The sequence below is a fragment of the Moschus berezovskii genome, chromosome 24 (assembly GCF_049115385.1).
Source record: "Moschus berezovskii isolate FMDL1 chromosome 24, NW_MosBer_1.0, whole genome shotgun sequence".
Lineage (NCBI taxonomy): Eukaryota > Metazoa > Chordata > Mammalia > Artiodactyla > Moschidae > Moschus > Moschus berezovskii.
The window spans coordinates 50811249-50937759 of NC_142483.1; the positions used below are offsets into that span (position 1 = coordinate 50811249).

The 126511-nt window shown below is 46.2% G+C and overlaps 1 protein-coding gene across 3 annotated transcripts; it reads right to left on the reverse strand.

The window, feature by feature from the left end:
- Positions 1-19697: 19697 nt before the first annotated feature.
- TRANK1 (tetratricopeptide repeat and ankyrin repeat containing 1) lies at positions 19698-119031 on the reverse strand. 3 transcript variants are annotated; one of them, XM_055414664.2, is made up of 25 exons: positions 118848-119031; positions 97897-98028; positions 95542-95592; positions 93387-93513; positions 91166-91316; positions 87440-87558; positions 83189-83272; positions 82408-82546; positions 80125-80256; positions 73270-73440; positions 63726-63887; positions 62620-62874; positions 60782-60958; positions 57279-60170; positions 51176-51375; positions 50736-50873; positions 44883-45029; positions 42917-43073; positions 38993-39081; positions 36845-36948; positions 35575-35707; positions 29811-29956; positions 23518-26567; positions 22171-22266; positions 19698-21164 (listed from the first exon to the last, which is right to left on the reverse strand). In XM_055414664.2, the coding sequence occupies exons 1-25, from the start codon at positions 118868-118870 to the stop codon at positions 21064-21066; spliced, it is 8976 nt and encodes a 2991-aa protein (XP_055270639.2). In that variant the 5' UTR covers positions 118871-119031; the 3' UTR covers positions 19698-21063. The 3 variants fall into 3 exon arrangements, with proteins under 3 accessions (XP_055270639.2, XP_088687913.1, XP_088687912.1); XM_088831787.1 differs by lacking the exon at positions 63726-63887; XM_088831786.1 differs by lacking the exon at positions 95542-95592 and having other exon boundaries at positions 118848-119030.
- Between the last annotated feature and the right edge of the window lie 7480 nt (positions 119032-126511).

The window sequence follows — 126511 nt, forward strand, 5'->3', positions numbered from 1 at the left end:
GCCCTCCAGCCTGGTACCATCCAACGGCTGCTCAGTGCCCCCTGCATTGTTCTGCCCCTTCCAAGCCCACCACGCGCATAATCCGCGCCCCCACTTGCAGAGATTTCCCCATGTCTGCAGTCACAATCCCTTCTCCTCAAAGACGGCTCCCAGGCCCCTCCCGGGAGAGATGATTAACGCACGGAAGACCATGCCGGTGTTGGGGAACAGGATTTGCCACTCCAAACGGTCTCTCTTCAGAATATTATTTTAAGCTGGTTATTTTTTGAGAAACAGCAGACAGGGGAAAAACTCTGAAAACCAAGTAGGAGTTACCCTTGTGTAAGAAATATTTATATTTGTAAAGGAAATCTCCGTTTATTAGACGTTTCCTTCACCTGGAAGAGAAGGACCAAATCTCTAAAAATCCCCACCCCCACCCCCACTTTCATTTCTAATTCTTTACTGAGTCTTGTCACATCATTTCTGAGTTTTTCTTTTTTTACTATTATATGAAACATATATCGTGATTCTCCACATTTTTTAAAGGGACTAACAACCAGTCCATTCTAAAGGAGATCAGTCCTGGGTGTTCATTGGAAGGACTGATGCTAAAGCTGAAACTCCAATACTTTGGCCACCTCATGCGACGAGTTGACTCACTGGAAAAGAGTCTGATGCTGGGAAGGATTGGGGGCGGGAGGAGAAGGGGACGACAGAGAATGAGATGGCTGGATGGTATCACCGACTTGATGGACATGAGTTTGAGTGAACTCGGGGAGTTGGTGATGGACAGGGAGGCCTGGCGTGCTGTGATTCACGGGGTCGCAAAGAGTTGGACAGGACTGAGCTACTGAACTGAACTGAACATAGAGCAAGCATTATTTTCCAAACTTATTTGAGCACATAGTTATATTAATATATCATGAACAAATGGTTCTATACGAAGAATAAATGACAGCTCATGTGAGAGACCTAGAGAAAGATATTTAAAAAGAGATGATTTTCTCTTTCTTTCTTTTTGGCTATTTCATGAGGTTTTGGGGATTTTAGTTGAACCTAGGAACTTGACGTGAAAGTACGGAGTCCTAACCACTAGATCACCAGGGAATTCCCTAAAAATTCTAACCATTGGAGAAAGCAATGACAAATCTGCATCACAAACTTCCCCCTTTATACTGTGCTTTTCCTGGTACACCTTCAAGATCCTCTTTTGTCTTCAGTTGAGATGGTATTTAAGGTGAGGGCTTTAGCCATTTGTATCAGTTTTTCTGGGGCTTTCCCATGTATGTGTGTGTGTTTGCTCAGTCACATCCAACTCTTTGTGATCCCATGGACTGTAGCCTGCTAGGCTCCTCTGTCCATGGAATTTTCCAGGCAAGAATACTGGAGTGGGTTGGCATTTCCTACTCCAGGGGACCTTCCGGACCCAGGGGTCAAACCGCCATCTCCTGCGGCTAATGCATTGACAGGCAGATTCTCTACCACTGTGCCACCTGGGAAGCCCTCTGTCATGTATACCTGTTGTTAAACTTGACTTGATTTTTCTCCTATTAGTCTGTCTCATGTCAATTATGAGACAGGCCAGAAGACCCTAGGAGGTAGAGGAAAATTTCTTCTTTACCATCATCTACCTCTCCACATGACCACTGACATGATTACAGCAGTGGTCTTGATTTTCCTTGATCCTTCAGGTCACCGAATGGCCTTGTCTGGGGTTGATGTTCTGTGAACTCGTTCATGTTGACAACACCAAGGCTGAGGACCAAGCCTGTTCCCAGATGTCAGGGTCTGTCTTCCTCTTCCTCACACGTAATGAAAGCTCTAGGAGAAGGCTCTACTACATCGGTTCAGCAGCTCAGAGGTGATCTTAGGACTAAGTGTCTTTCCCTGGCATCCTTTAACATATTGCCTTCTTTCCTCAGACTCAGACTGTTGCCTCAGGATCACAGAATGGCTGAAAAGCCTCTGGAAGCCACTGTGTGCAAGAGAGCTTTGGCTTCCAGCTCGTTTGATGGCCACAAAGTGATCATCAGGAACAATTTGCAGCAATAGTGAACAAAATGACAAATGACCTGCCTCCCAGTCACTCCTCTCTAGTAGGGAGAGGCAGATAATGAAATAGCAAGTATGGTGATGATTGGCAAGGAGAAAACAAACAAGGAGAAGGGAACGGGGCTTGGGGACTGTTGTTATTTTAGGTTGGGCAGACAGGAAGGGCCTCACTGACAAGATGACATTTGAGCAAAAGCCTGAAGGAAGAAACTATCTTGAAATTTCTCCTGGCGGTAGGTAGACCCTCAGCTACTTAACTATTTGCTTTTTAGAAGCCACTGCAGCCACTGTTTTGACTCTATGATTTAGGAGTAAACAAAAGTTTCAAAACCAAAGTTTTAGGGAATTCCCTGGAGGTCCAGTGGTTAGGACTCATGCTCTCATTGCCAAGGTCCCAGGTTCAATCTCTGTTCAGGGAAATAAAATCCCATAAGCCTCAGGCAAAAAAAAAAAAACAAACACAAAAACTGAGTTTAGAAAAAGGTTTAACTTCTGTGAAAGAGGATTCCGATGACTTGTGTTTTCTTTCTTGTAAAAGCAACAGCCCAGCAATGTTTAATTACTGTCTATATAATCATTTATAAATTCATTAGATACACACATTCAACACATAAAAAGAACAGCTTGGCTCAGCTTATCAGATTACCTCCCAACAGTGAGGGATAAAACATGATACATCTCATTGAACACTGGAAGAAACTGTTTCCTGCTCGCTGAACACCTATTCTCTTTCTGACTTAGTAACAGATCCCAATTTTTAGCTGAACACACTGCAGCCTGGAATAAAAACTAGATTTCCTAGCCTCCCTTTGTTACTGTACCAAACTGTGGTCGGCTTGCCCACTGTGCAGCAAAGTCAGCCTACTGATTCCAGGTTGTGATAAAGAAAAGTACAGTGTTTATTGCAGGACGCCAGCAAGGAGAATGGGCCGCTCATTACCCAATGGCTGAACTTGCTGATGTCTTTCCGACAAGTGTTGTTAAAGGCAACATTTGGGGTGAGGGTTGCAGCTCATGGGCTTTCTTCTGATTGGCTGGTGGGGAGGTAACAGGCTATTTCAGGAATCTTAACCATCAACATACTGGTTCCAACCAGTCTGAGATCTGTGTGCTTGTGGTCAACATGTAGTCACCATCCTCCATTTGGGTGGGGGGGCCTTAGTTTCTGCAGAATAATGCAAAGATATGCATCAGATTGTTATGTATGTTCCTTGAGGCGAAATGAGGACTGTTTTGTCACTGAACTACTGCTTAGCCTATCCTTACTGTTGTTGCTTGACTGCCTTTGCTTCTGCATGCCCTCACTTCCCTAATTAGTAACTGCATGAGTCTGCTCTTTGGAACTCAGGAAACTCCTACAAGACTAATGCCTTTTTCAAGGAACAGGGGGCACAGAGGGGCTTTCGTACCCCAAAAGGCCCTGCAGCGACCTGCTCAATGTTACCTTCCCCTACCTTTTCTTTCAGACTGCTCCAGCCTGAGAGGTCCAGGGGCAGGATAAGAAAGGGAATAAAACTCCAGAAAGGAACTTGGCAGGTGAGCTCCATCTTAGCGGGGAGTTCAGACAGCTTCACTGTCTACCTCTTAACCCTCACCTCCTGCCAGTTCTGCAGGGAGGCTATAGGCTCCCGCTAGTGCAAATTCCTTGCTTTGTCTTGGCCACCGTCTCTTTCCATCCACTGTTCCATCTGCCCCGTGCAGCCCTTACTCAAGCATCACCTCCTCACCCTAAGTAAACTGCAATGCACCTAACAAGTCCTGACTATTCTGTCCTCCCTATCAGCAGAAGATAGGAAAGTAGGGTGTTGAAATGGCTGCATCGTGATCAATCTGGCTCCCCTTCAGTAATGACAACTGGTGCAGTTAGTGACACATTCCATCCAGGTGGTGATTCCTATCAACCTTGAAGTCAGCCAGAATGCCTTGGTCGGCTTGGGCAGACTCTTCACATATGACTCAAGTCCACTCTGGTAGACTTCTTTCAACAAGGAAGAAGTCAGGGAATTCCCAGGCAGTCTAGTGGTTGGGGGCTTCCCAGGTGGCACTAATGGTTAAGAATCCTTCTGCCAATGCAGGAGACTTAAAAGGAGTGGGTTCAATCCCTGGGTTAGGAAGATCCTCTAGAGGAGGGCACGGCAACCCAATCCAGTATTCTTGCCTGGAGAATCCCATGGACAGAGGAGCCTGGCGGGCTACAGTCCATAGGGTTGCAAAGAGTTGGACAAGATGAAAGCAATTTAGTGAGCGCACGTGTGCGTGCGCGCGCGCGTGCACACACACACACACACACACACACACTAGTGGTTAGGACTCAGTGCTTTCACTGCTTTCAGCTGCTGGGGCCCAGGGTTCAATCCCTGGTTGGAGAACTAAGATCCCACAAGCCATGCAGGATGGCAAAAAAAGTCCGAAAAGAAAACAACGAAGAAGTCAAAACTCTTGCCTAAGATAAAGTGCAGGATTTCCTGTGGAAGATGTTGATGCATATAATCTCGCCACTCTGTTTCAGCTAACTGTGTCAGCTGTGTGTAGACGTGATTTCAGGAATATATCTAAAATGCAATACCCCTTTTCCTGGATACAAGCTCCTGCTTTTTTAAACAAATCCGTTTATTTCCAATGTCTGCTAAACTTGCCATCTGGGCCTTCCCAATGCCTGAGAATATGGCACTTGGTGCAGTAAAAACAAGATGCAGATAATTGTTTCTCTATTGTAGCAATAAAAACAAACTCATTTGCAAAACTACTAAATGATTTTCAAATGTGGAATGGTAATAAAAGGCAAGTCCAAAATATTCCCCTGCCCATACAGTATAGTAGCATATTCAGGGCAAGGTTTCAAGCATCACAGAACATGACATTCTCAAAATACTACCTATAATTAGGTATAAAAGCTAGAAAACAGAACTGGGCTTAAGTCTGAGAAAGACAGACTGAAACGCAAAAATACGTGTAATCTCTCTTGAATTACCAAGCTTGTCCTCCAAAAAAAAAAAAGACAGAGAGAGAGAATAAGTAAATAGTAGCCAGTCCTAAGATTCCAGGATAAAACACATTGGGTCACAGGGGACTTCCCTGGCAGTCTAGTTCTAGTACAGAGGGTATGGGTTCAATCCCTAGTGGGAGAGATAAGATCCCACATGCGTGGCAGCCAAAACACCAAAACATAAAACAGAAGCAATATTGTAACAAATTCAGTAAAAAATTAAAAAAAAAAAAACACGGAGGCACACAAAGTTAAAGCCATACATATGTACAAGCATATTTGCAAAATGTGACGCATGGTTCATGCCTATGTGTAGTGAAGTAGCTCCCTTCCGTTCCCTCACTCAGTCGTGTCCGACTCTATGCGACCCTGTGGACTGTAGCCTACCAGGCTTCTCCGTCCATGGGATTCTCCAGGCAAGAATACTGGAGTGGGTTACCGTTTCCTTCTCCAGGGGATCTTCCCGACCCAGGGATCGAACCCGGGTCTCCCACATTGGAGGCAGACGCTTTAGCCTCTGAGCCACCAGGGAAGCCCTCAGTTGTGTTCAACTCTTTGAGACCTGGTGGACTATAACCTACCAGGCTCCTCCCTCCATGGGATTCTCCAGGCAAGAATACTGGAGTGGGTTGCCATTTCCTTCTCCAGGGGATCTTCCTGACCCAGGGATCGAACCCAGGTTTCCCGCATTGCAGGCAGACGCTTTAACCTCTGAGCCACCAGGGAAGCCCCCACCAACACTGAGAATGTGATAAGGAAATTCTAAAGTTAGGGGCTCAGATTCTCTTACATAAAACTTTAAAATAAACTTATCAGTGATTCAGTAGGCCTCAAAAAATTCTTCCTGTTCTTCTTAATATAAAGGATAGAAGGCCACCCGGGATATGAACGCTGTCCTCAAAGATAAACAGAGAGAAAGTGGACAGACCTTGCCTTACTCTTGTATTTAACTGAAAGCTGCCGCTCTAAGGCGAGATCTGCAAACTCTATGAATGGCACAGTAAAATCTGGCTCGTTGTCAATCTGTGTAAATAAAGGTTTATTGGCATACAACCATGCCTATTAATTTGCATATTGCTATGCTATTTTTGAATAGTTGTAACAGACACCATAGGGCCTCCCAGGTGGCCCAATGGTAAAGAATCTGCCTGCCAATGCAGGAGATGTGAGTTTGATTCCTCAATTGGGAAGATGCCCTAGAGAAGAAAATGGCAACTCACTCCAGTATTTTTGCCTGGAGAATCCCATGGACAAAGGAGCCTGGTGGGCTACAGTCCATGGGGTTTCAAAGAATTGGACACGTCTTAGTGACTAAATAACAGAGACCCACAAAGCCAAAAATATTTATTGCCTGGTTCCTTACAAAAAAAGCTTACAGACCCCTGCTACAGTGTCAGCACCTTTCTGTGTTCTGCCTTTGGAGGAAATGGAGAAGGGCAAGGCACCAAATTTTACTTCTTTACATGTTAAATAATATATAAAGAACTTTCCTAGAAAAAAAATTCAAAGTTCTCATTCTCAGGTTTGAAACAGACATTTCGCTTTCATCTAACCCTTTGGGTTTCCCTAGTGGCTCAATCAGTAAAGAATCTTCCTGCAATGCAGGAGACCCAGGTTCAATCCCTGGCTCAGGAAGATGCCGTGGAGAAGGGAATAGCTACCCACTTCAGTATTCTTGCCTGGAAAATCCCATTGAATCAGGCGACAGTCCATGGAGTCACAGTCAGACACTACTGAGCGACTAACACTTTTTTGGTGTCCAACCCACTTGGGAGATTTAGCTCCTTCTCTGAATATTCTCAAAAATCTCTACCAAAGAGGAGAAGCCCAATGCAAGAAGAGAGACAAACATTTTTGAACCATCAATCAGGAGCTTCGGTAGAGGGACATCTCTTTTAAGCCCAGAACTCTGTGAGGTACGGTCATTCTTGCCATTTTTCTGAGGATGTCTCCTGTTCTTAAACACTTGAGAAAGTTGAGAGTCGGAGAGAGCTTAAAAAAACTCACTCAAGGTCAAACAATAGCCTAATAAATTGCAGAGGCAGAATTGGAATCCGGGTCTGTCTGATTGCAATACACATCCACCATACCTTGCTGCCTGATCCATTTATTCATCCAGTGAATAACCACTGAGCACTTTGTGGGTATTTGCTATGTTCAGTCTCTACACCAGAGCCTGAGGACACAAAGATCATGAAAAATAATGACGAGGGACTGCCACCAGGGTAAAATACATTTTCAATAGGACCGATGTGACTTTCTCCAGGTCAGAATCCCCTCATAATTTAAGTTTTAAAATTAAGAGTAACCATATCCTTCTGAAAGAGAGCTCCATGATTATATCTTCCTAAAAGATGTAGCATTGACTAATTAGATTGTAACCCTGAAGTATAAGCGTACACAGACTGTTGACATCATGTCAGAGAAGTCATCTGACTCATGAATTAAAGCAATTTCTCAAACCAATTTAGTTCTATAAAAATCTAGATTACCTTTGAATTTCTATTAACCACCATACCAAACCTAATTCTAGAGTCCTGTTGGTGTAGAACTCACCAGACTGTGATGACATATAAAGTCACTGTTTCCTAGGCTCTAACTTGGGTGTCATTAGTTTTTCAATGTAGTCTTGAGCTTTTTTTTTTTTTAATGCTTAAAAGCTGAAAGTTCATTCTATAACCTTGATAGAGCACCTTTAGTTTCCAACAGCAGCTCTGGTTACTTAAAGGACGATTATATTATTTCTTTCCCTTGAATCTTTATGGCTATATGAAGCTTTTCATAGAATCCTGAAAGTAGTAAAGAAAGTAGTAGTATATACATTGCAACTCTAAATGTTTTAAAAGTAAGTAGTGAAGATTCTAGTAAAAGCAGTAAATGTGAATCTGTCTGTGCTGAAACAAGTGACTAGTACGTGATTTCACACAGTCAGAAAGGTCGTTTGCTTATTTGTTTTAAAAAAGCAAGTAGGATGGGAATTCTCCAGACGTCCAATGGTTAGTACTCGGCACTTTCACTGCTGAGTGACCAGGTTCGATCCCTAGCTGGGGAACTAAGTTCCTGCAAGCTGCATACGTGACTCCCCCCAACACACACACACACACACAAACAGAATGAATAAGTAAAATAAATTTAAAAAAATAAACAAGTAGGAGGTTTGACAGTGAAGATGTGAAATCTGATCATCATTACATAAGTAATCTACTGACCGCTAATGCTCAAGAATTGTCTGTTTTGAAACTTTCAAACAGATGGCAGGAAGTCATCTATACCTTTACGATTCTCAAACTAAGCACAGTGACAGAACCACAGTTATAGGTAAACCAAATTCTCCCTACTTGCCCCAGAATAAGTCATATGTTCCAGTGTGAAAATGACCAATTATTAATTAATGGTTGAAGAAAAGGACTAAGGCTCTAGGGCTTCCCTGGTGGCTTAGACTGTAAAGAATCTGCCTGAAGTGCAGGAGACTCAGGTTCAATCTCTGCGTTGGGAAGATCCCCTGGAGGAGGAAACAGCAACCTACTCCATTATTCTGGATACAGTATTCCGGATACAGTATTCCAGTATCCTCTTGCCTGGGAAATCCCATGGACAGAGGAGCCTGGCGGGCTGTAGTCCATGGGGTTGCAAAGAGTCGGACATGATTGAAGCAACTAACACTTTAACTTCAGTTTACACTGGTGCGTGACTCAGTTTTGAGCTCCTTACACCAAGGACAGAAGTGGTATGGACCTAACAGAAACAGAAGATATTAAGAAGTGGCAAGAATACACAGAAGAACTATACAAAAAAGATCTTCATGACCCAGATAACCATGATGGTGTGATCACTCACCTAGAGCCAGACATCCTGGAATGAGAAGTCAAGAGGGCCTTAGGAAGCATCACTACGAACAGAGCTAGTGGAGGTGATGGAATTCCAGTTGAGCTATTTCAAATCCTGAAAGATGATGCTGTTAAAGTGCCGCACTCAATATGCCAGCAAATTTGGAAAACTCAGCAATGGCCACAGGACTGGAAAAAATCAGTTTTCATTCCAATCCCAAAGAAAGACAATGCCAAAGAATGCTCAAACTACTGCACAATCATCTCACACCCTAACAAAGTAATGCTCAAAATTCTCCAAGCCAGGCTTCAACAGTATGTGAACTGAGAACTTCCAGATGTTCAAGGTGGATTTAGAAAAGCCAGAGGAACCAAAGATCAAGTTGCCAACATCCATTTGATCATTAAGAAAGCAAGAGAGTTCCAGAAAAACATCGACTTCTGTTTTACTGACTATGCCAAATACTTTAACTGTGTGGACCACAACAAACCATGGAAATTTCTTAAAGAGATGGGAATAGCAGACCACCTGACCTGCCTCTTGAGAAATCTGTATGTAGGTCAAGAAGCAACAGTTAGAAATGGACATGGAACAACAGACTGGTTCCAAATAGGAAAAAGAGTACATCAAGGCTGTATATTGTCACCCTGTTTATTTAACTTATATGCAGAGTACATCATGTGAAATGCCGGGTTGGATGAAGCACAAGCTGGAATCAAGATTGCTGGGAGAGAGATCAATAACCTCAGATATGCAGATGACACCACACTTATAGCAGAGAGTGAAGAAGAACTAAAGACCCTCTTGATGAACATGAAAGAGGACAGTGAAAAAGTTGGCTTAAAATTCAACATTCAGAAAACTAAGATCATGGCATCTGGTCCCATCACTTCATGGCAAATAGATGGGGAAACAATGGAAACAGTGACAGACTTTATTTTGGGGGGCTCCAAAATCACTTTGGATGGTGACTGCAGACATGAAATTAAAAGATGCTTGCTCCTTAGAAAAAGCAATGACCAACCTAGACAGCATATTAAAAAGCAGAGACATTACTTTGCCAACAAAGGTCCGTTTCTCCAGTAGTCATGTATGGATGTGAGGGTTGGACTATAAAGAAAGCTGAGTGCCGAAGAATTGATGCTTTTGAACTGTGATGTTGGAGAAGACTCTTGAGAGTCCCTTGGACTGCAAGGAGATCCAACCAGTCCATCCTAAAGGAAATCAGTCCTGACTATCCATTGGAAGGACTGATGCTGAAGCTGAAACTCTAATACTTTGGCCACCCGATGGGAAGAACTGACTCATTTGAAAAGACCCTGATGCTGGGAAAGATTGAAAGCGGGAGGAGAAGTGGACGACACAGGATGAGATGGTTGGATGGCATTGTCAACTCAATGGACATGAGTTTGAGCAAGCTTCGTGAGCTGGTGATGGACAGGGAAGCCTGGTGTGCTGCAAAGAGTCGGACACGACTCAGCGACTAAACTAACTGAACTGACAGCAAAAACAGAAGTAAATATCTTGTAATATCAGTCACAGTAGTCAGGACAAAATTATGCCTAGAGGGAAAGCAGAGAGGGTTATTGCCAAAAGCCGTTACCAAATGACAGTATAGGAAGTCTTGTAAAATCAGTGGGACATACAAGAGGAAAGAGTAGTCTATATGGTGTGTGTGTGCACGTAATAAAAGTTTTTTCAATTTAGATTGGGACAAAAAACTGCAAAATACAATCTCACTCTTGACCCAAACATGGCACATTCACAAGGGAGAAGCTCTCAATGACTTTCATGTACCAGAATGAGAGATTGTTTGGGCAACTGGAAAACAAGTGTTGAAGCGGGGTTGATGGAACATCAGCCACACATGAAGCAAAAAAGAATGTATCTGTATAGTTCAGGGCCTGTTCCTGCAGGCCAATCCATAGACAACTTTATTGGCAGAAGACAGGCAGTGACCACCAGTGTGCCCTCTGGTCGTTGTATCCGGTGGAGGGAGCCAGTGAAAATGACAAACACGATCAATTCACGGTGACTTGAATCCACTCTCTCGGCATGCAGTGAGAGAAAATGGGCAACAGGAATCTGTTTAGCATGGTTTGTATGAATCACATTCAAGTAAGATCACAGTCAAGAAGTGTGCTTCCATTAAATTATGGAGAGGAGGATGAGGTTATAAAAATGTTTTTTTTCTTGTAACTGATATGTAAAGAAAGACCTCTTCTATCATTCCAAGTGGGCTTCCCAAGTGGCGTTAGTGGTAAAGAAACTGACTGTCAACGTAGGAGGCATGAGACTTGGATTCGATCCCTGTATCAGGAAAATTCCCTGGAGGAGGGCATGGCAACCCACTCCAGTATTCTTGCCTAGAGAATCCCATAGACAGAGGACCCTGGCGGGCTACAGTCCGTAGGATTGCACAGAGTCGGACACAACTGAAGCAACTTAGCACATGATTCCAAGTGGCAAATGGCAGTGAAATTTTCAGTATTTTAGAGAAGGTTGAGCTTCTAGCCTCAAAGCTAATGTATCACAATCATATATACCCAAAATAAGATATCAGGGGAATTCCCTGGAGGTCCAGGTGGTTAGCACTCTGCACTTCCATTGCAGGGAGCACAGGTTTTATCCTTGGTTGCGGAACTAAGATCCCACATGCCACATGGTGTGGCCAAAAAAATAAAAAAAGATATCAGAATTTCACAAGGAGGTTGCACTCTGGTATAAAAGACTCTAATCACCAAGTAGGAATTTTTTTCTCAACGTTTATTTTCTTCATTCATCAGAGAAAGGAGTCATTATCATATTATCAATCAGGTTGACAAGTCACATTCAAACACTGCACCAGACCATGAAGAAATTGTCTCAGAGGGCAAGTCAGTCAAGGGCAGGACAGGACTGTAGGCAGTGTTCCACTCCAGGTTCAAACATTCACCCTCCTGGGCTCCCTGGGCAGTGAAACTGTTGACCTAGCAGACTCGAAGTATTGCCTTCAGTAAGAAATTGCTCCAATATCCAAACCAACTAATAAGGCTATCAGGCACCTGCTGGTGTCCTCTGTTCCTAAAATTATGATTTAGTAGAAGCAAAGAGTTAGAGAAGAAAACAATGAGGGAGTTATGATGGCCTACTATTGAAGCTGACAGTTAGATACCCTGGTGGTGGAAAACAACACTTTTCTCCTAGGTGATCTGAAACTATTGTTATTAATCTTGACTTTTTAATGTCATGCTTTGTAACATTTGAAAGTTGTGATGATTTTTTTTGAACTAAAGTTGGTAAATGGTGTGAACTAAATTCCCATGGGTTGTTTTAATTTAAAAACAGAATAAATTATCCAAAGAAGCATATTAAAAAACAAACAAAAAGTGACTGAAACATAGCTACTTTTGCAGTATGAAAGCAGGGCAGGGCAGTCATGGCCGAGTCTGAAGAGCCATTGTTCTGTGTGGAGTTCTGGTCTTTGTTTTTCAAACCTTCTCAGTTTGAAATCTCAAGAATTTTGCAAGTGTTCCATGAATCTTTAGACCATCCCACTTACACTGCCAGTGGGTGGAGAACAGGAGACCCAGGAAGTGAAAGAGCCTCTTCTGTGTCAGAGAAGAGAACAAGGATGAAAAAAAAATGTCCTTAACTTTGTTCTGGTTCATTTTTAATAATGTCGTTTGTGAAGCACTTTAGCAACAATAAAATCAGAAAGAGAAAAAAACAAAACCCTCCAATCATCCCTAAGTTTCAGAGAAGGTAGAAAATGTAGATTTTGGTAAAGCTATTTTCAGGAAAGCATTTAAAAAGCACAATTATCTAACAAAGCAAAACTGATAATTATATAATCCCACAGCATTTGGCAGCAGGATGACTTTTGTTTCAAGGAACGGGTGGGATTCATTGGATGCCTTCGTGTCTGCAGAGCTTGGTGCCTCAGACTGCTAGAGATCTCTGGTGCAAAACAAGGTTAACATCAATCAAAAGCCTTGCAGGAACAGACACTATTTATCTTTGTCTTTGGGAAAACAAAAGTTGAAAAGTACAAATGGAAATTACTGGTAATGAAAAAGTCAAGATATGGTTGAAAGAATGCTGTCTCTGAAAAAACGAAAGCAAATGACATATAATTAGGGACAGAAGACTTGACTCTCAGAAAGATGGCAACTCCTACACCTTGAACTTTAAGAAGGGATCAGCAGGTCTTTGGAAGAGGTGTTGAGACAGGAGGATGTGATGGAGAAATGATGAGCACACCAGGGAAACTGAGGCAGCAGGCGTGAAGATGTTCTGTGAGAAACATCAGAAAAGACAAAAGAGAGGCAGAAGGCAGAGCTCAAAGGACAGCATTTATTATCCACCCCCTTGCCCCTGCCAGCCAGTTGTCCAAGTTCCTCCAGCACCAGCAGCATCCTAGTCGACCAGATGACTAAAGACTTTGGTCCCCTTTAATCAGTCAAAATTTTCATCCCAGGCTCTGCTCTCTGTGACTTGACAACTGAGGCTAATGGTCCAGCCAATCTTCTTCTTCCTTAAGATATTGATGCCACTGTGCTGTATGCTCAGCTGCGTCTGACTCTTTGCAACCTTTTTGACTGTAGCCCACCTGGCTCTTCCGTCCATGGGATTTTCCAGGCAAGAAGACTGGAGTGGATTGCCATTTCCTCCTCCAGGGGATCTTCCCAGCCCAGGAATCAAACCCAGGTTTCTTGAACTGGCAGGTTGATTCTTTACCGCTAGTGCCACCTGGGTTACCTCTTCTTCAAGAGTTGCTCACAAAGCTGATGCCTTAATCCAGTCCTATGGGCTAAATTGTACCATCCCACCCCTAAATTCATAGGTTAAAATCCTAATTCCTAGTACCTCAAAATGTGACTGTGTTTGGAGATAGGGTCTTTAAAGTGGTGATCAGGTTAAATGAGGTCATTAGGTTGGACCCTAATCCAGTAGAATCGGTTTCCTTATAGGAAGTGGAAATTTGGATGCAGAGTTCCATAGGGGGAAGATCGTGTGCAGACACTGGGAGAAGACAGCCATCTGCAAGCCAAGGAGCGAGGCCTCAGGAAAGACCAAACTGCCGACGGCTTCATCTCAGCCGCGGAGCCGCCAGAACCAAGAAAATATACTTCTGTTATGTAAGCATGCCCAAGCAGGCCAATATACCTGGTTATCATTGGTGGGGTGGCAGCCCTCGTCACGAAGGCCCCTAGTTCTCCTCTCCTTCAGCCAAACATACTGTCCCCTCCCCGCTATGCAGAGCTCCTTCTGACCCTCCCTGACGACCCCACCCCACTCACCCACTCCCATCACTTCAGGCTGAAAAAAAAAGGTATAGACCCTTCAGATTGCAGGCTCTCTGACTTTTTAAAATATCTCCTATAAAAAGGGTAGACAAAACAGTGTTTGTCCCTTGGCAAAGACTGCTTCTCAGATATATTTGCGGATTGCAGTTCACTTGAACTAAACTGCGGTGGCTTTGTTCCACCTGGACACCCCCAAGCAGCCTGTGCATTTTTTTCCTTTGAGTTAAACACAAAGAAGGAACAGAAGGAATGCGAAATTCAGCCACATGCACCTTCTTTCTTGTCATGACTTCTCTACAGACACACACACGCACGCACACACACACACATACACGCACACACGCAACACACACACATATATGCACACACACACAGGTCTCCTTCCTACTCACAGCTGGGCCTGGGGATAGGCCATGTTTCCCCTCCAGCAGTCAGCCTGACAGACTAACATCTCCAGAGTCTACTTTTGTTCTAAATAGGATTTCCGCTTTAAAAAATTTATTAGAAAATCCTTCATAAGAGGAAGATTAGAGTTCTTCCGGAAAGTGTTTCTATTACAAACCCAGACCTCCTTGAAAACTCTAACCTGACTTTTGATGAGCTGAGAGAACTGACGATCAAGGTCAGCCATCTCCCAGTTAGTTCTGAGGACTCCAATGTTTGGCATCCGGAACACAATCTCCAGGAAGACAGAGGGCATCTTCTCACTGTGGTCCAAGCTGTTCAGCCATCTCTCAGCCTCCGCGTCAGGGTGTGGAGGGGGGAGGGTGGTGGGAGGGGGTAGATAAAGTGTTTCCCCCTTGCTCTGACCCAGAAGCTTTGAGTCAGAGAAAAACTCACCAACCTGGTCTGCTTTGATTCCTCCTCTGTGAAGTCAGGAACATTCCAGGTGAGAGGCTCTTTCCCTCCCTCGGTTGTGACTGACCCTGTATTGTCCCGGGGAGTTCCGCTCCTGGGCCAACACGACCAGAGACATAATGGGAAAGAAGCCCTGAAGCTATCAGCAAGGAAAAGGGACTTTGTGAGCAGTGATTTAAAAAAAAAAACAACAAAAAACAGGTGCTCCCCAACTCCCCACTGCCAAATAACCACCTGCAAAGTGAGCAGTCAAAATAGTCAAAGGATTCCAGAATACTGGAAACATGCAGACATCTATGTGAAGGAAAACTGAAAGGGGGAGGAAATTGGTGGAATAGAAAATGGAAGAAAAGTGTTTATCCCAAGAGAACTGCTACCCTGTCCATCTTTGTACAATTGAAGCAAACTTACCTGTGATCCCCACAGGCTAGTGCTGGAGAGGTGAGTCCTGAGGGGCGGGGCTACATGGAGCTCTCCCAGCCTCAGTTCTCATCTGTATAATGGGTGTGATCCCGACACCTGCCTCATGGGGTCGCTGTGGGTACTCACTCGCCTGTATGAGCCAGCAGGGAGGTACTCGCTGCGCAACAGCTATTATAGTGGTTGTTTGCATTGTGTCAGGCTCCATTGGGGCTTCCCTTGTGGCTCAGTTAGTAAAGAATCCACTGCAGTGTGGATCTGGGTTCGATCCCTGGGTTGGGAAGATCCCCTGGAGAAGGGAAAAGCTATCCACTCCAGTATTCTGGCCTGGAAAATTCCATGAACTGTATAGTCCTTGGGGTCGCAAAGAGTCAGACTGGACTGAGCGACTTTCACTTTCTAAGCTTCATAGCTAGATGAGTGTATCTTCGAAGCTCAGGAAAGAAGCCAGGGAAGGTAGCAGAAAGATGTCATCGGTTGGGAGACTCAAGGGCAAGGATACTCTCGGGGAGTATACCTGCACCAAGATTTCTAAGAGGCCATAGCAGGGTCAGGTGATAAAGCTCAAGGTGTAACTGATGGATGACCTTAGAAGCTGAGGTGCCCTCTCATTACCACTGGCTGTAGATGCACACCAGTTGGTTGGGGGTCAACTGGATGAACAGCACAGGACAGAACTAGACCCATGGGACCTCAAGGGGTGTCTCCAAGAGGATCCTTTCCTACTGGATTACCATAGCCTCTTTTTTTTAAAAGATTTTTTGACATGAACCATTTTTTAAAAACCTTCATTGAATTTCTTACAACGTTGCTTCCATTTTATGTTTTGGTTTTTTGGCCCCAAGACATGTGGGGTCTTAGCTCCTCCACCAGGGGTGGAACCCACACCCCCTGCACTGGAAGGTGAAGTCTTAACCGGAAAGCCAGGGAGATCCCTATCATCACCTCTTCATTTCACTTTGTAAGCACATGAGTGGACCGAGCATGCTCCTCTCTGACCACCTCTTTGAGCAACAAATGTATGCCCTCTTGTACCTCTCCGTTTTCATCTCCAAATATATCTTTACTGTTCTTTGTGACCACGCAAAGACTCCAAACTATTTTTAAAATCCAGGTCTTACAGAATACTCAAGATCACCACCAGCAGCAATTTGGAATCAAATTTTATTTTTGTTTGCTTTTACTTAAGTGGATTGAACTATAGAGCCTCCTCTTCAGCATGAGTTTTCAGGGAACAATTGATCTTCTCCACATTTCCATGCCAGGGTACTTACATCTTTCTAAAACCTGACCCACATTCAAGGTATCCATCTGAAATTTGAGTTGTCTCCAAGTCTGCACTTTCCTGGAGACTCTGAAAGTGGACATTTATTTGGGTACTTCTAGGAATGTTTCTCTAATGGAAAGCCCTGAAAGGAGAAACGCTGATAATATACATACAATGAAATATTCTTCTGCCTAAAAGGGAAGGGAGTTCTGCAGTACGTTACATGGGCGAACCTTGAGAACCTTATGCTGAGTGAAGCAAACCAGTCACAGAAGGAAAAAAGCTGCAGGAGTCCAGTTAATCGAGTCCCTAGAGTGGGCAAAATCAAAGATGCAGAGGGGAATGGGGGCTGCCGAGGGCTAGGCGGAGGGGAAATGGGGAGTTGTGCGATAGGTACAGTTTCAGTTTTGCAAGGTCAGAAAGTTCTGGAGATGGTTGCACAATAGTGTGAATATGTTTAACACTGAAAAGTAATAAAGATGGTGAACTGCCTGTTGTGTGTATTTGACAATTAAAAATTCTAACAAGAAACAAAAAGTAGAAGTGCTGAGTCCAAAGGTGAGTCCTTTATTAAATTTAATACTGTCAGCGTGTCCTCCAGGAAGGCTGTCCTGGTTTTGTTCCCATGGCTGCAGGTAAGCCCACCTCCCACAGCCTCATTGGCAGGAGTGTCACCAACCTTTTCTCCACCATGATTTGGTTTTGGCAAACAGAATGGCAAAAGCAAAAAAAAAAAATCAGAAGAGGACAAACACTCTCAACTTGAAGTGTAACAAGTGTTCATCTGGAGACTTCACTTAGGGCTCCACACTTCCACTGCAGGGATCGCAAGTTCTATCCCTGGTCTGGGAACTAAGATCTCCCATGCCATGTGGCAAGGCCTCCCCTACTTCACAGAAAAGGATGTTTATCAGCTTGGTCCCTCCAGAAGCTCCAGAGTAGCCACATTCTGCAGCATTCTGCAGGGTAGGGGTAAATTTCCCAATGATGCATCTACAAACGCAGGAGTTATTCTTGTTGTTTTCCCCCATCCCACTCCCTAACCTTAAAATGATGACTCCAAATATCAGAGTGGCCTACATACTTGCCTGAAACAGCTGTCCTGCAGAACCACAAAAACGTGGGCTAAAAATAGCCTCAGTCTCTAAAAAGGTTGGGCCCCGGAGAACAAAGCCCTCATAGAAAAATGTCTCCGCCTCCATCCAGGCCACACAAAGCTGACCCAGCTCTGTCCCTGATGCTCGTCATCCTTCGTGACCACCTCTCCCTGCCCTGGAAATAGATGCCTGGCATCTTTGTGCCTTCTTGGTCCCTCGAGGGAAAGGAGGCAGGGTAGAAGGGAAGATAATGCAGTTACACCCAAGCTCCAAGCTTGTGTCATTATTTCCATGTTATAAATGCCTGCACGGGCTCAGATTTTAAATAACGTGTCTGAATGCCCACGGCCAGAATAAGTAGCCAAATTTCAAACTTAGGGCTCGCTTCCAAGATACTGTGGTGACAGTTCTTTCTGTGCAGCCCATCACCCCAAAGGGTTCTATCATCACTCAGGTCACATCCCCACTGAGGAGGGTGAGATGTTGTGTCTTAAGCAGAGAATGCAGGCTCTGAGTAGGGTAGGATACTGCAGAACTGGGAGGCAGGTTTCTCAACAACCCACCTAAAGAACGCCTGGTACCTTGCTGATGGCTTTCCCTCCCTCTTAGTGAGGAGACACATTTTTCTGGGTAGCAGGTGGGAGTACAGCTCAGCTCCGTATTTTAACTGGCAGGCCTGCTGTTGCTGCCATTGTAAGGTATGCGGGTCTGTCAAGTTCAACTCTAAACCTCCATGCTGTTGTGGGGGCTGCTGGATGGGGCACAATCTCTAAATTGTGTTTAGAGGGACAGGATCGATTGGGTAAAGACAGTCTCAGTGCCCAGGAAAAAGACTTAAGGGGCGAAGGAGAGGGGTTACCTGTCCTTTGAGTCAGGAACTTAAGGACCATCCAGGAGTACAGATTTCTGACAATCACATGTTGAAGGTGTGTGTGTGTGTGTGTGTGTTGAAGGTGTGTGTGTTGAAGGTGTGTGTGTTGAAGGTGTGTGTGTGTGTTGAAGGTGTGTGTGTGTTGAAGGTGTGTGTGTGTGTTGAAGGTGTGTGTGTGTGTGTTGAAGGGGTGTGTGTGTTGAAGGGGTGTGTGTGTGTGTTGAAGGTGTATGTGTGTGTGTGTGTGTGTGTGTGTGAAGGAGAGGGGTTACCTGTCCTTTGAGTCAGGAACTTAAGGACCACCCAGGAGTGGGACCATCCAGGACTTCAGATTTCTGACAATCACATGTTGAAGGGGTGTGTGTGTGTGTGTGTGTGTGTGCACGCGGCACAATGTAATGTGCATGTTCAGTCGCGTCTGACTCTGCAACTCCATGGACTCTAGCCCACCAGGCTCCTCTGTCTATGGGATTTCCCAAGCAAGAATACTGCAGTGGGTTGCCATTTCCTCCTCCAGGGGATCTTCCCAACCCAGGGATTGAACTGCACTGGCAGGTGGATTCTTTACCATGGCGCCACCTGGGAAGCTCCTGACACAAGGTTATATTGTTATTAAATACTGGGCCCAAAACCTGCCGTACCAGACCCCTAGTCTCTACGGGGTGGTGCCGCATTCCAGCCCTAAGGGCGTATGGACCGTGTCTGAGTAGTCCTGGACTAAATGGCTCCTTGGGACAGGACCAGGATTCAAGGCTGGCTCTCCTGTCTCCCAGGGTAATGTTCTTGTTACCTGTTCAGAACCCTGCCTGTGTGGAAACACCTAAAAGGAAAGAATTTACACAGGCAGGCTCTCAAGAGATGGTGCAACCAGCTGTGGGTCATTGGGCCCCTAGATTTCTCAGTTTCAGAAAACACAGAAAGCTTCTGTCTGGATCAGTAGCCACCAGCTGACCCAACCCTCCCCAAACTAAGATTTACCAAGTTTTAAGATTTATCCCTTGAGTATCTAAGTAAAGAGATGAGAAATAAACAAGTGGATAGATACATGTAAGAGAAACGATTTAACTTTATAAAAATGTGATCATACAGCAAGATTTTTTTTTCTCTTTTTTCTTCTGGCAAACGAAGTTTATAAAGACACCTGGAATAAAAATTAGAACCATAACCTAATAAAAATTAAAAACCTTACATTTCAAGGAAACAGACTCATTTCAGAAAGACAATGAAGAGAAAACAAACAGCACCCAAAGCGGCAGTGGCTTGGGGAGAGGGGAGAAGGCAGGTTCTGTGGTGATAAGCAAACAGCGACCGACTAACGTGAGCCTGACCTTTGGCACCAGGGTGGGCTCAGGAGTGGGGGCAGGGAGGGCAGTGATAGTGAGAGAGGCAGGTAGGCTTCTGGAAAGGGACAGACCAATGGCTCAGTGGGTAGCAGTGGCCTCCTGCAAACAGGCCCACAGTCCTCTCCTCTTCCCGGACCTGCAAGCCACGGGGCAGTGACTCACAGCCAAATCCCTATGCATTTGCCCCAGTGGGGAGCTCAGTGCGGAGAAACTCATCAGAATGTCAAGGTCAACTAGGGCGACTTGCCACAGAGACCCAAGGAAACTAGACAGACATGGACACACACAAAACACTGTTTGGAATGTCTGCACCAGAGTCAAGAGAGGGTGGAGAAAACCTTGGAGGAGAGACAGGCCGGGAACCCACCACGGCAACATCCCCCAGCCTCTCCTTCCAGGGAGCTGGTACTGAGGCTGGCTGCTCCCCAGGGAAATGGGGAGTTCTGGACTACATTCTGAGGTAGTCTAATCGCCACTTGCACAGGCGGCTGAGAACGACCTCAACAAATGGGGACAAGGCAGGCAGAAGAGTTTCTACGGCGAGAAAAGGCTAAAGAATATAACAGAAGGAACTGTGTCACAGGTGGGCTCGGAGAAGGCCAGAGTGCAGCCTGGGGTCGGGGGTGGCTGGCAGTGTGAATGGAGATGAGTGGATCTGAGGAGGGAATGGCTCTCGGGCCAGGGCAGTGGTAACGCTGAGATGAGGGGTGTGCCTGCTCCTGACGGGGGTCATGCGGATAATGAGCCAGAGAACCCGGGGGCCTCGAGGGGCGGGGGTGGGTCCCAAGGTTTCCTGCAGCTATGACTCTGGTCATTTGAGCTTGTTTTAGGGAGAACCAGTCCTGCTGGACTTGAACTTGGAAAAGCACTTAAGAGGCCCCTTCTCTGAGGAAGCAGTGGACCGTAAGCCACCACAGAGTAATAATAAGGATGAAAAGCAAAGGTGACGTTAGATCCCTCATCCCATTTTCGATGCTAATATATATTCTTTTCCTCTTCTGCCCCAGCACTTGGGATTCTAAGTCAGGATGGAACGTCCTGAAGGTTTAAGAGGCAGCAGTCATGTGGATGTTAGTGCTTCCTCTGCTTTGCACATTTCCGAGGACGCCTTTTGGGACGGAGTTCACCAAAGTCTTCCACTTCATTTTCATAAACATCTTCCTGAACGACACCTGTTTAAAAAGAAAAAAAAATGCAGAATGGTGACTGTTTTTCATTCTACTGCAATATATAATGACATCCTAGTAACACCTAATGTCAGAGCTGGAGTAAACACCCTTCTCCAGAACATTCTTTTACAGGCAAGCTCCTCTGCCCTTCTTTGAGAGGCCCTTTAAATGAAAAATAAGTCCAACAAAAACTAAATTCAACTGCACCTTGAGGTGGTATCCCAGTTATGTTCTTCTGTTTGAAGCAATCACACAAAAAAAAATCACAGTGCCATCAGAGAGTAAAATCTAAAGATTACTGGCAGAGACATTTGTGTCAGGTCCTTCCCAGTTTTCCCCAGCTCCAGGTTTGGATTTTCCAGTAGAATCTGGGTCATGAGGACTCACAGAGGGGCAAGTTGGGACAAGTGAAATGCTAGGAGGACGACGAAAAAAGATACTACCAGGGTGGGGAGGCGTTCCAGATCACACAGAATTCAGCAAGAAGATTCTGCCAGGAAAAGAAACCCCGGCTCACTCGATACCAGCTTTAAATTCTCTGAAGGAAGACATATGCCAAGTTTCCCCAAAGATTTTGTGTGTTTAGTTCACAAAGTTGTTTTATATCCCCAAGCCCAGAACAGTGCTGATACAGTCCAGATACTCAATATATAAATACACTCATGGAATTCCACGAAGGGCTTGCACAGGCAAACAGTTATCAAGGGATATACTCCGCCCATCCTGGGAGTCACTGTACAGAGTATGAGTAGTAATAGGGCATCATTGCTAACAGCTCATGAGTGGCAAAGATTTTTGGAAAAACAGCAAGCCGAGTAAGAGCCCTCAGTCAGATGGTGGAGCCCTGTCACTCTGTTGCTACTTATCAGAGTCGCTGGGGGCGGTGTTCCTAGGCAGTGAGTGACCACTGCTCACAACACAGGCAGCCCCACAGCAGAATGACCTGGGAGTCAGCAGAACCAAGGGCCATGAGACCCAGAGCATCACCCTGGGATGAAGAACTCCTCACCTTCCTCCTGGTGCAACTCTGTTTTCCTCAGCCACTCCTGTGCATCCCTGACGGACGGTATCAGGATGTTGACCAGCCGAGCCATGACCTCCTCCGCTAGAGAACCAAAGAACCAGGGCTTTGAGTGAAGGGGCGGCTGTAGGGATTAAGACGCTCAGTACTAGAGTCAAAGCCCCCACCTCCCGGGACCTTGTCTCCGCTTCCTCTGAGAAGGGCAGTGAAAGGCCACTGTCTGTCACCAGAAGCAGAAACTACACGTCCCTATCTGCAGGGACTGCCAATAGCAAGCCTTTTGAGGAAGCTTTTCAAACTGTTCTTACCTTCAACTGGACTGTCTGAATTCTAGAATGACTTACAAACATACAATTTCACTAATTTTATACATAACTTCCCTCTTCCCTCGTAGCTCAGTGGTAAAGAATCCACCTTCCAATGCAGGAGATGCGGTTTGATCTGTGAGTCGGGAAGATCCCCTGGAGAAGGCAATGATGACCCACTCCAGTATCCTTGCCTGGGAAACCCCATGGACAGAGGAGCCTGGCAGGCTACAGTCCATGAGGTTGTAAAAGAGTTAGACATAACTTAGTGACTAAACAACAACATACATAACTTCTATTGAGTGTTGCTAAGATGTAGCTAATAAGGATGTCAGAGGAAATCTGATTCACAGATCACATAAGAATTCTTTTTAGACACTGGGTATGGTATGAGGACCCTCCTAAAAGGGAAAGACCAGGTATGCAGGCTAGATCTTAGTCAAGTGAAAGTGTTAGTTGCTTAGTCGTTTCCGACTCTTTGGGACACTATGGACTGCAGCCCACCAGACTCCTCTGTCCATGCAATTCTCCAGGCAAGAATACTAGAGTGGGTAGCTATTCCCTTCTCGAGGGGATCGTCCCAACCCAGGGATCAAACCCAGGTCTCCTGCATTACAGGCAGATTCTTTTACTGTCTGAGCCACTAGATCGGGTTCAGCCCATAGCAGGTGCTCAAGAATTCCCTGAATGAATGAATCGAGGAAGGTTTAAAGAATTTTCTCAAGACTGCAAGCATTCCCCTTCTATCTTCTCCCTAGAATTGGTTAGCAAACCCTTTTCTTATCTGTCATGCCAGGGGAAACCATCCTGCCCAAAGATTATGACACATTGTTTAACTGGGGGAGGGGGGGATCCAAAGAATGGGGCTTTGCTGGGACTGGAGAACACGTGGTCCTCACTTGGGTTTCTGCTACTGCCAAGATTCCAGCATCCCCAGGTCAGTCCTCACTACAGAGGGGCTCGACTTGTACACAAGTCCTCAAAGCCCGGGTTCTGCCACCATCTGGGCCTGCCTTTCGAGGACCCTTACCATCAGCCCAGGCCTTCCGCCTGTAGAGGTCCTCCACCCAGTCGGAGACCTTCTTGATGTTCTCCTGGACCTTCCTCTGTAGTACGTGGCTGTGCTCTTTGGAGCCCGGGTGTCTGTGGCCCCAAGCGCTCTGCTCCATGTCCTGCACCACCAGCTTGCCTTCCTCCATAGCCGGGTCCACCTTCTCATGGAAAAACTCCAAGTACCTCTGGTAGGCCGCTTGCTGACTCTGGTGGCTTTCCAGGCGGATGTGCTGCTCGTAGGACTCACTGCTCCTCTCCCAACCTTGCTCGTCTTCCAGCTCCGCCCCAGGAAGGGCTACAGCCTCGGGAGCCGCACCCTCAAATGCCTGATCTGGGGCGAAATAGTTCTCGGGCCCGCGGGTGAACTTGACACCGCACAGGTCGCACTGGGTCCGGTCCACGTCAGCCTTTTTGAAGTTCCCAGCTGCGGACTCCCTGCCCTCCTCCTTGAAGTGGTCGGCCTGGCCTCTTGCCCTTCCTCTCCTCCATCTGATGCACAAAGATACCACAAGACATGCCCTCCGCATCTTCCGGCGGATGGAAGCCCTCCGCTGCTTCTGAGAAAGGACGGCGGCTAGGAGGTGATCCCCCTCCAAGGCCAGCTCCTCCGGCTCGTCCTGGCCGACCTCATATTCGGGTTCGGCCAAGTAGCCCACGGGATCCACAGAGAACAGGCGGTTCAGCCTGATCTCCTCGTGGTAGAGGCCCCGGACAGCGGTCCCTTTGGCGTGCCCACTGTCCCACTGCCAGTGGCAGTCCATCAGGAACTCCTCATCCCGCTCGAAGAGCAGGTCCTGCAGCGCCTCTGCCACGGACTTCACATTGACCGCCAGCCGCACTCGCTTCACCACTCTGAGCAGGCGCTCGGGAACCCGGCCCGGGCACTCCAAGCTCAGCAGCTGCAGCCTGGCTTCGAGCTCCTGGAACTGGCTGGACAGGAGAGGCTTGCAGGATGACTGCAGCACGCCCTCAGTGTTCACCAGCATCACCAGGCACAGCACCAGGGTCCGCTCGGCCTCCCCGGAAACCACGTAGTCGATGTCGCTGAAGGCATCCAGCAGGACGTTGAAGTTGGCATTCTCGCAGCCGCAGAGCACCTTGACGAGGTAGGACAGGTGGAACCGGAACTCCTGAATGGCCCTGGTCAGGTCCTTGGGTCTGTACTCCTGAATGATGGCGAACACGTCCCCGGGCTCCCGGTCCTTCTTGCTGAATAGGAACTCCCAGTAATGCAAGAGCGCGATGTAGCTCTTCGGGAGGCACAAGACGGCATTCTTCCAGAGGCGGGCCAGGACAGCCCCGCAGTGGACAAACTGGAACTCCAGCAGGGCCACCGTGTTCCCGATGCTAGGGATCAGCGGCTCTTTGCACCTCTTGACCAGGACATTCATGAAACGGAAAAAGCGCCTCTTGTAGTCTTCTGGGTTCCTACACACGTAGAATTGGTGGATGGAGTCCTGCAGAAGTCGGATGAAGCACAGGTGGGGCTTCTCTGCACTCTCGTCATCCTTGTTGGGTGCCAGCATGCCGAATTTCCCTTCTATTCCCTTCATCCTGGTGCCTCTGTCCCTGCCCCTTTTCTCTTGTTCTGACTGCAGGGCTTTGAGTTCCCGGTTGTACTGATCCTCCTCCTGGAAGAGCAGCTTGTCGAGCTCATCGGGATAGCTGGAAGAGAGAAGAAAAGCCTGCATGGCGCTCAGCCACAGGTCCGTGGACTCCCGGCGGGTTCGGGCCCTTTCGTTTTGAAACAGGACGTGGATGTATTCTTTCAGGGCTGACCTGTAGGATCGGAAGGATTTGTAATGTGGCTTGAGGACTTCTTTGCACGCCATGGGGTTTTCTGACAACACTCGCTGGTGGAAATGCTTAGGGAAGATGACATTCAGCAAAGATTTGCAAAGGCCGTGCTTGTCCAGAGACAAAAGGTAATCGATCTCTTCAAGTTCTTCAGCTAAGACTTTAGGGAATACTCTTTTGGCTTCCAACAGTAACCCCTTGATGGCCACCAGGTGTATTTTTGACTGGACCAAACACTTGGCCTCGTGACGTCGCAAAGGCCTGTGGAAGTCTTCACAGCATCCGTCCTCACATTTTAAGCCGACGAGAAACTTCATGCAGACACCCGGGTACGTCTTCGCAAGCAGGCTCCCTGTTATCTGACATAGCCTGCTCAGAAGGTGTTTGTTTATGGCTAATTTCACCTGATCCATCATTATCAAGAAATGGTCTTTTGTTTTCTTCTCTTTCAAGTTCAAATCCAGGTCAGAAATGATGCGTAATATGGGTCCGGGGTCATTCTGAGCTATCTGACAGTACTTGGCATCCACCTGCGAGATCCCAAAAAACTCGAAGCAAGACTTGACCATCTCCTTCTCAGCGTTGGTGGTCACCCTTCTGAGGGCCCTGACCAGATCGAGGAGGACCCCGAGGCCCCCCGGAGCCAGAGCTAGGACTTCCTCGGGCTGGACCTCACAGTGGCTGGTGGCTTCATAGAGTGCCTCCACTGCCCCTGCCGAGTGGTTGAGGGTGTCAAACCTCAGGAAAGCATCCTTGAGCTTCAGGAAATCTCTCATGATCACCCCCTGCAGGAAGTGGGCCTCGGCGATGCCAGACACCTGGTTGGTCTGATGGCAGAGGTCCAGGGCTTCTCTGAGGATGGTCTTGGTAAGGTCGACATCAGAATCCCTGGCCACATTGAGACGGGCGGCTGCTAGCAGACACGAGGCCTGGAAGTCCTTGTCGGCGGTGAGCCTGGCAGCCTCCAAGAGGCAGCCGTGCTGCTTCATCAGCAGGGCAGCCTCTTCCCTCCGACCTTCCCTGTTGAGCAGGTCGGCGGCCTCTGCCAGCCGCTTCCGAGACGTCAGGAACACCAGCTGGTCTTCAGTGTCGAGCTTCGAGAGCACAGCCATCATCTCCTTCGTTTTATTCATGCTCAGGTACTTGGCTGCAGCTTCCAAGTAAAACTGGCTGGCAGAATAGGAGATCTTGGAGACAGGAAGGGCCTTGGCCCTTAGCATTTCTTCATACCTGCAAAGACAGACAACACCAATGTCAACTCGGCATCACCCCATATAAAATTTATAAAGTGCAGAATAGAGCAATTTATATAAAATGCCATTTGTAGATAGGACCTGCCAAACTGGACCTAAAGTTAGCCAGCATCTTTATCAAGACTTCATTTTATACTATAAAATTAATTCTTTATTCCCCAAAGGAACCCAGCACTAGTATGTTTAATTAATGAAATATAGTGGAGTTGCACAAAAAGAAAAAAATAGTTAAAAAAGAAAAAAGAAACAAACCCAAACAAAACCAAAAAAGAATAAATATTAAAAAAAATTTTTGAAAAAAAGAATATAATGGAGTTGCATCCTAGGCAAGTGACAGTTACGTTAGAAGTCAACCTGAAGGGCATAAAGTATGCATAGTCAAAATTATTCTTGGGGGGGAAAAAAATCCCTTAAATTTGCATAAGAGCTTGCTAATCATTTTGGGTACACAGCCTATGGAGGCTGATACCTGATAAAGGAGAAAGTGTGGAGATGGGGGCTGCAGACACACCAGCCATTACATCAGTCTTCCTCTTATTATCCAACTTTTGACTTTTCTCTTTTTACCAAGAATGCATGTGATTGATTTAGTGTGAGATGAATGAAGCCTTGAAGTCAAGCTCCCTTTGACACTGTTGATCCAAGTGAGTATATCCCATATACCAATTTTCAAGGCACTGGGCCAATCCAGTGAAACATGCCTACTTCTGAACTCTTGCAGGGGACAAAACATATTTCCTCACAACCAGAGATGTCCAGGAACCTCCTGCTGCCCTGGGTCATCTTACAAACGTCAGATCCCCTCTTATAACAGGACCTCTCTGAACGGGTGTGACTGAGGATGAGCTCCTCTCATAAGCTTTGGGTGACAGACTAGAGGGTATTTACAGCACGTTTAAGGAACTAGCCAGGTATTTGGTTTTCAAATCTAAAATGTTCTCATTACATGTTAAGTCAGGCCAGCTAGCAATTGAATTCTACATCCTGTATGTAGAGCTTTCAAAAGACTCTCAGATACATCAAATACTAGGCTCCAATTAGTACTGATGACACTCAGATCTCAACTCAACATATCATTAAAGAGTTCTTTGAATATCTCAGGAAAGCTGATAAAGATAAACAAAATAATGAGAGACCCCAAAAATATTTCTGGGGAAAAAGCAATGATTCTTCAATGCTATCCTGGCAAAGTGAGAACAGAAGGTTAAAATAATTGAAAGTACAAAAAAACCCCAAAAACCCCTCTCAATTGCTTTCATCATATGGCCTCACAAGGGAACTGTCGTGGGCAATTACTCAGAGTACCTAGCACCCTGACAACCGGGTACACAATCAATGCCACAGCTGGCATCCTGTTATGGACTGATGGTTTGTGACCCCTACAATTCATATGTTGAAATCCTAATCCCTAGGGTGACTGTATTTGGAGATGAGGCCTCTAAGGGAGTAATTAGGGTAAACTGAGGTTATAAGGGTGGAGTCCTGATCTAACAGGATTAGTGTCCTTATAAGAACCAACACCAGATAGGGAAGGGAGAGAGCTCCACCAGATACGGAAGGGAGAGAGCTCAATTGACTGGAGCATTGATCATGAACTTCTAGCCTCCAAAACTACAAGAAAATAAATTTCTGTTTTTTAAGCCACCCAATCTATGGCATTTCATTATGGCAGCCTGAGCTGACTAATACATACACGCTGTGTATATCTTATGCATAATAGCAAAGACCTGGATAAAGAAATATGTTCGTTTACTAACTGTGACACTAGACATTAATGTTCCATTTCTAAACAGAAAACTCAATTTTTTTACCTAGGTCCTGCTTATACAAGTGTGGACTTCCCTAGTGGCTCAGACTGTAAAGCATCTGCCTGCAACGTGGGAGACCCGGGTTTGATCCCTGGGTCGGGAAGATCCCCTGGAGAAGGAAACGGCAACCCACTCCAGTACTCTTGCCTGGAAAATCCCATAGACAGAGGAGCATGGCGGGCTACAGTCCATGGGGTCGCAAAGAGTCGAACACGACTGAGCAACTTCACTTTCTTTTCTTTATACAAGTGTATTTACCTTGTGAAAATTATGCACTTTTTAAAAATATATGATATACTTTAATACTAGAGCTTCCCTGGTGGCTCAGAGAATAAAGAGTCTGCCTGCAATGCAGGAGACCTGGGTTCAATCCCTGGGTTGGGAAGATACCCTGGAGAAGGAAATGGCAACCCACTCAGTATTCTTCCTTGAAGAATCCTATGGACAGAGGAGCCTAGCGGGCTACAGTCCACGGGATCGCAAAGAGTCAGACATGACTGAGCGACTTCACTTTACTTCTTAATAAATGTTAACTTAAAAATATAAAGCTTGAACACCTGGTCAATCCCGTTCATTTTGTCACATGTATGATTTGGTAGAAAGCAAAGAAAATACAGAACCAAGCCACAGCTTACTTTTCCAGGAGCTGTTGAGCAGAAATGCAGAACAGCAGCCTCTACAATTCTAGCTATCTCCTTCCACCTGGAAGACCTCCTACCAGGAGGCATCAGGAGGTCTGATGTTTATAGAGTCCTTATCAGCTGTTAGTTAACCCCATCTGTCTCCACTTCACCTTTGGAACATCAGTTAGGCTGAAGGTTTGAGGAGGCTCCTCTAGGTCATGTATGAAACTTGTGTGTCCTACAACCACAGGCATGTGGACATACATGTCATATACACATGGGTCAGTGCCCGGCTGGGTGTCTGCCAGTAGATCACGATGAAGCGCCACCCTGTTCTGACCTCTATCCGCCCACATCAGTGAAACTGTCAACTCAGCTGGTAACGGTGGAGGGGTCAGAACCATCAACCATGCAAGGAAATTGCTGGGCGTGTGATATACATACTTGCAATACATCCTTCATCTTCTTCTGCCCCTTCTCCTCATGACACTGTGATCAAGGAACTCTTGACTCTGCACCAAGGCCACCACTCAAGTGTAAGGAGGGTGACCTGGTCAAGCCACTTCAGAAGAGCAAGATAGGGACTTCCCTGGTGGACCAGTGGTTATGACTTGGTGCTTCCACTACAAGGGGCACGGGTTTGATCCCTGGTCAGTGAAGTAAGATCCCACAAGCCTCATGGCCAGGGATAAAAACAAAAAGAAGAGCAAGATAACACCTCCCCAAGGAGCAATGGAAAGGTAGGGCTTGGGGATGGGGAAAAGGAAGGAAGAGAATAAAAACACCTACTTTTCCACTGCCATCGCAGCTTCTTCAAACAGCTCCTCTTGGCAGTACATTTTAAGGGCTAGATCAAATTCCTGAATCTGCTCAAAGCATCGGGAAGCATCTTTGTAACACTGACTTCGCTTATAGAAATAGGCGGCATCTCTTACCTAGGACAGAATAAAATTTTATTCAGAATATTTATAACAATTTTTCATCTTAAAAGTAAACCAAAACCATGAATAATAAAGAGGACGTTTGTATGTCTAGAATCTGTTAGAATCTGGTGGAAAACACTAAAACCTGGGCTGTTTCCTCCTCCAGGGGATCTTCCTGACCCAGGGATCGAACCCAAGTCTCCTGCATTGCAGTTGGACTCTTAACTATCTAGGCCACCAGGAAAGCTCCATTGGAGGAGAATGTATGAGAATATCTCTGACTTTGAGGTCAAGAAAGTCTTCAACAAAACTCAAAGCTCGCAAACTTCGGGGGAGATACTGATGGATTTGATTACAGTTGACAACACCGATGTGACCTACATGGGCCCACTTATACACAGATTCTTTTTTTCAGTAATAAATACGACAGTGCTACATGGTCTGCAGCTGGTTGAATTCCTGCTGCGGAACTGAGGACACAGAGGAACCTCAGATACGGAGGGATAAGTATAAATTACACGTGGATTTTCAGCTGTGTGGAGGGTCAGAGCAACACCCACACTGTTTAAGGGTCAACTGTACATCTAAACCGTTCAACTAAGGGCTTGTGAAACGAAGCTAACAGAGAGAATGGAAACATTATATCTAGACGAGCACTGTCAGAGGGAGTCTTCTGTGAAGATGGAAATGTTCTACATCTGTATATCCATCTATCTGTCCAATTTTGTATCCACTTGACACATGTGGAGGCTTCCCTGGTGGCTCAGACGGTAAAGAATCTGCCTGCAATGGAGGAGACCTGGGTTTGATTCCTGGGTTGGGAAGATCCCCTGGAGAAGGGAATGGCTGCTCACTCCAGTATTCTTGCCTGGAGAGCTCCATGGACAGAGGGGGCTACAGTCCAGGGGGTCGCAAAGAGTCAGACACGACTAAGCGACTAAGCACACAGACACACGTGAACAGTGGGCACAGGGAATGTGTGGACAGTGCAAACAAGGGACTGGATTTTTAAGCTGCATTTAGTTAATTTTAATATAAATTGCCACATGTGGCCACTGGTTACTATACAAGAGTAGGCAGGTCTAGAACATAAGATAGATTCCTGCCAACATAAGAAAAGACGTTCGAGAAAACGAGACAAAGGGCATGAACTGGCAATTTGCAGTGGGGGAAACTTGAGTCCCATTGACTTGGCTCTCCCAACATTTCTTGGACTGGACAGGACTTCTCAGCACCTGCACCACCAGGGAGGCAATCCAAGCTGCAACATCTGAGCCTAAGCCACTACTCGACCCTCCTAACTAGTCTTTCTGCTTCTACTCTCACTGCCTACTGAGCTCTCCATGGAGTATTCCAATAAGTTGTTTCACATCATTCCTCCAATCAGTACTTTCACCGGCTCCCCCTCATGCCCAAACAAACCCAGTCCCTACCATGGACCAGCAACCTACTCCAGTATTCTTGCCTGGAGGATCCCATGGACAGAGGAGCCTGGTGGGCTTACAGTCCACAGGGTCGCATGGAGTCAGACACGACTGAAGTGACTTAGCAAGCATTCATACCATGGACTGGGGATTCCCATGTGGTGCCAATGCAGGACCCGAAAGAGACGCAGCTTGATCCCTGGGTTGGAGAGGTCCCCCTGGAGCAGGAAGTGGCAACCCACTCCAGTATTCTTGCCTGCGAAAGTCCATGCACAGAGAAGCCTCAAGGGCTACAGTCCCCGGAAGCGACTGAGCACATCATGAACCACGAGATCCTGATTTGTTCTAGCCATCCTCTCTGGCTCATTTTACCATTTTGACCCCACTCCCTCTGCTCTGGTCAAACTGGCTTCCTTGCTGTTTTTCAAACTCGACCACACTCTCCCACCGTGGGGGCTTTGGCCTGCAATGCCCTCCAGCTATCGTGATCTCTGTGCAAAAGTCAGCTCCCTGACCCTGCCTCCATCTCAAACAGCAGCACCGTGAGACTTCTCTGGGGGTTCAATGGTTGTGCAAGTGGGGAGGGGGACGGGTCCTATCCCTGGTTGGGGAGCCAAGACCCCACATGCCTCAAAGCCAAAAAACCCAAACATAAAACAGAAATGATGGAACAAATCAATAAAGATTTTAAAAGTGGTCCACATTTTTAAAAAAATTCTTTAAAAAAAACAACAACAACCAACGCTTGACATCCTTTGTCCCCTCTGCCAGCCCTCATCCCTGCAGACATCTTCCGTACCGCTGGCTCTGCCATCTCCCTCCCATGCTAGAAAGGAGAACTACAGAGGCAGAGGCCCCTGCTCTGCTGCCTGCTGGTCGCCAAGCACCCACAGTACCGGGCACACCCCCGGGTGGGAGCAGGGGCCCTACTTATTTGTTGAATATTTCATTTCCTAACTCGACTGGCTGCATCTGAGTCCAAAGAGAAAACAGAATTAAAATGGGACCAAAAAATGCAATATGCCAAACCCTCTAATAAACCTCAGCTGGGTTTTGTTTAACAAGAGAAGCGACACAAAATGCCAAAATATGAACAAGATTCAGGTGTGCATTTCTGCTACATCCAGAGACCTCACAGACCAGGGAACTCCCAGACCCATCTTAAATCATCTCCATAATCATAACCACTAGCCACCTTTTCCTCTCCTCAACAAGGCTGACCACTCAGAAGGAAACCCCTGCGGTGAACGCCTTAGGCGCAAGTGTGCACCCAACTGGAGCAAGAGGGAGAAGGACTGTTTTAAGTAGGCCCCCAAGTGGGTCTCTGGGCTCCACCGCCCAGAGCAAGGGCCCTGAGCAGTTTCCAGGGAAACCGTGTTGCTCTTTGGAGATGCAGCAAACAGGCAAAGCAGAGGAATCCCGAAAAGGAAACCTCCTGCTCCCATAGCCCTCCTCACACACCCTCTCCCCAGATCAGCACCTGTTTAGGGGCAGGGAACAGAAAGGCCCTTTGGCCTAGGGATTTTGCAAAAGATGGTCAATTTGTATCATGTTGGCTAGTTTGCTGGATGACCACAAGAGGTCTGATGCTGGCTGAGGGTTGAACAAACTTCCTTCCAGGGAGAGGCCTGAGCAAAGAAAGGGACCAGACTCTTCCCCACATGGGGCTCAGAGATGCTGGAATGTGCTAGGGAGAGAAGGCAGAAGGAGGTGGCCCCAGTGGTCAATGGAGACATGAGGAAGGCTGGAAGGCGTGTCTCCAGGAACAGGGTGGCCTCCACATCTTGAAGGGACTGGGATCGTAGAAAGGGACACGAGCTAGACATCTGCCCTCCTGGACCCCATCTCACTTCCAGAGGCAGAGCTAGGCAGCCTCGGGGAGGCAAGATGCGCAGACAAGGATGGGGTCTCTGGCTCAGCAGCACGGGCGCTGCCAGGCAACAGGGAAAAGCGACACATTCAGGTCTGTCCCTTGCAGCTGCCACCGCTTAGGGCCCAAGGGGGTGCCTTAAGAGATTGGAGGCTGGGAGACAAAAGGTAGATGGAGAGTCTGGAAACCATCTAGTTCCTGGAACCTTACTATCCAAACTTCTACCCACATTGAAATCCCCGTTCCATCCCCCTTCTCCCACATCCTAACAAGTCACATCCCAGAATACACACGGGGCGAGGCAGGTAGTCGTGGAAGGGGCGAGGGTCCTACCTTTTCTGACACTGACTGGGGGCCACACTTCAAACTTCCCAGGAGGTACCATCCCCACCCTGCCCAAAGCCTTGGTTCAGGAGTTCCTCCAGTTCACATACGGACACGGATACTCTGCTCCCTACTGGAGGGTCATAATGCTCAATGCAGGCAGAAATACAGCACCCATGGTAAGGACCAGATGGCTTCACATCCAGCCCACCACAATGGCTACAGTAAAATGAACTGCTTCGTATTATTTACAGTAGCCAAGATATGGAAGCGACCTAAGTGTCCATCCACAGATGATTGAAAAAGATATGAAGATATGGTACATACACACAATGGAATACTATTCAACCATAAAAAAGAAACAAATTCTGCCACTGGCAGAAAACATGCATGAACTTGGGGACATTATGTTAAGTGAAAAAAAGTCAGAAAAATTCTGTATGATATTACTTACGTGTGGAATCTAAAAAAATACAACCAACCAGTGAATAAAACATAAAAGAAGACTGACAGATATGGTCAAGAAAGGAGTGGTTACCAGTTTGGGGGGAGGGGCAAGAGAGAAGCAGAGTGTTAAGAGGCATAAAGTATTAGGTATAAAATAAGTCACAGGCTATTTTGTACAGTATGGGGAATATAGCTAGTACTTTATAATGACTATAAATAGAGTATAACCTTTAAAAACTGTGAATCACTACACTATGCACCGTATCATAATATTACTGTACTGCAGCTGTACTCCAATAACAAATTTTTAAATTTTAAATGAACTGCTTCATGTACAGGATTTGACTAGTTAATAATATTGTATATTTGAAAGCTGATGACAGAGTAGCTCTTTTAAAAATTTTATCTTTTTATTGTAATATAATTTATTTATAATATTATATTAGTCTCAGGTATACATACCTGAATTTGATATTTTTACAGATTACACACCATACAAAGCTGTTAGAAAATACTGGCTATATTCCCTGTGCTGTACATTATATCTTATAACTTACTTATTCTATACCTGGTAGTTTGTACCTCTTAATCCTCTCCACCTATCTTGCCACTCCTCTCTAGTAACCACAGGTTTGTTCTCTATATCTGCGATTCTGTTCCTGTTTCGTTATATTTGTTCGTTTGTTTTTTCAGCTCCCACACACAAATGAAGGTGATCTGAGATTTTCTTAACAAAAACAGACTGTCACTGCGTGTGGTGACGGACATTAACTAAACTTACTGCCATGATCATTGTGTAATGTATCTTTGTGTTGAATCATTACTGTTGTACAATTAAAATCAATTATATCTCAATAAAAAGGAGGTCAGATGAATCACTAAGAAAATCAGCATCATGTCAGAGCAATGCCAAATGGCCATAAAAATCCCTAAGTGCCTACTCTCCCCCCGGGAGTTCATCTCATTCCAGACAACAGCAGTCTGTGCTGTGCGTGATGACCATGCTGACAGTCCTGTGTCCTAGAACCACCAGGTCTCTGCACTGGCGCTTCTAGAATGACGGACATGTTCCATCATAGCACGCAATGAAACATGGCTTGTGAGACTCTGGAACTGAATTTTTGACTTTATTACACTTTAATTAACTTAAATGTTTCATTAGGTAGTCACTTGTGGCTAGCAGCTGCCAGACTGGTCCCTGCAGACCGAGAGTAAGTGCTGGGACACGGAGAAACCACCATATATGAGCCAGACCGTCCACCCAGGCTGACTCCAGACTGAACACAGAGAGAGAAGGCAGGGCTATTTGAAAACCCATTTTCCCTCATGTGAACATTTGTCCCCCCTGTGGTTGAAAACGGGTCACAAACGTTCGTAGAGACATGGACACACAAACACACACGGGCACAGTCCTTGGAACCATCCAAATCTTTGCGCAAATGGAGAAAGGGCCACCCACTGTCAACACGGCCAACCTCTCTCTGGGGAGAACAGGAGCCCTCCCTGATACAGGAGGAGAGAGGCTGGGGCATTCCCTCCAATGGCTGGCCCAGTGGAGTGCGTACCTTTCCCAGCCGCTCGCACAGCTGGGCACACAGTTGGAACTCCTTGGCGTAGCTCAGACACTTAAGGGACAGCTTTGGCTCCTTGCACTCCAAATAGGTCTTAGCCAGCTCCAAATACTCCACCTGCTTTTCCCTGGGAGGGGGAAACAGAACAGAGTTTCATGGGCTATGACACCAATAAACTGAACTGGCGGCTCCCATCAGAGCAAACCTGAAAGGACCCCTGAGACTCTTTGTTTTAAAAACTTATTTTTAATTGAAGGATAATTGCTTTACAATGTTGGTAAATTGATCAACATGAATTAGCCACAGGTAAGCGTATATCTCTTCCCTCTTGCGCTTCCCTCCCATGCCCGACCTTTCCCCATCACTTTAGGTTACAGAGCCCCAGTTTGAGTTCCCTGAGTCATACAGCAAATTTCCATTGGCTATCTGTTTTACACATGGTAGTGTGTATGTTTCCACGCAACTCTCTCCATCTGGCCCACTCCTTCCTCCCCCTGCCCTTGTCTGTAAGTCTTTAGTTCCCTATGTCTGCATGTCTATTCTGGCCCTGCAAATAGGTTCATCAGTACCATCTTTCTAGATTCTGTATATAGGTGTTAATGTATGATATTTGCTTTTCTCTTTCTGACTTACTTCCCTCTCTATAACAGGCTCTAGGTTCATCCACCTCATTAGGGCTTCCCTCATAGCTCAGTTGGTAAAAAATCTGCCTGCAGTGCAGGAGACCCCTGTTTGATTCCTGGGTCAGGAAGACCCCCGGAAGAAGAGAAAGGCTATCCACTCCAGTATTCTTGGGCTTCCCTTATGGCTCAGCCAACAAAGAATCTGCCTGTAATGCGGGAGACCTGGGTTCAATCTCTGGGTTGGGAAGATTCCCTGGAGAAGGGAAAGGCTACCCACTCCAGTATTCTGGCCTGGAGAATTCCATGGACTGTATATCCATGGGGTTGCAATGAGTCGCACACAACTGAGAAACTTTCACTTTTCATCAACCTCATTAGAACTGACTCAAATGCATTCCTTTTTATGGCTGAGTACTATCCAGTATATATGTACCACAGCTTCTTTATCCATTCACCTTTGATGAACATCTAGGGACCATTGTTAAAGTCTTTATTGAATGTGTTACAGTATTGCTTCTGTTTTATGTTTTGGTTTTTGGCCTCAAGGCATGTGGGATCAGACCTGTACAACCTGCATTGGAAGGCAGAGTCTTAACCACTGGACCGCCAGGGAAGTCCCCCCTTCCCCCCAGGACTCTTACTTGAGGCTGACTTTCTTGGATTTCATGTTCAGGGCGGTGTTGTGGGCCAGAGCCAGCTTCTCCTTCTGGAGCGCCCCTCCCTTTTGGTAACATTTGGCAGCAACCTGGAATAGACCAAAGGTTTCTATTCCCAGCAAGGTCATGGAGAGGACGCAGGAACAAGAGTTAAAGCATGTGCTGTTCCATGTTGGCACAGACAAAGCACTGGGTCTCACTGCAGCCGAATTCAAGAGGAGGGGCAGGAAGATGCTGAGATGTTGACGAAAACAGCCACAGAAGACAAAGGCCAACAGTTAGCGGCTAACACTTCAGACTCAAAGCTTCTTTCTGGAATCAGCCAGAAGCCATGGAAAAGGCACTTCAGACATGTTTTTACAGGACACCATAACAACACTCTCATCTAATCCTCAATAGCCATATAGGAGATGTTTCATCCTTCTCACTGTATTTGATAGCACCCTCAGATCAAGGACATGAGCAAACTGGCCCAAGGTCACCCAGCGGCTTTTCTGGGCTCAACACAGGTCCCCTCTAGTCAGTAACAACCCAGGCTAGTGGGCAGGGTTGGTGGAGCCTGCCCTTCTGCGGTAGAAATGGGACAGAGGTGGTGTCTCAACACACATCCCAGAAGACGACCAGAACTTTGTCACATGCAGACCCGTGTGGAGCAAACACAAAGCGGCAGATCTCTGTCCCAGGGGAGTCAGCCTGTGTCCTGCGAGCAGAAAGCTGCTGACATCATGCCTCCAAGGCAGAAGTTCATCTTCTGCCCAGCATGTAGAGATCAGGTCTCAGGGTGGGCAAGGGAAGGATTAAGTGGAACTTACTCATGTCATGGAGAGGGCGTCATCTCTCCCCCTACCCCCCCACCACCGCACCAGATTCTCTGTTCCAGACTCCCCAGTCCTGTGGGCCTCCTTTCATTCCTGATCCATGACATGCTCTTTTCTGCTACAGGGCCTTTGCACACATTCTTCCCTCTAATCAAAATGCTCTTCCATCCCTCCTCTGACTCGTTAACTTCATTTATCCTATAAGGCTCCCCTCAAAGCAGCCTTCCCTGGCTTCTCCATCCACGACAGGTGGTTCTGAAGGCAGCTGGTCATTCATCTATGACACAGGCGACAGCCAGCACCGTGCTCTCTTCTGGACGTCTGTCATGCCTACCGTCACATCCCCCCGACCTAAACACAATGCAGGGCTCACTGCTCGACAGGAATATGCTGGGTGAATGACTCTCAAGGGGTTTCCATTTGTACGGTGGTTCTGGGACATTCACTGACACGCAGCCAAAATCAGTACGCCTCCTGAGTCCCAAAGTTCTTGTGCAGAGTCAAAATAAACTCAGGTGAGGAGGAGGCTCTTTATAACAGTCTCATCCACGCCGCTCCCCTCGAAAGATTTTAGAGGCAAACATTCAAAAGGTATTTTCAAAGGGATAAAGAATTGGAAATCCATGGGCAACATGTATAACACCAGCTGTGTTCTGCAGGGAGTAAGGGAAAGAGTGAACACAGTTTTCCTATTTTATACCCAGTACCCACTGCTCACACAGTCCCTCCATATCCCCTCTCTGAAAAAAAAAAGTCTTGGTTTTATAACAACAGCCAGGTTTTATAACAACAGCCAATGTTCCTTGCCAATTACAAGAAGGATGGGCAGTGAATACAGCTGAGGGCTCAGTCAACTTCTGCAGCTGCAGGTTTATGGAAATCCTATCCTGACACAGCCAAACACACAACAGTGCAACCTGCCTTCTCCTCTCTCACACCTGAGGGCAGGGGTGACCACACGCTTTCACCCTTCCCATCCCCCTTATGGAGAAGCTCTATAGCTTCTCCCATGGGGAGTGCAGCCTGTTCCCCGCCCCTCCCGATAGAAGGAATCCTCAGCAGGCAGAGGCCGGGACCCTCCCTCTTCCTGTAATCACCTGCTGGCACTTGGTCAAAATGAAACGCTGTCCTGACTGTACAAGCGGAGAAGGAGGACAGGGAGCTTCCTGCACGATGGGTGACCTGATGTTACAGAAGTGAGAGCAGTATGAGCAACATGACCCGTGACCCTCCCCATCCCGGTGACAAATGCAGTGATGAGAGACCGGCTGGTGAGGCCCGATGAGGCCCCAGGACACGCAGACTCACCACTTACCTTCCAGCACTGGTGTTTAGCGTAGTAATCTCCTTGTGCGATCCACTCCCCGGGGGTCGAGGTCTTAACAAACATGCTATCATCAAGGTCTAAAAGGAAAGAGAAAGGTGGGTTTGCCTTTCTGCAGATTCCTTCACTGAAACCTGCTGTTAAGGGCTCTATTTTGTCGTGACAAATCTCAAGCATTGAAGTCCTAAACTTTGTCACTTGGAATTTGACTATATTTGGAGACAGAGTCTTTAAAGAGGTGGTTAAGGTAAAATGAGGTCATGAGGGCAGGCACTGATTCAGTCTGATGGGCATCCTTATAAGAAAAAGGGCAGGCTTCCCAGGTGGCACAGCGGTAAAGAATCTGCCTGCAATACAGGAGACATAAGAGGCACAGGTTCTATCCCTGGGTCAGAAAGATCCCCTGGAGAAGCAAATGGCAATCCACTCCAGTATTCTTGCCTGGAGAATCTCATGGACAGAGGAGCCTGGCATGCTACAGTCCAATCAGCTCAGTTCAGTCACTTTGTTATGTCTGACTCTGCAACCCCATGGTCTGCAGCACGCCAGGCTTCCCTGTCCATCACCAACTCCCGAAGCTGCTCAAACTCATGTCCATCCAGTCGGAGATATCATCCAACAATCTCACCCTCTGTCGTCCCCTTCTCCTCCCACCTTCAATCTTTCCTAGTATCAGGGTCTTTTCCAATGAGTCAGTTCTTCGCATCAGGTGGCCAAAGGATTGGAGTTTCAGCATCAGTCCTTCCAATGGATATTCAGGACTGATTTCCTTTAGTATTGCCTGGTTTGATCTCCTTGCAGTCCAAGGGACTCTCAAGAGTCTTCTCCAATACCACAGTTCAAAAGCATCAGTTCTTCAGTTCTCAGCTTTCTTTATGGTCCAAATCTCAGATCTATACATGACTACTGGAAAAACCATAGCTTTGACTGGATGGACCTTTGTCAGCAAAGTAGTGTCTCTGCTTTTGAATATGCTGTCTACGTTGGTCATAGTTTTTCTTCCAAGGAGCAAGTGTCTTTTAATTTCATGGCTGCAGTCAAGCTGCAGCCCAAGAAAATAAAGGCTACAGTCCACAGGGTGGCAAACTGAAGTGTGACATGGAACCCACCCAAGTGACCAAGCATAAGAAGGCATCCTTATAGAAACTTCCTTGGCAATCTAGTGGTGAAGACTCTGAGCTCCCACTGCAGTGGGCGTGGGTCTGATCCCTGGTCGGGGAACTAAGATCCTGCATGCCGAGTGGTGTGGCCAAAAAAATAGGAAAGAGAGATTAACACATACAAAGAGACACCAGGAGCTGACACAGAGGTAAGACAGTACACAGCCAAGAAGAGAGGCCTCAGAAGAAACCAACTCACTAACAGCTTGATTGATCTTAGACTTCTAGCCTCCAGAACTGAGGCAATAATTTCTGCTGTGTAAGCCACCCAGTCTGTGGTGCTTTGTTGGGAACAGCTGGAACAGATGAACACCTGTGCTGTCTGTCTAGCAGTCATGTAACATAGCGTTTAGCCTACCAAGCCAGGTCATGGTGGGTTTTGGGAGAAGGAGGTAAGGGTGAGAATGGATACCCTTTGTTTTTTGAGCTGTGTTACCTTCCTTTCCTATGGCCATGACTTAGAAGACAGTAATTTCTAATTCCTCCTTGAGAACCCAAAGCCACATTGCTCTTGGCCAACTCCCATGCTGGGCTTTAGCAAGGGAAAAGGTGATGGGATGGGACAGTATTTCCAAATGTGCATTTTGCCCTCATCACAGGAAGCAACCTGACACATTCTTTTCTTTTTCCTGGCCATGCACCTTGTGGGATCTTAATTCCCTGACCAGGGATTGAACCTGTCCTAACCACAGGACCACCCAGGGATTCCCACAGTCTGACACCTTCCTGTTGGTGGATACAGACTACTGCAACCACCTCATGTGGGTCCCGTCTATGAGCCTCAGCAGCTGGTGGTGACTGAACTGGCCCTCCCCTTCTGAGGACCCCTGAGCATTGGGAGCCAGGGATCAACACTCCCTGGGGGTTCCGAGCCACAGCTTCTTGAAACACATGAAAGGCTGACTATCCGGCAAATGCTGAAGCCAAATCTGAGTTGGAAAGATCTGAGACTCCGGGGCAATGGATGTCAGCCAAAGGAGCCAGGCAGACAGATCAGCTTTGTCTAGAAGGTGCACAAGCCCGTGCTAATCCTTGCAGCCTGACCCTCCCTGGTGCCATGCACTGTGTGCCAAGCTGACTTTGCAGCATCCAGCTGTGACACCATGTGCCCTGTGAGTGCCCAGGTGACATCTTATTCCTGCAGCAAAGCTCTGCAGTATCTCTGCATCTGGCCGGTGACCTCTGCCGGTGTGCAGTGAAGAAGCCCCCCAACTGCAAGGTCACCACACTCTTCCCCAGTTCCCCGCATGGTAGAAACAGATGTCCTCAAAGACTTTACCACGTGCAGCTCACAACTCACAATGAAGGCTGGATTTCTTGTATTCTTCATGCAGCCAAGAGATAAATAGCAATCCTTTTGCATTCTGAATTTTTTAAATTAAAAAAAAAATTGCTATCTTTGAAATAAATAACCAGTAAGGACCTGTTTTAAATCACAGGGAACTGTATTATTATACAACGACCTAAATGGAAAAAAGAAGTTGAAAAAGAATAGATACATGTATATGTATAACAGAATCACTTTGCTATACACCTGAAACTAACATAACACTGTTAATCACCTATACTCCAATATAAAATAAAAGAATTTTAAAAACGGCCTATCTTGATGATCTCTTATAATGGGTGCCAGATTGTGAGAATAAAAGAACTATGAGCTGCCGGAAAGAATAAAAACCACCATGGTAGGCCAACCAACTCATTTTGCTTTTATTAATAGTTGAGGAAGTGGAGGCCAAGGAGAGAAAGTGGGAGCTGAATTAAACCCTGCGGCTGCACAGGTGGAGTTTTAATGAGAAGGCAGCTTAACCTCAAATCTTTGACTTTTCCCTTTACAGCACCACGGTCAGGTCCCAGAAACAGAGCATCTAACCCCAGTCTCCGACTGAGCCTTTGGCTGGAACGAGAAACAGTCTCCATAAAACTGGCTTACTGGCTTATTGTGGAGCCTGGGACTTTCCTCCCCTCTTTGGAGGAATTCACCCTGGCTTGGAGGAGACAGCCTCCCCCCAAAGAAAGAGAACAGTTTTCTTCTTCATGAGAGTTGATTATTTTTCTCCTAGTTATCCCATCAGGAGAACTTCATTCCATTTTTTAATTAGCTAGCTTTTGTAAATTATGAAAACAATACATGATAATGTTGGTCTAAAAAAAAAACCAAAACACTGCCAACAGCACAGAAAGGTTTAATGGTAAACAGTTAAAGAGGTCCATATCTAGTTAACAACCTCACACCCACCAGTCCAACAGCAGAGGAACCACTGGAAACAGTTTCACCTTCAAGGACACTTAAGTCCTATCTGGTTTCTTATAATTACCAGTGGGGCTGCAATGAGCACTCTGGTGCCTATATTGTTATCTTGGAGATTTCATACAAGAGTATCTCTGGATGGATCCCTAGAAGTGGAATTACTGGGTTAAAAGGTACGTGCTTTCTTTAACAGATATTGCCAATCAGCTGCCCCAAAGTCCACAGAAATTTGTCTTCTTCCAATAAAGCCTATGTTCTCTAACCTTTGCCCATAACTCTCACCTTTAAAGGACAAATAAAAGTTCTTCCTGAAGGAGTAAGCCCTCCCAATCTCATCACAACACCACTTTCCCACGCACTTTAGCAATAAACAGGAACACTCATTTCTCAGACGAATATGGAAAAAAAGTGCTTTCCAAAAACTATACCCTTTACACCCGGCCACAGAGCAGGTGAAGAGTAACAGGCTCTCTCGCCAATAGCCAGAATATGTTGAGTGCTCACCTTTGTTTTCATCCGTTTTCACAACTTCGACAAATTTCCTCTTCATGAAATATTTGAACGCAGGAGCCCGCTTCTCTGGGTTTTCATCAAAGATCCAGAGGTTGACCCGAGCCCGGGTGATGGCCGTGTACAGCTGCTTCAGCTCCCCGTTGAGGAGCTAAAGACAAGATCGATGCAAAGACGTGAGTCTTCAGGCTACAGTACAAGGTGTCTCACTTCAATGGGCTTACTCCCATTTTGGAGAAATATTCAAATAGTGAGTTTCACAAAGTACAGCTCAGACTTGAGCCCATGTGGGGAACTCCCCGAGGCCACAGGACGGGGAAGTTCTAGCAAGGGGTACCCATAGCACTGGCCCACCCTTGCGCCTGCTATGCTTGTCCATTTTGAAATAATTACAGATTCATAAGAAGTTACAAAGATACTACAGAGAGGTCCCATGCATTTTTCACTCTGTTTAGCCCAATGCTCACATCCTACCCAATAACTGTAACTTACTTTTTAAAATGTTTTTTCTTTATTTATTTGACTGCGCTGGGTGTTTGTTGTAGCATGTGGTACCTTTAGTTGCAGCTTGTGAGATCTAGTTCCTGACTAGGGATCAAACCCGGGCCCCCTGCATTAGGAGCACAATCTTAGCCACTAGACCACCAGGGAAGTTTCTATTCTTACTTTAAAAATCAGAGCAGTGAGAATTCCCTGGTAGTCTATTGGTTAGGAGGCTTCTCTCGTGGTTCAGGGGTAAAGAACCTGCCTGCCAATACAGGAGACTTGGGTTTGATCACCTGGTCAGGAAGATCCCCTGGAGAAGGAAATGGCAACCTACTCCAGTATTCTTGCCTGGGAAATCCAATGGACAGAGGAGCCTGGCGGGCTATAGTCCATGGGGTCACAAAGAGTTGGACATAATTGAGCGATGAAAACAACTAGTGGTTAAGACTCTGAACTCTCAGTGCCAAGGGCATGTGTTCAACCCCTCGCTGGAGAACTAGTCAGTTCAGTTCAGTTCAGTTCAGTCGCTCAGTCGTGTCTGACTCTTTGCGACCCCATGAATCACAGCACGCCAGGCCTCCCTGTCCATCACCAACTCCCGGAGTGCACCCAAACTCATGTCCATCGAGTTGGTGATGCCATCCAGCCATCTCATTCTCTGTCGTCCCCGTCTCCTCCCACCCCCAATCCCTCCCAGCATCAGACTCTTTTCCAGTGAGTCAACTTGTCGCATGAGGTGGCCAAAGTACTGGAGTTTCAGCTTTAGCATCAGTCCTTCCAATGAACACCCAGGATTGATCTCCTTTAGAAGATCCTGCTAAAACAACAGTGGATTTGTGCCCACCCAGAGGCTTGTAAAGTTTGGCGGTGACTTAACAACTATGTGCAGAGCCTTCCAGGTATTTACAGAAACAGCCGGGTAACTGCTCTTCTGTTTGTTTTCTACTTTGTAGGAGAAACTACAAACTACAAACCTATAAAACTAGGCTAGTATCAACAGTTTCTCCCAAAACTTTCAGTCTTGCTGGTTCGGTTTTCTGTGGTGTTGCCCTCACTCTTGACGCCTCTCGAGAACTCCGCAGAGCTCCTCATCTTTGGCCTCCTTCCGAGTGATGGAACTGGGATGCTCAGGGAAGCAGGGTCCCTTCACAACAAGGCTGGAAGACAGTGGTCTCCACTGACTACAGTCGTGGACTTCACTTCTGAGTTCCCCATTTCTGAACAGAGATGAGTTCCAGAGGTGAACAGAGGTACTACCCTTCCATGGTCCCTCCCATCAAGCCTGGCTGTCTGTTGCGAAGCAGGGCTCACCAGTGCTGAGATGGCCACTGTCCCTTTCCTGCCCTCCATGTCCTGGTGCTGACAGTCAGGAAGATTCGCGGCACAGGCTCCACCTCCAACCCCACCTTCTCAGCCGAGTCCTGCTTATTGGCTACCCGTCAAACCAGCGTGTGGACCCCTGGCTGATACTCACCTTGTACATTTCCGGATTCACGGTGAGAGCCCGGCCCTGGGAGGAGCTGCAGTTCTCCAACGGCACCTCAATCATCGGCTGGCTTTCCTCTTTGCACTCGGAGGATGAAGGAGTAAATGAAGAAATGATCTTCCATTCCTTGTAAGCCTGAACAACGAAGACAAATGCAAGACCAGCAGAAAACACTTCCGTAGTATACACCCATCCTCCCTGGGCCTCACGGAGAACTCAGCCCCTTTGCCTGGCATAGGGGCCAGGGCTTCAGCACCATCTGGGAGGACAGGGCTGTTGTATGGCCTCAGTGGGGGTCCAAGCCCAGGTAGCCCAGCCAGGGATCAGGGCAGTTACCGCAAAGACCCCAAGATGCTTGGCCCAGACAGCCAAGAAGCAAATACAAGTGCTCACTTCCGGGAGAAATGTTAGGGCCCGGAGCTTCCTGCTGTTGAAAGTGTGCCCACACACAGAATGGAGAGCGGAAACCGTGTCCTCACCTCTATTCACAATGTGTTTAAGAAATTCCACTTGGGTTCAGTTGTTAAGACACATGTGATGCTTAGCGTGGTACCCTGAGGGTCCATCCACATGGTCACAAATGGCAAGTTATCAACTCTATAGTGACAAGTGGAAACTAAGTTTTTTAAGGTTCATTTTATTTTTTATTTTTCGGCCATGCCCTCAAGGCATGTAGGCTCTTAGTTCCCCTACCAGGAATCGAACCCACACCCCCTTGCATTGGAGGCACAGAGTCTTAATCACTAGTCTGCTAAGGAAGTCCCAGAAACTAAATTTTTGGTGGTCAGTACGCTGTACAGTATGTATTAATAGAAGCAGAAATACAACTTTGTACACAAGCAACTTATAAGTCAATGTCGCCTCAATAAAAAATGTCTAAGAATATAAACAGAAACTAATTTGTGTTAGGCTCTGGGTTTCATAGGACTAAGAATCACAAATAACGAAGATTAATCACAAATAACAAATTAATAAAAATTTAATTACTGCTGGTACATGTGAATAGTTACCAATGTTTAGATGAGTAATAGAATAAAAATTCTAAATATTAGTTCATAAATTATTTTTACATCTCTTCTGTAAAATATATAGTCTTGTCTTTATGTCAGCAAAATTACTAGCTGTGTTATAACTGGGAGCGGGGGTGGGGGGCGAGGGATGGCTTCCCAGGTGGCCATAGCGGTAAAGAACCCACCTGCCAAGGCAGGAGACATCAGAGATACAGGTTTGGTCCCTGGGTTGGGAAGATCCCCTGGAAGAGGGCACGGCAACCCACTACAGCATTCTTGCCTGGAGAAGCCCATGAACCGAGGAGCCTGGCGGGCTACAGTCCATAGGGTCGCAAAGAGTCGGCCACAACTAAAGTGACTTAGCATGCTGTTATAATGGACTTTTCACATAATTATGTTTCAATAAATGTCCAGGATTAAGAGATGTAATTGCATCCAAAGTGTAAATAATTTGAAATAATTTCAATGAAAATTTGAATGATAGGAAATGTAGGAATAAAAAATTAAAAGTATTTCTTTATGATTTAGGAAAAAAAAGACACACGTGACAAGATTCCCTAACCAAGTGATTCAATCAAGGATGGAACGAAGGAATTCCCTGGCAGTTCAGTGGTTAGGACTCTGTGCTTCCACTGCAGGGGGCCCAGGTTCGATCACTGATTGGTGAACTAAGATCCCACATGCCAAAAGGTAGAACAAAAAAAAGGGTGAAGCAAAACTCAGGAGCTGTCAGGTACACTGTGCAAGGTGGACTCTGAAATCAGACTGAACAACTTATATCCCAATTTATCCATTTATTATGCGACCTTGAAAAAAATGGCTCTTTCAGGTTTCATTTTCCTGTTCTGCAAAATGGGGATGACAGAACGACCCACAGTTGTTGGAAAAATAAAAGGAGATAATCAATGTCAAGTGTCTACACAGTGAGTGATAAAGAGTCACATTTTAGCCAAATCAAAGCGACTCGTAGGCTAGAGTCTGCAAATATTTTTGGCTTTGTGTGCTATATGGTTTCTCTTGCAACTGTTCAACTCTGCTGTGCTGTGCTTAGTCCCTCAGTCGTGTTGACTCTTTATGATGCCATGGACTAATGCCCACCAGGCTCCTCTGTCCAAGGGGATTCTCCACGCAAGAATACTTGAGTGGGTTGCCATGCCCTCCTCCAGGGGATCTTCCCAAACTAGGGACTGAAGTCAGGTCTCCCGCATTGCAGGCAGATTCTTTACCATCTGAGCTACCAGGGAAGCCCAAGAATACTGGAGTGGATAGCCCATCTCTTTTCTAAGGGATCTTCCTGACCTAGGAATCGAACCTTGGTCTCCTACACTGCAGGCGGATTCTTTACCAGTTGAGCTTCCAGGGAAGCCCAAAAGCAGCCCTATTCAATAGTAAATGAATAGGCATGGTGTAACACAATAAAATGTTATCTTTTGACACTAAAATTGAATTTAACACAATTTTCCCATACCACGGAATATTACTTTCCTTTTGATTTTTTTCTTAACCATTTAAAAATGTAAAAATCTTTCTTTAGCTCACAGGCAGTGAGCTGGGTTTGGCCCCCAGGCCATGGTTTGCAGATCTGGGGGAGGCAAACATGACTGGATTACTCGCAGTATTTACAGCCGGGAATTCCCATGAAATGTCAGGTTTCCTACTTTACTATATCTTCAGGGAGTCGGTACTCTCAACTCTCCTATCCTTCAGTTTTTTTATAAAATGGTGATACCTGCCACCTATGTATCTTTTCAAGGACAATGGAAAGGTAGAGGCATACAATGCATTACCTCCCTTCAGTTCCTCTGTAATGTAAACTCTATAAATACTAAGTTAAATGCTTTAAACACTGTCTATTACAAAAGAGTGGTTATACTACTAACCAACTAGGGAATTAATCACCACGTTCTGAGAAGAGATGCGAATCATGCAATCATTTAATTAACTGGAAGCTGAAAAACATTCTTCAAGACACATCTGTGAAATCTCTTCATCTTTGTAAAGCTGTCTGCCCAACTTGTTTGCCAGAGAAAGCAGGCCAAGGCCCACGTGCTGACATCTGAGGGGGTCTGGCGGACGGCAGAGGTGCAGGCTGGCTGAACTTGGAAAGGCCAGAGGAGCATCTATACTTCAAAACTGCTCGAAGGAGGGGCAGAAGCTGTTCATACAGCAGACGACTACGCTGCTTCCACGAATAAAACGCATCTCACTCTCAAGACAGAGCCTCCGAGGAAGGAGTGCGTGTGCGGATGGCAGGAATGCAGGCTGGCAGCAATTTTGGCAAAAAAGAAGCAGCAGCTAGAAGCCTCCCAGCTTCTTCTCTGGGGATTAATAATTGTGAAGGAAAAAAGTTTAGAATCCACTAGCAAAGCTTCCTTTGCGGGGCTTGTTCTCTAGGTTGGTTCAGCAACCCTTCGAAGTTGTGGTTTTGAAAGTCCCTCCTGTCTTAGACACACCTGAGTGGGGAGGAAGGGGCTCCCCGCTGGGGCAGAGTGTCAGTGGCAAGCACCCCTCAAAGTCCCCACAGGAGGAGAATTTGGGGGTGGCTGGGAGGATGACTGTCCCTCCCCCAGGTGAGGCAACAATCTTATAAGAAAAGGTCTGGACCTAACCATTCCTCGGTTCCTTCCCCATCTCAGAAGACAGCCTTAATGTCCACGTGGTTGAGCGGGTAACAGTGAATTCTCTGAAGAGAAGAATCACAAGCCAGGGCAACAAGAAGCCCCCTACACACACACACCACACACACACACAGACACACAGACACAGACACACAAAGAGACACACACACGGAGACACAGATTCACACACACACACACACACACACACAGGGTGTCTGCCAGACACACACTTCAGGGATGGAGAGGGGAGTCCTCCCCTGTGTCAAACAACAAATATTCTTTAGCAGCCTTCTTTCTTTGAAAGAAACCCCACGTGAGCAGCCAGATCGTGGACATGTGGGGACTTAAGTGACTTCTGTCTTTCCTCCCATTTGACTGAAGCGCCTCCTCTCATTTGCTGACTGGCACCTTTTGGTCTTGTGGTTATAAATGATAAACTAAAGGTGACCTCTGTGCTAGGAGTGCATGATTCCACTCTCTGGTATTTGGGAAGCAACATACCAGAAATCTTTCTAGAATTCTCATTCGATTGTGGGATGAAGTGGGTGCTACCACAGGACTTAATTTGTGATTGTTTTAATTTCATGCAACTCACTGAGCCACTGGTGGGAGTTTCGGGTTAAGGTATCCAGGCTTTTGCATTCCAGAATCAAGGTGAGAGATACAGAGTGGACCACAAATTATGAGCCATAAGCCCAGACCTCGTGGAGCTTCTTACTAGCACAAGCATACAACTGGCACTTAATAAAGGACAGGAACAACAAAGTCTTACCCCTTCCTCTTTTAGAAGAGCCTCGGTCCAACCATGACCAATGGATGTATTATGAGAGAAAAAAGTTAGTCCTCAGAGATTAAAATTGGTCCTAGGGTTAATGAGAGGGCATCTGATTTTATTAGCAAAGTCAATAGAAAAGGAATGCACTTGAGCTACCGTAATGATATGTTCATTGTGGAAGATTCTAGAAGCTGATTTGCCTTGCATGCGGGGCATTAAAAGGAAAGGAGTACAGTGGAAATATCATGAGATTTGGAACTCAATGCATCTCCGAGCTCTGCCACCTGTATTAGGAATTCAGGCAACTTAACTTCCATGACCCTCGGTCTTACATGTAGAATGAAGGTCATAAAAATGCACACACCCTCAGAGGGTTGGAGGATTAAAGTGAGATAACGCATTCAAAAAGCACTTTATAAACCGTAAAGCATCCATAGTAATATTAGTCATAGTTATCATCAAGGCAAATTTGACATTTAAAAAAAAAAGACGAGGAACAAAACTCAAAGCACCACCTTTAAAGGGTTGTTCTGGGGCAGATTTTAAGGAGTCGAAGCTAATAGTGCTCTTGATTTGAGTATGAAAACAGCCGCTTAAAGCATGCGACATGTGCAATGGGAAATCTGCCACGGGGACCAGGGTGCAGCCGGCTAAGTCCCCACAGGAGACCCAACAGCATGGTCAGCAGCCAGCCTGAGCTCCCACCAGAGATAGTGGTGAAGAGCAAGCAGGGGCTACAAAACTGAGAACCACTGAGTTGGTGGCTCTATCCATAACGTACTAAGCTCGGGAAGAAAAACCATCACGAGGACTCAGGAGCCAAGTCAAAACAACCGGGCTGGCACAGAGGTTACTGGCGGCCAGTCCACAGACTCTTTTACTGCCATCGTGGGCAAGAGCAGCAAGCAGTGGTGGCAAAGCCATGCCAGAAGGGCGCTCAGGCAGGGCGGCTGTCCTTGTCCCCTGCATCACCTGATCCCACGGCAGGAACCGAAGCTCCTGTGTCTTCCCGGAGCTGTCTCTCTATGAATGACCTTGCCCAGTTCTGTCCTCAGAGGGTGGACACTGCTAACCTTGCCTTTAGGCTCTCCTTAGACCTTGCTCCAACTTGAGCATCCTTGGCAGTCAAGGACAACAGTAGCTAGTGGAACACAGAAGCTGGTACTTGGGTACCAGGCATTCGGAAAAGAGGAATCCAAGAGAGCAGGGAAGGGCAGGGCACGGGGAGAGCCAGCCCAGGACACACTATGAACCAATCCACAGCCATCGTCAAAACGCACATCCAAACACAGAAAACCTCACACCACATGGATGATGCTCCAAAACGGAAACGGTCACCTGTGACAAACTCTTCTCAGCTCCAAATGCTTTTTCCTGGAGTGGAAGTGGAGCTCAGACATACACATGCTGTGTGAAAAAAGAATTTAGTATGACATACCTCAGAGTCAGTAAAAAAGTTGTAAAGGAGGACATCATCGAATTCTAAGCCTTTGGCTTCGTAAACTGTTAACACAAGTGCTAATCCCAGCTCTTCTGGAATTTTCTCCTTTGCCATCTCATTAGCTACAAGGATTACCTTGGGGGGGAAAAAAAAAGGATTGGAGAGAAAAAACTTCAAATTGTACAAACAGAAATCTAATGAAGCTGAGTCTATTCTTCTGGGAGGCAGGTAATGTCTCCAAAGAAGAGTGGCTGGCGTGGACTAGGTCAGCCAGGCTGGTGGGAATATTAATAATAGTCACTCACTCATCTTTGAAACCTCTTCATTCTAGGACAGGAGCTATTGAATTCTACCTCGTGGAAGAATTCAGCTTCTCAAACTTTTTTTCAATTGCAAACTGCCTTTTGTTTTAAAACACACAATCTTAAGAAACTCACCTGGTGGGCTCCAAATTCAATGGGCTGGGTTTTTCTTTTGTTGCCTCGGAGCAATATTGCCAGGTCACTCACACTACAGGACTCCAGCACAATTGGCCGGGGACCATCAAAAAGACCAGAATCCCTTGGAAGGCGGTCAAAAGACTCCGGGAAATAGAACTGAAGTAAATCTACCACTCCAGATGCCAGATTGAGGATTCCTGGGATAAGACAAGGGAAAAAAAAAGTCAGATGTTATACAACACGCCAACATGGCTGGACGTTTTGTTTTTTAAATTTTTTTGGTCACACTGAGCAGGTTGTGGGATCTCAGTTCCCTGACCAGGGGTTGAACCCAGGCCCTTGGCAGTTAAAGCCCAGAATCCTAACCAGTAGGCCACCAGCGAACTCCTGTGTATTCTGTTTTCTTGTTTTAGTTTGCTTTTTCCCCCTAAGAAGTGGTATTGGTCCTGAGAGTACATCTAACTGCAGACAATTTTCAGGTCCAGTTAGATTTTATCACTTTGGTTCTGGGCTGTATTACTCTGGGTACAGTAGAAAAGGCAGGGATGTGTTTACTGTCCTAAGAAGGTTTTGTGGAATCTCCTTCCTGGACTACATTCATGTTAGAGAAAATGACCTCATGAAGAAGAGTCAAGGCAGAAATGTAATCTAAACACTTAAAGCAGTTAGAATGCTAACACAAAGGGTTAATATACAGTGCAAAAAACCAAGAATTATCACGTCCTCTGTCACTGGCACTTTGAGCACTGGAGACCAGGTTACATGGTAAGAGCTGGATTTTTTTTTTTGGCTGCGCTGGGTCTTCATGGCTGTGCACGGGCTTTCTCCTGTTGCAGGAGGGGGGCTATTCTCCAGTTGCCATGGGTGGGCTTCTCTTGTGGAACACATGCTCTAAGCGAGCAAGCTTCAGTGGCTGTGGCGCATGGGCTTAGTTGGCCCACGGCATGTGGAATCTTCCCAGACTAGGGATCGAACCCGCGTCTCCTGCATTGGCAGACAGATTCTTAACCACTGTACCCCCAGGGAAGTCCTAAGAGCTGGATGTTAGCAGGGACAGCAACCTCGGCTTGCATCACCCTTTTCCACTATGTCTATACCCAGGGGAGAGAGCACTATACTAAGAAAAATCATCAGAGCTAGATAAAGGATTTTCCAAAGAGCTTTCTCACTGGGTCCCATTTCTAAGCGCTGAGGTAACAATGACAGTGAGGCTGACTATACAACAGGTTCCTTCATAACAATTATCCTGTCTAACCCTCACAGCAGCCTGGTAAGACAGACCAGACAACCCTACTTTTATAACCAGGGACTCCGAGGTCCAAGAGCTTCAAGAGTCATGAGCTCGACTGAATCATCCCAGGTCTCCTACTGTTCTTAGGGGCTCTGTACTCTTTTCCAGACACCAGATGGAATTCTATGAAATGGGCATATGTGTCCCCAATATTATTACCAAATAGTGAAGGGAAATTTTACTATTCAATGCTACTATTATTAAAAGCGCATATTCTTTATATGCAATATAAAGAAATCAAGAATACAAGTGGAAACTGTTGAATCTAAGCACATCAGCTACCACAGTGGTTCAGAGATGTACATTAATGAGAGGATCAGAAAAAGGCATGGAAGTGTTCACTGCAGTGAAAAACTGGAATCCACTGAAATACCTTTCTAGGGAACTAGATGAACATTTTTTTAGAGGAAACTTTTTTATATAAACATAAAGAATGGGCTTCCCACGTGGCTCAGTGGTAAAGAATCCACCTGCCAATGCAGGAGATGCAGGAGACTCAGGTTCAATCCCTGGATTGGGAAGATCCCTGGAAAAGGAAATGGCAAGCCACTCCAGTATTCTTGCCAGGATAACCTCATGGACAGAGCAACCTGGTGGCCTACAGTCCATGGGGTCACAAAAGAGAGACAACCTAGCAACTAAACAAAAAATCAAAGAATAGATGATGATTCAACCATAAAAAGCAGTGAAGTACTGAAACATGCTACAATATGGAAGAACCTTGAAAACACTATGCTAAATGAAAGACGTCAGACACAAAAGGTCACATGTTGTGTGATTCCACTGAGGGAAATGTCCAGAACAGGCAAACCTGCAGACACAGAAAGTAGACTGGGAATTCACAGGGGCGGCGGGGGCCAGGGATTGCGGGGGCGGGGGTCAGGGGGATGAGGAGCAACTGCTAGTGTTCATGGGGTTTTTTTGGGGGGTGATTAAAATGTTCTGGAATTAGTGGTAATAACTGCACAACCTTATGAATATATTTAAAAAATGACTAAATTGCACATTTTAAACAGGTGAATGTTATGCTATGTAAACAAGGACCTCAATTTTAAAAAAGAATAAAAGATGGGGAGAAATATTCACTAAACATAGATTCACTACATAATCAATAAATGTATGTGATAAATGCATATACGTATATGGGAAAAAGATCAGAAGGAAATGAAACAAAACCTGAGCAGTGAGCAGCTTTACAGGTGGCTTGAAAATTTTTTTTAATGCTTTATGTGTTTTCTAAAGTCTCTCAATTCTAATACATATTTTTGGGGCTTTTTCTGGTTCTATACACAGAAACATTTACACACAGTCTTCCCTCCAACCTGACAGGAGGTGGAAGATGGGGCTTAAGCAGTGATCATCTGGGTGGGCTGCTGAGTATATTTTAAAAAAAAGCACTGTTCACAGGAACAGTTCCCTCTGTCTGTGGAAAAACTTTAGCCAAAGAAAAAGTTTAGTCAGAGAAGTGAGAAAATGTAGCAGCAAAGAAAAGCAATCCAACAAGACTAAATAATAAACGTTTAGTCATTAAGCAAAGTCAAGGACCTTTAGTTCCTCCTCAAGGATCAGAGATATTCTGAACCATATCCTCTGAGCAGTCTAAGAGACAATAAAACCCCCACCAGCTGGAAGCCATTAACTACATGATGAAAAGACTATAACCATGACATGCTGCCACAATTCTGAGAACTGGCCTCAAGCAAATGGGAACAAACTGACCCTGGAACTGAAGAATGACTGCACTTAAAACAATCAGAATGACACTGATCAGACCACCACACGACCAATTTCAAGATAATGGTGAGAGCTGACTATACTGTTTTTGCACGTGCCCCCTTCCCCCGTCTATAAAAGCTCTTGTCCACTGATGGGGCAGTGGGGTGGCGGGGGACAGGAGGGTCGACCTTTGAACCGTCTGCCTGTCTCAGAAATAAAGGAAACTTTCCTTTCCACCAACCCTGCTTCTTTATTAGCTTTTGAGCAGTGAGCATCTGGACTTACTTGCCATGTTTGGGCACACAATGGGAGGCCGCACTCTCGCGATATCTGGCTCCCGTGGTTTTCTGGAGTGCAGCCGCTGCCATGACACCGTGTGGGGAAGGCTTTGAGGAACCTGCTGCTCGTGGCTTGCTGGCCCTGAGAAGGGGGCTTGGGGAGACATCCTAGCAGCTGCTGAAACCATTTGTTTTGAGGATCCTCCCTGTTTCTCCCCTGCTCGGCACTGGCTGCCAACATACTTTCCCTTGGAGGAGTGGAAACGTGAATCTGGACGAGCTGAGGCGCTCCAGGAGCCAGTAAGTCCATTGGTGTGGACCCGGCTAACTTCTCTTTTGAGCATGAAGCGCTATTTGGGCATTTAGTCAGTTAGTTCTGCTGTCTGTCTGCCATTGAGGGCTGTTTGGAAGTGAGAGTGTCATTTGGGCATTTTTGCCACTTGGTTCTGACGTGTGTCAAGCGTTGAGGACTGTGAGCACGAGGTGCTTCTTGGGGCGTTTTCGCCAATTGGTTCTGACCTGTGTCTAACATTGAGGACCCTTTGTGAGCACTGAGTGCCATTTGGGCATTTTGTCATTTGCTTCTGATATGTGTCAACCACTGAGGACCATTCATGTTGGGGAGGTGTTTGTTTGGGACTCCATATGGGTCATCTTCTCAGTGGATCTGTGACTGTGCTGTTTTCTGATGTGTGAGTTTATATATATATATATTCCATTTGTGTGATTGATATTCTTGCTGCCTTTTGTAAAATAGGAAATTCAGATTCAATTTATTAAGAAAAATTTAACTATGAACTTATAAGAAAAAAAGAAAGATAATTTGTTTTAAAACACTGTGGGGCCAATGGCATTCTTCAGACTCCAGAGAAAACTGGTTAAGATGAAACTCTTTTGAAACTCTAAAACTGCTTCTATTTGCAATATGCAGTTAGATAAAGGTGGCTTGATAAAATGCTGTTTTCAGAATTCTGACCCCAAGAGAATAAAAATATACCTAGAAGAAAGCTTGAAGTTACCTCTTATCAAGTCCCTGAAATAAAAGCACAGCTCTTTCCCTGCGATTTCAGCCCAGATTAATTAGTAGAACTTCAAAAGATATTTGGGTTCATTAAACACTTATCCTAAGCCACAGTAAAGAGAAACTGTGCTGTGAGAAAAATGTATGCTTTTAGAGATTATGGAATATGTTAAGTTTGCAAATCAGAAAATGCTGATATAACGAACATTTCATTTACTTGTTTCTTGGTTTTGCTATCATCTTTTAAAAGTTAAAAACTCTAATATGTAAAAATGATAAGGGAAGCACTTCAGGATGTAAAGCAAGTAGGAGATGTGTTGTCAATAAGGTACAAAAAATGAAAATATTTTTGCTGAAGGATAAAAGAAGAATACTTTTGTCTGGAACGTGGAAAATAAAATGTGGAACAGTCATAAACTAGGTACTAACAGCACTGAGAAATGCATGACCTGCAGCTCCATGGTATTAACATGCAGAAATCCCAAAGCATTGTTACAAGCAAAAGAAACAAAGCTGTAGAAAGGTATGTCTGATGTGAGTCCATTAAACAAAATTTTCAAACGTGTAAAATAATACTCTATGTTGTCCACGGTCACGGAGGACACAGACTGTGAATCGGGGAGCAGTCTAAAAACCACACAGGAAGTATTCTGTGCCTCAGTTACCTCCTCTGTAAAATGGGAGAGATGCCTTCTTTATAAGGTTGTTGTGAGGATTAAAAACAGATACCCATGGGGAGTTTCCTGGTGGTCGAGTGGTTAGGATTCTGGACTTACATCACCATGGCCCAGGCTCAATCCCTTGTCAGAGAACTGAGATTCCACAAGCCACATAGCACAGCAAAAGAAAAAAAAAAAAAGCAGATACTCTGTGCCAACTGCTTGGCATCATGCCTGGCACAGGGAATAGGAACATGTGAAGCACACATTAAAATCACCTGAGTTTGCATTATCTCCCACCACCCTACTTTTCTTTCTTCTTCTGAAAGAAAAGCTGCTTTCTTTCAGGATTAATGACTTATAATTGGTGTATCATTTTACATTACAGAAGCATGTGCTTCCAAAGTGCTTTAACAAAAATTCTCAAGCAGTTGTTTACATGTTCCCCTGAAATGTTTCCATGTCATGGCCAACACCTTAAGCTGTTATTACTTAGAGGTTTATTTCCATTCAGCCACAGCTTAAATCATCAACCTAAGAATGAGTAGTGGCATCTACTTAATTTATGGTTACTAAAGGGGGAAAGCAGGGAAAATAAATTAGGAGTTTGGGATCGACATGTACACACTATTATACATACAATAGATAACCAACAAGGGCATGCTGTATAGACACAGGGAACTCTGCTCAATATCTTATAATAATCTGTAAGGGAAAAGAATCTTTTTGAAAAAGTTTATATAACTGAATCACTTTGCTAGATACCTGAAACTAACAGAACACTGTATATCAACTACAATTCAATTAAAAAAAAGAAAAAAAGGGGGATTCCCTGGCAGTCCAGTGGTTAGGACTCCTTGCTCTCAGGGTGGAAGGCTCAGATTCAATTTCTGGTCTGGGAACTAAGATCCCACAAGCCACCCCACCCCAAAAAAGAGAGAGATGGAGAAAAAAAAATGAGCAGTGGCAAAAATCCTAGTATCCCTTGTTCATGAGGGTAGTTACTAACAAACGCCAAAATACTGCACTTGGCTCAGCTACAAGAACCCAACAAAACCAAGTCACAGCTTTAAAACCAGCCCAAGGTCAGTGCCAAGCACCTCCCCCGTAAGGCAAGCCCAAGGCCTGGACGTACCGGAGTGGGACCTGTAGTTCTGGTACAGCTGGTGGATCTTCTTGGGCTTGCGCACTGCGCACTGCTTGTCCACAGCGTTCCTACTGGCGTAGTGGAACAGGGAGCGCAGATCACTGAAGCGGAAGGCCACGCCCTTCATGATGCTCTGGGCCGTGTCCCCCGTGAGGAACATGGCATTGGGGTCGTTGATGCATTTCATCAGCAGCGCCAGCTCGGCTTGGGTGAAGTCCTGGATCTCATCACCATAGAGCTCGTGGATGGACCATGGGAGCACCTTGAGCTTCGACAGCCTCCGGGATAGGTTATACAGAACATCCTCATCGTCAAAGTACCCTTTCTGAGACCTAATCTGCTGATACAGGCAGAAGAGGCCATAGATCTCGCTCCGGTCTTCCTTGAAATTGGGGCACCGCTTCCGCCCTAATTGCTTATATGCTTCTTCCGTGAGTCTCCCCTGGGGGCAGCTGAGGGCCTCAAAAGACCCCTTCAGAAAAGATTTTATTTCTTTCCAAATCAGGGCAGGGTTGTAGGAGGTTTTCCCTTTGATCATTTTGGGCCATATCTCATTGACAAACACCTCAAATGTGACATACACCCGGGGGTCGCTGTCGCTGGGGCGCGTTTCCACAGTTTTTTCCTCCTCCCCGCCGTAGTCCCCATCAGCCTCAGCCTCCTCCTCGTCCTCCTGCCAGTTGCTGATGGTCAACTCTTCCTGCGTGGACCACCCTACGATGGATCTTTTCAAGCTGCCATCCTCGTTTCTCAGAAAAAACGGTTTGGGCAAAGAAGCATCGAGCAGGAGGAGCAGCTGCTTGGAGGTGACAAACAGAGGAAAGTTCTCATCCCTGAGGTCCTGGAGCTTGTGGACATTGGGTTCCAGCGGTTTGTAGTGACTGGTGGCCTTGGTAGACTTGGAAAGCTCCACGAAATTCCTCTGCACCTCCTGGCACAGGACGTGGTTCTTGGTCACGAAGATCTGATGTAAGTGCTCCAACTGGGAGGGCTCTTGGGGGGCGAGTTCTTCCTCCTCTTGGCCGGGCCCTCCTGGCTCCCCACTGGCTCCCTCTGCACATGCTGCACTCTCCTGCTTCTCCTCTAGGCAGCCCACTGTTCCCACCTCCATGGATCCTTCCTCCTCCTCCTCCTCCTCCTCTTCTTCCTCCCCACCCAGACCCTCCTTTCTGGGTTCCAGTTCCAGCCTTCGCTTCAGCCAGATCTGCTTTGCCAGCAGCGGGCTCCCCGCCTGCTCGGCTTTCTCCCAGTAGCCGTGGAATTTCTTCCACAGCCTGTACAGGCAGCAGGTGGTCTTGCCCGTGCCGCTGCGCCCAATGAGGATAATGGGTTCGAGCGGCCTGGGGTTGAGGCTGATCACCGCGTACTCGAGCTCGCCCACCCGGAACGGGTACTCCACCGTGGCCGTGGTGTCATTGAGGATGTTGGAGGCCATGTTGGTGCTGAAGCTGTGGAACTTCATGATGTTATATTCCGTCTCCACCGCGCTGGCTGGGGGGAAGTACTCGGGCTCGGCGCGGGCCCCGCCCTTCTCAACCTCCGTGACCTCCACATAGCAGCGGGGGATCCGCTTTTGGAGTTTCATATTGGCGGACACCTGGCCCTTGTTGATGCCCTTCAGCTTCTTGCGCAGGATGCAGGACAAGCCCCGGTTGTAGGCGCTGCAGATGGCCTGGATGGAGTGGGACAGTTTGTTGTGATCTAAGACGATGTCCCAGATCCGTATGATTTCCGTGTAGACCCGCCCAGACTTCTCGGTGGGGTGCACACTGCGCTCCGCCACCATGATCTTCTCAGGGTTCTCGCTGCACCGCGGGGAGAAGTCAATCGCCAGCTCCCACAGCATCCGGGCCGCCTTGTCCAGCTTGGCCTCGAAGAGCTGGATGCTTCCTTTCAGGTTCCTCAGCCGCTTCCGCAGGCCCGGGGTCCACTCACCATTGCCCAGCTTCTGGATGGCGAGGATGATTTTCTTCTTCATGACCTTGGTCATGACCTTGCTGGACAGCTTCTTCAGCATTTCTGAAGTGCACTCGATCTCCCACGTCATGTTCTCGAAGTCCAGGAGGCAGACGTCCATCTCTGGCACGCTCCAGTCGTCCTGGCTGTCACTGCCCTCTGTCCCCCCGTTACCCTCGGGAAGGAGCCGCGGGGCTGAGAGGCCCGCCTGCACGAGTCCCTCCGCAGCCTCCAGGGCCCCGGGGTTGTTCCCACTGCAGTCAGAGCCTCCCGCCCCTGGGGCGCCCTGCAGCTCTTCTTTCTCTCCATCGGTGCCAGCTCCTGTCTCCAGGGTCTCGGGGCCCTGGGGACAGTCCTCTGGGAGGGATGAATCCAATTCCAGTTGCTGAATCAAAGCTGTGATGTCCTGCACGAGGCAGTCTCTCCGAGAGCAGGGCCTGGCAGCCCCAGGATCCGGCCTCGTGGCCTGGGCATCGGGAAGGGTCTCCCAGCTGTCAGGGACCCTGGCTTCTTTGGGTGGGGCTCGCACAGCGCCCAGCAGCAGCTTGGAGGAGCCCTTGACCTGAGCAGTGTGAGCAGGGGCCACCGGGCGTGGGGGCTTCCCCAGGTGGGCGGCAGTGTCCTGCCGGCCCCGGCGCCTGCTCTCCATCAGGGCTTTGTTCCAGGCCAAGAGCAGTGGGTCGTTCTTCTTCACGCGGTGCCGTGCATCTTTGCCTTCCTTGTTCTTCAGGTTGAGGTTGATGTCAAACTTCGCCAGCAGACCTAGCAGCTTTCCCGTGCGTTTGAGCATACCTTTCTGGAAGAGGATATGCATCAACGTGTTCCCGCTGCCGTCCTGCATGTTGGGATTGAGGTAGGAAAACTCCTCTGGCTTGGACCAGAACAGATCCAGCAGGTGGTTGAGGAAGTTAAAACCGATGTCAGCTGAAAGACACAAAAACCCTGTGAGTGCTAGACAGCTATTCTGGGGAGCAGAGATGCCAGCGGGGAAGGGTCTAAGAACACAGAACTTCCCCAAGCATTTCATAACCCAGTGGTTCTCAGCTGGGGGCAGTTTGCTCCCCAACTGACATGTGGCTATGTCTGGAGACACTTTTGATTGTCACAGTTTAGGAGGTGCTTCTGGCATCTAGTGGGTGGACATCCCACAAATGCATGGCACAGCCCCAAAACAATGAATTATCCTGCCCAACTGTCGGTAGTGCCAAGGCAGAAAAACCCATCTTAATATTTCAATAAGATCCTTTATGTCAGGACCCTGGAAATGATGTAAATAAATGAAAAGTACGTGTAGCTATGGATGGCCAACTTTGGAACATAAAAATCTTCTTCATCAGCCCACGCTGACCATTCACAGTGATGGTCACTCCTTCCCATTGAGCTGTGGGTGAGGGGCCAAGAGATAGGGGCTTGGCAAGAAATAGGCCTTTTCCAGATTGTTGGCTTTCCCAGTAGGAAAGACCAAAGACCACAGCATCCTTTCTAATATCCAGTTTCGTTCTCAAGAAAATGACTGCTGACAGAATGAAGCCTACCTTTGATATCTAGGAAGATGTGGAGCGCAGCATGCAAGGGAGTGTCACCCTCCGTGAGAGAAATACTTCGGGGGTCTGCACCCTTGGTCAACAGGAGGAAGGCCAGGTCGAAGTCCTCGTGCTTCATGCACACAGCAAGCGGCGTCTCCTGGCTGCTCTGGAGACCCTCCAGCAAGGCTGGGGGAGGCAGAGAGGACAGAGTGAGCCACATCCCAGGGATGGGACCATTTCTATCCTTTAGCCTAAAGCAAGGAGGGGTGCTGACCCTACTTCCAAGGCCCTCCTGCTAGCTCCCTTTCTGGGAGGCAAGGGCTTCCCAGTGCCCTTGGGGGGAAAGCTTGCCCCCTCCAGGCATCCTGTCCCTGGGCCTTGCCTCCTTTCCCATCTCTCCGGCTCCCTCTCCCGCGCTGCAGCAGGACCGTCGTTAGCACTGCCTTGGAGAAGGGACGGTGTGAGCGACCGAACGCCCAGTGTCTGTCCAACCCTCTCCGTGACACACACTCGGTGACCAGGACGTGAGCAAGCTTCCCATGTCCTCTGCTTCTGTGAAGCTTCTCCCCGAGAATGCCCGTCAGCCCTCATTTATCATGTTCCCTGACATGTCCCCACGCGCACATCACCTTCTTTTTAGCTCAGTCCGCGTTTCCCCTCTGCACTGCAGGCTCCCCGACCTCCACCCTCTTTGGACCTGCAGCCCTCCTGCACTGCTGCTCGCTGGCAGCCAGGAGTTCACTCTCCATCCTTGGGCCCTGGCACCTGACCCCAGGGAGGCCTTCAATAAGTGCTTGCTTCATCAGGAACAGAACAGGAATTCCACAACTGCCATGGTTTTGGGGCAAAGGTAGCAAGATTCCATGTGAGGAATGAGTTTGAAGACATTAATAGGCAACCGTCCATCTATCTCCTGAAATCCAGGGGTAAGGCCAACACCGGAGAGCTTTGTAAGGCTCTCTGAGAGCTGGGACCAGTGTGGCATCACTTCCTCTGAAGGTGATTTCCCTTAAACTGCAAGGCGGGTGGAAAACCATGCAGCCAAGGCACTCTGCCCAGATCCTGCATCCATGAACACACTGAATATTCAAAACAGCCCTGATAAAGGGGGACTATTGTCACTCCCGTTTTATAAATGAGGAGATGGAGACCAGTTCGTAGTGCCCTTAGGAAGGGGTTTTGGAGGGGTGGAGGTGTAGGGAGAGGAGGCTGGTGTTTCCAGATTAGCTTTAAATAAAACTGGATCCAGCAAGCTGTCTGCACGCTCCAGACACACATTCAGCCAAGTGTGACTGTGCTGATGAAAGCGGCAGATGTTTCCACCCACCCATTATCTGGCCGTTTCCTTAAAAACAAGCATCACAAATCCAATCATGGATCAGAAAAGAACACCGCTGAGTTTGACAAGGACCCACACAGCGTATCAAGTGCAAGAAATGGTCCAGCCGAAGGTCAGGAGGAAACGACCACTGCGGCTTCACCAGGGCTGATGCCCCTCCACAATCCTGATGTTTCTCACACAAAACACAAAGGGAAGGGAAGAATTCACAAAAGTGCCTTGACCTGATCACTGCTTCCAGTGAGAAGATATGGAGGAGAAAGATAATGAGGTGGAAGGAGAATCCAAGGGACTTCCCTGGTGGTCCAGTAGTTAAGACTCCATGCGCCCAACGCAGGGGGTGTGCGTTCGATCCCTGGTCAGGGGATGCCCCACAACAAAGCCAAAAAATAAATACATTTTTTAAAAATTAAAAAGGAGTCTCTGAAGTCAAGTGAAAGCGCCATAACCTGCGGCACCTGGACTCCCTGGGCATGACCCCGGTGCTGACTCAGCATCTGGGACTCACCTCCATGGTCTATCAAGCGGTCCAGAAGTAGGGTCCTCCGCTGGTCCCAGGCCCTGAGGTGGGGGAGGATGGCACAGAGGTCGAGGGTCGAGAGGTTGCAGTCTTTGATGAGACAGTCCCCGAGCGGCGGCTGCCCGTTCACCTTTCGGGTCAGCAGCAAAAGCACTTCGGGCCATTTCTGTTTTTCCAGTAAAAACTTGAGGAAGGTGTTGGCACAGTTGCGGTCAATGTCATAGACCAGATCAGGAGGGATTTCTTTCAAAAACAAGAACACACCACACTCCAAGAAAGGTTCCTGTGGTTTCTGTCCCCAGTCACAACCCTAAACAGAGGGACATCACTGCCCCAAGTTACAGGAAACCATAAACAAGTACTTAGTTATTTCGGCATGCTACTCAATCACAGGCGAACCTCAGTGACAGCACTCGCGAGTGAGCTTCTGGAGAAGGTTGGAAATACCCAAGGAGTGTACAGTCTTAGCCAACAGAAAAGAGAAACATCTGTGGGATGTTAAAAAGGATAGGGACTTCCCTGGTGGTCCAGTGGTTGAGAATCCACCTGCCAAAGCAGGAGACATGGGTTCGATCCCTGGTTCAGGAAGATCCCACATGCCATGGGGCAACTAAGCCCATCCGCTACAACTACTGAGCCCTTGCACCAAGAGTCTATGTTCCATAAGAGAAGCCTCCACAAGAAAAAGGCTGTGCACCCCAACTAGAAAGTAGCCTCCGCTTGCCCCAACTAGAAAAAGCCTGAGTGTAGCAAAGAAAATTCAGCACAAACAAATAAATGTTTAATTATTTAAACACTAGTTTAAATAAAGCTTACAAAAAATGAAGAAATAAAAAATGTAAATGGTTCATATATGCAAATTCCAGGAGGATGCATGAAACAAACAAGAGGCTGCCCTAGGGATGAGATTTAAAGATGGAAGTTCAAGGGGTGGATGATCCACTTTTCACTGGAGAATGTTCTGTGTCGTTTGAATGTTCTCCATGTAGATCACAACATTTATTTTTTAATCAGTTCTTAAACAGATAGTAGAAAAGAGTCTTAAGGTGCACAGAGCATCTTTGAACACAATTGAAGGTTGTCAGAAACCTTACCTTGCAAAGAAGAAAGGAGGCGCAAGAACCTCTGAACCACTTCTTGCTTCAGAAAGTTTTTCTGCAGCAAGTGACTTCCTGAGTTCATGTATGTCACCAGCTGCTCGCAGACTTTCTGGAAAATGTCCCCCACGTTAGCTGGTCCCTCACCAATGCTCAGTTCTGCAAAACACCCCCAGATGCTTCTTGTGACTGCAGAGATCACACAGGCATAGACTGCAAAGACGATCGCAGCTCTCCACCCCTCCATGTAGCCAGGCGACTGCAGAGCACCTGTTCCCCCTTTCACCTCTCTAGCCTAGCTTCATGACCTGCTATGACAAGGAGAAGGTAGTGATTGTGCCAGTTTTGTGCCAGTTCTGAGCCTGAGCCTCAAGAAACCTTGTTTAGTTCTATTCAGGTCCAGGCTAGATAAGAAACATCATAAAACAAAGATGAATCAATCCAGTATTCCAAACTGAGGCCCCACAGATAGGAAAGAGCCCAGTCAAGATCAGCAAGAGGCAGACACTTGAAGAAGTTCTGGTACAGCTATGAGAACAGCACAGCCTCAGTGGCTGAGCTGCAGGATAATAAACTGAATAAGTGCTTGTTGGTTTAAATCCCTAAGTTTGAGGGCTGTTTGTTAAGTAGCAATGGATAACTGATGCAAGAGTTCAAGGATATAACAGCAGGAGGGTAGCTTACTGTAGCAGCAACATCCAACTACACACCAGCCACCCACACATCTAATTGGCAAATGGAAAAAGCCAATAGTAAGGAGCCAGCTCTAGCCAAGAGGGAAGACATGATCCCCTCGGTTCAATTTACTGAGAAAGTAGTTATGATTAGAAATCATCCAATAAAGGAAGGCTGAAAAGGGGTAAATGCTTTATTTGGTATCAGATTATACACTCAAAAAGCTCTTCTGGTTAACATGGAATCTTACTAAACAGATCAGCTGGATGTGGGTTTTTCACACCTGGCTTAAGTACTATCATATGGTGAAGAGGTGAATGCATGTTCAATGTCATGTTCTAACAGAAGCAGGGACCCTTTAAAGGAGATGGAAAAATAAAAGCATCCCATCAGCAGTCAGGTCTCCCACAGCAGACCCCAAGGCAAAGATTTGTGTGCAAGTAGTTCAAGAAAGAAAAGAACAGTGAGGGTGGGGGGAGCAGGTGAGGGCTGGGGAGGAAGCAGGCAGGCTGTCAGCTCCACGGTCCCCTGGGGGATCTGGAGTGAATCACTCAGAGCTGTGCTGTCCAAGGCAAGGGGAATGGGCTTTCAGATTCTCACCTCTGTCTGCCACTGTCCACAGCCTGCCTTGAGTGAGACAGTGAAAGTCGCTCAGTTGTGTCCGACTCTTTGTGACCCCATGGACTATACAGTCCATGGAATTCTCCAGGCCAGAATACTGGAGTGCCTTTCCCTTCTCCAGGGGATCTTCCCAACCCAGAGATTGAACCCAGGTCTCCCGCATTGCAGGCGGATTCTTTACCAATTGAGCCACAAGGGAAGCCCAAGAATACTGGAGCGGGTAGCCTATCCCTTCTCCAGCGGATCTTCCCGACCCAAGAATCGAATCGGGGTCTCCTGCATTGCAGGTGGATTCTTTGCCAACTGAGCTACCAGGGAAGTCCTGCTGCTGCTGCTGCTGCTTTAGTTGTGTCCGACTCTGTGTGACCCCATAGGTGGAAGCCCACCAGGCTCCCTCTTCCCTGGGATTCTCCAGGCAAGAACACTGGAGTGGGTTGCCATTTCCTTCTCCAATGTGTGAAAGTGAAAAGTGAAACTGAAATCACTCAGTCGTGTCCGACCCTTAGCGACCCCACGGACTGCAGCCTACCAGGCTCCTCCATCCATGGCATTTTCTAGGCAAGAGTACTGGAGTGGCTTGCCATTGCCTTCTCCGAGGGAAGCCCTCAGTTCAGTTCAGTTCAGTTCAGTCGCTCAGTCGTGTCTGACTCTCCGCGACCCCATGAATCACAGCACGCCAGGCCTCCCTGTCCATCACCAACTCCCGGAGTACACTCAAACGCATGTCCACAGAGTCGGTGATGCCATCCAGCCATCTCATTCTTGGTCGTCCCCTTCTCCTCCCGCCCCCAACCTTTCCTAGCATCAGAGTCTTTTCCAGTGAGTCAACTTGTCACATAGAGGCTATAAATTCCCATGCACTTCTGGTTTGAAGGAGCCTGAGCAAAGCAGGCTCCATAAGCCCATAGGCTATTCTCTTTGAGAACAAGCCTTAGGTGTGGGCTCTGCAAAGTGAAGGCACGTCAGGGAGCACACAGCAGTGGGAAGGGACCCAGGGGACCCAAGCAGAGCTCCGACTTCACCTGCTGTGCCTTCTGATACACACCTGGATCGCCTTTCAAAAGACTGGGTCAGAGAGCCAGAAACACACACACACCCACCAACTTCCCAGGCAAACCTCCACTGCCTTCTAATCAAGAGACTTTCCCATGCCAGACAGAAGCAAGACCACTCAAGCACTAACCTCTAGAGAAAAGGAAGTGGAAACCCGTGGCACAGGAAGACCCACATCACCTAAGCAAGCAGCCCACACTGAGGCAGAGAACATGAACTGTGCGGTTCAACAGTGACTGAACAATACCCCTGGGCCTGGCATCCCACCTTCATGCTAGAATGCCTCTGAAGACACAGAAAACAGTGATAATGCACAACACAGGGAACGGAACCCTTGGTAAAGGAGGAACTTCCTTCTCCACCAAGCAGTGGAGACCTGGCCACTTGTCCCCTGCCTCCTGCCTCACGGCATCGTTCTTCCACCAGGGCAGTGGGTTTAGTATAAAAGTCATTTGAAACTGAACAGAAAGATTACCAAGCTTGACAGCAGAGACAGTGAGATGCAGTTGTATAATAATGCGTGGCTGTGTGGTTCAGAATAATTAAGGTGGTTATAGACCAGAGAAAGGTACAGAAATCAGGCAAGAAACTAGAGTGATGTCAACAACACAGAAAAGCATGAAAGGAAATGTGCTGACACACTGACAGTGGTAGCTGTGAGTTGGCATCCTGGGTAGGTACACGTGATTTATTACTCTGAACTTGTCTGCTTTTTCCTAAATTTTCTATAAGCTTAAGAGAGAGAAGAAACTTTGGGTTATAAGGTTGTTCATACATTATAATCACAGGTTTTTTAAAAAGATGACTATGTAAGTAATGAACAACCAAAAGACTAGATAAAAATATGCCAAAGTGTAATTACAATAAAGTTTTGTTTTTATTTTTATTTATTTAAAAAGTTTATTTTTTTCTTTTTTGGCTGCTTCCCAAGACATGTGGGATCTTAGTTCCCTGACTAAGGATTGAACCTGTGCCCCCTGCAGTGTAAGTGTGGAATCCTAACCACTGGCTGACCAGGAAAGTCCCTTTGTTTTGATATAAAATGATATTCTTACAAATTTTCTACAATGATCGTATTTAATAGATATATACAAGCAGATTCAAAATTAAAAGAGATCTTTTAAAGCTGCAGTAGTGCTCAGCTGTAATAGTTCTTGTGTGTGTTAGTTGCTCAGGTGTGTCTGACTCTTTGTGACCACTGTAGACTGTAGCCCATTAGGCTCCTCTGTCCATGGGATTTTCCAGGGAAGAAAGCTGGAGTGGGTGCCACTTCCTCCTCCAGAGGACCTTCCCGACCCAGGGATCAAACCCACATCTCCTAAGTCTCCTGCATTACAGGCAGATTCTTCTTGTTAAAAAACAGAAATATATCATTTCAAAAGATTTTGCTTTTGTATGAAATCTTCCTTTCAAGGTAAAAAAGATGAAACTGACAAGCTTTATTACAAACACTTTATCAAGTGAAATTTATGCAGCCATCCCATTTTTATAAAAGTAAATTAAAATATATAACTGTAAATGCATGGAATAAGAGTCAATGACTAAATCAAAACTATATTAATGTTTCCAAGCAGGTGGGTTTATGAAGAATATTTTTTTTAAAAAGAATCTATTGATTTTATAATAAGGAAAAAGTATCATCAGTATTGCATGTCTTCATTTACTGAAAAAGAGGGCACTTTGTGGTGCTAAGGGACTCGAGGATGACACGCCAGGGCCTCTGAGTCAGAGGCTCCATCTATGGGAGAAACAGACACACAGAGAGAAGGTCACAGCCCTCTTAGTCCTGGGCAAGAGGCACCTTCACGGAGCAGAAAGCAGCTGGTGCCGAGGGGAGGACCAGACAGAAAGGCTTCCGATGCCTGGATTCATTCTCTGAAAAGCCACGCACCAGCGAATCAAAGGAAAAATCACCACCGACCAAGAACAATAACCAAAGAGGTGCCAATCTCCTCTTGGTCCTGAGGGCGGTCCAGCTGCTGGAGAAGGTGGACGTGCTGCCCTCTAGTGGTTGTCATGAGAGGCCGGGAAAGACAGGTAACCCTGACCTCTCAGGTTCAGCCCGCTCCCAGCCTCCCTGCTGCCCTGTGAGCCCTGCCTTCCCCTGGCAGCTAGCGAGAAAGGGCCTGCCCCGAATCTGCTGAAGTAATATCTGCATTTAAAAGGCTCCCAAAGGATTCACGTGCACGTTAATGCAAGCTCTTATTTAGAGAGCAGCAGAAATCTTCACTGAGTATTTCTCAGGCTTTCTCACCTACATGCAAAAGCCACCCAAAGATAACCATCTCCATTTTCATCAGAATGGGGCACAGGAGCCGCCATCTTTTATCCTAGCCTATATCCTAGCTTGTTCATCTGGGCACACAAGCTAGTGTCCTAATGATGCTTTACTCAGGACCACAGATGTGAAAAACGAAACCCATCAAGTGGTCTTCCTTGGTGGTGTAGTGGACAAGAATCTGCCTGCCAATGCGGCAGACATGGGTTCAATCTCTGGTCCAGAAAGATTCCACATTCCTCAGAGCAACTAAAGCCCCTGTACACAACTACTGAGTCCGTGCTCTAGAGCCTGCAAGCCCGTAGGTCTCACCTACTGAAGCCCGTTCATCTACAGCCTGTGCTCTGCAACAAGAGAAGTCGCCACAATGAGAAGTGCGCAATGGGCTTGTGGACAGCAATGAAGCCCCAGCTTCATTTAAAAATAAATAAATTGTTGCTGTTGTTTAGTTGCAAAGTCGTGTCTGACTCATTTGTGACCCCATGGACTGTAGCCCACCAGGTTCCTCTGTCCATGGGATTTCCCAAGCAAGAATACTGGAGTGGGTTACCATTTCCTTCTCCAGGCGATCTTGCCAACCCAGACATCAAACCCACATCTCCTGCATTTGGCAAGTGGGTTCTTTACCACTGAACCACAGGGGAAGCCCTACAAATAAATAAATGAATTTTTTAAAAAGCCCATCAACTCAGGTCAGGAACAAGGGTACCAACCCCCTAGGTAGCATCTCTTCCTAAAAATAATGCTTCCATTGTGCCCACTAATGTGTGAATGGGGAGAGATTAAAATCCATATAATCTTCATTTTCATGAAGATACACCTGCATTCCCATGGCCCCAGGCCCTCCTTCTGCCCTTCCTTCCCACTGTCTTTCTCAACTACTGTTAGGAGCCCTAACATCTGAGTAGCCAGGATAGGCCTGAGACCTTGCTTAGGCCTAAGTTTTGATTTCCTGGAGAGAGGTGGAGGCTAAGTCCACAGAAACTCCTCCCTAAGATCCCACCGGCGCCAAAAATTAAGAAACTCCTCCCTAGAAAAGTCCCCCCGGCGCCAAAAGTCGAGCCAATCAGAGTAAAAAGGGAAATCCCCCAGAAAAACCCCGCGCGCGCGTATAAACTGGCCAATGAGCTTCCGTGCATGCATGAACTGGCCAATGAGCTTCTGCCAGCTTGATCTTTTGAACAGAAATAGGTGCTTATGTAACCTGAGATTATAAAAACCGCTGTGACCTGGGCTCGGGGCTCTTGTCCCACTCCACTGCGCTGGAGGAGGCATGAGCCCTAGCTTGAGCTAGAAATAAACCCCATTCCTGCTTTTGCATTGCTGCGAGTGTCTTATCCTACCAGTATGGGGGGGACCGGACTCAGGGCATAACACTACTACTCTACACAGAAAGCCATTCTGGGTTAAAGTGTAAAATGATACTGTCCAATACAGAGGCCCAGTAACTTAACTACCTAAAAGTAAAGTTAATTAAACAGAACTTCAGTTCTTCAGTTGCTTGTTGTTGTCGTTGCTCAGTTGCTCAGCCGTGTCCGACTTTGCAGCCCCATGGACTGCAGCACACCAGGCTTCCCTGTGTTTCACTATCTCCCGGAATTTGCTCATACTCATGTCCATTGAGTCAGTGATGCCATCCAACCATCCCATCCTCTGGCATGCCCCCTTCTCCTCCTGCCTTCAATCTTTCCCAGCATCATGGTCTTTTCCAATGACTTGGCTCTTTCACATCAGGTGGCCAAACTATTAGAGTTTCAGCTTCAGCATCAGTCCTTCCAAGGAATATTCAGGACTGATTTCCTGTAGGATGGACTGGTTTGATCTCCTTGCTGTACTAGGGACTCTCAAGAGCCTTCTCCAACACCACAGATCAAAAGCAACAATCTATGCTGCTCAGCCTTCTTTATGGTCCAACTCTCACATCCATACATGACTACTGCAAAAACCATAGTTTTGGCTAGACAGACCTTTGTTGGCAAATAATGTCTCTGCTTTTTAATATGCTGTCTAGGTTTGTCATAGCTTTTCTTCCAAGGAGCAAGTGTCTTGTAATTTCATGGCTGCAGTCACCATCTGCAGTGATTTTGGAGCCCAAGAAAATAAAGTCTGTCACTGTTTCTATTATTTCCCCATATATTTGCCATGAAGTAATGGGACTGGATGGCATGATCTTAGTTTTTTGAGTGTCAAGTGAGTGTGTGTATGTCTGTGTGTATGTGTCGGGGTAGAGGGGTCAATTTTCCAGGAGGTGGTAAGGAAAACAAACCCCAATGTGGCCAGGTGGAAGAGAGCCTATTTAGAATGAACTAAGAATCACCGACTGGATGGACATGAGTTTGAGTGAACTCCGGGAGTTGGTGATGGACAGGGAGGCCTGGCGTGCTGGGATTCATGGGGTCGCAAAGAGTCGGACACGACTGAGTGACTGAACTGAACTGAAAGCATCCAAAATGACTTAGACATGGTCCAGGCGTCATGGATGTTCGTGCCCCCCCAGAGAGGAACTGGCGTCTAGCACTCATCTTTTCCAAGTTCCTCTCACCTTTGCTCTCCCTCCTTTTCACCTGAAAGATTTCCACCTCCCCACCTGAAAGCTTGCCTGATCATTCTTGGGGAAATTAAATCCCAGAAGAAAAGAGGCAAACTAATCTTCAGACCCAAGGGAAAATGATAAAAGCAGCCCCCATTCCTGTTATGTTCCTGTGTCTAAGAATCGCCAGCACTCACATCCTCTTTTAGGGACCCCTTGGCAACAGTACAATAGCTTTTCTAGGCGGCCTCTCTGTGCTCAAAGCAATAGGAAAAGACGAGGCTTCGCCACTTCTCTGACCGTTTCCTTGTTTTCTTAGGAGGGCTCACCTGCCGTGTCATGTCGAACTTCGAAAAAATTCATGCGTGTGCTTTTCTCCTTCCTTGTGAATCTAACATATGGAAGACCCACTTAAAAATCCGAAGGAGGATAACAAAGGGAGGGAGGGCTGGGTGAAGGAATCCTGGATTGCCTTTCATCCCACGCCCGGCAGAGCCCCACTGATTTCTATCTCAATGTCTGAAAGAGGCTTAGTCCTCATTTTATGCACTTGATGATGACTCCCCTTCTGAATACTTGACGAGGCCTAGGAGGTACTAGACCCCTTGAATCCATAACTGCTAACAGGATCCAAGGAGTTATCAATCAATGGCAGAAAGAGAAATGATCCTCCTGAACACAAAACAGCCAAGAAATCCTATCAACTCTGTGACATGACCATAGACTCTAGAATAACAACAGCAACAAAGACAGCGGCAGGTGCATTTTCCTGCTTCTTAAAGGAAGGGGGCCGGGCTACTTATATATGCACACAAGGTTTTAAAGTAAAAAAAGAAAGAAACAGAACCAGATAGAGTTCTTAGAAATTAAAACTGAGTTTCAAATTAAAAAATGCAATAGACAAGCTGAATTATAAAAGGAAAACCTAAAGTCCGAGTTAAAGATCTGGAAAGAAAAAAAGAGATAGAAAGCATTAGGGAAAGCAGAGGGGAAGCTCATCTATGAAAGTGGTGGCAAAGAGACACTGGAAGGAAACAAAATGATAGAAGATCATTTCCCTGAGCTAAAAAAAATTAGACTAAAAGGGATCATAAGGTGCTAATAAGCAAGAAGAATGAATAAGGACCCACACCTAGATACAGCCCTGGGAAATTCCACAATTCTAAGGACAGGAAATTCTAGAAGGGAAAATAAGTAAGACTGACATTACTTCTCATCAGTAATGGAGGCGAGAATACAAAGTTGTGAGGAACAAGGTTTTACAGCATATTTCACAAATCCAAGAGATCCCAGACTGTCACACACCAGAAAAGGCTGCCATTAAACTGTGACACATCACTGATCATGAAACGCAATCCAATTCAAAGATGGCAAAATGTGGGGGGAAAGTGCAACGGAAGATCAATGAAATACAAGGCCTACATGCAGGCCAATTCTCAATCTAAGGACAGAATAAAGACATTTTCAAAAACCCTGTAAGTCTACTATGCATATCTCCTCAGTGAAGAACTTAACTGGAGTTGGCACTTAGCAGAGCAAGAGAGAAATCTAGACAGACAGCATGAGCCACAAGTGCTGCATATGAGTGCGAGAGCTAAAAAAGCTAATGTGTGCTGGGGCTACAGTCTAAATAAAAATCTAAACAAACCTAAAATCATTTGTGTGTACGTACACATCTGTACATACACACATATACAATGACGTGTCTGTATGCTCCATCAAACTAGGATGCTTAGAGAGTATCATATTTCAAGAGCAAAGTTTTCAGGGCATTTGATGACTCTTCTCATTGGGTGCAATACTGGCTACTAGTTGTAGAAATCATACTGCCATATAAAGGCAAATTAACGTTTTTTCAATTTTCAGAATCGGTCTATAGACGAAGCACAGAAAATCCAGAATTAAGGAACAGAATGTAAATGGCACAAATCACTTTACTAGGCAAAATTCAATAAGGGCTGACTTGCTGCATTTTATCTTTATAGCAGTCAGTCCACAGATGCTATCCAAATTGACAGATTAAGAAATAGAGTTACAAATGTGCTTTTAATTGTTGGCTGTGGTTGTTTCTCAGAAGTGGGCTTGATTTTTGTTATCTCCTGTTCTGTCTGATTTTTTTTTCATTTTTTACTATGTCCATGCATGGAAAAAAAAAAATCACGCTTACTGCCCAAGGGTAGACTTGGCCAAGTTCCTAGAATGTAGTAGATGCTTTTTAAATAACAGTTGTCTCATTCTGTCTTTCAAAAAAGCATGCAAGCTTTCCAAAGACTGGGAGGTCTCACTTTCATCTTCGTGTGCTAAGACAAGATATACTGATTTGTACCTAATTTCACAGAACCAGCTTTGCCCCCTCGAAAAAGTTAATTCCCTGGAAGCTGTACCTGAGGGGTCCTTAGAACACGCTGCCAGCTTTTCCAAGTGGCTGTTGATTTTGTCAATGGCTCTGAAGTTCTTGTTCCTCTTCAGCACATCCACGGGAGACCGGGACTGTTGATCCACCAGGGTGGGGTCAGCCCCAAAGCGCAGGAGCATCTGTACATCCTCTGTTTGCCCTAGAGCAGGCCAAAGTGAGAAGGGGGGGTTGTCACGGTTTCTTCCATAAGGAGATGTCCCCATGAGCACACATCCACCCTGTTACCAGACTAAGCGGCCTGGGGCAAGGGGACTAGCGTCCCTCTGTTTACAGAAGCTGAACTGCTGGCCTTGAGCAATCCAGCCGAGTCCCCGGAGCCAGGAGTCCTATGTGGAGTGGGAAGGACAATAGCTTTAAAAAGGTTCAGAAGTGCACTCCTCTCTACCTTTCTCCCATCTCCTTGGCAACAAGCAAGGAGAGGGGGACTCTTGTAACTAGGCAACAGTTACAGCTGTAAGGATGACAGCAAGCTGTGACTTCGGATTTCTTTATTCCTTAGAGAGGAAACAGAACATACTTCCAAAAAAAAAAAACAGTCTGGGGACAAGAGAAGAAAAGTGGCAATTGCTTTTGCATCAGGGTCTTCACGTCACTGTTTGAACCTTCGTTAACCCCAGCTCTGGCTGCTGGCTCCATCTGCTGCTTTAACATTGATTTGCCAAGCGCCAAGTGGTCTCTGTGATCATAGACGCAACTGTTTTCAGAATGTAACAGGTGTATCCCTGGAGGTATGAAGACTTATGTGAGCTCAGAGAGTTACAAGAATCAGTGCCTGATTCCCAGCTTCCAAACCCATGCTTTCTGACAATTCACCACCTTGACACAGCAACTCTACACCAGGCACCATCCTGCTTGTGATGCTGTCCTTTCCCATCCCCCCAGCCACAACTGCTCACTTCTCACTTTACAAAAATAAGGCAAAATTTAAGTATACTTCTCACCCATCAAGTATCGCACTGTGAAAAGCAAAATTCTCAGAAAGACCCTGAGACTCTCAACCCCTGGTATACACACATCTTCCCCCAGTTATCCATTTAATACCAATCTAAACTCTGCTGTGATGAGACTCTGCAAATGTATTTAACTTCCCAAAGCAGCTGACCTTAAGATGGGGAGATTAACCTGGTCTGATCACATGAGCCCTAAAGGTCAAAGGTTTAGAGATCAGAGATGCAAGAAGGCAGAGATTCAGAGTATGAGGGATCCAATGCACAAGAAGTTCTTCCCTGCTGGCTCTGAAGACAGAGGAGGCCGTTAGACAAAGAATGCGTGCGGTCTGTGGAAACTGAGAGCAGCCTCTGGCCGACAGCCAGCAAGAAAACGGGGACCTTGGTCCTACAACCCCTTCATGGATCACAGCCTTGCTGAGGCGAATGGGCTTGCATAGCTCAGTGAAGCTATGAGCCATTCTGTGCAGAGCTGCCCAAGACGTATGGGTCATTGTGGAGAGTTCTGACAAAACGTGTTCACGGGAGGAGGGAACAGCAAACTACTCCACTATTTTTGCCACAAGAACCTCGTGAGCAGTGTGAAAAGGCAAAAAGATATGACACCAGAAGATGAGCCACCCCCCCAGGTCGGAAGGTGTACAATATGTTACTAGGGAAGTGGGGAAGGCAATTACTAATAGCTCCAGAAAGAATGAAGAGGCTGGACCAACGCGGAAATGATGCCCAGCTGTGGATGAGATCACCACCCCAAACATGGTGGTGGAAGTAAAGCCTGATACTGTAAATAGCAATATTGTATAGGAACCTGGAATGTTAGGTCCATGAATCAAGGTAAATTGGAAGTGGTCAAGCAGGAGATGGCAAGAGTGAACATCAGTACCTTAGGAATCAGTGAACTAAAATGGACAGGAACGGGCAAATTAAATTCAGAGGACCGTTGTATCTACTACTGTGGACAAGAATCTCTTTGAAGATATGGAGTAACTCTCTAGTCAACAAAAGAGTCCAAAATGTAGTACTTGGGTGCAATCTCAAAAAAGACAGAATGATCTTGGTTCATTTCCAAGGCAAACCATTCAATATCATAGTAATCCAAGTCTAGGTCCCAACCAATAATGCCAAAGAAGCTGAAGTTGAACGGTTCTATGAAGACCTACAAGACCTTCTAGAATTAACACCAAAAAAAAGATGTCCTTTTCATCACAGAGGATTGGAATACCAAAGTAGGAAGTCAAGAGATACCTGGAGTAACAGGCAAGTTTGGACGTGGAGTACAAAATGAAACAGGGCAAAGGCTAACAGAGTTTTGCCAAGAGAATGCACTGATCATAGCAAACACCCTCTTCCAGCAACAGAAGAGATGACTCTACACATGGACATCACCAGATGGTCAATACCAAAATCAGATTGATTATATTCTTTGCAGCAAAAGATGGAGAAGCCCTATACAGTCAGCAAAGACAAGACTGTGGCTCAGATCATGAATTCCTTATTGCAAAATCAGGCTTAAATTGAAGAACGTAGGGAAAACCACTAGGCCATTAAGGTATGACCTAAATCAAATCTCTTATGATTATACAGTGGAGTTGATGAATAGATTCAAGGTGTTAGATCTGGTAGACAGAGTGCCTGAAGAACTATGGACAGAGGTTTGTAACATTATACAGGTGGTGACCAAAACCATCCCAAAGCAAAAGAAATGCCAAGAAGGCAAAGTGGTTGTCTGAGGAGACTTTACAAGTAGCTGAGAAAAGAAGAGAAGCGAAAGGCAGTTGAGAAAGGGAAAGATATAGCCAACTGAATGCAGAGTTCCAGAAAATAGAAAGGAGAGATAAGAAAGCCTTCTTAAGTGAAGAATGCAAAGAAATAGAGGAAAACAACAGAATAGGAAAGACTAGAGATTTCTTCAAGAAAATTGGAGATATCAAGAGAACATTTCATGCAAGGATGGATATGATAAAGGACAGAATGGTATGGACCTAACTGAAGCAGAAGAGATTAAGAGGAGGTGGCAAGAATACACTGAAGAACTATACAAAAAAGATCTTTATGACCCAGATAATCATGATGGTGTGATCACTCACCTAGAGCCAGACATCCTAGAGTATTAAGTCAAGTGGGCCTTAGGAAGCATTACTACGAACACAGTTAGTAGAAGTGATGGAATTCCAGCTGAGCTATTTCAAATCCTAAAAGATGATGCTGTGAAAGTGCTGCACTCAATATGCCAGCAAATCTGGAAAACTCAGCAGTGGCCACAGGACTGGAAAAGGTCAGTTTTCATTCCAATCCCGAAAAAGGGTAATGCCAAAGAATGTTCAAACTACTGTACAACTGCACTCATTTCACATGCTAGCAAGGTAATGCACAAAATCCTTCAAGTAAGGCTCCAGCAATATGTGAACCAAGAAATTCCAGATATTCAAGCTGGGTTTAGAAAAGGCACAAGAACCAGAGATCAAATTGCCAACATTCGTTGGATCATAGAAAAAGCAAGGGAATTCCAGAAAAACATCTACTTCCACTTCATTGAATAGTCTAAAGCCTTTGACTGTGTGGATCACAACAAACTGTGGAAAATTTTTAGAGATGGTAATACGAGACCACCTTACCTGTCTCCTGAGAAACCTGTAAGCAGGTCAAGAAGCAACAGTTAGAACCAGACATGAAACAATGGACTGATTAAAAATTGGGAAATGAGTACAACAAGGCTGATGTTGTTACCCTGCTTATTTAACTTATATGCAGAGTATATCCTGCAAAATCCTGGGTTGGATGAATCACAAGCTGAAATCAAGATGGCCAGGAGAAATATCAACAACCTCTGATATGCAGATTCTGCTGCTGCTACTGCTGCTGCTGCTAAGTTGCTTCAGTCGTGTCCAACTCTGTGCAACCCCATAGACGGCAGCCCACCAGGCTCCCCCGTTTCTGGGATTCTCCAGGCAAGAATACTGGAGTGGGTTGCCATTTCCTTCTCCAATGCATGAAAGTGAAAAGTGAAAGTGAAGTGACTGAGTTGCGTCCGACTCCTAGCGACCCCATGGACTGCAGCCTACCAGGCTCCTCCATCCATGGGATTTTCCAGGCAAGAGTACTGGAGTGGGTTGCCATTGCCTTCTCCATGATATGCAGAGAATACCACTCTAACTGCAGAAAGATAAGAAAAACTAAAGAGCCTCTTGAGGAGGCTGAAAGAGGGTGAAAAAGTTGGCTTCACAACTCAACAATCAAAAGACAAAGATGATGGCACCTGGTCCCATCACTTCATGGGAAATTAATGGGGAAAAAATGGAAATAGTGACAGATTTTATTTTCTTGGGCTCCAAAATCACTTGAGGACAGTGACTATAGCCATGAAATTACAAGATGCTTGCTCCTTGGAAGCAAAGCTGTGACAAACCTAGACAACATATTAAAAAGCAGAGACATCACTTTGCCAACAAAAGCCTGTCTCGTCAAAGCTATGGCTTTTCCAGTAGTCATGTACAGATGTGAGAGTTGGACTATAAAGAAGTCTGAGCATCGAAGAATTGATTCTTTTGAACTGTGGTGTTGGAGAAGGCTCTTGAGATTCCCTAGTACAGCAAGGAGATCAAACCAGTCAACCCTAAAGGAAACAACCCTGAATATTCATTGGAAGGACTGATGCTGAAGCTGAAGCTCCAATGCTTTTGCCACCTGATGCGAAGACCTTACTCCCTGGAAAAGACCGTGATGTTCGGAAAGACTGAGGGCAGGAGGAGAAGGGGTTGATAAAGGATGAGATGGTTGGATGGCATCACTGACTCAATAGATATGAGTTTGAGCAGACTATGGGAGATAGTGAAGGACAGAGAAGCCTGGCACGCTGCAGTCCAGGGGGTCACAAAGGGTCAGACATGACTTAGCGACTGAACAACAACAGTCCTACAAACACAAGGAACCAGATTCTGCCACAATCATGGGAGCCTGAAGGAAAGCCCAGAACTTCAGATGAGAATGCAGCCCCAGTCAATACCTTGATTTCAGCCGGGAGAGATTCTGAGCAAAAAACTCAGTCAGATCACACCAGACTAGTGACCTATAAAATAGTGAGCTAATAAATGAGTGAACTCCCAGATGTTCAAGCAGGTTTTAGAAAAGGCAGAGGCACCAGAGATCAAATTGCCAACATCCGCTGGATCATGGAGAAAGCAAGAGAGTTTCAGAAAAACATCTATTTCTGCTTCATTGACTATGCCAACGCCTTTGACTGTGTCAATCACAATAAACTGTGGAACATTCTGAAAGAGATGGGAATCCCAGACCACCTGACCTGCCTCTTGAGAAACCTGTATGCAGGTCAGGAAGCAACAGTTAGAACTGGACATGGAACAACAGACTGGTTCCAAATAGGAAAAGGTGTACGTCAAGGTTGTATATTGTCACCTTGCTTATTTAACTTATATGCAGAGTACATCATGAGGAACGCTGGGCTGGAAGAAGCACAAGCTGGAATCAAGATTGCTGGGAGAAATATCAATAACCTCAGATATGCAGATGACACCACCCTTATGGCAGAAAGTGAAGAGGAACTCAAAAGCCTCTTGATGAAAGTGAAAGAGGAGAGTGAAAAGGTTGGCTTGAAGCTCAACATTCAGAAAACAAAGATCATGGCATCTGGTCCCATCACTTCATGGGAAATAGATGGAAAAACAGTGGAAACAGTGTCAGACTTTATTTTTTTGGGCTCCAAAATCACTGCAGATACTGATTGCAGCCATGAAATTAAAAGACGCTTGCTCCTTGGAAGGAAAGTTATGACCAACCTTGATAGTATTTTAAAAAGCAGAGACATTACTTTGCCAACCAAGGTCTGTCTAGTCAAGGCAATGGTTTTTCCCGTGGTCATGTATGGATGTGAGAGTTGGACTGTGAAGAAAGCTGATCGCCGAAGAATCGATGCTTTTGAACTGTGGTGTTGGAGAAGACTCTTGAGAGTCCCTTATACTGCAAGGAGATCCAACCAGTCCATTCTAGAGGAGATCAATCCTGGGTGTTCTTTGGAGGGACTGATGCTAAAGCTGAAGCTGCAATACTTTGGCCACCTCATGGGACGAGTTGACTCACTGGAAAAGACTCTGATGCTGGGAAAGGTTGGGGGCGGGAGGAGAAGGGGACGACGGAGAATGAGATGGCTGGATGGCATCACCGACTCTGTGGACATGAGTTTGAGTGTACTCCGGGAGCTGGTGATGGACAGGGAAGCCTGGCGTGCTGTAGTTCATGGGGTCGCGGAGAGTCGGACACAACTGAGCGACTGAACTGAACTGAATAAATGAGTGTCATTTTAAGTCACTAAGTTTATGATGATTTGTTACACATTAGAAAGGACAAACACAATTACCAAAGTTGCCCCAAAGGAGGTGAGAACGCCTGACTTCCAGAGTATCAACCCAAGGGAAAGTTAAGTAGCTGCCAAGCCCCTTTGAGAAGGCACCACGAACCACGATCCTCCTACCTTTCTCTCCTAATTTTTTTTTTTAAATCTTTCATAACTACGTGCAGAAAATTTAATAGACTTAGGTTGTTTTAGTGTTCTCTGTAGTAATAAAAATTTTGTAATAATTAAATCCAGAAAAATATTAATACTTAGTCTTGAGTCACAGAATTCTTTTTAATTTAAATCTATGTAAGTACTTTTTCTCGAGAAGAGTTATCACTAGGTAAGACTTTCAAGCCCAAAATATATCAGAAAAAACTTTATTCTGAAAAGCAAACTGAAAATATAAAAAAAAGGGGGCGCATAATTAGATATTTTTGATTATTAAAGCACGTCCCGGGATGGAATAGGGACAGTGGTCAGTTGCGTGGGTTTCCTCCACCTGAGTCTGAATGGTGCTGCCACTTACTCTTGGTGAGGTAGCCTGGGGAGTGGGCGGCAACCACGTGGAGGACGGTGCAGCCATCCGCATCCTTCTGGTTGATGCGACCTTTCAACTCGGGCTTGTAGTCCAGTAACCACCTGAAAAGATGGCTTTCCCCTGAAGGAGTGAATGACTGGTGTTATTTCCAACAGACCAAAAAGCAGCAAAGCAAATCACCGTGCACAAAAAGGGAGCCCAAGGGGGCATTCAACTTACACTGTCCCTTGCCACACACGGGTGTGGAGGCGGAGTTTGTGTGTCGCTGTTTTCTGTTTTTATTTTTTAAAAACCTTTGACCACACCGCCCAGCATGTGGGATCTTTTCCCCGACCAGGGATCAAATCTGTGCCCCCGCTGGATTGGAAGTACAGAGACTTAATCACTGGACTGCCAGGGAAGTCCCACAATGTGTGTGTTGAAAGCACAGGTCATAGGAAGTTATTCATAGAAAACTTAAGTTCAATTCCCTAGAAGCAGAGCTATGCTTAGTTGCTCAATTGTGTCCAACTCTTTGCGACCCTTTAGACTGTAGCCCACCAGGCTCCTATGTCCATGGGATTTCTCAGGCAAGAATATTGGAGTGGGTTGCCATTTCCTCCTCCAGGGGAATCTTCCCGACCCAGGGGTCAAACCCACGTCTCCTGTGTCTCCTACATTGCAGGTAAAGTTTTTACGCACCGAGCCATCGGGGAAGCCCCACTTCCCAGAAGCACAGCCTGTGGCAAGGATTCGTGTATGTGTGATTTACGGGCAGAGGGAGCTGGGGAGAAAGAGAGGAGGGAAGCAGGGCAGGGGATGGAAGCAAGCAGAGGTGTGGCCTCAGCTGAGTGGCCTTCAGCCTCCACCCACGGGGAGTTTGTGGATCAGGAACTGCACCACAGCCCTGACCCACCTTGAGGCAGGTGCCTTCCTTCTGTACCCCAGTGGCAGTCAATCCAGAGCTCGAGACCCACCCCCAGGGAGGGAGGGGGTGAGCAGCTCACTGGCGACCAAGGCTTGGTGTAGCGGGAGACGGGGGCACTGGTCATAAAGAGGACCGCGGCAGGGCACCGACAGCACCCCACTGCGTGTCTATAACTAGGATAGGGATTTCACATTCCTCTCCTAGGTTCCTTCCAGTGGGTTCTGAAAAGCCACAGTTCTGCCAGCTCTGTGGACACCATTTGTCACCATGTCAGAGTGTTCCTCTGAGAAAAGAGTCAGGCCTAAACGTGAGGACTTGATCTGACCCACACCCGCCTGCAACCACAGGAACAAACCAAAAAAGCAGACAGAGAGGGGCTGTGACTGCCATACCCAGAGACACTCCTAATTGAAACTGGGAGCACTAGGTTAGATTGCTTTTATTCAGACTTCAAACTTTTAAATAATTTAGTCACCAAAATGGGTATAAGTAAACGCTCGTACGGATTCTCCAATAGATAAAATGCATAATGACAGGATAAATCTGGCTGAAGCAAAGATGGTGGCTTAGGTCTTTAAGCCCCTGGCGACGCCACTCCTATCCTGAGAAGATGCTACAGCCCAGAAAGGGAAGACAGTGTGGACAAGTCCTCTTGGTTCCTTCTGGCTCTAAGATTGTTCGGGTCAGTGTCCAACACTGATGCTACATATGCTTGGGAGAAAAAAAAAAAAAAACAGGTTTCTATCTGAGGTATAAATGTGGATATTGTATGTGTGTACGTTTTAATGATAAAAAATATTTTAAAATTGAAATCCTACAGCCAGGTGGTAAAGACTAAAAATGCAAAAATATATATATATATGAAAACAGGATTACTTAAAAAAAAAAAAAACACAAGCCAACTGTATCAGCAATAGCCAGGGTTTATCTTGGGATTCCCCCCACATACACATTAGTTGGTCCTCTGGTTGAGAGGAGAAAATGAACTTGGAAAAAGACCATGGCTGACTTGGCCAGCAGGAAGAAATTCCACAGCTCTCCTGAGAGCTCTGTCCAGCAAAGGCTGTCTGTCCCAAGGCCCATTTTGGAATCCCAGGGCTCCAGTCTGCTGCCAGCATCTGTCTGAGAACACAGAATCCTTTCAGTGTGGGCCTCCTGTAGCTGTGAGGTCCCAGAAGAAAGGAAAAGTGGTACTATTTCCTTGCTGCCTTCATATATTTGAATAATCAAATCATTGACTATTCAGATCATCTGAATATTCCACATTTACGTGGCCACATTCTGGTTTCACTCGAGTTAAGCGCAGTCCCCGAGGCCTGAGCTGGAGGGCAGCGTGGAGGGCATACCCCCGGGAAAGAACTCACCGGCTTGGATGCAGAGGCGCATGAGGGTGTGGAGAGGGTACGGTCCTATGCTCTCGACATTTGCACCCATGCAGATGAGCCACTGCACTAACCTGGGCACCTGTTCCACTTTCTCATAAGGTCCGATGAAGACATATTTCTAGGGGAAAAAACACACACAGGAAGAATTATGGCAGTTGCCACATCAGTATGAAACTTCAGACTCTCCTTCCCCATAAAGTTTGGGGTTTTTTCCTTCAAGTTTTATTGAGATATAATAGACATACAGAGCTGTACACATTTAAGGTGTACAGCATAATAATTTGACTGAGGTACATTGTGAAATGATTACTACAAGTTTAGTGAATATCCTTCATCTCACAGAGATACAAAAATAAAAAAAAAAGAAAAAAATTTTGTGATGACAACTCTTAAGATTTACTCTCTTAACAACTTTCATACATAACACATAGCAGTGTAAATTATATCTATCAAGTTGTACTTGTTTCAGTTCAGTTCAGTTCAGTCGCTCAGTCGTGTCCGACTCTTTGCGACCCTATGAATCACATACTTATCATATAACTCGAAGTGGGTGCCTTTTGAATGCCTTCATCCAATTCCCCCTCATCCCAGCCCCCACCCAAAGAGTTTAGAATCAGTAAAGCCCTTATTCGCTGTGGCCACAGCCTACAATCACTATAAACAACAAATGTGCAGTGAGGCAGCTGAAGGGGAGGGTCCCAGTCACCATAAGCGGGAAGAGCTCTGACTTGAAACCGTGCATGTCAAAAAGCCATCTTACCTCAAAGAGATTTTTCAGTGATAAATCTGGGACGTGGAGATTTCTCGGAAGCCGGTCTTTCTTCACTGACAGAAGCAGAAATGACTGATGAAAGGGGAGAAACAGAAAAAGCTGCAACAATTATGTTCTCCACATGGGTTATTAACACCAAAGTAATCTTAAGCCTTAGGAACTTTAGGAACTCAGAAACAAAAGACAAAACAGGACAGCTTCTAGCCCTGGTTCTCTTTTTAAGCCACCTGCCAAACTCTTTGGCCTTAACCATGATAATCCAAGTGTCTCTGTGTGGTGAAATTCCTATTTGGGCTGAGATATGGGTTTTCTCCACCTTTCCTCAAAGCCTGCTGAAGACGGGAGCAGCTGATGGCAGGCAGCACTGGGAAAGCACAGTGGCAGGGAGGTAAAGAAGTAATCTCCTGCAACGTTCTTAAAGCTCAGCAAGCAAAAGATACACATCCTTTTGAAATAACCCATCCCAATTTATTCTTCAGCACCTTAGTGCTGTTTGGGGTCCATGAGACCCTATTGAGGGCTGTGTTGGAGAGGATCCTACCAGAGTGGGAGCTGACTGTGCACGTCTCTTCCCAAATCCGAGCCTGAAGGTTGACTTAGCAGTTTGAGACTGGCCACGGAAATCGAGAGCATTTACACTATCAGTCAGTCAGTTCAGTCGCTCAGTCGGGTCCGACTCTTTGCGACCCCATGAAGCGCAGCATGCCAGGCCTCCCTGTCCATCACCAACTCCCAGAGTTTACCCAAACTCATGTCCATTGAGTCGGTGATGCCATCCAACCATCTCATCCTCTGTCATCCCCTTCTCCTCCCGCCTTTAATCTTTCCCAACATCAGGGTCTTTTCAAATGAGTCAGCTCTTCCCATCAGGTGGCCAAAGTAATGGAGTTTCAGCTTCAACATTAGTCCTTCCAACGAACACCCAGGACTGATTTCCTTTAGGATGGACTGGTTGGATCTCCTTGCAGTCCAAGGGACTCTCAAGGGTCTTCTCCAACACCACAGTTCAAAATCATCAGTTGTTTGGTGCTCAGCTTTCTTTATAGCCCAACTCTCACATCCATACATGACTACTGGAAAAGCCATAGCCTTGACTAGACGGACCTTTGTTGACAAAGTAATGTCTCTGCTTTTTAATATGCTGCCTAGGCTGGTCATAACTTTCCTTCCAAGGAGTAAGCGTCTTTTAATTTCATGGCTGCAGTCACCATCTGCATGATTTTGGAGCCCAAAAAAATAAAGTCTGACACTGTTTCCACTGGTTCCTCATCTATTTCCCATAAAGTGATGGGACCAGATGCCATGATCTTAGTTTTCTGAATGTTGAGCTTCAAGCCAACTTTTTCACTCTCCTCTTTCACTTTCATCAAGAGGCTCTTTAGTTCTTCTTCACTTTCTGCCATAAGGGTGGTGTCATCTGCATATCTGAGGTTATTGATATTTCTCCCGGCAATCTTGATTCCAGCTTGTGCTTCATCCAGCCCAGCGTTTCTCATGATGTACTCTGCATATAAGTTAAATAAACAGGGTGACAGTATACAGCCTTGATGTACTCCTTTTCATATTTGGAACCAGTCCGTTGTTCCATGTCCGGTTCTAACTGTTGCTTCCTGACATGCATACGGGTTTCTCAAGAGGCAGGTCAGGTGGTCTGGTATTCCTATCTCTTTCAGAATTTTCCACAGTTTATTGTGATTGACACAGTCAAAGGCTTTGGCATAGTCAATAAAGCAGAAATAGATGTTTTTCTGGAACTCTCTTGCTTTTTCCATGATCCAGCAAATGTTGGCAATTTGATCTCTGGTTCCTCTGCCTTTTCTAAAACCAGCTTGAACATCTGGAAGTTCACGGTTCATGTATTGCTGAAGCCTGGCTTGGAGAATTTTGAGCATGACTTTACTAGCTTGTGAGATGAGTGCAATTATGTGGTAGTTTGAGCATTCTTTGGCATTGCCTTTCTTGAAGTAGCAAATGCCACAAATCAGAAATTTTTTTTCCCCTTGAAAATCCTGTTGTTAAATCACTGACCCTAAACTAAATCTGGGAGAAGTTAAGCAACTTTTCCTTTTCGGACAGTTAGCACATCCTGAGAGGTCCCTACTGGGATCATCCAGGTACTCTGGCTGGTCCAGGAATTCTAGGCTCGGCATGACCTTGACTGGTGATCCAGACTCAGGATCCACTTCCCTCACGTATGCTCTTCCAAGTGGGCACGGGACCAAAGGAACTCAGCCTGTGGCTACATCTTGCTTCCAACTTCTTTCGGTTTGATACCCACATTTTTTTTTTTTAATTTTTAAAATTTATTTATTTGGCTGCACCAGGTCTTAGCTGTGGCGTGTGGGATTTTCCATCTTTGTTGCAGCATGCAGGCTCTTTAGTTGTAGCATGCAAACCCTTAGTTGCAGCATGTGGGGTCTAGTTCCCTGACCAGGGATCCAACCCCAGCCCCCCTCATCAGGAGCTCAAGTCTTAGCCCCTAGACCACCAGAGGGTGATGCCCACTCCTAACTACTCACCATAAGCAGGCCCCACAGCCCAGACTCACCCAGATGATAGGTTCAGAGCTCTGACAATCCTGATGGCTGGCTTGGTTTTTATAAGATGTCTCTGCCTACAGTGTTTGGAAATGGCCTGAGCCCCACTGCTGGTAGGATATGGGCACTTGGGTTGGATTCCTGGGCCTCCTTGGCTGGCGGGGAGGCAGCCTGCCAGGAGCTGCTGGGCTCCCACACCCTGCCTTCCCACCCAGGCTCCAGGGCTCTATCCACGTTCATCCCTCATGGGGAAGCGGGGACATAAAAGGTTCTTTTCCTGGGGCTGTAGACAGAACTACTTTCCTGCTAATGATGCCGAGAGCTTCCCACTCACAGATCTACCCTAAATTACTGAATTTCAGAACTTATAAAAATAAAGCTAGAGAAAGCTCTTAGTTTACCCATCTTATCAGAAAAAAGATCCTAGATCTCTTGTTACCAGGGCCCTGGATTCCTGATTCCTGATTTCCCAAGAGTCTAGCCTGCTTTCCTCCCCGTCACGGCCGCATTCTCCAGACTGTAATATGGGGGTGAGCTTCTGGGAGCCTGTGGCTGGACTTTAGGTAGTTCCCATGAACTCCCTGAAGCTACACACATAATTGTATGTATGTGTGCGTGCGTGCATGAGCATGCACGAAAAGAGAGTCCCACTGATCTCATTAGATTCCCAGCAGCATCCATGACCTTCTAGAAAACTGAAGAATCCTGTATCCTAAAGTCACCCAGCCTTCCTGAGTCCAGAGTCCTTACAGGCTGCTCTTGCTTTTGTGATTTTTCTGGTCTGCACAGCTTTAAAAAGCCTGCAGGCCTTTTCTAACCAAGCTCCCTCTCTGGGCCAGCCCATTCTCAGGAGTGATTATAGGCCACCTACAATTGTCATTATGGTCAATGACAGCCACTACTCATTGGACACTGAGCACACAGGTGCCAGGTGTTACAAAACACCTGTGACTGGCACACTGTAAGCCCTCAGTGAACATTATTAGCACCAAGGGCTTACCATGACAATAATAATAAAATAATATAATGATATTATTATCAGGTGCTGCTGGTCCCTTATTTCTAATCCTCCCCCACAACCAGGAGGAAATAGGTTTATATCCTGCAACTTACAAGTGAGGAAGTGAGGCCCAGAGAAGAAAGAATTAACTCAGCACAGACAGTGGAGGACTTGGATTCAGGGAGGCGCCTATGTGGCATGAAAGCCACTAGGCTCCTTCATCCTGTGGATTCCTGGCTGCGGGTTCAGGTCCTGCAGTCTCGCTGCCACCTGAGGGTAACAGTTTCTTGATGTCACACAGAAACCCTCTGAGAAGCACAAGCAGGTCATCAGGCCCCAGCTAGCACATGCCACCGTATAAATACGATTATAAAGATGAATAGAAAAGGACTTATTTTCCTCATTCCATGTCACCATTAGCATCTGGACTTTACACTTCTTTGATGGCAGTGGAGACACAGAGCACAGAGTGAGGTTGCCACAAACTGTTTTCCAAGCTTAAAAAACGGAAACTGGTGAACTAACATTATCTCAGTGACTTTTCATCTTTAATGGCGTGACGGTGAAAAAGTTACTTTGGCATCAAGATAAACAAGTACTGAATTATAATTCCGCAGTGCTAGCAGAGAGGAAGAAATTTAATCAAATTAAAGAAATTCAATTTTGCCTATCCTCACAAGAGAGCTATCTCCTTTTACTTACAGGCCATAATCCTTTCTTTGCCAACTTTTCTATTACAGATTGCCACACTTCATTGGAGAATCCAGTGGTAAAAATACGATCAAAGCAGGGCAAAAAACTCTGCAAAACAACGGGATCACCTGAAAGAAAGTTCCAAAGTTTAGAAATTTTAACTTGGGGAAAGTCTAGAACATCAAGGAAAAAAGGTCCTCCAATTAAGAGTACACATAGACAAATGATAAATTTAAAATATCAAAAAGGAAAGAGAGCAACTTTCCTGGTAGTTCAGTGGTTAAGATTCTGAGCGTTCAACGCAGGAGGCACAGGTTCCACCCCAAGCAGCCAAAAAAAAAAAAAAACAGGGGCCATAGAGGATTATGGGAGTGGGCGGCATGAACAATTGGGTATAAGATAGACTCAAGGGTGTTTTGTACAACGTGGGGAATACAGTCATCCTATGATGACTATTAATGGAAAGTAACCTCCAAAAAGGGCACACAAATTTTAAAAATTAAAATAACAAAGAAGGGCCTTTTCAAAGCATAAAGTCCTATATAATTGAAGTGGCAATCATTTTAAGTTCAGGTGAAAGGCAATCCCTTAAGGCAGTTTATTGTGAGCTATTACATAATAGCTTCTCTATTTGCTGAGCCCAGTGATATACGTTGTATTAATTCCTCCAATAAACCAATAAGGCAGTGCCTATTAGTTCCATTTATGGAGGAGGAAGTGGGCACTTAAGGGAAGTTATTAAACTCACTTCCTTTAAGAAAAACGTGACAAATATTATTTTCATCCAACAGTGAGAGGCTGTGACAAATGCAGTCAAGCATTGCGGCTTATCATGCAGCTAGTTCATGACAAAACCAAGACGGAACCCAGACTGCGCAGTTCTTTTAGTCAGTTTGCATTCTTTCAACGTAGAGGCCCATTGACATTTTGCCTCTCCTGACCCTGCAAGCTTGTGGATGAGAATATCCAAGTGGGACAGGTCAGGGGCCAGTATAACAGGGTCCCTCTTCTAAGGTTACCAATTTCCATAGCAAAACAATCATACAGTGTGCAAACAGGATACACAATTTTCATAAATATATTTTTCAAAATTTAGAAATTGGGCCATGGGCAAACAGGCATCCTCCAAACAGGTAGAAAAGTCAGGATTGCGCTGTCCTAAGAAGTCCTGTTAACTGCTCCCATGGGATCCAGATTTCTTAGAGGGGCAGCCACACCGAACAGTCAGTTGTCTGGAATTCCCAAACTCTGGTCTGGCTTCTGACAGAGCAGTGCTGTTAGTTTTTCTTAACCATTGGATTGTACACTTTTTAAATTTTCTGGCCGTGCCATGCAGCATGTAGGATCTTAGTTCCCCAACCAGGGATCCAGCCTGCACCCCCTGTGCTGGAAGTGCAGAGTCTTAAGTAGTGGACTGCCACAGAAGCCCCAGAACAGTGGCTTTTAAAAGACACAAAGGGAGGACTTCCCTGGTGGTACAGTGGATGGGAATCTGGCTGCCAGCACAGGGCACATAGGTTTGATTCCTGGTCTGGGAAGATTCCACATGCTGCAGAGCAACTCAGCCCGGATGCCATAACTGCTGTGCCCTGTGCTGCAACTACTGAAGCCCACACACCTAGAACCTGTGCTCCGCAACAAGAGAAGCCACCACAGTGAGAAGCCCGGGCCCTACAACAAAAAGCAGCCCCCACTCGGCGAAACGAGAAAAAGCCCGCATGCAGCATCAAAGACCCAGCGCAACCGCAATAAACAAATAATTAAATTAAGTTTAAAAAAAGACATAGAGAACAATGAGGACATGTAGGGAAAAGGACCAGAGAAGGCAATGGCAAGCCACTCCAGTACTCTTGCCTAGGAAATCCCATGGATGGAGGAGCCTGGTGGGCTGCAGTCCACGGGATTGCTATGAGTCGGACATGACTGAGCGACTTCACTTTCGCTTTTCACTTTCACACATTGGAGAAGAAAATGGCAGTGTTCTCCAGTGTTCTTGCCTGGAGAATCCCAGGGACAGGGGAGCCTGGTAGACTGCCGTCTATGGGGTCGCACAGAGTTGGACACGACTGAAGTGACAGCAGCAGCAGCAGCAGCAGGAAACGGGACAAACCAGCAGGCTCAGAGGAAAGGGAAGCAGGCTTTCGTCACTGTCAGCAAAAGGCAGGTGGGAGAGCTGTGATTCATTACCTGTCTGGACACTGACGTCTCTGCTGGGAGGCATGGCTAAGCCCACCTCTAACTACTTCCCACCTACCACCCGACACTACTCTCACCCCCTCTCTGTGCCAAGCTTGCCAAAAGTCTGTAGGATCCCCTCCACAGATCACAGAAGTTGCTTTCCCACAATCGAAACGGGAACGGCTGGATCCATGTCTGTCAAATGTATCATCAGCCGTAATTTACCTGTTTCTGAAAGCTGGAACCATTTTCCAGCAATTCTAACATATGCCATTGCTCACATTCTACCATCTCTAGAATCGGGACGTGTGTTGCTCTTGATGCTGTCTCAACAGCAGAACATAAATTAGTGGCACAGGGACGTCCCTGGCAATCCAGGGGTTAAGACCCTGTGGTGCTGGAGAAGACTCTTGAGAGTCCCTTGGACTGCAAGGAGATCGAACCAGTCCATTCTAAAGGAGATCAATCCTGGGTGTTCATTGGAAGGACTGATGCTAAAGCTGAAACTACAATACTTTGGCCACCTCATGCGACGAGTTGACTCACTGGAAAAGAGTCTGATGCTGAGAGGGATTGGGGGTGGGAGGAGACGGGGACTACAGAGAATGAGATGGCTGGATGGCATCACCAACTCGATGGACATGAGTTTGAGTGAACTCCGGGAGTTGGTGATGGACAGGGAGGCCTGGTGTGCTGTCATGGGGTCGCAAAGAGTCGGACACGATTGAGCGACTGAACTGAACTGAACTGAACCCCCCCTCCACTGCAAGGGGCACAGATTCAATCCCTGGTGTGTGGTGTGGCCAAAAGATAAAATCATCATAATAAAATTTAAAATAGTGGCACATCTTAAATTAGTGCAATCTTAAATTTGATCAAAAACAGTATTGGAAAACAACAGCCTGGCTGTTGGTAGAACTTTAGACAGTGCTATGATACCCAAGGAAAGAACGCCTTTGTCCCTGGCAGGGAATTTTTTATATTATGCTTCATACTTGTCTGCTTTTGCCAACTCAAGGACATGGACAAAGCCATATCACAGGCCAGGTCGTCAGACTAATATACTATCCTAATGATCAATGCAAATCACCGCCTCCCCCAACATGCCCACCCCCACCCAGGTGTGTTCCTAGCAGACTGTCAGTTTCTGTAGGACCCTCCCTCAGCCCCTTCAGATTGTCTTCATGGCAAACAGGAACACTTCTTGACATACTGAGAAATATATGCAAAAATCACATAAAACATGTAGTGTAAGTAGGGACAGCCCTACGGATAGCAACACAGAAAGCTTAAGAAGTCTGCAACAAAACTGGAAAACTGGGACAGCTTTAAGTGATTTGTGCAAGAAGATGAAGTTGTTTTCACAAAGGCCTGGCCATCAAAGCTTCCCACCTGCTTTCCGCTGTAAAATTTCATTCAAACTGCATAAAGAAGCCACAAAGAAAAACACCCTGTAATTATCTCCCCAGAAACCTGAGTCCCCAGGAGCCATTCAAAGACAATCACAAGGCCTCTAAAAGAAAGAAAGAGGACAGGCCTTCCCCGGTCCCAACTTACTGCCCATTGTGGTGAAGACTGCCACCAAGAAGTCAGCAATCTGGGTCTTGTCCTGGCTGCTCCTCACAAGCCACAGACCCTCAAAAAACATGCGAGCAGCTTCATAAGGCTGGCGCAACCCCAGCAAGGAATAACCAGCTCGGTAGTACCCCTGCAACGAGAAAAAACAGAACTGTTAACATGCCCGTCTCTTCCAAACTGCTGCTAAAGGCAAGGCAAGGCAAGATTGAGGATCAGAGGCAACAGACTACAGGTAAACACTGATTTCCAAGTAAATACAGATTTCTAACAAGCTCTGGATATAGACTTTCCACATTGGATTCCATGCCACAATGCTCCTATCAAGAGGTAACTGGCAAGAAAAGAATCCCTTTCAAGTCCATGACACATACAGCATCTAACATTGGAGCCAGCTTGTGTCCTCTGTTCCCGGTGACTCAGTGATAAAAAATCGCCTGCCAATGAAGGAGATGCAGAAGAGACGCAGGTTCGATCCCTGGGTCGGGAAGATCCTCTGGACGAGAAAATGGTAACCCACTCCAGTATTCTTGCCTGAGGAATCCCATGGACAGAGGAGCCTGGTGGGCTACAGTCCACAGTGCTGCAGTCGGACATGACTAACCGGCTGAGCACACAACCTAAGAACCAGACAGAAGGGAGCAGGCCTGGTTCCAATGACATGTGTGGTTTCTGTATTTGTGCCCTAAAACACAGCCTGAGCAAGAAGGGAGAAGTGAAACCACGTAGTCCTACAACCGCGGTGATCTGGAAAAGAATAAGATTGTCATGTCAACACAGGAGCTGTTCCCTGCTCCTTCCAATCAAAGTAAACACGATTTCCAATGGAAATGGCAAGCACTGAGGGTCACTCAGCTCCATATTACAAGCAGTATACACCAGAGGCCAAAAATTTCTTTTGATTTCTGTAGGGAAAGGAAAATTGCAATGATTAATAGAGGAAAACGGTCTCCTTTTGCCTGTATGCAAACTGTCAAGCTCTTGAGAAGGAACAAAATGATCCATATTGCCTTCCCCACTTTGACCACTGAAATGAATCGGTATCAGGGGCTACCAAAACAATTTTCTGTCTAAAATAATACAAGGTGTTCACCAAATGGTTTCATAAAAAAAAAAGCAAGCGCCGGTGACGTCCCTGATGGTCCACTGGTTAAGAACCTGCCTTGCAATGCAGGGGAAGCAGGTTCAATCCCTGGTCAGGGAACTAAGATCCCACATGCCACAGGGCAACTAAGTCCACGCACTGCAACTAGGAAGTCCGTGTGCTGCAACGAAAGATCCTGTATGATGCAAGGACGATCCCAAGTGCCACAACGAAGACCCAAGGTAGTCAAATAAATACTTAAAAAAAAAAGCAAGCACCTAAAATTCAACTTAAATTTTGATGAAATTCAACTTCACCAAACCTCTGATTATTTACTGATTTGTTTGCATTTTAAAAAGTCTAAAACCTTAGATGACAATCAGAAAAACGAAGCAAGCAGCCAAGTAAGCTGGTACAGAATTTCCCATTTCTGTGCCTTTCTCAGGTCTCAGTTTCGCCTTTTATTTTGGAGAGAGGTGAAGGGGATCAGAATACATCACCCCAAAATGTGACACTTCAGCACAAGGATTCTTTTGAGATGAAGGCATCTGAGATTCAACAGATGCAGAAAGAAGCCTTCCTGGAGCCTACTTTGATTAGAAGCAGAAACTCTAAGAACTAAGGATCGCCACAAAACCCCTCTCGCGGGGAATTCTTATGACCAGGAAGGAGACAAACTGAAACTTGCAAACAGCAAAGAACACACAGAGACTATGAATTTGGGTGTAAATACATCAGAACAAAACGCGCTCCACCGAGACCACCACTGGACTGAATCCATCAATAGGCCTGGCTCCACTCTCCCCTGCAAATGTCTTTCAACACTTGGCCACCATCCTTCCTACTCGCCTCCAGATTCTGAGCACATCTGTCTACAGTGCAAAGAAAGCTGAATGAGAAGCGCTCCTAAAAACACAGGGACTTCCCTGGCAATCCACCTTAGGGCTCCCAGCTCTCAATGCAAGGAGTGTGGGTTTGATCCCTTGTTGGGGAACCAAGGTCCCCCATGCCTCGCAGCCAACGACAACAAAAATAAACATGAGAGATGGAAGAATAAAGACAAAACAAACAACAAGGAAGGGAAGGAGGCAGCAGCCGCAGCGTCCACAGTAAGCCTACCTTTACGTAGGTCGGATCCCACTGGAGACACTCCTTGGCAGCCACATAGGCCTCGTTCCATTTCCCAAGACTGTAAAATGCATTGGATTTGTTGCACAGCAGCACAGCCAAGTCCCTGGGGGGAACCCTGTGGGAACGGACCAACCGGTAGTCAGTAAATAGTTGTATTGTCCTGCAAATACAGAACCCAGTCCTTGAAGGCCACAGTTCTGATACTGATTATTTTTTGCCTTGGTCATGGGGTTTCAGCAGGAAATGTCCCAATTATACCTCTGACATCTGACCCTCACAGCCTACAAAGGTTAGGTCATTTGCAATGTCCCAGGTGCCCTTCCTCACTCCCAAATCCTCTCCTCCCACCTTTTCATGACAAATGTTCTCAGCACCTTGAGTCCACCTCCTCTCGATCTCCACAGGACTTTTATCCCTTAGAGTCCACTGGTGAAGATGCTGTAAAAAGGACAATTGGGCCTCAGGGTGGAGAGGCTGGAAGTTCTCACTGAGCCTTCACAAAGTCCAGACACCATGGGAGCCACCGCACATACACGTGCGTGCTGAATGGAGGCAGAGCTCCTCAAAACACATGACCACACTGTCCCCACCGACCCTGTGACAGATGCTGGATGAGCACTGTTCACTGTTCTAGTACATAGGAAAGGCCACCCGAATGGGAGGGGACCCAAGGCCAGAGTAAAAAGGAGGCACCCACAGCATGTGGCCAATCTTCCCTGTCCGGTACAGTGGCCACACACCACAAACAGCCATGTAAGTTTAAATTAATTAAATCAGAAAGGCAAGCTTCAAATTTAGAACTACAGGCACTCTTTCAGGGCCAGGTGAGCCGGGCCGGTGCCCCTCACCACTCCCTCTTCTGTTTCCATTTCAGCCTTTATCCTGCATTGCAGGAGATGTGACGTCCAAGCTCAGTCCTCACCTCTAACCTTGGAAAGCACTCTGAAACCTGTCTGCGGTTAAGAGGCCCGTGCAGATACTAGGAACAGGGGCCGTGGACAGGAATCCTGGGGTCCTGGTGGAAGGAAGCAAGGCTCTGAGTGGGTAAAGCCCCTGCCCCAGGCTCCCTCCATAGGGAGGGTACAGCTGGAGTAAGGCAAAATCGCGCCTCAAAAGCACAGCAGGTCAGGGCTCCTCCTGCCTGGTTCTTTGTTGTTCAGCCGCTAAGTCATATCTGACTCTTTGTGACCCCGTGAACTGCAGCATGACAGACTCCCCTGTCCTTCACTGTCTCTCAGAGTTTGCTCAGATCCATGTCCACTGAGTCAGTGACGCTCTCAAACCATCTCATCCCTGCTGCCACCTTCTCATCTCGCCCTCAATCTTTTCCAACATCAGGGGCTTTTCCAATGAGTCAGCTTTTCACATCGGGTGGTCAAAGTACTGGCCTGGGTCTCGGGGTCATACTGCTGCAAGGTTATTGCTGAAACCGAGTTGGAAGACGCAAAACACAAAATACACCATAAAAAGTCAACAGAAGCCCAAGTGCTGTTTAATTCAAGACACACAAAGTGGAAAAGCAAGGCTTATGCTTCCTTTTTATGAACTACTTTCATTGTAAAAATAATACAGATAGAAAAGTTAGGTAATACAGATACCCACAAAAAAATAAAGCAAAGTAGAAATCTCCTCTACTACGGCCCCACCCGCAGGGCTTTCTGTATCTAGTTTTTCTCCGTGAAGTATGAGGGCCCAGAAGCTCAGGAGCGGTGGTGAGTCTGTCAGAGGGTAACTGACAAGGGAGCTGTGACCACCGTGTAATAGACACCAACTGTCCAGCCCAGACTCCCTGACCAGTGCAGCCAATCCTAGCGGTAATGAGTGTGGGTTGCAGCTAGGGTCTCCCTGAGTCCCACTTATCCTCAGCCAAATGGGAGCTGCCTTCTCCCCAGGAAGTTATACCCCCGTTATGGCCTCTGTTCCAGCCAAATTCATATGTTGAATCCCCTACCCCTAGAGTGATGGTATTTGAAGTGGGGGCCTTCGGGAAGGTGATTAGGTTTAAATGAAGTCAGGAGCTCGGGGCTCTCATGATAGGATTAGTGCCCTTACAAGCAGAGACATCAGAGGGTTCCTGTTCTCTCCACCATGGGAAGACACAGTGAGAATGTGGCCATCTGCAAACCAGGAAGGGGGCACTTACCAGGAACTGAACTGTTCGCCACCCGGACCTTGGACTTCCCAGTCTCCAGAACTGTGAGGAACAAATTCCTGTTGTTTACTCCACCCTGTCAGTGGCAGTGTGTTATTGCAGCCTGGGCTGACTAATCGCCCCACTCCCTTGGACAATTCCTGGGGGCCAGACAGCCTACCAGCTGGTGATGGACTGACACAGGTATCAGAAAGATCAGCCTCCTTGTCTTAAAGAGAGACAGTTCTGCAGTACAACTCGGGATCCAGAGCTGACTCCAGTGGAGACACCATCCCTACCCGATCCTGCTTCCCTCCACCCCCTTCTCCCCAGAACACCTGCTTGTGGACCACAAGCCCGGTGTCAGCTGGCAGCGGCAGGAAGGCAGGTGACAGGTGATGGGCACCGGGAACTGTATCAGGAAGGTCCCATGAAAGGCAATACATGAGGGTGCAGGCAGGTGTCCCTTGAGCTGTCATGCATCTGCTAAGTGGTGGCACTGAGAATTGAGTACTCACCATGTGGTCAGTCTACCACCACAATCTGACACTTTTTCAAGACAGAAGGGGAAGTCAATGTTTCCCCCCACGAATGAGGCACTCCAGGCCCAGCTCTGACACAGTTCTGATCTGAACCAAGAGGGGACAGAATGACAGAACTACAAGCCCAGGTCAGTTACAGTCAATCCCAATCCAGCGTAGACACTAAGGAGATAGGAGGGAGGAGGTGGGAGCCATGTGTCAGGAACTCAACTCAGTGCCACTTCCAGGTAAAAGCTTACGCTGCATAAACCCTGCAAATGCCAACCTCTGCTTCCTCTATTACAGCTGTCCCCAAAGAATGATGTGGTAACCTCTGGGGGTCCCCAGGACCACTTCAGGTGGTCCCCAAGGTCAAAATATCGTCACAGTTGCAGTTAGCTGAATAATGGTCGCCAAATAATGTTTTCTTTTATGGCAAAAGCAACTTGAAAGATGGGATTAATTTGGGATCTTGAGATTAGGATCTGGAATAGGATACAACCACAAGTGTCCTTTTAAGTGGGAGACTGAGAGAGTTGGCCACAGGCAGAGGAGAAGGAGATGTGATGACAGAAGCAGAGACTGGAATGACGTGCTTTGAGGAGGATGCAGGAAGGGACCACAAGCCAAGGATACAGGCAGCCACTCAAGGGTGAAAGAGACAAGGAAATGGAGGCTCCTCCCCAAGGAACCGGGCTTCCCTGGTGGCTCAGATGATAAAGCGTCGGCCTACAGTGTGGGTGACTGGGGTTCAATCCCTGGGTCAGGAAGGTCTCTAGTATTCTTGCTGGAAAATCCCATGGATGGAGAAGCCTGGTAGGCTACAGTCCATGGGGTCGCAAAGAGTTGGACACGACTGAGCGACTTCACTCTCACTTTCCCCAAGGAACCAGCCCTGCCAACACCTTGCTTTTAGTCTCAAGACTCATTTTGGACCCCTGACCTCCAGAAACACAAGATCATAAATGTGTATCGTTTTAATCCACGAAGTTGGTGGTCATTTCTTACAGCAGCAACAGGAAATTAATACAATAATACTGAGACAGTAGGTGCCTTTTTCACAATCCTTCTCTCACATGTGGATGGGGATTTTCCAGAGGCTACCTGGAGTGTGATGTCACAACAGACTCAATGCAGAAACAGATGTGAGAAGCCACGTGTCTTCCACTGAGACAGACATTAAAGAGACTTGCGAATACGTAAAATGTGAAACTCTTCTCACTAAATTTTTGGTTTTGAAAAGTGATTCCTCATAAAAACACTGCTGGTGTGAGCATGTCAAGGGTTTATTACTGATATTTTAAAATAACGAATAAATACATATTTTAAATGTTTCTCAGTTTTGAGTTCTAATACAGGCTTTATCGATAACTACACCAACAAAAGCTTTCTGGGGTCCTCCACAATTTGTAATTGGGCCGTGATCCTGAAATGTTTGGGAACAGGTCTGCTAGAAGCTGAAGGGGCAGGGGACGAGGTGAGCCTTAGTTCCTGGTCGCTTGCCCTGTGGCCAGGCCAGGGAGGTGATAGCACAGATAAACAAGATGAAATGAATGACAAGTGCAGAGGCTTGGAGACAGAGTCGGTCATTCCAGGAACTCTGCTGGAACCAGACAAAAGGGGAAGTTTCGCAAGGCGTATCAACAGTCCCGTCTTTCACTTTCTGTTTCCTGAATTCCTCTAGCTGCGCCGAGACTGACACTGCAGAAAAGATAAACAGAAAGTGGGAGGAGAAAGGAAACTGAAACTAGCCGGTGTGTAAAAAGAGAGAAAAAAGCAAAAGCAAGAGCGTGGGTGCCCTTTTATACATAAGAAAAAGAGGCAGGCAGAAAATCCAGACACTTACCCCCACTGGTATAACTGCAGGAGGATCTGGATGGCTTCATCGTACTTTCTGATGGCCAAAGAGAAGTTCCCACTCTTAAAGCCCTGGTTGCCAGATTCTTTCAGCAGCTCAGCGTAAGCTGTGGGGTCCATCCTGTGAGGAGACGAGGGAGGCTGGCGGCGCGGGCTTCCTTCCTCTCCACATCTGCATCGCTCGAGGCTGAAGGGGCAGGTTGTTCATCCTGGCCCCTCCCACCAGCTGAAGGCACACCCTGCCCACACCCCTCCCCACCCGGGGACCAGCCTGAGTGTCTGATTGGAGACGGCTTCTTTCTCAGTCCTTTTCTGACCTCAGGAGCAGCGGCCAGAACGATTCCATTTATTCTGTGTTAATGACCAGGTAGGCTGTAAGGAAGGAGGCTGCTTCCACGCACAAGACGATCTGAAGGACCTCCCTGGTGGTCCAGTGGTTAAGAATCCGCCTGCCAACGCAGGGGATGTGGGTTCGATCCCTAGTCCAGGAAGATTCCACAAGCTGTGGGGCAACTAAGCCCAAGCACCACAACTACTGAAGCCCAAGTGCCTAGAGCCCATGAGCTGTGCAACGAAAACAGCCCCTGCCACGGGGAACCCATGCACCAAAACTAGAGTAGCGCCCCCCACCCCGCATGCGCACCGACGAAGACCCAAGGCAGCCAAAATAATGAATAGACACATTTTTTTAAAAAAGACGACATGAAGCTGGCAGGTGGTGTGTGCTGGATAAGTAGCAGCTCTTCCCACAACCGCCACAAGCATTACTCTCTCATTTACCCATCGCAGCAGCTCAGAAGGAAGCACCGTTTTCACTGTTCAGATGAGGAAACCCAGGCTCAAGAAGTTCAAGTCACTTGCTTAAGGATGGGCTAATGGGCGTCCCCAGTTCTGACCCCAGTTCCAAGTTTCTGCCCTTGACCCTGTACTGCGTCGCCTACTCATCCAAGGAGTTGGGAGTCCTTCCACTGTCTCCAAAGGTCCTAAAAGCCTCGAAGTATTTGTCCCTGAGACTGCTATTGCCCAGTTACCTGTCTGCGTCCCCTGGGAAGCCCTTACCTCTTTCATAACTCCTGTTTCATTCCTTTGGTAGCCCTAGCACAGAATGGGTACTTAAATATTTGCTGTGTAATGAATTAGAATGCCAGACCCAGAGAGGCTGCTTGTTACTGATTCTCTCTGGTGTAGCCTGGAGCCCTGCCCACCTGATGGGGCCTCAGCAAGTGTTTGCTGCACCAAGGTAGTGGGCAGGAGAGGCCTCGCAGAGCCTCGAGAAGCAGCTGCCAAGGAGGCAGGGAAAAGGTCAGGGACTTCCTCGGTGGTCCGGTGGTTAAGACTGCTTCCACTTGCAGGAGGCATGGGTTTGATCCCTGCTCAGGGAACTAAGGTCCTGCATGCCACACGCTGTGGCCAAAAGAAAAGTGGGGATCAGAAGAGATGTCCCTTAGAATTTTCTCCTCTCAAGATGGCAGCAGGATAGGTAAGGCAGTGGGGAAAGTCTTAAAAATGAGGACACTTCAGGTGGCTGCACAGGCCCTGCACCTGTGGGGTAGTACAATCTATCAAAAGCCTTCTTGACCAGCACAGTCATTGAGCAGAGAATAATCCCTATTGTTTGTATCATTTCAAACCTTGGCAAGCGGGGTTAGGGGCCAGGGAAGCCAACCCAAGCAGACAGAAGTGGTGGCTTCTTTTACTTTTTAAATATTTATTTGTCTGTGTCAGGTCTCAGTTGTGTCATGTGGGGTCTAGTATCTCCAACCAGGGATCGAGACCAGGCCTGCTGCATTGGGAGCACAGAGCCTTAGCCACTGGACCAACAGGGAAGGGGAAGTCCCGGTGGCTTATTTTAAGTCCATGAGCTAACTGGACTTTTGAACTGCATTTCTGCGTTCACCACGCAGAGCTATACCAGAATAAGGCGTGTTATTGCTAAACAAGTCAAAATTAAAAATTCCACCTAGACTTTGCATTAAATAATCCCTAAATTCTATGACTCACATTTACATAGAGATGACAGAGGAGACCGTGAGAAAAAGTTTACATAATTGATTAGAGAATAAAAACATGTGTTTCTCCTTCAAATATTGCCAGCCAGGTGTCAAATAAATAATTTTAAAGTGGCCGTTTTTGGACAGCTAGAAACAGGAAATGTCTGTAGCAACTGACAAAGGGTTAATATCACTCCCCCCCTTTTTTTTTTAACCTTCTGGCTGCACCAGGTAGCTTGTAGGATGTTAGTTCCTCAACTACGGATCAAACCCAGGCCCACGGCCGTGAAAGCACAAGGTTTCAGCCACTGGACCACTAGGGAATTTCTGTTACCTCTCTTTTATTAATACCCTTTCACTGCAGGAAAGGATCAACCTGATCAAAATGTGTAAGGCCACAGATAGAAAATCCACAAAGGAATACAAGTAATTGCTAAATACATGGACAGTGGATATCCAGGATCACCATCACTCATAGACAAAAGAATGAAGAATTAAAATAGTAAAGGGTCACTAGGAAATACTTAGAAGAGTGACCCCAAATGGTGGGAGCTGTCACATCCGGCTTACAGGAGAAATAGACTAGATCGCTGATGTGCTTAGCCTCATAGATGTTCACCACAGTGAAAAACCAGAAATAACCCTAAATATTCCATAATGTGTAACGGATTTGAATCAGTTATAAAACACCCATATGGTAGAACACCACACACTTATTTTTAAAGTCATGTTGTAAAAGAACATTTAATGATAGGCTACGGTAGTAAATGAAAGATACAGGCTACATAAGAAGGCATATAATCCCAAATTAAATTGTAAACACATCTAGTGTACTGAAGACACGTCAGAATGTTAACAGCCTCACCACTGGAATTAGGTAGGGTTTTAATTTTCCTCCTTGAGCTTTTCTGAATTTCCAACTGCCAGAAAATGTGCCACCTTCATAATCAGACCATAAATGTTATTAAAATGAGACTCTTTAAGGGCTTAATTAAAGACTTCACAAAACGTTTCCACTGTACTTGCAAATACAATAACAACGATTCACATCTGATTTTTCTCTAGAAATTAAGTGAGCTCTACATGTTATGAGTAGACATCCAATGTTTCCATCCTCTGACATCTTGGCTTTTTCTTGGTATGGTCATGCGACAAGGGAAAGGGGGATTGCCAGCCACAAAGAAAGTTTTTTGCTTCGCAACAGGATTTACAGACAGTTACACCTTCATTACAGGGAAGAATGCTTTATATTGCTGCCTTAGAATGCTTAGAGCTCTGCTCTCGAGTCTTTTTAACAAGTGAGCAGCCTATTTATAGGATGAAACTGTTAAGCACAGTGGTAATGATGTACCGTAATGACAGTGCTCCTGAGAGCGAATCTGTAATAAGCACCTACTATGTGTTTTATATCATCAAGTCATTTCATTCTTACCAGAAGCCCCGGGAGGTAGGCCTGTGTCCCCATTTGACAAACAGGGAAACCGAGGCAAGGAGAGATAAGGGCCTTGCTACAGTCCCAGGGACAGTGGTGGTGCTGGAGTCCAAACCTAGGTGGACTGACTTCGGGGGCGAGACTCCACTCTGAAGAAACCAGGCAGAGGCTAAACAGTCAGCGGCAGTCAGACCCCACCGTGTGTGGCACTGAGGCATGGATCCATCACAGTCTGCACTTTGAGTTTTTCTGTTTGTTTTGATGTGAACCATTTCTTTATAAGTCTTTATTAAATTTGTGACAATACTGCTTTTGTTTTATGATTTGTTTTGTTTTTGGCTGCGACGCATGCTAAGTCCTATCCAACTCTTTGCTACCCTATGGACCATAAACCTCCAGGTTCCTCTGTCTGTGAGACTTCCCAAGCGAGACTACTGGAGTGGGTTGCCATTTCCTCCTCCAGGGGATCTTCCTGGACCAGGGATCGAACCTGCATCTCTTACTTCTCCTGCATTGGCAGGCAGATTCTTTACCACTCATAACCCCTAGCTCCCTGACCAGGGATCAAACCAGCACTCCCTATCCTGGAAGGTGAAGTCAACCACTGGACTGCCAGGAAAGGCTCCTGCACTTTCAGTTTTGTTAGCAGGGCTAAAGCGAAACGATTAGAAAGTAAAGACAAGTTTCACAGGGGCAGAGTCTGCTTTCGCTCAGTTTCACTACATCCCTAGGAGGATTCAAGGTCCAGTTGTTGGGAGGTGGCCAGGGCTGCTTGGCAACAACAGAGGAAGCAGACGTAAGAAAAATGCAAATGCACTGGAGAGGTTCTGAAACTAGCAAGTTGAAAGCAAAGCAGACGCAGGTTGCTGTCATTTTGTATGTGAGTATGTCTTTATTCTGTTTTGTCTTTTATTGAAGGATAGTTGATTGTTACAGTGCTGTGTCAGTTTTGGGTGTATAGCAGAGTGATTCGGTTAAACATGTATATATCTATATTCTTTTTTAAAAAAAATTCTTCTCCATTATAGGTGCATTGTGTGTCTACACATGAAGAGTTCTAGAACTGACTTACAGGAGCCAGACTGCACACAGGGTGGGCTCCGGGCAGCTGAAAGGGGCAGAGAGAGAGGCTTTTCCTCTGTCCCTTATCTGAGTATAACATAACAACTTAACAGCAAATTTGTTTATTTTTTTTGTTTCTTGGTGGTGGGGGGTTTGTTTTGTTTTGTTTTTATTAATTGAAATCCTTTCAAAACACCCTCAAAGTAGTGAACAATCCAAGATGAACTCTGGAAAGCTGAGGGTAGAAATAACTGCAAAAACGGAGGGCAGAGACAGCAATTCTTAAAAGCAACTCCTTCCTGCTCCCACAGGAAGGTGGGCACAGACAGCGCGGGATAAGAATCCAAAGGCAGAACTCATTCTGAGGACTACGATTTGCTTTCTTTGCTCTTCCTCCTTCTTGCCTTGGGGGAAAGGGTGCAATTTCCACACTCCCTGCACTGTCTTATTCCCGCCTCTGAGCAATGTGCTGTCTCTCTCTCCCACCCAATATCTACTATACAGAGATGAGCAGTAAGTACCTGCCATCAGGAGCTCAATTCTCACGTAATTACTTCCGCATGATATCTTGACATAGAACATGGGCTCACAGATTGCCATACAACCTCCGTTCAGCGCCCATAGGAGTACAACTAAAAAATGATCTCATGGCTCTGTAACTTCCCCACAAATACAGAACCTTAAGTTTCCACCCTACTCACTCCCTTAACAAACAGAGCAAAGACGCACAAAAGCAAGACACAAGTGTACAAGACTGCTCCTGACCTTGCAAAGCAAGCATGAAGAAAATGTTCTGACATGATTTTACGAAGCAGCTTGGTTTCTGTCTGAGGGGGACAGGGTAGTTTCAGTCCACAATTGATCCCTGCTGTTCAGAGTTGCCAATACAGCCAATTGAAAGTCCTATTTCCCCTGACACTCATATTAAGACTGGACTCATCTCAGATTGACTCACTCTTGTCCTGCAACTAACCAGTACTTCAAAGTATGCATTTTGTTAAATTCTTGATGGAACATTTCACTGTGAGGAGAAAAGCAGAAATGGGACTCCTGGGAAGGTCTGCTTTACAATTTGATGTTTATAGGCTAAAAATTAACACAGGACAGAAAACCCTAAATAACAAGGTCCTACTGTATAACACAGGGAATTGTATTCAGTATCCTGTGATAAACCATACTGGAAAAGAATATGAAAAAGAATATATATATATATACACACATATATATAACTTAGTCACTTTGCTGTATAGCAGAAATTAACACATTGAAAATCAACTATGCTTCAGTTAAAAACAAAAACCTTGTATCTGTCAAGCCTGAGAGAAGAGACATAGACTTTCAAAGAAAAACCAGAGTAATAAGAAAAATTTTAATTAAGCAAATATGCAATCTATATATAATTCTCATGGAAGCTTTTATTTGGGGATTCTCTGACGGTTCAGCGGTTAGAATCTGGTGTGTTTATTGCTAGGGCCAGGGTTCAATCCCTGGTTGGGCGGGGGGCATTTTTTTTTAATCTCTTTATAAACAGCCACTGGCACTTGTAAAATTGCAAGACTAATGCGGAAAAAACAAACAAAACTTTACTCAAAAGATAATCTTGAATTTTAAACTTTAATACGCAACATGTTTCTTTTTTAGTTTTATTTTATATTGAAGCATAGGGCATGGCAATCCGCTCCACTGTTCTTGCCCAGAGAATCCCCATGGACAAAGGAGCCTGGTGGGCTACAGTCCATGAGGCTGAAAAAAGTCGGACACGACTAAGCACAGAGTTAATTAACAATGTTATGTTACTTTCAGGTATATAGCAGAGTGATTCATTTATACATAAACATGTATCTATTCCTTTTCAAATTCTTTTCCCATTTAGGTTATTACAGAATATCGAGCAGAGTTCCCTGTGCTATACAGGAGGTCCTTGTTGGCTATCTATTTTAAACACAACAGTGTGTACATGTCAATCCCAAACTCCCAATCCACCTTTCTCCCCATAACATGTTTCTGTTTGGGAAAATTCACTATTACAAAATATCAAATCCTCTCTAAATTAATTAAGGTACCTTCTAAAAAAATTATAAAACAGGATATTTAAAGAAATTAATGCAAGAATTTTCAAGTTCATCTCAGAATAAACAGGACAGACTAGCCAAAATATTCTTAATAAAAGAAGTATAAAGAGAAATCTTTTCTAACATTTTAAAATGTATTTATAAAACTCAACTAAGTTTTAAAAGTGTGATATTAACATGAAAACAAGCAGACCAGTGGAAAAAAGCAAAACTTTCAGAAGTAAACATATGAAACAAAAGAATTTCGTATGAAAAAGGTAGTTCTTCAAATAGACAGGGAAAGAATGAATCTTTGGTAAAACTGGCACAATATCTGGAAAGGATGTTAATTTTTCTTTTTGGCCGCAATGCCTGGCATGCAGGATCTTAGTTCCCCAACCAGGAATCGAACCTGCACCCTCTGCAATGGCAGTGAGGAGTCTTAACCACTGGACTGCCAGGGAAGTCCTAGAAGGTAAATTTCTAATTCATACTATTTGGTAGGTCAAATAATGGACACACATACACACACCCCAAAGATGCCCACGCCCCAGCCACCAGAACCTGTGAATGCATTACATGATGTGGCAAAAGGGCCTTTGTACAACAGATGTAATCCAGGTTGTTTTGTTGTCATTGTTTAGTCGCCCAGTGGTGTTTGACTCTTTGGGGACTCCATGGATTGGGATTTCCCAGGCAAGAATACTGTAGTGGGTTGTCTTTTCCTCCTCCAAGGGATCTTCCCCATGCAGGGATCAAACCTGCGTCTCAATATCTCACACATTAGCAAACAGATCCCTTACTACGAGCACCACCTGTGTGTGTTCAGTCACTCAGTCATGTCCGACTCTTTGTGACCCCATGGACTACAGCCCACCAGGCTCCTCTGTCCATGGGATTTTCCAGGCAAGAACACTGGAGTGGGTTGTCACTTCTTTCTCCAGAGAAGCCCTTATCTAGGTGAGCCCAATCTAATTATATTAACCCTCTAAAGCAGAAAAACTTATCTGACTAGAGTCAGAAAAATGCTGGAGAAGCGGACGGCAAGAGATGCAGAAGCAGATGTGAAACCTGAAAAAGACTAACCCCATCGTTTCGTGCCTCAAAAATGGAAGGGAGGCAACAGGGAGGAATGTAAGTGGCCTTGGAAAGAGAGACAGGCTCCTGGGTGACAGTCGGGTAACAGGAACCTCAGTCCTACAGCTGCAAGCAACTGGATCTTGCCAACAACACAAATGAGCTTAGAAAAAGGATTCTGGGCAGACCCTCCTAGCCAGCCAACATCTTGATTTCAGCCTCGTGAAACCTGCCACGGGAACCAGACTTCTCACTGACAGACTGTGAGATGATCAGTCCTCATGGTTTTAAGCCACTAAGTTTGTGGACATTTGTTACGGCAGCTAAAGAAAACGAATACACATCATACAGCAAAATTCCTTCTAAGTCAATGAAAACAAAAAAATGCTAGTTTCAAAAAGACACCAGGGCAGTGAAAAGAAACTGCTGGCATACACAGCAATGTAAAGAACCTCAAGAACATTATGCTAAGCAAGAGAAGCCAGACTCAGAAGACTACAGACGGTGGGATTCTCTTTGGCTGATGCTCTAGAACTGGCAAGTCTAAGAAAGCAGAAGAGCAGTCACCCAGGGAAAGAGGGAGGGTTACTGACTGGAAAGGGGGATAAGAGTACTTTCTGTGAGATTTGAATGTTCTCTACGGTAATTGGGGTGGGGTCACACAGGTATATACACTCATCAGAGCTCACTGAACAGGATCCTTAAAATCTGTGCCTTTGCTTAGATGCAGATTTCTCATTTTTTAAAAAGCGTCGAGAAAAAAAAAAGCCGTAAGAGAAAATACAGCTACAGGTTTCAGATTATCTTCAGTTGCTCCAGGAGGAAACTTGGTCAGATCTAATCAAGTGCCACACACACAGGGCCTTTGCCCCAGCAGTTCCACTCCTGGAATCAATGTTGAAAACTGATTGTACACACAGGAAATGGTATGACATTATTCACTGTCTAACTGTTTATAATAATAAAAGACTGGGACCAGCTTGAATGGCCATCAACAGAGGACTGGTTTAATAAATTATGGTGCAGCTGCCCCCACAATGAAGTATGTACTTTCTTTAAAAAGAAAGAAAAAAAAAAGGGTGAAGATGCTTTGTATTTACTGATCTGGGATAATCTGCAAAATATATTTGCACAAAGCAAATGCAGGATAGTGTATACTTTACACTCCATTTTGTGCAAAATTTTAAAAGACAGAGGGGAGAGCTAAATAAGAATATATGTATTTGCATTTTCTTATATATGAATAAAGAAATTCTGGAAGGATGCATGAGAAATAAAATTACTTTTATTGGGGTACAGCGTGGAGGAGGGAGACCTAATCCCACTTTTTCATTGTAACCTTTCTGCATTTTTGATTCTCAAATTACATAAATTTGAAGAGGCTTTAATGCAATAAAAAATTGTAAGTAATCTTCACATTTGAGAAGGCCATTCTAATGATACTAAAAGCAGAAACCACACAGTGAAAGCCATTAATTCATTAAAAGTTTAAAACTTCTGTACATCAAAAACCTCAGAAAGCAGTTTAATAACACCCTAAGCAGCAAGATTATGGATGGAGAATCACTCTCACATACAGCTGATGACAAGATTTACGTGGTACAGCTTCTCTCTACAGAAATACACAAGCTTTTCACACAGCTGCTCGGAATTCATTCTACAGACATACTTCATTCAAGGACATAAGGATATTAATTGCCTCATTGTCTGTCAAAGCAAAAAGGATACAAATCCAAGAGTCCAACAAGTGGAGACATTTATATAAAGAATGTACCACTCAGAATAGAACACTCTCATTGTTAAGAATAAATAGGGCAGATCCAAAGGAAGAGATGTCAAACTATGCAACAAAGGTGAATAAAGCCAGTTGGAGAACAACTTGGAGAGTCTGAGGACAGGTTAGCGTACGTGTATATATTTGATTTGATCTATTAGGAGAAGACACTAGAGGAACACTTAAGAGGAATAAGTGGAGCTCTCTGGGGAGATCTGGAAAAAGTGGGGAGGATGCTCCTGGAACCATGGGAGAGTAGCTTTCTGTTAAGTCACCCAGTTTGGGGTCATACACTTTCTTACTGCAGACCTAGGAACCTAATACAATACCTCTCTGAATATGTTCTCAGAATTACTAAAATAGAAAGGATTTCAGAAGGTGAGATGGTTGGGCTCAAATTTTCAGAGCAAGGGAAATGCTCTGAGCCAAATCTCCCCAGGCTCAGAGATTTGGGGGGCCTGACCACGGTCACGCTGGGGTGAGTACCAGGGGTGAGATCCAGGCTGATTCCTGCCTCCACCCAGCATCCTGGTCCACAGCACCTGTGGGTGGGCAGGGAAGCCAGGACTAGAACTGTTGCCCAAAACCCAGGAAGGTTCAGGTCAGTGGTACAGGCCATGGTGATCTCCATTATTTCAGTGTGATCCTTGGAACATTTACAGAACCTTTGCTTTGTTTACCCAGCAAAGAGAAAATATTTTGTTAAAAAACACAGCCCTGAGGCTATACAGAGTGAAGTAAGTCAGACATAGAAGCATAAATATTGTATGGTGTCGCTTACATGTGGAATTTTAAAAAATGGTACAAATGAATTTATTTACAAAACAGAAACAGAGTTACAGATGTAGAAAACAGTCTTATGGTTACTAGGGAGGTAAGGCAGGAGAGGGATAAATTGGGAGGTTGGGATTAACATATACAGACTACTATACAGAAAATGGGACTTCCCCAGTGGCTTATCGATAAAGAATCCTCCTGCAATGCAGGAGATGCAGGAGACCTAGGTTTGATCCCTGGGTTGGGAAGATCCCTTGGAGGAAGGCACGGCAACCCACTCCAGTATTCTTGCCTGGAGAATACCATGGACGGAGGAGCCTGGCGGGCAACAGTCCACAGGGTCCACAAAGAGTTGGACACGACTGAAGTGACACAGCACGCACACACACATAAAACAGATAACTAATAATGACCTTCTGTATGACACAGGGAACTCTACTCAACACACTGTAATGACCGATATGGGAAAAGACTAAAAAAAAGAGTGGATACATGTATGTATATAACCGATTCACTATGCTGTACACCGAAAACTAACAATATTGAGCATCAACTATACACCAATAAGAATTTTAAAAAAACTTAGCTCTGAGGGAAGGGAGGAAAAGGCCACAGCCCTAGATCTGTCTGTTTTCACAGGGGTTCTCTGAAATTACCAGTCAGTTAAGCAGCTGAGAAAAATCTGTGATTCAAGACCTTGAATGAAGAGTGGAAGGGGTTAGTGCTGTCAAGTATGAAAGTGGACCCAAATCCTTCTCTCCTGCAATTGTTCCTTTGAATGGAAGGCCAAGATGCGTGCAGTGGGGTCCAGGATCTCGCATGGGCTCTGGGTACCAGACCTGCAGGCCCGAGAGTCCTGTTCCTGGGGGGTTTTGGACTGGAACTTTGGGAAAAGTTCCCCGCTCAGGTAGGCAGCTCCAGAGGTGGGCAGCCTTACCCCCCACCCCAACGCTGAGAAGAAAATCCTCTTGGTGAGAGATGATGGTACCTTTACCCAGAGAAAGGAGGGGCAGAAGGAGGGCCTTCTGGGGCCCTACAACCCTACATTTCCCTGCTTCTGAGGCCCACAAGCTCCTTGCTGGTTGCCAAAGACAGTTGCAGCCTTCCAGAACCTTCCACCTTGTGCCCAAGTCCTTGGCAATTTTTCTTTCATTGACTAGAAATGAAGGAAGTAAGAGGGCTTGCTATTTCACCCCTCTCTACAACTTCACAGATCCCTATCAGGGGTTCTGCCTCCCCACACCCACCCACCCAACCCTCTGATCACAGTATTCCTTCCTGCAGGGCCTGATGAGGCTTCAGAATCCTTTCTGCATCATTCTTTCTAGGTGGCCACACCCCAGATGAGTCCTGTGTGCCATTCCCAGGTTGCGTAACAAAAACTTGAGCCAGAATGAACCTGTGCATCCAAGCATGAACATTCAAAGTGCCCTACAGCAGCCCAACGCAAGTCACCTGTTCCCCCACCTCACCCTCAGCTCTGTCTCCCCTAAGAGGCATGCAGGCCCCAGAATAGCCGCCCCCAAGCTGGGTTCACACACACCCTCTGGACACATCCTCCCCATCTTTGTTATTAGCTCTCCCTGCCCCAGACTAAGGGGCTTCCCAGGTGGAACAGTGGTAAAGAATCCACTTGCCAATGCAGGAGACGCAGGAGACTGAGGTTCAATCCCTGGGTCAGAAAGATCCCCTGGAGAAGGAAATGGCAACCCACTCCAGTATTCTTGCCTGGGAAATCCCATGGACGGAGGAGCCTAGCGGGCTACACCCCCGGGGGTCGCAAAAGAGTTGAACACAACCGAGTGACTGAGCACACACACGCACACTTCAGAGTCACCCAGCTCCTGCTCAACTTGTTTATCACCATCAGCGAGACGTCCCTGGATCCATCAGATCACACAGGTTACAAAAGCTCTCCAGGGTCTTGAGGCCCCACCCCCACCTCCCCTCAAGCACAATTTCCATAAAAGTTGCAAAGGACTTTCAGACCTGTGGTCCTCCTCCCCCACCGACACTCTGAACCCCAGCAAACCTGTCACCTGCCGTGCTCACCCCAGCTAAAGTCAACGTTACTGCTGCGAACATTTCTGCCCAGGCCCTGTGTGTGGAGCTTTTAAAACCGCTTAGGGCCCTGAGTTAGGACCTAACCAGTTTTCAACATATTAAATATATTTCCCCCCTAGTCTCAGTATTTCAGGCCCTGTGCTTGGTCTCAAAAGCTCCATGCTAGACACTGTTTTTCTGCTTTCCCCTGTAGACTGAGCTCTTAAGGCACAAACTAAATTTTACAATGGTAGTGCCTTCGGACACAAATTTTAAAAAAAGCCAACCACACAAAGAACAAATCAAAAACAACCAAGATCATATTGCCAAAGCTGTTGGTTATTTGGGGAAAACCAAGAAGAAAGATGTTTACCCAAATTTATAAGCACCTGTTGAAAATCCAAAAGCCAGCAAACAGGGCCACGTGTCACCTGTGATATGACAGTGCCAGAGATTGAAAAATGCTAACAGCAAAGAATAATCCTATAAATCAGTGAATCCTAGATTTTTTTTTTAAGCTGACAAACAGTAATATTTGCATACACAGGAAAGAAATCAAGGGGAGCCTAAATAAGGTTCCCAACTCCTTGATTTGCCAGATCAGAATTTTTTTTTAAGTGTACCATCTTAAAAAATAAATAAATGTGTACCATCTGCTGTCCGCATAATTTCACAAGAGATGGAGTCTTTTAACTCGAAAAAAAAAAAAAGACAAGAATGTAAACTCAGATTAAAGAAGTTCATTCTCAAGGAAGGACAAGCTAAGGGCTTCCGGGCACATTTTAGTCTTGGATACTGTGCAGGTGATTTGGACCCTGAAAGGCAAATGTTCCAAGTCTCTAAAACCACCAGGGCCCTGGAAGATGCTCAAGAAATATTGCTGAGAAGGATACATCTCAACTCCTGGCTCAGAAGTGGAGTCTTGACCACTTGACCCCCAAAGAGAAAGGCCATAAGGAGACCCCCCCAACCAGTGGTGGCCAGGGGTGGGCACAATTTCTCCTGTGTGTGCCACAGACTGGCCTGTTTGCACTGCACATCTGAATGAGAGCAGTCCTGGGTAGCTGCATGAAAACAGGTAAAATTCACCAAGCACTCACTCACTACCTGCCAGGCCCTGTGCTAAGCCCTTCTTAGACATTTAACCATCAAATTGTTCCTAACAGTGCCAGTGAGGGAGGTATAATTATGATCCCAGCTTTATAGGTCTGGAAACGAGTTTAAGCAAAGAAAAGGGACTTCTCTGAACAAGGCACGAACCTAAGTCTGATACCAAAATCTGTGTTCACAACAGCCCGAGAGGGGAAGTGAAGAAAGGGTCGGGGGGCTGGGGAAAACAGAAAGGGTGGCCTTGAAAATGAAAATCAAACCCCCAAAACAGTGACCCTGAAAAGTTGGCATTCCAGACTCTGCCTGAAGACAAATAAGGACATTCCACAGGGGCACGCACAGGCTGCTCAGAAGTCTTGACTCAGTATCTGTGCTAAATCCAGGCAGCCCAACTACTGCCACAGTCCCTGTATTTGGGCTTCCCACTCTCCCTCAGAGCACCTGGGAGCTAGAGATGGTTGTGAAGTGGAAGCAGCCCCAAGGAGGGCACAGCCCCATCTTCACCCCATGACAGCCCTAGAACAAAGATGCTTTCTCACTTAGCACAGAACTAATAATAGCAGCCCAAGCAGGCTCAGCTCCACACCCCTTCCCAAGCCTCTCTGTAATATTTTGCTGCTGCTGCTCTTCATTTGCTAAGTCATGTCCAATTTTTGCAATCCCCTGGACTATAGCCCGCTACAATACTCTGTCTGTGGAATTTCCCGACCCAAGGATCAAAACCATGTCTCCTGAGTGGTAGGTGGGTTCTTTACCGCTGAGCCACCTGAGAAGACCCTATAACATTTTAGATGCAGATTAACGGCCTCTGTTCCTCCTCCCACCCCTAAAACCACAGCAATTTGCTTCCCCATGTCTGAAAGGCAAGACAAACCCAGTGGAGAGCCTGAAATACCATCCACTGGGGCCTGGGAAGGGTCCAGAGGTGCCCAGGAGTTCCCCTAAATAAGAGTCCCCCTCAGACAGGGTCCCTGAAAGGCACCTCCTCAAAGGGAGTACGGTACCTTAGCAATGCTGGGGAGATCTGAGTCCCTCCAAAGTTCTAGCGCCAGCTGACAGTTTCCTGAAACACAGGGCTTTGCACTTGGTCTTGAAAAAAATGTGAACTTTGGCCAGGCTGAAAAGACAGCCATCCGCTTTCCCAGCCTTCTAAATAAAATACAAAGCTGTTTAAACACACACACATCCTTCAACTTTCCTTTCCAGCCTTCTCCCTGTTGTAACCACATGATCCCAAATTCATCTGGCCCCTTCCCTGTCACACACCTTTGCAGTCACGAGGCTGGGGCCAGCCCCACAGGGAAGACAAGCGTGACTCCTCCTCACAAAAGATAAAGTCCACAAACCTGGGATCCAGTCCCACTGGGCCTATTCCAGGCCTGGGGTCAGGCAGCCAATTCCCTAACCCTCACCTTCAGTTTCCTTAACGCTAGGGGCAGAGTCACCTGTATGACTGGACTTCCTCTTTTCTCAGCCAGTCAGCAAGTATTGAGCACCTTCTGTGTGCCAGGCCCTCTGCTAATTGCCAGGACATGTGCATCAAGACTGACCCAAATCTCTGCTGCCCTCATGAAGCTCACATTCGGGGGCAGAGAGACTGTAAAATGGGGACTGTTCTGTTCTGTTCTGTTCTGTCGCTCAGTCGTGTCCGACTCTATGCGACCCCGTGGACTGTAGCCTACCAGGCTTCTCCATCCATGGGATTCTCCAGGCAAGAATACTGGAGTGGGTTACCGTTTCCTTCTCCAGGGGATCTTCCCGACCCAGGGATCAAACCCGGGTCTCCCGCATTGGAGGCAGAAGCTTTAACCTCTGAGCCACCAGGGAAGCCCAAAATGGGGACTGCTTACAGTATTTCTCTGAGGAATAAATAATACATGAAATGCATTTAACATAGAGCCAGGCACAAAGTCAACTATTGGTAGCATGCATGAGGGCTAAGTCACTTCAGTCATGTTCAACTCTTTGCGACCCTACGGACTGTAGCTCGCCAGGTTCCTCTGTCCTTGGGATTCCCCAGGCAAGAATACTGGAGTGGGTTACCGTGCCCTCCTCCAAGGGATCTTTCCAACACGGGGATGGAACTCGAGTCTCCTCCATCTCCAGCACTGCAGGTACATTCTTTACTCACTGAGCCACCAGCGAAGCCCATATTAGTAGCATAAAGGTAGCATATTATATTGGTTTAGCATACAAGACTTTTTGCTCACCATTTTTCTTTTTTCCTTTTTTAATAAAACAATATTGTTTGGATACAATTGATGTATAACCTTCTGTAAGTTTAAGGTGGGCAGAGTGTTGATTTTTTTTTTAAGTTTTTTTTACTCTTTTGGCCTAGCCTCGCTGCATGTGGGAATCTTACCTCCCCAACCAAGGATCAAACCCATATCCCCTGTGTTCGAAGCCAGAGTCCCAACCACTGGATCACCAGGGAAGTCCCCAAGGTGTTGATTTTATATTTATCTGTTTCAATATGCTTGCCACCAGAGCATTAGCTAATATCTCTATGATGAAACACAAGTATAATTTCTTTTATGTGATGGGAACAATTAAGATCTAGTCTCTTGGCAACTTCGCAGTTTATAATACAATGTTGTTGGCTATAATCATTATGCTGTGTGTTAACTAGATCTCTAAAACTTCTTTATCTGGGAGTTGTTAAAAGACATTTGCCCACCTCCTTCCTTGTGGTCTCCCGCACATGCCCAGTCCAAGAGGACCATTCCAGGTGGGGTGTACCAGAGGTACGCTCACCTACTAGAACCTCTAAACACATCCTCATGGCGTGTTTGTGTATAAGGAAATGGTGCTCATCATTATTCTTCATAACAAGCTGCCCCCTTTACCTGGAATGACCCTCTCTTCTCCAGCGTCCCTCAATCCAGCCTGCTGGAAGTGCCCTCCATCCATCTGGGCATAGCACAAAGCTTACCTCCCAGACTTTGTCCAGGGACGGAGGACTCAGGAGCTGGGAACCCTTCTGGAAGGCTAGTCTGCATGTCCACTCACCCTTTCTCCCTGGGCTGCCTAGCACTGACTCTGTTCTGCCCCCGTTAGCAGTGCCTAGGTCTCCCGTGCTTAAATCCTCCATCGGCCAGTATATGAGGTATACTGGCCCTCCGGTATATGAGGAGTACAACTGCCTTGGAAAGTGAAAAAGCAAGAAGAGGCGAGACCAGGTAAGACGCTGACGGGAGAACAAAGCGTGTATTAGAGACAAAATCTGAGTCCATATTACGGAGTCCCTTAGTACCTGGACAGTGAGTTCGATTCCAGACGCCAGTGAGCCTTCGAAGTTACCAATTTTTGAGCCTCGAGGTAGAGTGGACCCTGACGGACAATGGATGAGGTGATCCAAGGGTGACCATAGGCGAGAACCCTGGGGACCGCAGCTGGACACGAAGCTCATCCCAACTGACTCTTGTGATCCAAGTATTTTTCACAGTAAATCAAACTACTCAGTAGAGTGCAGTAATTCTCTGTATTTTCTGTTGTGCAGCTTCCCCCCAAATGGCCTGGTTTCCTCTGAATATGCTACCCTATAATGTGCCACTCTGGCATCGTGATTATTATTTTGTATCAAAGGTATTTGAGAAACAGCTGGTGTAAAAAGGACACTCTGACCCTCCTTCACCCTCTGAAAGCAAAAAATAAATTTCCCACGGGAAAGGCACCCTCTCTGTACCAGAAGGGTAGGAGGCATCCTTATCAGCAGAGATAGGGAATTTAGGGCGAGAGAGCTATGTAAACAAACTTTGTTATTTCTTCACCAATTTATTAGCCCAAGCCCAAGGCCCTTTGTCAATGCTCCTTGTTCCTTTGCCTAAAAGGCATAAAATCTTCCTGTATCAGTTAGACTTCTTTGAGTCTCACATTTTTATGGCGCACCCATATGCAGGAAATTAAATTTGCTTTTCTCCCGTTAATCCCTTGTGTCAATGTAATTATTAGAACCAGCCAAAGAATATAAAAGGAAAGAAGGGAACGCTTTTCTACCCCTGCACCTTCAAAAGGTCATCACTGTTTTCTCAGGTTAGCCATCTCTCTTTTCATTGACAGGAGGACTCAGCACTTACAAGATAAAAACATCTCAATCTAGATGTCATCAGCACTTCAAACAGAAATAGCTAAATGCAGACTCGGCTTGTGTCTGCCAAACACACTGGAGGTCCTACCAGCTCACCAGGCTCAAAGAAGCTAAGACAAATGTGCTATGGGGGTGCAGGTGGGCACTGATGCTAATGTTCACTGCCCAGGCAAAAGATGGAGTTGATTCAGGTAAAGTGGGTCAGGGGGTTCCAGGTAAGGCTCAGGCACACGTTCAGATTTCCTACAAAATCAAGGAAACAAAGCAATGCTTACTTAGGAAATCTGACACAAAGAAAAATGTCTGATCAGGCAAAATGGACAACCTTAGTGACCAAAGGAAAAATACTGATCTTGGCTTGGGCACTGTGACATTTTGGGGTTCGAAAGATAGAGTCTGTTTACCTGCTTCAATACCTTTTTTTAAAGTTTCTTATTTTTCCTTTTTTAAATTTTGTATTGAGGTATAGCCAGTGAACAGTGTTGTAATAGTTTCAGGGAAACAGAAAAGGGACTCAGCCATACACATCCATTCTCCCCAAACTCCCCTCCCATCCAGTCTGCCACATAACACTGAGCAGAGTTCCTTGTGCTATACGGTAGGTCCTTGTTGGTTATCCATTTTAAATACAGCAGTGTGTAGTTCCCCAGTGGTCCAGTGGTTAGGACTCTCTATGCTTTCACTGCTAAGGGTGCAGGTTCATTCCCTGGTCAGGGAACTAAGACCCTGCAAGTGGCACGGTGAAGCCAAAAATTTAAAAAATAAAGTTTAAAACCAAATGTTCTTTCCACCCTTGCCACTGTCCCACCATAGATCTCAGTGATAACATAAAGAGTCATCTTTGCTAAAAAGACTGTCCATTTCCCCCTAGTTCTTCCTTCTTATAAAGATTTGTCAAAACAAAGATTTCTGGGCCTTAAGAAACTCAGGCTACACTTCAAGGAAACTTGTTACAAAAGTCATGAGACATGGTCAGCTGTGTCAGTGACTGGAAACCCAGAGGCAGGGCGCCAATCGGTCAGCTCCACTTCTCTGTCAAGGCAATGAAATTGTTCCTGGAGGCCAATGAAAGCAATACCACACCCATGACAATGACCAGAGGCCCACAACCCAACCCCACTTCAGTTTTTAAGAACATCCTCAGGGCCACTTTCCTTTCCCACCGAGAGAGAGGCTTGCATGCTCTACTTTGCTCTCTAACAGAATCTTCATCCCAAGAAGCAAAAATAAAATACTAAGAGGGTACATAGCATAGCAATGGGCCTTTGGTAGCAAATGCAGGAAAGAAGAACCGATCAACAAAGAGACTCTTAAGAATTCCATAAAGTCTCTTTTTGGTCCCTGAGAGAGCGGGTGTCTAACTGCCAGATCTACTACTAATTAGCTGTAATGACTACCAGGTGATGAGCCTCAAGCTTCTTCATCTATAAAATGTTCACTGCCCTGCTGCTGACCCCACTGTGAAATTCTGTGCAGAGACTTAAAAGAGTCCCCTTTGGAATGTATGAATCCAGAGCTCCTGGCAGCCTTTCAGCATTCTCCTTCCTGCTTACTCAACAAAAAAAAAAGACATAATGGCAAGAAGCCATTACTCTGCTACCTCCCCAGCACTCACAGGAGGCCCCACCCATTCACTAGGCTCCTGGCAGGCAGGCAGCCTGGTGGGGTCAGACAGATGGAAGGAGAGGAGCAGAAGCATCCTTCAGCCTGCCTTTGCAGCCACAACCTCTAGTACTCTCCTTACTCAAGTTTGAATCTCAGCTCCCTTCATGTCTCCTAAACCAATTCATCCCTTCCAGAGTTAAGTTCCCAGGGAAATATGGATACTCTCCTCCACCTCTCTGGGGGTGCCCCAAAGAAAGCTTGCACTTGCCACCGCGGACTGATTAGTCAGTGATCAAACCAAGTTAACGGATTATGACTGGCTTTTAAAAAAAATACAGAATATGGAATAGAATAGAAAATATCACTGTCCTCACTCAGTAGAGTGTAAATATCCTGTGAGGCTCCTCTTGGGGGCTTCCCAGATGGCACTAGTGGTAAAGAAAATAAGAGACTCCGTTGGATCCCTGAGTGGGGAAAATGACCTGGAGAAGGGCATAGTAACCCACTCCAGCCAGTACTCTTGCCTGGAAAATCCTATGGTCAGAGGACCCTGGCAGGCTACAGTCCATAGGTTCACAGAGAGTCCCACATGAGTAAATCGACTTAGCACTCATGGCACTCTTCTTGCAGTTTTATACTGATATATGTATGTGCCTGATGCGGGTCTCCATTGTGGATTTTGGTCAGGAAAAGACAGAAGCTCATAAGCTGGAAGCAGTGGGATCCGACCCTGGGGACAGATGCCCCCCCACACCCATCCCCCCCTCCCATCTCCTGTGGAGGATACAAAGTCCGGAGCTCACGCATTCATCCTGCAATTGTACAAAACAGAGATGACTGCAAAACAACTGAAACAAACTTCTGACTCTCCTCCAGGGTAGTACTTCCTATAAGGCACAAATCAGGATAATCAACAAAAGACCAAGCCACCCGGGTAACAGTCCTGCCTCAGAAAGGTGCCTGGCACTTGGGAAGCTCAGCGCCAGGCAGGGGCAGAACCTGGGTGCTGAAGGCCCTGGGCTCCCTGCTTTCTTCCCACGTAAGGACTGATTAGGTCAAAACTGGTCTGGGGACTAGAAACCTCAGAGCTCACCCCCTTCTCGCTCCTCTTAAAAAAATGTTTGCAAATTGTTCATCTCCCGATAAATTTTTCCTAGTACGAACCAAAGCTTGCAGCCTCCTAGAAACTCCCCTAGCCGGGAGTCGGGCTGCAGAAAGGCAGTTTCAGCTAGATGGCTAATGCTCCGGGCTCCCTGTAGGCGTGCGGCGAGGGGGCGGATGCCCCTCCCAGGCTCCAGGCTCCAGGCTCCAGGCTCCAAGCCCGCGTTTGCAAACGCTTGGAGGCAGAAGCCTGGGTTTCTGGGACTCCGCCTCTGAACCCCAGGCCCTTAGTGCTATCCCCTCCTCCCGACTCTTCTGGCCGAGGACGGTGGGCCTGAGGCAAGCCCAGCTCACGATCGGGCTGGCTGGGGAAGAGGCCTGTTCGGGATTTGCTGGATTCGCCAACCTCCTGCAGCCAGGAAGCGGCCAGCACTCCCCTAAGTTCCCGGCAAATCCCGCCCCGCGCCCGGGCGCCTGCCAGTGCGAGGCGTGCCGCGCGGGCGCCTCCGCTGGTTTTAACATTCGCGGCCCGGGGGTTTACCGGGGGAGGCGGGAGGCGGGCCCCGGAGCCGCAGATTCGGTGCCGGGGTGAGGACGTGGCAGGCCGCGCGCCGCCGCGGTCCGGGCGCTACGCGCGCCCCTTCCCCAGGCGCCAGGAAGGCCGGAGCCGCCCCGCACCCCCACCCCGCGCGGCCCCCACGCCACAGGCCCGCGTCTGCACCTGGGTGAGCGCAGGGACCGCCTGCGCCGGGGCGGCCTCTCCCTCCCGCCGGGAAGAGGCGCTGCTGCAGGCCGGAGGCGCCCCCCGCGCGCCCTGCGCCTCTACGCACCTAGTCACCCGCGCGTCCCACATGGCCCGCGCCGCCGCTGCCGCCTCGGGAGCCGCTTCCCCGGGGGCAGCCTCGGCGGGCGGGATCCCCTGCTCGCGGCAGCTCGGCCCCCCGCGCCGCGACGGGCGGGGCGGGGGCGCAGAGACCCGGGCGCCCGGCTGTGTGCAGCCACAGACCTATTCCAAGTTTCCACGTAGTTGCTAGGGCCAGAAAACTGTCACGTGCACGTCGCCGCTGGGTGGGAGGGGGTGTTTGTCGCCGTGTGTTTTAAAGAGGCGTTTCGATGTCTCCCATCTTGCGGGCGAGCGCTCCAATGGGGTGACTCTCGGCCACCTTTGGAAAAACGAGCGCTTCGAGCCGTGCACCTCGAGGGACCAGGCGCGCGCACACACCCCCTCCGACAGGTTTTGGTCACAGGGACTTCTCACCCTAGCTAGGCCGCCGCGATTGTCGGGGAAACAGGAAATGGTCAGCCAATGGCCTTGAGCCCCGCCCCGGACCTCTCGTCCCCTCCAACAAAGCAACTAGGTAGATGCGTCTCGTGCCCATCAGCTCCCACTTCCTATTTTCCCCGGTTGAGCCTTATCTTGGACATAGAGTACCTACTGTGTGCTCGACCTTCCATTCTGGGGGTGCTGGGCATTCGGGTGGAAAGAAGCCAGCAAGGCCCCCGACATCTTGACGCTCACCAGCATGCTCGCGGCGCCGGTGGAGGAGTGACCCTGTCACTGCAGGAGGGAATAGAAAGGAAGCTTCTGGAAGGGCAGTGGTCCCCGAAGGAGTTGGGGGGCGGTTAGGACGACCTCAGACTGCATTTCCCTGGCACAACAAGCTGCACAGCCTCCTACCCACCGCCTCTGCTTGCTCCTCAACTTCTCCGGGACTGGGATCCCTTTCCTCCAGGCTGGGGATTTGGCCCAATCAGAGAGAGTAGCCTGCAGCCCGCCCTTGGGCCGACTGGGGCCTACACTGCCTCCTGCTGCTTCTCACACCCGCCTGGGGGAGCACTGAAACCGAGGGGCCTGGCTGGGCTTGAACCAGAGGAACAGGAGAGTTTTCAATGAGGCAAGGAAGATTTGGTGACCCATGGACACACCTATGGATGTGAGAGTTGGACTGTAAAGAAAGCAGAGCCCCGAAGAATCGATGGTTTTGAACTGTGGTGTTGGAGAGGACTCTTGAGAGTCTCTTAGACTGCAAAGAGATCCAACCTGTCAAGCCTTAAGGAAATCAGCCCTGAATATTCATTAGAAGGACTGATGCTGAAGCTGAAACTCCAGTGCTTTGGCTACCTGATGTGAAGAGCTGACTCACTAGAAAAGGCCCTGATGCTGGGAAAGATTGAAGGCGGGAGGAGAAGGGGACAACAGAGGATGAGATGGCTGGATGGCATCACTGTCGCGATGGACATGAGTTTGAGTAGGATCCTGGAGTTGGTGATGGACAGGGAAGCCTGGCGTGCTGAAGTCATGGTGTCACAAAGAGCCGGACACGACTGAGCGACTGAACTGAACTGGGCACACCTAACATACACAGCCTATGGTACTTTTCTGTGCTGCTTCTTCTGAGTCAAGAAGTCTAGCCAGTGTTCTCTGTACTTCTGTAATCTCACCTCCTCCCATTTCTTCTGTGCATTAATCTCCCCAGATACTGCATTGCATCACATACAGTTCAAAAACTGTCAATGGAACCTCTATTGCCCTTTAGTAGCTGGGCACTTGAGACCGTCACAATTTTACCCTACCCTTCCAGGCTTAGCCTCCTCATACACTCTCCACCCCAGTGGTTCCATGACTTGACTGCACACTGGAATCATCTGAGGGTCTTTCAAAAATGCTGATGTCGGGGAATTCCCTGGCAATCCAGTGGGTAGGGCCTGGGTTGGAGAACTAAGATCCTCCTGGCCTGTAGTGGGAGGGGTGAGCAGAGGGCAAAATAAAAGAAATTACTGATGTCTGGCCCCTTCTCCTACTTAATCTGATTTAATTGGTATGGGGTATGATATGGGTCCAGGATTTTTAAAATCTCCCCTGGTGACTATGGTGGTGGTGGTTTAGTCACCAAGTCCTGTCCGACTCCTAGCGACCCCATGGACTGCAGCCTGCCAGGCTCCTCCATCCATGGGATTTTCCAGGCAAGAGTACCGGAGTGGGTGGCCATTGACTTCTCCAGATCCCTATCATAAAGTCCCCTAATTTTTGAGCCACTTCTCCCCTATTTTCCATCTTTCTGGGGTTTCTGGTTTTTTTCTCTAACCTCTGAGAGAGTTCTTCTGATCTTTCTAAATGAGGTTTTTGTTTTTTTTATTTCTGATACCACATTTTTATTTTTCCAAGAGCTCTTTCTTATTCTGTGAGCATTCCTTTAGTGGTCCCCTTCTTTTCCACGATCACATACCTTTTCTGATTTCCCTGCAGATATAGTAGCTTTTGTTTTCTCTACATAGGCTCTGTTCCCTGAGTTCCTTTTTCTGTTTCTGTTTCTTGTTTTGTTCTCCTTGTTATGGGTTTTCCTCAGATGGTTATCATTTCAGGACTAAAGAATGAGGGAGCTAGACGTGCATTAACAGAGAACAACTGAATAAACCAAGATATACTCGCACCATAGAGAACTATGTATGCTTTTGAATCATCAGGAGGATCACTATTTAACACTATGGGGTAGTTGGCAGAAAATACTAAGTGGGGAGGAGTAATAAGGGGAGGTCAATATTTTAGTGCATGTGCTTATATTTTCAAAACAATGGAAGGAAAATAAAAAACTAAGACAGAAGTTTACCTGTAAGGGGAAACAGAGTAGAGGGGAAAGATAGGGAACCTAGGCTTCTTTAAATATACCTTGCTTTATAGTTTTGACTTAGAAACCAAGGGAACCTTAAATATAATTGAAAATTTAAACCTAATTTCTGAAAAGTAGTTTCTAAAATGGAAAATTAATGGATAGCAAATGGGTAGCACCACCAAACAAAAATTATTTCAAGTGACTTTAAAACAGATATGTTTTCCCTAAGGGAAAAAAGAACCAGCAGAGAAATCTTGAATTTCATAGTCTTACATCCTTATTAAATAATATTGGTATGTTTTACAAAAATTGTTAAAAACATTTATTTAGAGACATTACTTGGAAATATCTTTATTACCCAGTAGTGTGTATAAATTAGAATAAGCAAATAGTCAACTACAATCAGTTTCATTCAGAATCAAGATTTTCAGTGTAAGAGAAAAGAAATACAAATATAAAATTAAAGAAGATAGGGGAAATTGTTTAAACTGAAAACTAAAATGGAAATATCGGAATGAATTTGCAGTTTATTGTCTGACTCTGTACATTCTCTTCATCTTTGATGCGATGCATTATTGCTGGGTTTAATAATAGCAGGCATCCCTGACACACAGGGATAGTCAAAGCTATGGTTTTTCCAATAGTCATGTATGAATGTGAGAGTTGGACCATAAAGAAGGCTGAGCACCAAAGAATTGATGCTTCTGAACTGTGGTGCTGGAGAAGACTACTCCCTTAGATTGCAAGGAGATCAAACCAGTCAGTCCTAAAGGAAATCAACCCTGAATATTCATTGGGAGGACTGATGCTGAAACTGCAGTTCCAGTGCTTTGATCACCTGATGCAAAGAGCTGATTTATTGGAAAAGACCCTGATGCTGGAAACAATTGAAGGCAGGAGAAGAAAGGGGCAACAGTGAATGAGATGATTAAATAGCATCACTGACTCAATGGACATGAATTTGAGCAAACTCTGGGAGACAGTGAAGGACAGGGAAGCCTGCTGTGCTGCAGCCTGTGGGGTCACAAAGAATCAAACATGACTTAGCAACTGAACAACAACACCTGGCACCCAGGAGGCACTCTCTAAACACCATTTCTTTCTACAAGGAACCAGGACTCTTTAAAGAAAATCATTGATTCCAGGATGGGGAAGGAAATGTACAAGTTGAACCTGGTATGTTTTGTTGTTCCACAAAGCAAAGAAGCTATCACAGAGAATGAAAATGAAGAAAGCCTATGTGAATTGTAGGATCATTGTTGTTTAGTCGCCAAATCCTCTTTGACTCTTTGCTACCCCATGGACTGTAGCCTGCCAGGCTCCTCTGTTATGGGATTTCCCAGGCAAGAATACTGGAGGGGTTGTCATTTCCTTCTCCAGGGAATCTTCCCAGAAAGAGGTTGAACCTGAGTCTCCTGCACTGGCAAATGGATTTTTTACCACCAAGCCACCAGGGAAACCCCAATTATAGGATATTATCAGACAAAACAACACATTATTGGAGTCCTTGAAGGAGAATCAATGGAGAAAAGAGTAGAAAGCTTGTTTAAATAATGACTGAGAACTTCCCAAATCTAGGGAGAGATTTAGATATCCAAGTTTTTGAAACTCATAGGTCCCTAAACAGATTCAGCCCAAAGAGATCTTCTCCAAGATATTAAAATAAAACTGTCTAAACTCAAAGACAAAGAGAATATTTACAGCAGCAACATAAAAAATTTCTCATATACAAAGGAACCCTCAACAGGCTATCAGTGAAACTTTGCAGTCCAGGAGAGAGTTGGATGATATATTAAAAGTGATGAAAGAGAAACTGCCAACCAAGAACACTTTACCCTGCAAAGCTGTCTATTCTTCAGCAACAAAAGAGAGATAAACCCTTTACCAGGCACACAAAAGTCAAGGGAGTTCTTTACCAATAGATCTGCCTTTCAAGAAATGCCAAATGGTGTTTCTCAAGCTGAAATGAAATGATGCTAAATAGGAATATGAAAATATAAAATAAAGGTAAGTATATAATCAAATCTGGAACACTTTAGTACTGTAACACAATGGTGTTAAGAATTTAATTCTAGCATAAAGGTTAAGGGCTTCCCTAGTGGCTCAGAGGGGGAAGTGTCTGCCTGAAATGTGGGAGACCCAGGTTTGATCCCTGAGTTGGGAAGATACCCTGGAGAAGAAAATGGCAACCCACTCTGGTACTCTTGCCTGGAAAATCCCATGGATGGAGAAGCCTCGTATGCTACAGTCCATGGGGTTGCAAAGAGTCGGACATGACTAAGTGACTTCACTTTCCACTTTCATGAAGGTTATAGAACAAAAGTATTAAAAATACCGGAAAGACTGAGGGCAGGAGGAGAAGGGGACGACAGAGAATGAGATGGTTGGATGGCATCACCAACTCAATGGACATGGGTTTGGGTGAACTCTGGGAGTTGGTGATGGACAGGGAGGCTTGGCATGCTGTGATTCATGGGGTCGCAAAGAGTCAGACACGACTGAGCGACTGAACTGACTGACTGACAGTTGACCCTTGAACAGTGAAGGTATTAGGGGCACCAGCCTTGCACATAGTCAAAAATCCACATGTAAGTTAAGTTGGCTCTCATATCTAAGGTTCTTTATCTGAAATTATACCTCCACATATTCAACCAACTACAGATTGTGAAGTAGTACTTACTATTGAAAAAAGCCATGTACAATTGGGCAGCAGGTACATGAAAATGTGCTCAACATCACTAATCATCAAGGAAATGCAAATCAAAGTTACAGTGAGATATCACCCCTCACTGGTTTCTGTTAGAATAGCTGTCATCAGAAAGACAAGAGACAAGTATTGGTGAGGATGTGGAGAAAAGGGAACACTTCTGAACTGTTAGTGGGAATATAAACAGTATGTAGTTTCCTCAAAAAAACATAAAAGGAGAACTGTATGATCCAGATTTCCCATTTCTTGATAGTTATCCAAAGGGAATGAAATCAGTACATTGTAGAGATATCTGTACGCTCATATTCACTGCAGCATTGTTCACAATAGCCAAGATAGGATATGGATAAAGAAAATGTGACGGATAGATAGATAATGTATAATGAAATATTATTCAGCCATAAGAAAGGTCACTGCAGATGGTGACTGAAGCCGTGAAATTAAAAGACACTTGCTCCTTGGAGGAAAAACTATGACAAACCTAGACAGCATATTAAAAAGCAGTGATATTACTTTGCTGACAAAGGTCCATATAGTCAAAGCTATGGTTTTTTCCAGTAGTCATATACAGATGTGAGAGTTGGTCCATAAAGAAGGCTGAGCACCGAAAAATCGATGCTTTCGAACTATGGTGTTGGAGAAGACTCTTGAGAGTCCCTTGGACTGCAAGGAGATCCAACCAGTCAATCCTAAGGGAAATCAATTCTGAATATTCATAGGAAGGACTGATGCTGAAGCTGAAGCTGCAATACTTTGGCCACTTGATGCGAAGAGCCTACTCATTGGAAAAGACCCTGATTCTGGGAAAGATTGAAGTCAGGAGGAAAAGGGGACAACAGAAGATGAGATGGTTGGATGGCATCATTGACTCGATGGACATGAGTTTGAGCAAGCTCTGGGAGATGGTGAAGGACAGGGAAGCCTGGCGTGCTGCAGTCCATGAGGTTGCAGAGCTGGACACGACTGAGCTATCGAACAACAACAGCATAAGAAAGAAGGAAATCTTACCATTTGCAAAAACCCAGATGAACCAAGAGGACATTGTGCTAGGTGAAATAAACTGCACAGAAAAAAAAAGATACTGTATGATCTTAGTTATATGTGGAATCAAAAGGAAAAAAAAAAAGAGCCAAACCCATGGAAATAGAGAGTAGAAAGGTGGTTAGTAGGAGGAAATGGGGACATACTGGTCAAATCTTTCAGTTATAAGTTCTGGTGATATAATGCACACCAAATTGATGAAAGTGAAAGAGGAGAGTGAAAAGGTTGGCTTGAAGCTCAACATTCAGAAAACAAAATCATGGCATCTGGTCCCGTCACTTCATGGGAAATACATGGATAAACAGTGGAAACAGTGTCAGACTTAATTCTTTTGGGCTCCAAAATCACTGCAGATGCTGATTGCAGCCAGGAAATTAAAAGACGCTTACTCCTTGAAAGGAAAGTTATGACCAACCTTGATAGCATATTAAAAAGCAGAGACATTACTTTGCCAACCAAGGTCCGTCTAGTCAAGGCTATGGTTTTTCCCATGGTCATATATGGATGTGAGAGTTGGACTGTGAAGAAAGCTGAGTGCTGAAGAATTGATGCTTTTGAACTGTGGTGCTGGAGAAGACTCTTGAGAGTCCCTTGGACTGCAAGGAGATCCAACCAGTCCATTCTAAAGGAGATCAATCCTGGGTGTTCATTGGAAGGACTGATGCTAAAGCTGAAACTCTTATGAGGAGAGTTGACTCACTGGAAAAGACTGATGCTGGGAGGGATTAGGGACAGGAGGAGAAGGGGACGACAGAGAATGAGATGGCTGGATGGCATCACCGACTCGATGGACATGAGTTTGAGTGAACTTCGGGAGTTGGTGATGGACAGGGAGGCCTGGCGTGCTGTGATTCACGGGGTCACAAAGAGTTGGACATGACTGAGCGACTGACCTGAACTGAACTGAAGGTGACTAGAGCTAACAATACTCTATCGAACGCTTGAGGGAATTCCGTGGTGGTCCTGTGGTTAGGACTCTGAGCTTTCACTGCCAAGGACTCAGATTCAATCCCTAGTTGAGAAACTAAGATTCTGTTAGCTGTTCAGGATGGCCAAAAAAAAAAAGAAAAGAAAAGAAACCCACAATAAACACTTGAAATTTGCTAAGCAAATAGATCTTACATATTTTCAGCAC

What these genes read in the sequence shown, in the direction of transcription:
- TRANK1 (XM_055414664.2), bottom strand. Translation starts at nt 118,870, where the DNA reads ATGTGGGACGCGCGGGTGACTAG. An exon ending in CACTGAAAAATCTCTTTGAG is followed by an intron (nt 82,547 to 83,188) that starts GTAAGATGGCTT and finishes TTTTTCCCCTAG; the next exon opens with AAATATGTCTTCATCGGACC. An exon ending in AGAGTTGCACCAGGAGGAAG is followed by an intron (nt 21,165 to 22,170) that starts GTGAGGAGTTCT and finishes CTTTTTAAACAG; the next exon opens with GTGTCGTTCAGGAAGATGTT.